We start from the raw sequence: 144179 nt of genomic DNA on the forward strand, positions 1-144179 counted from the left end.
AAAAAGGGGTGGGGATGTAGCTGAGTGGTAGAGTGCCTCTGAGTTCAATACTCTGTATCCTGGGTTCATCCTCAGTAACAACAACAAAAAATTTCATTTACACTCCCTTATGCAATGCTATTATTGTCACATGTTTTACTCTCACATGTTTTAAACCCTATCATAATTAGTTGCTATTTTTGCTTGAAATAGTTAGGTATCTTTTAAAGAAAATATCAAATAATACAGTGCTTTATATTACCCATATATGATGGTTTTTATTCTTTCCTGTGGATGCAAGTTTTTCTGTGTTATCCTTGCCCTTCAGCCTGATGAACAAGCTTTAGCACTTCTTATAGTGCAGGTCTGATAAGAATTAATTCTTTCAGCTTTTGTTATATGAAAATGTCTACATTTCATGTCATGGAATCCAAAAACTGTAAGTCCTATGTGAACACAGCCACTAAGAAAAGATGTATAGCCTGGCTCAGTGGTGCACAACTATAATGCAGGTGACTCAGGAGGCTGAGGCAGGAGGATCACAAGTTTGAGGCCAGTGTTACCAACTTAGCAAGACCCTCAGAAACTCAGTGAGATCCTGTATTAAAATGAAAAAATAAAAAGGACTGGGGATATAGTTAAGTGGTACAGCACCTCTGGGTTCAACCCCCAGTACCACACACATGCACACACAGGCAGAAATGTCAAAGTTCTTAGCATGCTGGTGTGTGTCAGTCAAAGCAAAGCATCATTTTCTTTCTTTCTTTCTTTCTTTTTTTTTTTTTTTTGATGAGGTGATGAGTGAAAAATGAGAATTATAACCAAGTGGGTGGCCAACATTATAGGATACAGTGGTTTTTCACAAACTTGTTGGGCTGGCAAAAATATCTTTGTTTTGAGGTTGCAAATCCTCTTCAATCAAATTGGAAGTTGAAATAAAGATCTGGGATCATCCATAGCAATAAGGAAGAGTAAAGGCACACGGACAGTCCCTGGTGACTTCACCTCACAAAGCACAAATAACAGCTGCTCTTGGTTTTTGTTTTGTTTTTTGCTTTTTAGGGGCAAAGCTATAAGCACACTGTGCTGCCTCTACACTCCTGGCTCCCCATATGGGAACAAAAGTCCTTTTGCAGTGATGGAGTCAAGGTCAGAGATCCCTATAGTATAGTTTCAACGAAATCCTTTCTTTTTTTTTTTTTTTTTTTTTTTCCTTCCTGGAGAACTTTGATGTATATACCAGCATTAGGCTACACAGCAGCAAGGTTTACCTGGGATGGTTGGTTTCTTAGGTTTGGTTCTTGAAAGCAAATATTGAGACAGCAGTCATGTGTAAATGATTTGGTAAGGAAGTGCTCCTAAGAGACACAATTAAAGGAATGGGGAAAAGAAGTAGAAGAAGGGAAGAAACCAAGTAAGGACATGATGTTAGCCAAGTCCTAACCTCAGTCTGATTGGGGTTGGGGGAGCTTTTAAGGGATTATTATGCTTCAGAGTTTGTTCCGTTTTGAACAAGGAAGTTGGGCCTGGACACTGGGAGGCTGGGCCCATAAATTCTCAGGCAATCCCAGCTTCCTCTTCGTGTTGGTGTGCAAAGCAAAGTAGCCCAAGGCTACAAAAGCCACTGGAAACAAAGAGTTCAGTGCATGAGGCCCTGGGTTCAGTCCCCAGCACTAAGGAAAAAGAGAGAAAAGGAGTGAAAAGGAAAAGAATCAAAAGGCCCAGAAGCTGGAGAATAACAGAGCAGAAGTGGTAAAAGGGTTCAGGGGCAAAGGGGTGACAACAGCATTTGCTACAGCAGGACTTGGGGACAGAAGCCCTTGACACACTTCTTTAAAAATGCTTTGCAGTAATTTAGTAGACTGTCATTTAATATGTGATTTCTTTTAAGTTGGTTCCCCAGGGAGTATAGTGGGGAAGTGTCGTGGGCCAATCTATGAATATTTCAAGATGAAATATTCATCTTGGCCCTTTGATAATATGCATCTTGTACTTGCAGGGACTTTGGGCAAGATCTAGGCTGCTTGAATCAGGTTACTTAACCAATTTAATTTTCAAAATCCTATTTCGTCATTTTCCCTCCCACCTTAGCTGAATGTATAGTGAAAGTCTTATTATGTCTGAGGGGATTCACAGACTTTCTTTCCTGTTTGACCTATTAAGTGTACATCCAGTTATATTAAAGGACAGGCTATTTCAAATCTGAGGTATGAAAACTTTTAACAACTCTTCGTTGACAAAGGCATATTCTATTTTGCATATGGTGGTATTTCTGTACATCACTGAACATACATTTCTATTTATATGATCAATATTTTTTCATCTGGATCAAATAATAATATAGTTGCTGGATTGTATGGGAAGAGTGTGTTTTGTTTTATAAGAAACTACCAAACGTCCCAGCAACTCAAGAAGCTAAGGTAGAAGGATTACAAGTTTGAGGCCAGCCTTAGCAACTGGGTGAGACTCTTGTCTCAAAATAAAAAATAAAAAGAACTGGAGATGTAGTTCAGGGGTAAAGCACCTTTGAATTCAATTCCCAGTACAAAAGAAGAAAAAGAAGGAGGATGAGGAGGAGAAGAAGAAGAGAGAATAGAGAAGAGAAGAAGAGAAGAAAGAAAAAAGGAGGGCTGGGGATGTGGCTCAAGCGGTAGCACACTCGCCTGGCATGCGTGCGACCCGGGTTTGATCCTCAGCACCACATACTAACAAAGATATTGTGTCCGCCGAGAACTAAAAAATAAATATTAAAAATTCTCTCTCTCTCTCTCTCTCTCTCTCTCTCTCTCTCTCTCCTCTCTCACTCTCTCTTTAAAAAAAAAAAAAGAAAAAAGGAGAAAGAAAGAAGAAAGAAGCTGTGGTGCACACCTGTAACCCCATCAGCTCAGAAGACTGGGACAGAAGGATTACAAGTTCAGTGTCAGCCTCAGTAACTTAGCAAGGCCCCCAAAGCAACTTAGGAAACCCTGTCTCAAATTTTTTAAAAAAGGACTGGGAATGTAGCTTATTGGTAAATTGCTCCTGGGTTAAATCCTCATTCTCCCCACCCACACACTCCCCCAAAAAAGAAAAAACTAAAGAAAAGAAACTGCCAAAATATCTTCTAAAGTAACAGTACCATTTTGCATTTCCAGCCGCAGTGAATGAACTCCGCATCTTTGCTAGCATTTGGTAGTGTCAGTATTCTGGATCTTGGCCATTCTAATAGGTATGTAGTGGTATTATTATTGTTTTAATTTGCATTTCCCTATGACATTTATTGTGGAGCATCTTTTCATATGCTTATTTGCCATCTGTTTAGGGGAGGTGTCTGTTAAAGTCTTTGGCCTTTTTAAAAATCAGATTGTTGGGGCTGGGGTTGTGGCTCAGCAGTAGAGCGCCCACCTAGCATGTGCGAGGCCCTGAGTTCAATCCTCAGCACCACATAATAATAAATAAATAAAATAAAATAAAGGTGTTGTGTCCAATTACAACTAAAAAATTAAAATAAAATAAAAAATATTATAAAAATCGGATTGTGGGGCTGGGGATGTGGCTCAAAGCGGTAGCGCGCTCGCCTGGCATGCATGTAGCCCGGGTTCAATCCTCAGCACCACATACCAACAAAGATGTTGTGTCCGCCGAAAACTAAAAAATAAATATTAAAAATTCTCTTTCTTGGGGCTGGGGTTGTGGCTCAAGTGGTAGCGCACTCGCCTGGCATGCGTGTGACCCGGGTTCGATCCTCAGCACCACATACAAACAAAGATGTTGTGTCCGCCGAGAACTAGAAAATAAATATTAAAAAAAATTCTCTCTCTCTCTCTCCTCTCTCACTCTATCTTTAAAAAAATATATTTAAAAAAAATTCTCTTTATTTTTCCTTAACAGTTCTAGGTATTACACTTAGAGCTTCACACATGCTAGGCAAGTGCTCTACCACTGAGGTATGTCCCCAGCCCTTTTTATTTTTTACTTTGAGACAAGGTCTTGCCCAGGCTGGCCTTGAATTCGTGATACTCCTTCCTCAGCCTAGCTGGAATTACAGGTTTCTACCACCATGACCACATCTAGCACAGTTTGTCCATTCTCTTTCATGGATCATGTCTTTGATGTCATATCTAAAATGTCATCATCAAACCCTAGTTGATCTATTTTCATCTGGGCCATCTCAGAAGGCTTCTTTAGAAGACACTTATAGGCATGTAAAAGTCATGAATCCAAAGATATTTGGGGATCTGTTTCTCCTTGTTGTTTTCCCATAAGAGTGAGCAACCCAAAATTTATAGTTGAAATCAATAAAAATATTGACAGATTTATTGGAAGGGTACATATTTTGATGAAAGCAATAAATTCACCATCTGTGCAGAATGTAAGAAGTCTCATGACCTGAAACCAAGGAACAGATCCATATATGTAAAAGATGATTGTAAGATGACCTTAAAGCCAGTACAGGTTCAGTCAGGTGGACAGTAATCCAACATACCAGTCAGGGTCCTAGAAGAAAACAGATGACACACTCAAAAGAAGACATTTCCCCTGAGGAAGGGGTTATTTACAAATACATAGAAAGGGTTCAAGGAATCAAAAAGGGATGGAACCGGTTATAGATAAAAGCTACCACCACACTTGACAGAGTAAAGGAAAGGAGTGGTTATTGGGATCCGATGAGAAGGATAGTGCTATGATTTAGATAGGGTTTGACCATGTCCCCCCACATGTTCATGTACTGGAGGCTTCATCCCTACTGTGGCAGAGTTTAGGAGGTGGAACCTTTAAGATGTGGGGCCTGAGGGAAAGTCATTAGATCATGGAAGCATGATCCTCAAAAGGGATGAGTGATGGTCTTACAGAGTTAGTTCTCACAAGGACAAGTTGTTATAAAGACCACACCATGGCTTGGCTTTTTCCCTTCTACTTCTCTACCATATTGTGACACAGCCATGGGACACTCACCAGAGGCCAAATAGCTGAGGCTGCCTGATCTGGATTTTCAGGCTCCAAAACTGTGAGTTAAATAAACCTCTTTTCTTTCTTTCTTCCCATTCTCCAGGGGATTGAACCCAGGGGTGCTCTACCACTAAACTATTCCTCAGACCTTTCTATTTTATTTTTGAAACAGGGTCTTACTATATTGCCATCGGTCCTTGAACTTGCAATCCTCCTGCCTCAGCCTCCTGAGTAGCTACCGTTACAGGCATGTGCCACTTCATCCAGCTTCAACCTCTTTATAAAGTGCCCGGCCTCCGGTATTTTGTTATGAAAACATAAAACAAACTAAGATACATAACTATACTAGAAAGGCGATCTGGCAAGAGCTTAAACCTTGGTCAAAGATGTGGTCAGTGTTGAACCATGACCTGGCTCCTACCCTTTGATCTACAGCATATGCATGCCACTGGCCAAATCCAACCTACCAATTCTTGGAAGGAGTGGAAAGAGAATCTAAAGAATCAAACAGAAAAAAATATATATATAGGGGCTGGGGATGTGGCTCAAGCGGTAGTGTGCTCGCCTGGCATTCATGCGGCCCGGGTTTGATCCTCAGCACCACATAACAAACAAAGATGTTGTGTCCGCTGAGAACTAAAAAATAAATATTCTCTCTCTCTCTTAAAAAAAAAAAAAATATATATATATATATATATATATATATATATTATATACACACACATATAAAATTCTCAACTTCAACTTGGCTTCTAAAAATTAGAGCAAGCTGGGTGTGGTGGCACACACCTGTAATCCTAGTGACTCGGGAGGCTGAGACAGGAGGATTGCAAGTTCAAAGCTAGCCTCACCAACTTAGCAAAACCATGTCTCAAAATAGAAAATGAAAAGGGCTGGGGATGTTGCTCAGTGTTTAAGCCCCCCTGGGTTCCAACCCTGATACCAAATAAATAAATAAACAAACCAGTGCAATTTATTACCTCATTGAGTAAGATTTCCTGACACACGGCATACCCTTGGCTGGTATATTCAGTGATGTTGAGGAGGACCCAGAGTCCTGTCTTTTTTCCTCTATATTCCCCAGACTAGATTCTGTCCCAGCTACGAGAATGCTACTACAGCTCCAGGGACAACATTCAGACCCAACATTGATCAGAAAAAGAGAATAGGAGTCTGTTTATGGAAGTGTAGGAGCTTTTCTTGGAAGCCTCACTATAAGATTTCTCTTGTATCTCATTGGCTAGAACTATATCACATGTCTAGGCTGGACTAATCCCCACCCAGGAGAGGGTGCCTATTCAATCCTTGCCTAGCATGGTGTCTCAAGCCTGTAATCCCAGCGGCTTCAGAGTCGGAGGCAGGAAGATTGTGAGTTCAAAACCAGCCTCAGCAATTTAATGAGGTCGCAAATAACTCAATGAGATCCTGTCTCTAAATAAAAATACCAAAAAGTGCTGGGGATGTAGCTCTGTGGTTAAAGTGCCCCAAGTTCAATCCCGGTACCAACAAAAAAAGACTTGCCCTTTAGCTGGGGATAGCCTCAGTTGGAGGTGGGAACATAGATGTCCAGGCAAAAATCAGGATTTTGTTAACAAAAAAGATGGGAATGTGGTGGCCTGCATGCCAGTCATCCCAGTGGCTCCCGGTGCTGAGGCAGGAGCATCACAAGTTCGAGGCCAGCATAGGCAATTTTGCTAGACCCTGTCTCAAAATAAAAAATTAAAATGGGCTGGGGATGTATCATCTCAGTGGTTGAGCACCCCTGGGTTTCATCCCCTTTCTCCCTCCCTCCCTCTCTTCCCTCCTTCTTTCTTTCCTTCCTTCCTCTTTCTCTCTTTCTCTCCCTCTCCCTCCCCTCCCCCAACAAAAGGGGGTAAGATATGTGAAAGCAGAAGTATACGGAAAAAATCTGCAAAACAATTTTTAGGTTTTTAGTAAGTTGGCATTAGCAGTAAAGATGCTGGGCTTATCTGGTGCCTGCATAGGATATTATTATCAGCAAAGATGAGTAAAATGCAATATTTATTTACTCAGTAGATAAGAATTGTGGTTTTGATTTTTTTTAACTTTTTGTTTTCTTTTTTGAATACATAAAAACATCATACAGTGCAAAGAAATACAAAATTTATCATAAGTTTTTTGATACTTGTCTGAAGGTAACTGACAGCAATGGCTAAGATAACCATGCTGCTAATTTACCTCTAAGTTTGTTTATCACATCAGTATGTTTTGATTTTTAGATGAAAAGATGTACTTAAGGTAAGCAGGCCCATTTAGAGGGGATCCAGGAAGAAAACTGAACTAATGGGAAGTGGACCAGGATAGATGTTTTCACCACAGAGCACAGACTGAGGGCACAGCAGATGCTAAAAGGGCAAGTTACAAGGGGGTAATAGGGAGTTGCTCTGTTAGTCTGGGTCTGTATAACCAAGGTCAATTAAAAAAAAATTTTTTTTTTGTTTTTGATATTGGGGATTGTTGAACCCAGGGGTGCTCTACCACTGAGCCCATTTTATTTTAGACAGGGTATCACTAAGTTGCTGACACTGGCCTTCAACTTGTGATCCTCCTGCCTCAGCCTCCCAAGTAGCTAGAATTACACCACAATGCCCAGCTCCTTTAAAAAAAAAGTTATTTTTTAAGGCTGGGGCTGTAGCTCAGTGGTAGAGCACCTGCCTCACATGCTCACACGTGTGAGGCTCTGGGTTCAATCTCAGTATCACATAAAATAAATAAATAAAGATATTGTGTCCATCTACAACTAAAAAATATTTTTAAAGAAATATCTATTTATTTTTGTTGTTGTTGTTGGACACAATACCATTATTTTATTTATTTATTTATTTATTTATTTATTTATATGTGGTGCTGAGGGTCAAACCCAGGACCTCGCATGTCGTGAGTGCTCTACTGCTGAGCCACAACCCCAGCCCCCCCCCCTTTTTTTTCAACAGCAGAAAAGAACAAAGTCCTTTCTGTAATCAGGAATACCTACTGCTCATATTGCAAGGACTTGTTAAAGTGAAGAAAAAACTTTTTAGGTCTTAAGACCAAGGCAATTATTTAATGCTGTTAGCTTGAGTTAAAATGTAATAGAGGTTTTGGGGCCGGGGTTGTGCCTCAGTGGTAGTAGCACTTGCCTAGCATGTTTGAGGCCCTGGGTTTGATCCCCAGCAACACATAAAAATAAACAAATAAAATAAAGACATTGTGTCTATTTACAACTAAAAAAAAGTTTTTTTAAATGTAATAGAGGTCTTGCATTTGAAATATATTTTAATATTGACTGTCAGAAAAGGCAAGGCGTGTCCAAGAAGGTGAAATGCATTTGTGAAATTGTGGTGAGCCCAGGTCCTTTGAGTATATCTAGTTCCCTAGAAGAAAGTGAGTGTCTCTTTTTCACTGATTTATCATGTCCAAGTAATGGGCTTGGGACAAGCATAATTGTAATTTATTTTAGCAGCTTTGTGGCCCTTAAGGGCAAAGAAAGGCAGATTAAGAAATCTCTTTTGAGGCCTTTTAATGAGGGGGAGGCCAACAGAAGGCTGCTAACATATTGGATGAGAACAGTTTCCAGGGAATGTTATGTAAATCATTTTTAAGAATTAGGAAGTACAGGAGTTCCTGGCACATTAAACATGGACATCTAGATTGTTCCCTCCAAACCCCTGCTAAAGTAGTTTATAGTAAAGTATTTTTTTAACTATAAATCTATTAGGATAGAATAGAAGGGGTAACAATAATTAGTTTGGGGAAAGTTCAAGATCAAGAGGCCTATATACGTTGAGTGCTTATCCTATGGCAGAAGGGAAAGAGGGCAAGAGGGAACAAGAGAGGGCCAAATTCACTTATTTTCTTTTTTCTGGGGATTGAACCCAGGGGTGCTTTACCACTGAGCCACAACCCCAGCCCTATTTACTTATTTATCTTTGGTGCTGGAGATTGAACTCAGGGATGCTTAACCACTTAGCCCCCAGCCCTTTTTATTTTTTATTCTGAGATAGTGTCTTGCTAAATTGCTTAGGATCTCTCCAAGTTGTCCATGCTGGCCTTGAACTCCAGTCTCAGCCTCCCAAATTGCTGGGATTACTGGCAGGCAACACAAGGACAGGCTCCAGATTAATTTTTATAACAAACCCATTTTCATGATAATTAAACCACTTCTGTGATAATGCATCAATTTATTCATGAGGGCAAAGTCTGAGTCAGAATAATGAAGAAGTCCCTTCGGTTTTACCCTCACAAAAAGGAATCCAGGGCTGGGAATGTGGCTCAAGCGGTAGCGCAGCACCACATACAAACAAAGATGTTGTATCTGCCAAAAACTAAAAAATAAATAAATAAATATTAAAATTCTCTATCTCTTTAAAAAAAAAAAAAAGGAATCCAAATCAAGTGTGATAGCCCATGCATGCCTGTAATCCCAGTGGTTTGGGAGACTGAAGCAGGAGGATCACAAATTCAAAGCCAGCCTCAGCCCTAAGCCACTTAGTGAGACCATGTCTCAAAAAATAAAAAGGGGGTTGAGGATACAGCTCAGTTGGTAGGGTGCTTGCCTAGCATGCACTAAGTCCCTGGGTTCAATCCCATCCCCACCTAAATAAATAAATAGGACCTAGGACCAGGATGTGGTTCAACGGGTAAGCACCCCTGGGTTCCATTCCCAATACCAAAAAGTACAAGTAATCCAAAGTAATCTGATGTTAACCAATTATTTTTCTACTGTTCTCTTTCCTTGTTCCTACCTTACAAAACCTACCATTCTGCTGTTGCCCGGTGGGAGCCATCATTTAGTTCTGTAGAATGGGCTTTATTTGTGAATTCTGAATTAAAAAGTCAATTAGGAAATACGCTAATTTACACAATTTTTTTTTTTTTTTTTTTTTTTTTTTTTTTTTTTGCTACTGGGAATTGAACCCTGGGGTATTTTCCCAGTGAGCTACATCTCTAACCCTCTTTTCTTATTTATTTATTTATTTGTTTGTTTGCTTATTTATTTATTTATAGTTGTAGATGGACATAATACTTTTATTTTACTTATTTTTAATATGATACGGAGGATTGCCCAGTGCCTCACATGTGCTAGGCAAGTGCTCTACCACTGAGCTACAGCCCCAATCCTTAGTTTTTTTAGTTTCAAACATGCTTAGTGAGACCCACTAAATTGTTGAGGGTCGTGTTAAGTTGCTGAGTCTGGCCTCAAACTTGTGATTTTCCTGCTTCAGCCTCCCAGGTCTCTGGGATTTCAGGCATGTGTCATGTGTCATCATGGCTGGCTAATTTGTACGATTAATATTCATTGACACTTTTTTTTTGTACTGGGGATTGAACTCAGGGGCACTTAAACACTGACCCACATCCCCAGCCCTTTTTTATATTTTATTTAGAGACAGGGTCTCGTTGGGTTGCTTAGGGCCTTACTATGTTGCTGAGTTTGGATTTGAATTTGTGATCTTCCTGCCTCAGCCTCCTGAGCTACTGGGATTATAGGTATATGCCACGGTGCCTTGGTTAACAACTAATTTTTAAAAACCAATTAAAGTTAAAACTAAATTTGTTGTGTGTCTTTTGAAAAAGCCAAAGTGTCATCAAATGAGGCTACGGCATCATTGTTCTTTTGGATATAGAATGCTTTCCACTGAGGCTGCTTGGAACAAACTGGAGCTTATCAAGTAAATACTCAAAGGGAAGGCGAGGAAGAATTGGTTGGGGACAGACAGGAGACAAAAAGAAAAAAGTGACAGTTGGAGGGGGGAATAAAAACTTTTGTTTTTATTCTAAAAGATTTTCTTTAAAGAGGGCTGGGGATGTGGCTCAAGAAGTAGCACGCTCGCCTGGCATGCATGCGGCCCGGTTTGATCCTCAGCACCACATACAAACAAAGATGTTGTGTCCCCCGAAAAATAATAAATATTAAAATTCTCTCTCTCTCTCTCTCTCTCTCTCTCTTTAAAAAAAAAAAAAAGATTTTCTTTAAGGAGCTGTAGCTCAGTGGTGGAGCACTTGCCTCCCATGTGTGAGGCACTGGGTTCAATCCTTAGCACCACATAGAAAGAAAGAAAGAAAGATATTATTTCCATCTACAACTAAAAAAAAAAATACTTTAAAAAATAGATTTTCTTTAAGACTTAAAAAAAAAAAAAAAAAAGGCAGGACAGAACACATTGGAGATAGGGGCCACTTCAGGAGAAGCTGGCATCTTGTGACTCCAAGCCCTTCCCCTCCCCTTTCCTCTTATCAGCTTGAGACAGAAACTAAAAACCATCCTGTCAGGCTGATAAAAGGCTAAGACAGGAAGAAAAAAAGTGTTTGTGTGTGGGGGGTGCCCTATGTAGAGGAAGAGAAAATAAAAAGTAAAAAAGTCATGTATGTATATAATATCTGTTTTAACATAAACACAGAATAAATTATACATGATACATACTTGTAACCCACATATATCACATATAATTTATCTCTCTATATGACATTGTTAAATAAAAATTACAGGAAACAGAGTAAATTCCTGCACTGGGCCCCAAAATGAAGTCACTCATGCTGAGGTTCTATGTCTGACTTTCCTGGAAATACAGAGAGCTAGAAGGAGAGAGAAAGAGAAACAGCCAAGTTTCCTAAACAGGCAAGTTTCAATTGGCATGAAATTGAAGTTCCCTCTGCTTTCATCCTTTAATCCTTTAATCCTTACAAAAAATAATCTGAGGTAACCTGATGTTAAAATGAATCAGCTACTTTTCTATTGTTGTATTTCTTTGTTTGCCTTACAAGGAAATTTACTTTGAAAAGACCAATCCACTTTTTGTTGTTTGTTTCTGCTTTCTTCAGTCCTTCTCTGTCTATAAAACCAACTTTTAATTTTTTTCCACATTTTATATCAGTGCATTATAGTTGTACATAATGGTGGAATTTATTATTACATATTCATACATGCACAAAATATTACAATGTAATTTGATCAATATCTTTCTCTAGTATTCCCCTTTCCCTCCCCTCCTCCCTTGTGTCTTTCCTCTACTAATCTCCCTTCTGTTTTTATGAGATCTCCCCAACTTTCTTTTCCTTTTTCTTCTCTAGCTTTCACATATGAGAGAAAACATATAACCCTTGACCTTCTAAGTATAGCTTATTTCACTTAACATAATGTTCTCAAGTTCCATCCATTTTCCTACAAATGACATAATATTTGTCTTTATGGCTTAATAAAACTTGAGTGTATATTACCACATTTTCTTTATTCATTCATACACTGATGAATACATAGGCTGGTTCCATAGTTGGCTATTGTGAATTGTATGTTATAAACATGGGCTTGCATGTATCACTATAATATGATGACTTTAATTCTTTATCAAGGAGTGGTATAGCTGGATCATATAGTGGTTCCATTCTTAGTCTTCTAAAGAAAAAACAGCCTCTTCTGCTGGGCCCATTAGAACATTCTTTTAATTTTTTGGGGGAAGGCAGGAGTGCCAGATATTGAACTCAGGGGCCCTCAACCACTGAGCCACATCCCAGCCCTATTTTGTATTTTATTTAGAGACAGGGTCTCACTGAGTTGCTTAGTGCCTCTCCATTGCTGAGGCTGGCTTTGAACTTGAGATCCTCCTGCCTCAGTCTCCAGAGCCGCTGAGATGACAATCATTCAATTTTCTAGAATTAAGTGTTGCTGGATCCTAGATTTGAAAAAAAAAAAAGGCTAATTAAGATCTTTAAATTGTTGTAATTTTGTCATTTGACAACATATAACTACATTAAAACAGAGGTCCTTAATTTGATTCAATTGGAAATCCAAAATTCCTGTAATAATATTTCTATACTGAATTTATATGATTAAAAAAAGGGACACTGGGGAGGTGGCTCTAGCGGTAGCGCGCTCGCCTGGCATGCGTGCGGCCCGGGTTCGATCCTCAGCACCACATACCAACAAAGATGTTGTGTCCGCCGAAAACTAGAAAATAAATATGAAAAAAAAGGGGGGGGGGACACTGTTTAGCTTTTGTTCCTCTACAACCTAGGTTCTAAGTTAACTTTAGCTTTCCTAAAAAGTACCAATTGACAAAACGTTATGGGCTAATCAATATTGGGGCACAAATTACAGTGCCCCAATAATTATACATATTATACCTGTATGGGTATTTCACCGAATTTAAACATAACGTCCCCTATAGTCTTAAAATACGTATGTAAGCCAGGTATGATGGCACACACCTGTAATACCAAAGACACTGAAGGCTGAGGCAGGAGAATCCCAAATTTGAGGTCATCCTGTGCAATTTAGTGAGACCCCCATCTCAAAAGAAAACAAACAGGAATTGGGATGTAGATCAGGGTGGAATGCCCCAAATTCAATTCCCAGTAATGCAGAAGAAAAATAAATTAAACTTAAAAAAATTTAAAAGGTAACTTCATGTAAAGAATGGATGTACCTCACTTAAATTGTAGTGTTGCTTAAATTCCCCAGTCATGGTACTCAATACCCTAAAAGAATCTTATATTAGGTGGGGGGTGTAGCTCAGTGGTAGAGTGCTTGTCCTCTATGTGTAAGGTTCTGGTTTCCATTGCTAGCACTGCGAGAGAGTAAGAGAGAGAGAGAGAGAGAGAGAGAGAGAGAGAGAGAGAGAGAGAGAGAGAGAGAGGGAGAGAAGGAGGGAATGAAGAAAAGAAATAGAGAAAGAAAGAAAAAGAAAGGAAGGAAGGAAGGTTCATTGATCTCTACCTTTGGTGCAGACTTAGGAGAAAAACAATCCTATCAGATTAGGGGTCCATTCTTATGACTTCACTTAACCTAATTACCTCCTCAAACACCCTATCTTAAAAAAAAAAAATCCACATTAGGTGCTAGGATTTTGACATATGAAATCGGGAAGACACAAACAGTTTGTTCATAGTGGGTGCTTTCTTTTTTCTTAAAGAGAGAGCGAGAATTTTTAATATTTATTTTTTAGTTCTCAGCGGACACAACATCTTTGTTGGTATGTGGTGCTGAGGATCGAACCTGGGCCGCACGCATGCCAAGCGAGCACGCTACCGCTTGAGCCACATCCCCAGCCCCAATAGTGGGTGCTTTCTAATGGATTAAAACATTCTCTCTCTTCTCTCTCTCTCTCTCTCCTGGGGATTTAACTCAGGAGCAATTTGCTACTGAGCTACATTCCCAACCCTTTTTTTTTTTTTTTGAGGCACAGGGTCTCATAAGTTATTTAGGACCTCACTAAATTGCTGAGGCTGGCCTTGACCTTGTGATTCTCCTGTCTCAGCCTTTTCCAAGCTGCTGGGATTACAGTTGTGTGCCACCATGCCTGGTTGATTACTACATTCTTATTTCTGTGTTCCCATTCATTAGGACTCTTGCACCTAGTATCTAATATTACTAAAATTACTGAATCTAACCAATCAGCAACTTGTAAATAATTTGCTTTTATAGTTTTGGTTAGTATGATATGTTCAGGATCTATTTCGACAAGCTTTCAGCTGTAATTTGCCTTTGTCTCTGAAGGAACACAATGTCCATTTTCTAAGCTCAGGGTACAGTTTACCACCACATACAGTTTGATCTTGACTGCACTGGCTTTTCTCCAGGAGCACAGGTGTGACATTACACTGATGATGTTCTTCAAGGAAACTTATCTGACCCACCCATTATAGACATATAAATCCAACATCTTTTGGGGGTTCTCGTAGTAGCATATTGCTCATTTACAAGTTTCACTTTCAAATTAAAAATCATCAGGCAATCCCATTAGTACCGTCAGAAACTCTTATACTGAAGAGGCTTTGGCAACCTCTTCTCAGGCCTCCTGCCATCTCCAAACCACATATGATGACCAGAAGTTGCTCCAGGGCTTCTGATGCAAGAAACTACTTACATTCTTTGCCTCCTGCTGTATATCATTAAATCAAAAATAACTAGCTCCATACTGGGTTCTCCTGGAAATAGAGGCACTTGCAGACCTTGAGCCTGTGACCCTCCATACCTAGCTGCCTAGTATATTTCAGATCATGGAAACTGTACCCCACAAGCTCAGCACAGCCTCCTTAAGATTGAATGAAGCCCAACCTGGACCCTATAGTATTACATTCCACCTACAGGAATTGGTGGCTGTCAGATCAGGTGGCATAGGCTTTTTTGAGATATCACTCCCAGGCGGAACTCGATCAGACCCACAGAGGAGACAGGGGAAGGGTCTGAGGAGAAACGCATGGAAGCTCGACCAGGCTGGACTTTTATGGGGCTTACAGCAGGAAGGGAAGGGCTTGGGACAGGAAAAGGTGTTTCTAGGGTCCCTTGCCCCCTTGAAGTTGGTCAGGGGAGTTGGCTGAACTTCAGGATTGGCCAGGGGGGTCCTGTTGATTGACAGGCGTAAGTCAGGAGATCTGGCTGATTGACAGACGTTTCCGCCGGCATCTGATTGATGTTTTTTTCTGGCGCAGGCTGCTTTGTTCTGAGTTGCCACTAAGTCGCCACCAAGTCGCCACGGACCTAACAGTGGCTTCCTCTGTCCTTAGTCCCTTGCCAGATATAATGCTGCTGGAGAAACTCAGTCTCCTGCAGATCCCTTGGCTACCTGGAAGCCTCCTTGGGATTAAAGGATTGAACAGCAATGTGAACTCATAGACAATATGAATCCCACTGCCAGGCGTCACATGTGGTGGAGCTCAGTGGAATGTTGCTGCTTTCCAATTCTTAACCAGGACATCCCTGATAAAGAGCAAGATGGAAGTATCAACACACTAGGCCAAACTTCTAGCAGTCCTCTTAGTATGAGATGATTTGGTCGGCAAATATCCGGTTTCACATTTATTAAAAACTGTTGGACCACTACCTTAAAATTGTTTCCTTCAAGGTAAAGGACACTGAAAACTCTTGTCTCACACTCTTGTAAATCAGAATCACAAGATGTCTCTGCATGTATTGAGGCCACAATACAAGTCCTTAACAAAACACTCCTTGTTCCCTTTGGAGTTACTGACATTATAGGGAGGAACCAAGATATTTGTTTCTCTTTTCAAAATTTACAATGTTGGGCTCTTGGAAAAGACATTCAATAGAATTTTTATGTCTCTAAGAGGTTCCAAATAGCTGGTTTCACTGAGAGACATAATAGTCTCTTCAAACAGCTTCTTTCAAAATTCCAGCCTGACAAATAAACCTCTAAATGAAACTCTGTTTTCTGCTGGCATTATCTTATTATTTTTTTTTTTTTCTTTTGGTACTGGGGATTGAATCCAGGGGCGCTTAAGCACTGAACCACATCCTCAGTACTTTTTATTTTGAGAAAGGGTCTCACTAAGTCGTTTAGGGCCTTGTGAAGTTGCTGAGGCTGGCTTTAAACTCACAATCCTCCTCCACAGCCTCTTGAGTCGCTGGGATTACGGGTATATGCCACGGCGCCCAGTATTAATTTATCTTTATACATTTTTTTCCACTCTTGAGGATTGAATCCAGTGGAGCTCTACCACTGAGCTACATCCCTACCTCTTTTTATTGTTATTTTGAGGCAGGGTCTCACTAAGCTGCCCAGGTTGACCTCAAACTTGCAATCCTCCTGCCTCAGCCACTCAAATCACTGGACTTTTTATTCTTTTTGTAGATTGTCCATACCTTTACCTTGTTTATAGTCTGTTTCTTGCTTGGCTATTTCGCTATTAAAAATATGCTAATTTTAGCTAAGTGTAATGGCACATGCCTGTAATCCCAGCTACTTTGGAGGCTGAAGCAGGAGGCTTAAAAGTTTGAGGACAGCCTAAAAAATAATATAAAGTAAAATAAAATAAAAGGTTTGGGGATGTGGCTTAGTGGTAGAATGCTTGATTAGGAAAAAGAAAAGGCAGGAAAAAAATTGACAGATTTCACATAGAAAATGACCCTAATAAAGCAGAAACATATTTGTGGGTTTTTTTGTTTGTTTTTATGGTACTGGGGATTGAACAGGGTCTCACACGTGCTAGTCAAGTGCCCTACCACTGAGCTATTTCCTCCAACCTTTTTATTTTGAGATAGGGTCTAAGTTGCCCAGTCTGTCCTCAAACTTGCAATCCTCCTGCTTCAACCTCTTGTGTATTTGAAAGGATTATCAGGTTTTGTTTTATTTCTACCAGGGATTGAACCTAGGGACGCTTGACCACTGAACCACATCCCTAGCCCTTTTTTTTTTAATTTTTTGAGACAGGGTCTACTAAATTGCTTAGGGATTTGCTAGTTTTTTTTTTTTTTAAATATTTATTTATTTATTTTAGTTTTCGGTGGACACAACATCTTTGTTTGTTTGTGGTGCTGAGGATCAAACCCGGGCCGCACGCATGCCAGGTGAGCGCGCTACTGCTTGAGCCACATCCCCAGCACTGGGATTTGCTATGTTTTTGAGGCTGGCTTAGTGATCCTCTTGCCTCAGCCTACCAAACCACTGGGATTACAGCGTGTGCCACTGCACTGGCAGATTTTCAGCTTTTTTTTTTTTTTTAGTTGTAGTTGTTAATACCTTTTTATTTATTTATTTGTTTTTATGTGGTGCTGAGGATCGAACCCAGGGCCTCTGAAGTGCTAGGCGAATGTTCTATCGCTGAGCCACAACCCCAATCCCAGATCAGCTTTTTGAAAAATAAATTTAATTGTGTATATTTAAGGCATAATACATATGTTTGTATATATATACAGATAGTAAAAAGATTACTATTGTCAAGAAAAAACACATCCATCATTTCAGTTAATCCTTTTTCTTTCTGCGATGAGAGGCTAAAAAACTACTAAGTATGAATGCAATATATGGAATATTTTTATTACTTATAGTGCTCATGTTGTACATGAGACCTCTAGATGTGTTCATTCTGTGTATCTGCTACTTTGAATCCTCTGAACTACCTCTCTGCACTCCACCAGTGCTTTCTCTATATCTGTATATTTGAGCTTTTTTTAGTTTTTATATTTTTCATATAAGATCACTCAATATATATATATATATATATATATATATATATATATATATATATATATATATATATTTCAGTTTTCAGCAGACACAACATCTTTGTATGTGGTGCTGAGGATGGAACCCGGGCCGCACGCATGCCAGGCAAGCGCGCTACCGCCTGAGCCACATCCCCAGCCCCAAGATCATGCAATATTTTTATTTTGAGACAGGATCTCGCTAGTTGTTAAGGGCCTCACTAAGTTGCTGAGGCTGGCCTCAAACTTGTGATCGTTTTTGCTGCAGCCTCCAGAGTCCTGGGATTTCAGGCGGGCGCCATTACGCCCAGCCAATGTTGAGATTTTCAATCCTGTCACAGTCCGGATCCCAGATGCTTGTTCCACATAAACCCTTCATCAATACTAAGCAATACACAAAAAAACAGACTCCTCAACCAGCCCTAGAGGCCCGGGATTTACTGTCACTTGACCTTCCTTTTTGGACTCTGATTGGGCTTTCTACAGTCATCCCCCCAGGGGGCGGGAATAATTGCCAGTGGCAATGTTATTGGTCAACTGCCTCAGGACGTAACCAATCAGAACCCTCCGACATGTGGCGCGCAGTGGGCTGGCGCCCGGCGCGGAGGCCGTGGTGGCGGCGCGCGGAGTTTGGATTCTGGTTCGGCCCAGCAGTATCGTGCGTGAGTGGTGAGTGCCTTGAGCCGCTTGTGAAATTACGTGTGGACTCTCATGGGCCTAGTTCCTTTCCCGGCGGCCCGGCTCAGAGCTAGAGGCCTCGCTGGTTCCCCTGTTGTTTACCGGTTCTCTTAGGCTCCCCGAGGCCTACCGAAACAGAGGTCCGGGGAAGAGGCCAACCTTGCCGGGTCCCTCCCGGCGTCGGTGGCAGAGCCGGGCCTACCACGCATCCCGTTGACCACGTACTCCCGTGGCTAACACAGTAATTGCGTAGAGTAACCGCGGCGTGATCTTGACCCCGAGTCTGGCACTGCCCCCGTTTCCCTCCCGAGGGGAAATTCAAATGCCTTGCTCTGTTCGAGTGTCTATTGTGTGCCATGTGCCTCGCCCCCATTATCGTGCAATTGTAGCTTTACTGCACTCCAGCAAAGCGTTGTGGTTAAGAACAGGCTGCATCAGATTGCCAGGGTTTGAATCCTGGCTCTTGACGCACTAGCTCTATTCACATGTTACTTAGTTTTCGTCAGTCACAGGGGGGAAAAATGATCTTCCTGAAGTTTTATTAGGATTAAATGATTTAATACATGCAGTAAATGCTTCCAAGAGTTCCTGGAACACGGTAAGGGTTCTGTTATTACCCAGAAGTAGGGAAATTTGTCTTCATTTTAGGCATGAAGAATTTGAGCCACAAAGAGATGATCTCATAAATGATAGAGATCTGAACTAAAAGCTGCCTGACCCCAAAGCATCAAACTCACATCGTCAGGCTTTTTCCCACACCCCTCTGCCTTTAAATCAGAAGGTTAAATGTTGGTATGAGATGAAGTAGGCACCTGGAAGCGCCTGATGCCACCAATTTAGATAAATAGGCACTCAGGTACCACAGTCTGAGGGGCAGGAATGAGAGACTGGGTGAGAGATCAGAAAACAAAGGGTGCAGGTAGAACTTTGGAGAATAGATTCAGTTGAATCAACATTTTGTTAGATGGGCTGGTATACTGTCAGAAAGTTGCTTATAGTTTACTTGGAGGAAACGAGATTTCTGGGTCTTGAGTCTTTTTGAGGGGTGATGGTGGTACTGAGAATTGAACCCTCTGCCACTGAGCCACACCCCAGCCCTTTTTATTTTATTTTGAGAGGGTCTGAAAAGTTGCAGAGCCTGACCTGGAATTTGCTATCCTCTGCCTCAGCCTCCTGAATAGCTGGGATTACAAGTATGTACCACCATACTCTAAGTCACTTTCAAGGCCGATCACCAAAACAGGCGCCTTATCCATATAATTTGTAATCCTACCAGTAACCCAGAAAGGTAATTATTGCCTTCATTTTACTGATGAGGAATCAAGAGTTGAAAATTAGACAAAGACCATCATATTAGATGTGTAGTAAAAGAACAATATGCAGGGGAAATATGTACTTCTACTTAAGAATAATCAGTATTAACTATGGGAGGTAAGGATGGAAAGGAGTGGGATTTCATAAAATCTGAAATGTTTTTTGCCTTTAAAAGAGGAATAGTTGGGCTGGGGTTGTGGCTTAGTGGTAAGAGCACTTGCCAAGCATGTGTAAAGTATAAGGTTCAATCCTCAGCTCCACATATAAATAAATAAATAAGGGTATTGTGTCCATCTACAACTTAAAAAAAGGAATAGGACAGAATTTAATTTCATATATATACATATATATATATATATATATTTTTTTTAGAGAGAGAGCGAGAGAGAGAGAGAGAGAGAGAGAGAATTTTAATATTTATTTTTTAGTTTTCGGCGGACCCAACATCTTTGTTTATATGTGGTGCTGAGGATCGAACCCCGGCCATACGCATTCCAGGCGAGCGCACTACCACTTGAGCCACATCCCCAGCCCCTATATATATTTATTTATTTTAACTGTAGGTGGACACAATACCTTCACTAGTGCTGCGGATCAGACCCAGTGCCTCACGCCTGCTAGGCAAGCACTCTACCACTGAGTCACAACCCCAGCCCGGAATTTAAGTTTGGTTGGAAGATACATGAATATCACTCTGTTTTTCATACTTTTGTATATGTATCTTTTTTAAGTTTTTTTTTTAGTTGTAGATGGACACACAGTACCTTTATTTTATTTATTTATTTTTATGTGGTGCTGAGGATTGAACCCAATGCCTCACACATATGAGGTAAAGGCTCTACCACTGAGCTACAACCCCAGCCCCTGTATATTTATTTTTTTCAAGGGAAGAAGGGATAGAATAAAAAGGTCCAAGGTAATTGAAAAATAATTGTGGGAACTTAGTGTTCAAAGCCTCTGGGGGGATCTCAATAACCTGTAGGATAAAATCTCAACTCCTTAGCATAGATTAGGCCTTTGAGCAGTCTGTTTCTCTAACCACATACTCTGCCATCTCTGTTTTAAGTGCACATAGTGCATAGACTACTCTTTACAAACTCAGTCCTGTCTGGAAGGTTCCACTCTTGTTTTAAGATCCTATTCAGTGTTCTTTGAAAAGCTTCCCTATGATTTTTCTGTTTTTCCTTCCTCTGAGAAACCGTAATGCTTTTAAAGACTTTATTGACAGACTTATCCCATTACATTGTAATTACTTGTTGGCATGTCTTTTTCCACTAGTTTAAAAGCAGTAATTATGTCTTGCTCTTCTCTACTTCAATGCCTACTGGGCTGCCTGGCACCAAGAAGTTACTGGGTAAATAGTAGCTGAATGAAAAATAAAAGTGAAGTTGAATAGAAGTTCTTGGAGTCATGACGTATTTATGTTGTTCTCTAGAATGGCAAGGAAATATTTGAGTTTACTTTGTTTAAAAATTCTATGTTACTGAAACATTCTCGGTATCATTTCAGAAAAACATTTCTGGCAAAATCCAATCGTTCAGTCACTTTACCTGTTTTAATTTTTCATGAATCCTTTCTATATTTTAGCTATAAAATAAGCTGTACATATTTTCTTAGGTAGCTATACTCATAGTGTACTCATAATTTGTTATTTTCCTTTTTTCAGTATTAAATTATTCTATGTAACTATTCAGTCTTTCTGGTTGTCATTTGTCTTGTAAATTATCACAAAATTCTTCTTGGTGTGAAATGGTGCCTCATGCTATTAAAAAAAGTCAGACATTTTCCATCAGTTTATTTAGTGTCTATATAATTCTGGTGAACTATGTGTTTATTTACTTATTTATTTTGATCATTTGTTCATAGATACTTGGATGATCTTAACATTTTTTTATTTTTATTTTTTGTGATGAGGATTGAACTCAAGGATTCACATATGCGAAGCAAGTTGCTCTACCAATGAACCACATCCCTAGCCCACATATTTTTTAATATTAATTCTTTATTTGTTATTTGTATGTAATTTCTTTTTTTTTTTTAAAGAGAGAGGGGGAGAGAGAGAATTTTTAATATTTATTTTTCAGTTCTCGGCGGACACAACATCTTTGTTGGTATGTGGTGCTGAGGATCGAACCCAGGCGGCACACATGCCAGACGAGCGCGCTACCGCTTGAGCCGCATCCCCAGCCCTGTAATTTCTCTTTTTAAAAATTTTATTATGAGCAACACTATGCAGTTAGAAATCATAAATCTTTTTTTTTAGAGAGAGAGAGAGAGAGAATTTTTCAATATTTATTTTTTAGCTTTCGGCGGACACAACATCTTTGTTTGTATGTGGTGCTGAGGATCGAACTCCGGGCCGCACGCATGCCAGGCGAGCGCGCTACCGCTTGAGCCACATCCCCAGCCCCTAGAAGTCATAACTCTTTTAGAATTTGTTTAACAGGTTTTTCAGAAACCCTTCTCCTAAAAAAAATATGTTGCACAAATAGTAAATATAAATGCTAATTTTAAAATTATAATTACATGTAACCATCATTGAGATCAAGAAATAAAACATGGGCTGGGTTGTAGCTCAGTGAGTGCTTGCCTCACACGTGGGAGGCACTGGGTTCCATCCTCAGCACCATGTAAAAATAAAAGGTATTGTGTCCATCTACAACTAAAAAAATATTTAAGAAAGAAAGAAATAGAACATGTTCAATACCTCAGAAGTATGGATTCCTAGAATAGATAAAAGTTTTTTCATTTTAAATATTTTTTATGATTTTAATATGTCTTAATTTATTTTTATTGCTGTTAAATATTTCATTACATTTCCATTCCTACATCAGCCTCCTGAATAGCTGGGAGTACTTGTGTGTACTACTATACCTGGCCACAATGGAATATTACTAAGCCTTAAAAAAGATGGAAATCCTGCAATATGAAAGATCACAGATGAACCTTCAAGTCTTATTACTATTTGAAATATACCAGTCACAGGACTACTACATGATTCTACTTATATGAGGTATCTAAAATAATCCAACTACTGGCAAGTTTTTTTGAAGTCTGCTTTTTTTAATTTTATTGTGGTAACATCAAATCTACCATGAATAATTAGCTTTTTAAAAAATGAACAATACAATACAGGCACAATGTTGTACTATTCATTGTAGAAATACTCATCTTCTTTTTTTTTAATATTTTAGTTTTCGGTGGACACAACATCTTTGTTTGTATGTGGTGCTGAGGATCGAACCTGGGCTGCACACATGCCAGGCCAGCACGCTACCGCTTGAACCACATCCCCAGCCCAGTACTCATCTTCTTTTACTAAAACTTTATACTCTGTGATTAGCAACTTCTTATTCCCTCATCCTCCTATAGCACACCTGGCAACTACCATTCTTCACCTATCTGGTTTTGACTATTTTAGATATCTTATACAAACAGAATCATGTAGGATTTGACCTGTGATTAGCTTATTTCAAATAGCAATATGACCTCAAGGTTCATCTGTGTTGTTTCATATTGCAGGATTTCCATCTTTTTATAAGGCTGTGTAATAGTCCATTGTAGCCAGGTATAGTGGTACACACTTGTCCTCCCAGCTACTTTGGGAGGCTGAGGCAAGAGTATCACAAGTTCAAGGCCAGCCTGGGCAACTTATGAGATCCTGTCTCAAAATTTAAAAGAGCTGGTGCTGTAGCTAAGTGGTGTAGTGTTTGCCTAGTATACGAGAGGCCCTTGGTTCAATTTCCAGTACTACAAACAAAAAACACTCCAGGGCTTGGGTTGTAGCTCAGTGGTAGGGTACTTGACTAGCATATGTGAAGCACTGGGTTCAATTCTCAGACTGACATATAAATAAATAAAATAATAATTTTAAAAAAGAAGTCACATTATTTATTGAAAAAAAAATTCTATTGTATGTGTATACAATCCCATATCCTGGGTCTGGGCATACCTGTAATCCCAGTGATTTCAGAGGCTGAGGCACAAGTGTCATTTGTTCAAGGCCAGCCTTGATAGATATGCTGGTTCAAAGTAAAGTTTTTAGAAAGGGCTGGGGATGTAGTTCTGGGTGAAAGAGAAATCCCATATCCTCTCTCCTCTATAACCACATAAAAGTTCATTTCTGACATAATGATTATGTTATGAATAGCAATGAACTTATCATCCCCCACAACAATAATTCTTCATGTCTCCATCCGGTAACCACTGACCATCTACCATTTGACTCAGTTCTGTCACTGTAGACACCCCCTGCCCCCATGTTAAGAGCTCATTCCCACCAAACTGTACCTCCTGCACTCTTTGCTTCTGTTTCAGACTTCAATCATGAGTGGTGGATCCCCACATTATCCACAACTTCTGTCCAGATTGACTATAAATCAGAACCCCATTTGGGTTTCCATAATTTGCTAAAACAGGTCACAGAACTCCAGGGAGAACAGTTTGCTTACTAGATTACAGCTTATTAGAAAAGAATACCACTCAGACAGCCAGATGGAAGAGGTAAGGAATGTGGGAAAGGGACATGAAGCTTTTATGCCCTCTCCAGGTGTACATCTTCACCAACCCAGAAGCTCTCGGAGTCTCATCCTTTTGGGTTTTTATGTAGGCTTTGTTGCCTAGGCATAATTGATTATGTAATTGGCCATTAGTGATTAAATCAATCTGTAGCACCTCCCTAGAGGAAGTGTGTTTTAAATGTAAACTGTTGACAACAAGAGTATGATGATGCATGTTTGTAGTCCCAGCTGCTTGGAAACTGAGGCAGGAGGATTGCAGAGTTTCACAAAGTTCTTTAGGGAAACACTAAATTGCTGAGGCTGGCTTTGAACTTGCAATCCTCCTGCCTCAGCCTCCTGAGTTCTACGCCCAGCAATACCTCAATGCTCAAATGTTTTGGTTTTTTTTTTTTTAGTTTTAGGTGGACACAGTATTTTTATTTTTTATATTTATGTGATGCTAAGTTTCGAACCCAGTGCCTCATTCATGCTAGGCAAGCCCTCTACCACTGAGCCATGACCCTGGTATACTTCAATGTTTTTAAAATTTTTTTTCATTAGACTTTATATATAATCTTGCTTTTTGGTTGTTTTTTGAAATTTTGCGTCTCCATATAAATCTGAACTTAGCAATTAAGTTCATGTAGGAAAAAACGTTAGCATTTTGATTGGAATTGCATCAAATCATACTTCAACTTGGGAGAACTGCATCTTTTTTTTTTTTTTTTTTTTTTTACCCTGGTATTGGGAATTGAATCCAGGAGTGCTTACCATTGCACCACTTCCCCACCACTTTTTCTGTTTTTATTTTGAGACAAGGTCTTGGTAAGTTGCCCAGGCTGGCTTCAAAATTGCTATCCTTTTTTTTTTTTTTTTGTGGGGAGGGGTACCAGGGATTGAACTCAGGGGTACTCGACCACTGACCCACATCCCCAATCCTATTTTGTATTTTATTTAAAGACAGAGTTTCACTGAGTTTCTTAGTACTTTTCTTACTTTTGCTGAGGTTGTCTTTGAACTCATGATCCTCCTGCCTCAGCCTTCTGAGCTGCTAAGATTACAGGCATGGGCTTGCCATGCCTGGCAAAAATTGCTAACCTTTTACTTTAATCTCCCAAGTCACTAGAATTACAGGTATATGCCACCCTCCCTGGTTAGAATTAACATCTTCACAGTATTGTTTTCCAATCATGAATATAGTTCATTTGTTTATTTGTTTCTTAATAAAAATAATGATATACTGTTTTCTGAATAGATATAATGGCCATAGTTTTTGTATATTTTGGGGAGTATTTAAATTTTGATTTTATTATAAATAAGGTTTCTGAAGTTTTCTAGCTGTTTATTGCTGATATATAAAAATAGAATTAATGTTTGTATATTGATCTCATATCTAGCAGTTTTCATAAATAGCTGCTGTATCACATTACCACAAAGTTAGTGGCTTAAAAAGACACAGATTAATCTTACTGTTCTGTAGTTTAGAAACTGACTGTGTCTTACTGGCTAAAATTGAGGTCTTGGGCTGGGGATGTGGCTCAAGCTGTAGCGCGCTGGCCCGGCATGCGTGCGGCCCGGGTTCGATCCTCAGCACCACATACCAACAAAGATGTTGTGTCCGCTGATAACTAAAAACTAAATATTAAAAAAAAAAATTAAAAAAAAAATTGAGGTGTTGGCAGGCTGCATTCCTTTTTGAGGGCTCTAGGGGAGAATGCACTTTCTTTTCCTTTTCAGTTTCTGGAGGCTAATCACATCCCTTAGCTTGTCTTGTTCCCCCTGTTATTAGAGCCAGTTAACACTGGGCTGAATCCTTCTCAAGTTGCCATCTCTGATTCTGTCACATGATTCTCTTTCCCCCTTAAAAGGGTACTTATGATTATATGGGGACCAACTGCATAATTCAGTATAGTTTTCCTGTTTTTTTTCTTGGTTTTATTTCATTTTGGTCCTATTTAAATAAATATTTAAATACCTTTGCTATACTTGACAAACTTCCCAAAATAAAATTCTTTTTTTTTTTAAAGAGAGAGAGAGAGAGAGAGAGAGAGAGAGAATTTTTTAATATTTATTTTTTAGTTTTCGGTGGACACAACATCTTTATTTTTATTTTATATGTGATGCTGCAGATCGAACCCAGTGCCCTGCGCGTGCCAGGCGAGCGGGCTACCTACCGCTTGAGCCACATCCCCAGCCCCCAAAATCAAATTCTAAAATTAAGTCTTTTCATTCGAGAGCTGACTTTGGGATTTCCAGAGGGGCCTTGGAAGTACCAAAGGCATGTATTACACTTACATTTGTATGAATACATTGGGTTTCTTTGGTATTGGGGATTGAACCCAGAGGCACTTAATCATCAAACCATATCCCTAGTCTTTTTTATTTTTATTTTGATCTAGGTTCTTTTTTTTTTTTTTTTAAGAGAGAGAGAATATGAATTTTTAAAATATTTATTGTTTAGTTTTCTGCGGACACAACATCTTTATTTTATTTGTATGTGGTGCTTAGGATGAACCCAGCGCCATGCGCACGCCAGGCGAGCGCTACCGCTGGAGCTACATCCCTAGCCCCTGATCTAGGTTCTTGATAAGTTGCTGAAGCTAGCCAAACTTGTGATCCTCCTGCCTCAGCTTCCTGAGTTGCTGGAATTATAGATGTGTACCACCCCTTTTGATTTTTTATTTTGAGACAGGTCTCTCTAAGTTGCTGAGACTGGCCTTGAACTTGGGATCCCTCTACTTTAGCCCCCTGAGTTGCTGGGATTATAGTCATGTGCCTCTACACCTGGCATGTATGAATGTATTATTATTATTATTTTTAACCATTATGTGGTGCTGAGTATCGAACCCAGTGCCTCACATGTGCTAGGCAAGTGCTCTATCATTGAGCTACAACCCCAGTCCCATATGAATGCATTGTTAATATGTATTTCAAAATTGTACGAGAGTCCTAAAATTTTCATTTGTCTTGATACATGTTTTTGGTTTTCTTTTCAATACTGGGGATTGAACCCAGGAGGCATGCTATCTCTGAGCTACATTCTTAGCCCTTTTTATTTTGGGACAGGGTCCCCCTAAATTGCCCAGGCTGACCTGGAACTTGGGATGATCCTTTTGTCTCAGATACCTGTGTAGCTGGGATTACAGATATGTTACCACCCCTGGCTATCTTACTCTATGTTGTGTCATAATTGTAATATTAAATTATTGTATGCTGCAGAAATAACGATTTTTTTAATCCTTTGTGAATGGTCATTGGATCTTTAATCATGGCTGTTTTAGTCTTGCCACAACTAAATTGCTTTATTCTGATGCCTTTCTGGAAGGTTTTGTAAATAACTATCTTTTTTTTGAGGGGGGGTGGGTATCACGGATCTCAGGGGCACTTGACCAGTGAACTACATCCCCAGCCCTATTTTATATTTTATTTGGAGACAGGTCTCACACTGATTTGCTAAGTGCCTCGCTTTTGCTGAGGCTGGCTTTGAACTCGAGATCCTCCTGCCTCAGCCCCCTGAACTGTTGGGATTATAGGTGTGTGCTGTTGCGCCTGGCGCCAAAAGCTATATCTAAAAGTGCAGTGTCATAAAGGAGTTCACAGAAACTGAAAAGTATTGTGACAAATACAGATTTCCAATAACTTTGGACTGGGTAAGAATTTTTCAAAACTCTAATGAAGAAACCGATGGGTTCAAGAAAATGCTAACCAAAATTTGGAAGAAGAAAATTAATTACTATGAGTATAAATGAAGTGATAAAAAAGTATAATTTAAAAAATGAAAAAAATGTGTTATCTAGTCTTCCTATTTTAAGATCAGCTGTTTAGCAGCCTTAATTCCATCTGTGATAATAATTCGCTTTTATCACATAACCAAACTTATTCACAGCTTTTAAGTTTTATTATGTAGACTTTGGATCATAGGCTACAGGGCATTAGTCAGCCATTTACACTCACTTAAGAATTTTAATAATTAGCCAGGCACAATGGCTCATACCTGTAATCCTGGTGGCTCGAGAGTTCAAAACCAGGCTTAGCAATTTAGTGAGTCCCTAAGTTACTTAGTGAGACCCTGTCTCCAAATAAAATATTAAAAGGGCTGGGGATGTGGCTCAGAGGTTAAGTACCCCTGGATTCAATCCCTGGTACACACACACAAACACAAAAGAATTTTAATAATTAAACTGAAGATTCTGGGCTGGGGATGTGGCTCAAGCGGTAGCGCGCTCGCCTGGCATGCGTGCGGCCCGGGTTCGATCCTCAGCACCACATACAAAGATGTTTTGTCCGCCAAAAACTAAAAAATAAATATTAAAATTCTCTCTCTCTCTCTCTCTCTCTCTCTCTCTCTGTCTCTGTCTTTCTCTTTAAAAAAAAAAAACTGAAGATTCTTCTAGATCTCTCTATGTACAGTCATATCATTTGTGACTCCTAATGGTTTTGCTTCTTTTCAATTATTGTACTCCCCCTCCCCCCTTTTTGGCACTGGGGATTGACACAGGGGCAGTTTACCACTGAGCTACATCCCCAGCCCTTTTCATTTTTTATTTTGAGACAAGGTCTCACTAAATTGCCAAGGCTGGTCTCAAACTTGTGATCCTCCTGTCTTAGCCTCCCACGTGGCTGGGATTATAGCTGTGTGTCACCATGCCCAAAAGTTATTGTATCTTTTATTTGTTTTTCTTATTTACTGTTCTGGCTTGGATTCCCAGTGCATAAAAGTGGTGATAATGGGCATTCTTGATTCTTGTATTGAATTTTTTTTTTAAACTTTCCTCTAGTCAGTTTTAATGAATGGTAGTTACTGTATAATATGTTATACAAGTTCAGGGTCAGGGTGAAGATTTTCTAATAAATCTTCTCTAACACTAAAATTGCTTCTTTTTCATAGCATCCAAAGGCCCACTCTGAGATGGGACAAGACTGGGCCCTGAGTTTCTTGGAAGAAATCTTACCTCTTTACAAAGAGATAGCACAGGGAGAGCCAGTTCTAGACCCAAAGAAGGTTTTATAGGCAATAAACATGCAGTTCTATTCTTCTAAAAAATGAAGTACTTTTTAATCCCCAGGTAATTTTCAACAGTGCAGTGGTTTATGAGTTTTTTTGTTTGTGTGTGTGTGGCAGAGGGCCTTGGGCTCCTCTGGGAACCTTTCCTCTCCCTCTACCAACAATGGTAGTGAGCCAGGGCTCAGTTGGCCTTGGCCCTCTTGTACAGAGTTGTGCTTCTTGATCACAGGGCCCTTGTTGTGAAAGGCCTGCAGAAGCCTGTGTGACAGCTTCTTCAGCATCAGCACTTATTCTCTCCATCATTCAGTGATCATCCATTACATGGCTAGGAAGCAACAACACTAGTTGGCTAGGGGCAAGGGGACCTGGTAGAATGGCAACCCTTAAGGATGGTACCAGCCCAGTCACAGACTCATTATTTTTTAGTGCTTGATGGAAGATGGTTTAGGGGTCGTATTTGATGTTTGCTTGTTCCTCTCCAGAAGTGGCATTGTACTTCTCAAAATGCTTGCTTTTTACAGATTCCAGAGTCTGGTTCATGAGGGATCTGGCCAATACTTTGTTTCCTGTTTTTATCATCATATTGGTGAATTTACTGATCACTACATCTTCAAACACAGTTTGTTTTTGTCATGGGGCAGTGTTGATGAGCTGAGTTTTCTTGAGCTCCTGGTCATATTTTTCTTTTTCAGTGAGCTCAGTCACAGGCTTGTGGTAATGTTCTTTGTCAATTAGGGATTCCCCAAATTCAGGACCACAGTGGCTCCACATTACCTGGGTTTGCCCTAGAAGTGGACAGACAGTACACTGCATGCCTAGTGTCAGGCCCAACCAGCCTCACAGAGACTTCAGTGTGGGGCTCTTGTATTCTTCTTCTTCTTCTTTTTTTTTTTTTTTAAGAGAGAGAGAGAGAGAGAATTTTTTAATATTTATTTTTCATTTTTTTCCGCGGACACAACATCTTTGTACATGGTGCTGAGGATCGAACCCGGGCCGCACGCATGGCAGGCGAGCACGCCACCCCTTGAGCCACATCCCCAGCCCTTGTATTATTCTTTTTTTTGTTGTTGTTTATTAAATAATAACTTTTTTTTATTATTGGTCGTTCAAAACATTACATAGTTCTTAATACATCATATTACACGGTTTGATTCAAGTGGGTTATGAACTCCCACTTTTACCCCGTATACAGATTGCTGAATCACATCAGTTACCCTTCCATTGATTGACATATTGCCTTTCTAGTGTCTGATGTATTCTGCTGTCTGTCCTATTCTCTACTATCCCCCCTCCCCTCCCCTCCCCTCCCCTTTTCTCTCTCTATCCCTTCTACTGTAAATCATTTCTTCCATTTGTATTATCTTGTCTTACCCCTCCTTTCCTCTTATATGTCATTTTGTATAACCCTGAGGATCGCCTTCCATTTCCATGCGATTTCCCTTCTCACTCCCTTTCCCTCCCACCTCTCATCCCTGTTTAATGTAAATCTTCTTCTCAAGCTCTTCGTCCCTACCCTGTCCTTGTTTACTCCCCTTATATCAAAGGAGTCATTTGGTATTTGTTTTTTAAAGATTAACTAGCTTCACTTAGCATAATCTGCTCTAATGCCATCCATTTCCCTCCAAATTCTATGATTTTGTCATTTTTTAATGCAGAGTAATACTCCATAGTGTATAAATGCCACATTTTTTTTATCCATTCATCTATTGAAGGGCATCTAGGCTGATTCCACAGTCTTGCTATCGTGAATTGAGCTGCTATGAACATCGATGTTTGTATTATTCTTGATCTAAAAGGAAAAGCTTTCCAAAGTTCACCTTACTGCAGATTATTATATTTTAAAATATATATCCCTCTGTCAGGTTAGGGGAGTTCCCTTCTATTTCTTGTTCAATAAGTGTTTTCGTCATGAATGGATTTCATTGTGAATGGATGTTTAATTATTCTGTTTATTTTGTAGAGCTTGGAAATGATATTTATATGACTTTCTGCTTTCATTTTATATTTGATGAGTTTTATTAGTTGATTTTTTCTAATGCTGAACCAACCTTGCATTACTGAGATAACAGAACTTGGTCATGGCTTATTTTATGTATGCTGGATTTGGTTTGCTAATTTAGTGTTTGAAATTTTTGCATCTATTTTTGTGAATAAGAATTAGCCTGGAATTTTTCACAGTTGAACTGCCCTTGAAGGATTCAGTTTCAAGATTGTGCTAGCTTTGTAGATTGAGGTGGGAAGTTCCTTCTTCTATACTTTGGAGTAGTTTATGTAAAATTGGAATCTTTTATTGCCATAAATGTTCATAAAAATTAATATATATGGTCTTGATGTTATCCTTATGGGTAGAATTTTTTTTTCTTACTGTAGATATGACTTCTTAAGTTTCTGTTTCTTTTTGTTTGTTTTGACAAGTTAATCTTTTAAAAATTTACCCATTTCATATAAACTTTAAAATTTATTGCCACAGTTGTTCATAACAACCAATTATTATGTGTTCATATCTATGGTGTATGCAAAGATTCTTTTCAGTCCTTAAATTATTTGTGTATGTCCTTGTTAGCTTTCTGCCTCTATAACAAAGTAATTGAGATAATTAACTTATGAAGAAAATAGGTTTATGGTGGCTGTTAATCTTAGAGAGTACATCTATGATTGATTGGTCCTGTTTCTTTGGGCCTGTGGTGGTACATCATGGTGGGAATGTGGCAAAACAAAAGTGCTCGCTCATAGCCAGGAAGCAAAAACATGAAAGCAATTAGGTTCCCATGGTCCCATTTAAGGCCATGTCCCCTATGACCTTAAGACCTTCCACTAGGTCCCACCTCTTAAATGCTGTAACACCTCCCAATAGAATCAAACTAGGGAGTAAGGCTAAACCACAGGGACAATTAGGGGATACTTATCCAAACCATACTAGTGTCTTTTCTGTTGGTTTTGATAAGTCTTCACAGAACAAACTTGGTTTATTAATCTCCTCTGTTATATGTTTATTATATTTTACTCTTCTTTCTATAAGTTCCTCTTTTTTTCTATTTTCATTAGGTATATTTTTTCATTTTCTAACTTCATTAGTTTCTGCTCATTAATTTGAAAATTAATTTTTTTATACTGGGGATCAAACCCAGGATCACTTTACTACTGACCTATATAACATGCCCCACCCCCCAGCTTTTTTAAGTTTTATTTTTGTTTTGAGAGAGGGCCTCAGTGGCAGAGACTGGTCTCGAACTTGTGATTCTTCTGCCTCAGCCTCCTGAGTAGCTAGGGTTACAGGCAGGCATCACTATGCCTGATTTGTTTATTGTTTTAAGCAGCTAACTTGATAAAAATTTATAGTAAAGTATATACATTTTTAATGCGTACATTTTGATCCATTTTACACACATGCATTATCATCACCACTATAATCAAATTAATGAACACATTCATCACTCCCATAAGATTCCTCATATCTCTTTGTAATTCTCCTCTTTCCCCTGGTCATTAATCTGGTTTCGGTCACTACAGTTTTTTTTTTTTTTTTTTTTTTTTAAGAGAGAGTGAGAGAGGAGAGAGAGAGAGAGAGAGAGAGAGAGAGAGAGAGAGAGAATTTTTAATATTTATTTTTTTTTTAGTTCTCGTCGGACACAACATCTTTGTTGGTATGTGGTGCTGAGGATCGAACCTGGGCCGCACGCATGCCAGGCGAGCGTGCTACCGCCTGAGCCACATTCCCAGCCCCTACAGTTTTTGATAAATGAAATCATAGAAGATTTTTTAAAATTTGATTTCTTTTACACATAAATCACATTTCTTTTTAGCATAATTATTCTTCCATCAGTTTTTGTGAACCAAGTATAAAATTATATACAAATTAGATAAAGATAGCACATATACAAAAAGAAAACTAAAGATACATCGTACTTATAAATATCTATGAAAAAGTTCTAAATTAATTTGCCAGATAAAATCCTGTATAACATTATAAAAATATTAGCTCATGACCAAGTAAGATTTATACCAGGAATGAAAAGATGGTTCATCATTAGAATTATTAATACTATTTGCCATGTTGACAAGTCTCACAAGACATGGTATATAATTACTGGAGGCATTGTTATTAAGATCAAGGAAAAGGAAAAGATATCAATTTCAATCATTTGACATTGCACTGGAGGCTTAGCCAATGTAATTAGATAAGAGAAATCAATCAGAGGCATAAGATTTAGAGAATAAAAAGTAATATTGTCCCTGTTTGCAGATGATATAGTAATATATCTGGAATACTACACATGATCAATAAGAAAAGCGCAAGAAAGAATGTCATAAGCTAACAATAGGCAATTAACATTCAGAAGGCAATAGTCTTAATATATACAGATAAACAATATATAATGAAGGGGGAAATCCCATTACAGTGACAATTAAAAGAAATAAAATATTTAGGAATTTAAAATCATGTAGAACCTAAATGAAGAAATGTTTAAAATACTTCTAAGTAACACAAAAATTGCCTTAATTAAATAAAAAGACATCCACACTTCCAAGATAGGACAACACAACATCATAAAAGTAACATTTCTAGAATCTCAGTAAAAATACCAGTATAGGGCTGGGGTTGTAGTTTAGTGGTAGAGTGCTTGCTTACCAAGTGTAAGCCCTGAGTTTGATCCTCAGCACCACATAAAGATAAATAAAATAAAGGTATTGTATCCATCTACAACTACAAAAAAATTTTTTTTAATCAATATAAAATATTGGTACTAGATAAGTTGATTCCAAAGTTCATATAGGAAGAAGAAAACATGCAGCAGCTAGGGAAAACACTGAGAAAAATATTACAGAGATTAGACTTTTAGATGTTGAAATAAATTACAAAAACCCTTTTCATGAAAATATTTCCATTTCTTACCTATCAGATTTGTAGTAATTAGAAAATTTAAGAACCAATGTGAGACTATGGGAAATGTAAACTGATAAAACCTTTTTTGGTTTTAGCAAAGAAATACAATTAAATTTGAACTATTCTTTGTAGTTTTTTTCTTGTTGTTTGTATAATAATAAGAGTGTAATTTGGTAATATCTTACAAGTTACATATGCGTATACACTTTGGCCTAGCAATTCCACTTGCAGGAATTTTATATATATATATATATATATATATATATATTTTTTTTTTTTTTTAATTAAGTAACTTTTTTTCAGTACTGGGGATTGAACTCAGTGGTGCTCTACCACTTAGTCACATACCCAGCCCTTTTTATTTTTTTAGAGTACCAGGGATTGAACTCAGGGGCACTTGACCCCTGAGCCACATTGCTAACCCTATTTTGTATTTTATTAGAGACAGAGTCTAACTGAGTTGCTTAGTGCCTCCTAAATTGCTGAGGCTGGCTTTGAATTCGTAATCCTCATGCCTTTGCCTCCCTGGTATTACAGATATGGTCCACCACGCCTGGACTTAATTTTATTTTAAGACAGGGTCTTGCTAAGTTGCTGAGACTAACCTCAAACTTGTGATCTCTCCTGCCTTAGTCTCAGGAATCCCTGGGTTTAGAGGTGTGCACTCCTGCCCAGCTCCTAAAGTTACATTTTAAACAGTAGGAAAGTATTAGTACACAAAGTTATTAATCACAGCAGCATCTGTAATTGTAAAATATTGTGGAATGCTTAAATGTCCAAACAGAAAATTTGTTGAATAAACATCCACACAATAATGTACTGTATAGCTGCAAGAAGAATGAGGAAAATCTTTATAAATTGATATAAAGTGATTTCTAATACATAAGTAGAAAAGTATGTATATATATATGTATGTGTGTATATATATATATATATATATATATATATATATATATATATTATACTGCCTTTTATGTAAGAAAGAAGGTGAAATGATAGATGTGAAGGCTAAACCAGAAATTAATGAAATTGATAGCCCTAAGGAGGTAGACAAGGAAAGAAATGGGGAGGCTGCTTCTCTGGAAAAAAAATCTGTTTATGTAGTTTTGAATTTTGAGAGTGTATCAGTGCTTTATGTATCAAAACATTAAGTTAACCCAGTACCACACACACAGAAATTAAATCCACAAGAAGGGTATAAACACAAACTAATAAATCTATTTCAAGTAGTTAACATAATTACGCTGAAAATGGGTTGAAAGGACTAATCAAGTAACTTTTGAGTATAATAATTTGATTATATAACCACAATGTAAAGAAGAAATCTGGGCTAGGGTTGTGGCTCAGTTTAGAGCGCTCACCTAGCATAAATAAAATAAAGGTATTGTGTCCAACTACAACTGAAAGTGTGTGTGTGTGTGTGTGTGTGTGTGTGTGTGTGTATGAAATTCAATTGAAATTGAACTATTCTTAGTAGTTTTTTTGGTTTATATAGTGATAAGAGTTTAGCAATTCTGAAATACTTCCTGTAATTCAGGATTGTGCAAATGAGTAAATATGTGATAGTTTTTTTCTTGTAAGGTCTTCTTTAATTTCTTTCTTTAATGTTCTGAATTTTCATTGTAGAGATCTTTCACCTCTTTCTTTAAGTTAATTCCCAAATATTTTTTTTTTTTTTTGTAGGGGGTGGAGGTGGCTATTGTAAATGTCGAAATTTTCCTCTTTTCTCTTTCAGAGGATTTGTTACTGATGTACAGAAATGCCTTTGACTTATAGGTGTTGATTTTATATTTTGCTACTTTGCCAAATTCATTTATTAGTTCTAGAGGTTTTCTTGTGTAATTTTTTTGGATCTTCTAGGTATAGAATTATATCGTCAGCAAATAGTGATAATTTTTGAGTTCTTCTTTTCCTATTCATGTCTTTAATTTCTTTCATCTAATTGCTTTGGCTAGAGTTTCAAGAACTGTGTTAAATAGTAATGGTGAAAGAGGGCATCGCTGTCTTGTTCCAGTTTTTAGAGGGAATGCTTTCAATTTTTCTCCATTTAGAATGATGTTGACCTGGGCTTACCATAGATAACTTTTATAATGTTGAGATATGTTTCTGTTATCCCTAGTTTTTCTAGTGTTTTGAACATGAAGGGGTGCTATGTTTAGTCAAATGCTTTTTCTGCATCTATTGAAATGGTCATATGATTTTTTAAGTCTATTGGTGTGATGAATTACATTTCTTGATTTCCTTATGTTGAACCAACCTTGTATCCCTGGGATGAACTCCACTTGATCATGGTGCACTATTTTTTTGATATGTTTTTGTATTTGATTTGCCAGAATTTTTTTTTTTTTTTTTTTTTTTTTTTAGAGAGAGAGGGAGAGGGAGATAATTTTAATATTTATTTTTTAGTTTTCGGCGGACAAAACATCATTGTTTGTATATGGTGCTGAGGATCGAACCCGGGCCGCACGCATGCCAGGCGAGCGTGCTACCGCTTGAGCCACATCCCCAGCCCAAGTTACCCAGAATTTTTATGTTGTGGTCTATTTGACTCTTGAACTTAAGAAGAGTTTAATGAATGTAGATGTTCCATTGTTTGGGGCATATGTATTTATAATTGTTGACGTGTGGTTCCCTTAAGCAGTATGAAATGTCCTTCTTTATCCCTTTTGATTAACTTTGGCTTGATCTTTTATTTGATAAGAGGATTTAAACCCTGCTTATTTCCGCAGTCCATGTGAGTGGTATGTTTTTTCCCATCCTTTCACCTTCAGTCTGTGGGTGTCTTTTCCTATGAGATGAGTATCTTGAAGACAGCATATTGTTGGGTCTTTTTTTTTTTTTTTTTTTAATTTGCTAGTCTATGTCTTTTGATTGGTGAGTTTAGGCCATTAAACATTCAGAGTTATTATTGAGACGTGGTTTGTATTGTCATTTTTTGTTTATATTTCATATTTAATTTGACTTACTTTCTCCTTTGATTAGTTTTTCCTTTAGTATAATACCTCCCTTTGCTGATTTTCATTGTTGTTTTTCATTTCCTCATGGAATATTTTGCCGAGGATGTTCTGTAGTGCAGGCTTTCTAGTTGTAAATTCTTCTAACTTTTGTTTACTATGGAAGGTTTTCATTTTTGTCATCAAATCTAAAGCTTAATTATCCTGGATATAAGATTCTCGGTTGGCATCCATTTTCTTTCAGAGCTTGATATATATTGTCTAGGATCTTCTAGCTTTCAGGGTCTGGGTTGAAAAATCTGCAGATATTCTAATTGGTTTCCCCCTATATGTTAATCTGATTCCTTTATCTTATGGCTTTTAAAATTCTCTCCTTATTTTGTATGTTAGATGTTTTCATTATAATGTGCCTTGGTGTGCATCATTGTGATTTTGTACATTTGGTGTCCTATAAGCCTCTTGTATTTGATTTTCCAATTTATTCTTCATGTTTGGAAAATTTTCTGATATTGTTTAATTGAATAGATTGTTCATTCCTTTGGTTTGGAACTCTGTGCCTTCCTCTATTCCAGTAATTCTTAAATTTGGTCTTTTTGTTAACCCATAATTAGTGGTTTTTTTTTTTTTTTTTTTGGTTAGACACACTACCTTTATTTTGTTTATTTATTTATTTTTATGTGGTGTTGAGGATATCGAACCCAGGGCCTCGCGCATTCCAGGTGAGTGCTCTGAGCCACAACCACTGAGCCACAACCCCAGCCCTGTTATCCCATAATTCTTGAATGTTCTGCTCATAATTTCATACCATCTTCACTGAGTGGTCAATGTTATTTTCAAGAATATATATTTTGTCTTCATTGTCTGATGTCCTGTCTTCCAAATGATATCATCTGTTTGTGATGCTTTCTATTGAGCTTTTAATTTTGTTTATTGTCTCTTTCATTTCAAGGATTTCTGTTTTTTTTTTCCAGAACCTCTATTTCTTTATTGAAGTAATCTTTTGCTTCCTGTATTTGCTTATGTAGCACTTTATCGAAATGATCTCTTGCTACTTGTATTTTCTCTCTTATGTCATCCTTTAATTCACAGAACATTTTAATTATGTACATCCTGAACTCCTTCTCTGTCATTTCTTCTATTGTGCTGGCCATGGATTCTAGTAATGTAATATCTCGGTTTGTCGGGGGCACTTTCTTTCCTTCTTATGTTGTTTGTGTATCTTCCCTACTATCACTGCAGATCCAAGGCTTTACAGTTTTTACCCTATAGGCTTACAATGTCCCTGCAGATTTCCAATGCCTCTCCTTTAAGGAAGAGAACAATGTGAACAGATTCTAATTCAAACAGTATACAACCTTAAACCAAACAGCTGCTATTTAGATGTTTATAGTTTTGTCCCAATATACAGAAATCGGGGGGGCTGGGGTTGTGGCTCAGTGGTAGAGTGCTCGCTGAGCATGTGTGAGGCACTGGGGTTCAATCCTCAGCACTACATAAAAATAAATAAAATTAAGATATTGTGTCCAACTACAACTAAAAAAATTTAAAAATAAATAAATAAATACAGAAATGGTAAGTTCAATTATTACCTACAATATAAACAGTAGCTTTCCAAAAGAGTCTACAGTTTCTGATGGTGGACAAAGAATGGGGGGTGAGTTGTAGGATGAGATTTTGAAGGGGTAGGAGGTGAGGATATAGTTATTAGATCTTAGAAAGCATGAAGAGAATCTAAAGAAGTTGATTAGTAGCAGGAGAAGAGAAAGTAATTTTGGGGAGATAAGTAAGTGTGAAGACGCAGAGTTAAAAAACAAACAAATATAAATATTAAGAAAAGTAAAGAATGTAAAAATAGGAGATTAAAAAAATATACAACACCACTGTAATATACTATTCGAACATCTCCGTCCTCAGTAGCCTAATTCATGAAAAGTACTTGATTTCACAAATGTTGGGGATGTGAGGGTGGGAGAAGAGAGTGAGAGGGGAAAAGAAAAATCTCAAGGAAGATACAAGGATTGTTTTTCTTGTCCATGAGTATCTTTCCAGGTTCCCTTCTCATCCAATAGATGAGGTTGTCTATTTTCTGGTATCTCCACTCTCAGGATGCTGAAGGTTATTAGGATGGAAGGGTTGGTCTTGGGGATATGGCTCCTGGAGGTGGGATATAGTACTTGCCCATCGCCAAAGGGCAATGTACTTTACAAGGATCTACTTTGAGGCCCACTTGTGTGATGTGGGTGCCTGGTCTTATCTTCTTATAGACCTCGAAATTCCTGGTCTCTAATTTAGTCTCTAAACTATACTTCACTCACCCCCTCCCTTTCTACTTCCCAATCAATAACATTTCTCTCCAGAGGTCTTGTGGGCTGCATTCTGGGGGATGCGCATCTGTCACGGAAAGCTATTTTATATTGGGCAGTTTAGGACCCAGTTTTGTGACCTGGTTTTGTGAGCTAGTGACCGGACATGTAGCCGGAGGTACTGTGCAGAGTTACCGGCTGCCAGGGAGAGAAGGGAGTTGGGGACTTTTGGTACCTTGATATTGTTTCTAATCCCCAGCCTATATTCCAAACTGGGAGTTGCCCCAACTAAAGATGGTGATGAAGGTGTCCCAAGATGGAGGTGACTGCTTTCAGTGTTGGGGTGTCATGTAGGATAGGGCCAGGCCGTGTTGTTGAGCAACGTGTTCAGAGATACAGCTCTATGGCATGCAGTGTTGTGGCTGGTGGCTGTCACTGGACTCATTGCAGTGCCCCCACGTGCAGGCTACCATGTATAGGGGACTGTGGCAGTGTTTGCAGTGCCCCCAGAGGGAGCAACTAGAGGAGCCCCATGCTGGTAGATGGTGGTCCATACGGGAGTAGCAGCCGGAGTTCCTTTGCCCGGGTTGCAGCTGTGTATCCTGCATGGTTGCTAATGCTGGTGGTCCTACTTGGGCACCTGGAGGACCTGCGTGGACAAGTGACCGATAGTCCTGTGCTGATGCTGAGGCCTGGAGACCTGCATGGGAGCAGCTGTCAGGGGTCCTCTAATCACAGAGTAACAGTATTCCCACTACTTGAATCCCAGGTCTCAGAATGACACAGAATGCAGCCTCCCTTAGCCCACCATCTTGGATCTATAATATTTTTTTAATACATAAAAATGTTTATAAGCTGGGCGCATTGGTGCACACCTGTAATCCCAGTGGCTCGGGAGGCTGAGGCAGGAGGATCGTGAGTTCAACCAAGCCGCTACAATTTAGTGAAGCCCTAAGCAACCCAGTAAGACCCTTTCTCCAAATAAAATATAAAATAGTGCTGGGGATGTGGCTCAGTGATTAAGCACCCCTGGGTTCAATCCCTAGTGCCCCCCCAAAATAAAAAAATGTTTATAAGAAAACACTATGAGCATTTGTATACCAACTAGTATGATTTGAGGGTGTCCACTAAAGACCCTTATTCCTCAGCATGGCAGTGTTGACAGATGGGGCCTAGTAGGAGGTGTTTGGGTCATAGAGACAGAGCTCTCATGCCTCTCTCATAGGACTTCTGCTCCATTTTCTCTCCTCTGCACATGCGCCCTTGCCCTTTCACCAAGAGGGCCTCATCTGAAACCTAGCAGATATTGGCTCTGTGCTTTTGTATGTTCCAGCTTCCAGAACTGTGTAAACTTTCCTTTAGATGGCCTGGTTTGGCTTATGCCTGTAATCCCCATGACTTAGGAGGCTGAGGCAAGAGGATCACTAATTTGAGGCCAGCCTCAGCAATTTAGCAAGATCCTTAAGCAATTTAGTGGAACCCTGTCTCAAAATAAAACATTAAAAAAGTGCTGGGGATGTGACTCAGTGTCAACCCTGGGTTAAATACCCAGTACAAAACTTTACAAAAGACCTAGGCTCAAGTATCTTTTATAGCACAGACAATAGATACCACATATCCAAAACATTTGATAAAGAAGATAAAATGGATAAGTTCTAGAAACATAACCACCAAGTCTGAATCATGAAGAAACAAAATCTGAATAGACCCGTGACTTAAGGAGATTGAATCAGAAATCAGGAGCCTCCCAATGAAGAAAAGCTCAGAACCAAATGATTTCACTGATTTTTAAGAACATTTAAAGGAGGCTTAAGCCAGGTATGGTGGCCCATGCCTGTAATTGCAGCAATTCAGGAGGCTGAGGCAAGAGGATGATCACAAGTTCAAAGCCAGCCTCAGCAATTTAGCAAGGCCATAAGCAACTAAGTGGGACCCTGTCTCAAAATATATTTTTTACAAAACGGCTGGAGATGTGGCTCAGTGGTTAAGCTCCTCTGTAATCCACGTACCCACCCTCACCTCCGCCAAAAAATAAAGATTTAACCTAATCCTCCTCAGATTCTTCCAACTAATCATATATGATAAGGGACTAATATATAGAATATATAAACAACTATAGGTCAACAAATAAAAAAAATAATTGCCTTAAAAAGTGGGTAAAGGTGTTAAACAGTCATTTTTTTTAGAGAATATATGCTATGGTCAATAAGCATACAAAAAGATGCCCATTTTTACTGATCATTAGTGAATTGCAAATCAGTCAGGAGATACAACCTCACAGCCATTAAAAACAAAGTCAGGTGCAATAGTGCACACTTATAATCCCAGTATGTGCAAGCCTGAGGCAGGAGCATTGGAAGTTCAAAGCCAGCCTGAGCAAACTATTGAGACCTTATTTCACCAGGGATGTGACTCAGTGGTATATACTAGCATGCACAAGTTCCTGAGTTCAATCCACAGTATCACAAACAAACAAAAAATCCAAAAAAGCAACCAGAAAATAATAAGTATTGCTAAGTATTTAGGAAAGTTGGAAGCCTTGTTTGCTATTGAAAGAATTGAAAAGAACTGAGGGCTGGGGATGTGGCTCAAGCGGTAGCGCGCTCGCCTGGCATGCGTGCTGCCCGGGTTCGATCCTCTGCACCACATACCAACAAAGATGTTGTGTCCGCCGAGAACTAAAAAATAAATATTTAAAAAAAAAAAAAAGAAAGAAAAGAACTGAAAGCCAGATCTCAACAAAACAAAACAAAACAAAAAAACCCACTATACCCACGTTTATAGCATTATTATTCACAGTAGCCAAAGGTAGAAGCAACCCAGACATCCTTTGATAGATGAAAGGATAAATAAGATGTAATATTAGTATACAATAGAATGTTACTGATCTTTAAAGGAGGGAAATTCTTTTTTTTTTTTTTTTTGTACCAGGGATTGACCTGGGGGTGCTTCACTACTGAGCTACATCCTAGTCCCACCACCTTTTTTTGTAGATGGACACAATACCTTTATTTTATTTATTTATTTTTATGTAGTGCTGAGGATTGAACCCAGTGCCTCACACATTCTAGGTGAGTACTCTACCACTGAGCCACAACTCCAGCCCCTAGCTGGAGTTTTATTTTTTATTTTGAGACAGGGTTTCACTAAGTTAGTTGCTTAGGGCCTTGCTAAATTGCTGAGGCTGGCTTTGAACTTGGGATCTTCCTGCCTCAGCCTCCTGAGCCACTGGAATTACAGGCGTCAGCCACCATGCCCAGCTTAAAAGGAGGGAAATTCTTACACTTGCTACAATATGGATGAACCTTGAAGATACTGTGCTAAGTAAAATAAGTCAGTTACAACAAGATAAATACTGTATGATTCCACTTATAAGAGGTGTCTAGAAAGTCTAACTCAGAAATTGAAAATAGAATGATAGTTGCTAGGGGCTGAAAGGAGGTGGTAACGAGAACTACTTGTTTAATGGATATCCTTTCAGTGTCAAGAATGAAAAACTTCTGGGGTGAATATGAATATATGTAACACTTCAGATTTGGGCCTTTAAAAATGATAATGATGAGAAATCATGTGTTATGTGTATTTTACCACAATAAAAAAGGACTTGGGCAACCAGAAGAATGAGAAGTTATACTTCGTTTATGTATGATGTGTCAAAATGCATTCTACTTTCATGTATAACTAATTAGTACAAAAGGTGGGGGCCATCTTGAAGGAACTATATTTCCACTGGCCAAATACGATGTTTTGAGCATCAAAATACAGCTTTCCCTTAGTACCTATTGGGGATTGTAGTTGGATACTCCTTAGATTCCAAAATCCAAGGATGTCCAAATCCTTTATATAAAATGGCCTGGTCTCTCAGTGGCAAGCTGTTATTTTAATACTGGGAATGAACCCAGGGCTTCATTCATGCTGGGCAAGTGCTCTACCACTGAGCTGTTTTCCCAACCCAAGGTACAGATTTATGAGACTCTCAAAATGTCTTTATTTCTTGTTACTTCCAAAATAATAGCTTTATGGAGACGTATTTCCCATATCATAAAATTCACCCATTTTATGTGTACAGTTAAGTATCTTTAGCCCAAAGAGAAACCCCACACCCTTTGCCATCTTCCCCAAATCCTCTCATCCTTCTGAACCCTAGGCAATCTTACTCTTTTTTCTGTCTCTCAGATTTTCCCATTCTTGTTCATTCCACATAAATGGAATCGGAATCAATACACGACTCTTTGAGACTGTCTTCTTTCACTTAGCATAATGTTTTCAAGGTTAATTATCATTTTGTATTTATTAGTACTATATTCCTTCATATGATCAAATGACACATTATGTATACATACACATTTAATTTATTCACATCAGTTGAGGGCTATTTGCCTTGTTTTCACTTTTGGGTTATTATGCATAATGTTCCTGGGAACGTTTGTGTATTTGTTTGAATACTTATCGTTTAGATCTGGAATGTCCCTCAAAGGCTCATGTGTTGAAGACTTGGGCACAATGCAATAATCTTCAGAGGTAGGGATTAGGGAACTGATTGAATCATGAGGACTCTGATCTCATTGATGGATTGATATGTTTATGGGTTCATAATCAAATGGACTATTGAGGTGGTAGAAACTGTAGGAGGTGGGACCTAGTTGGAGGAAGTAGCTCACTGCTTGTGCCCTGGAAGGTTATAGCTTGTCTCTGTCCTTGCTTCCTGGCTGCTATGAAGTAACCAGCTTTGTGCTGCTACACCGTTCTGGCCATAATGTCCTGCTTAATCATAAGCCCATAGCAACAGGCCCAAATGGACTAAACCTCCAAAACCATGAACAGAAAATAAATATATTAGTCAGGGTTCTTTAGACAAATAGAATCAATTATATACTAAAAGGGAATATATTAAATTGAGTCACATGATCAGAGGCTGTATAGTCCTGCAATGGTGCCTATAACACTGGAGAGCAGGAGAAACCAGTAGTTGCTCAGTCTAAGAAGCTGGAAGCCTCAAAACCAGAGAGATTAATGATATAGTGCCAGTCCCAGACTGAAAGCCTAGAAGCTTCCTGGAAAGTTTCTGGTTTGAGTCCGTGTTGAAGGGCTGAAGAAGTTGAAGTCTGATGTTCATGGGTAATGACAGCCATGAGAGATGCACCTATGCAAGAAGAATTGAGTTTGTACCTGCTGGCAAACTTCCTCCTTTCATTTTTGTTCCATCCAGGTCCCCAGCTTATTGGACAGAGCTGCTCACATTCAGTGTGTGTCTTTCCTCTTCCATTTGCTGTCTCACATGCTAGTCATCTCTGGAAGCACCCTTGAAAACACCCAACGTGGTGTTTTATTAATTTTCTAAGTATATTTCTCAATCTAATCAAGTTGACAATCAAGATTAACTGTTACAGGGCTGGGGATGTGGCTCAAGCGGTAGCGCGTTCGCCTGGTATGCGTGCGGCCCGGGTTCAATCCTCAGCACCACATACAAACAAAGATGTTGTGTCTGCCGAAAAACTAAAAAATAAATATTAAAAACTCTCTCTTTCTCTCTCTCTCTCTCTCTCTCTCTTAAAAAAAAAAAAAAAGGTTAACTGTTACAGCTTGTCCCCCACCCTTTTTTTTTGGTGGGGTGCCCAGGGATTGAATTTAGAGGCACTCGACCACTAAGCCACATCCCTAGCCCTATTTTGTATTTTAGAGACAGGATCTCATTGAATTGCTTAGTACCTTGCTTTTGCTGAGGCTGGCTTTGAACTTGCAATCCTCCTGCTTCAGCCTCCTGAGTCACTGGGCTTACAGGTATGCACACCCATGCCCAGCTTGTATTCCATTCTTTTGGGTATATACTTAGGAGTGAAATTGCTCTGTCATATGGTAATCCTATTTGTAGCCTCCTAGAGTACTACACAACTTTACCAAACTGGCTGAACCATTTTATATTCACACCAGCAATGTGTAAGAGAGTTAGTGAGACCCTGTCACTAATAATAAAAATAAAAAGGGCTGGGGAATGTTGCTCAGTGGTAAAGCACTCCTGGGTTTAATCAAGTGCCATTTAGCAGGGCTGGGGATGTAACTCAGTGGTAGAGCATTTGCCTAGCATGAGACCCTGGGTTTGACACTCAGCACCATGAAGAAAAAGTGTACAATTCAGTATTTTTTGAGGGAACTACCGGGGATTGAACCCAGGGCTGGAACTGAGCCACATCCCTATCTCTATTTTTATATTTTATTAGAGACAGGGTCTCACTGGGTTGCTTAGGGCCTAGCAAAATTGCTGAGGCTGCCTTTGAACTTTCAATCCTCCTGCCTCAGCCTCCCCGGCAGCTAGGATTACAGGTATGAATCCTATACCTGGCTCTTCTTTTTTTTCTTGTACCAAGGATTGAGCCCAAGGCCCCTCAACTACTGATCCATATCCCCAGCCTTTTTTTTTTTTTTTTTTTTTTTTTGAGACAAGGTTTTACTAAGTTTCTTAAGTCCTCACTAAGTTGTTGAGGCTGGCTTTGAACTTGTGATCCTCTTGCCTCGCCTTCTGCTGCTGGGATTACAGGTGTATGCTACCACATCTGGCAATTTCCTTATTTTTTATTTATTTGTTTACTTTTGTCCCAAGAATTGAACCCAGGGGCTTAACCCCTGAGTCACAGCCCCAGCCTTTTTATTTTGAGGCGAGACCTCACTAAGTTGCTTAGGGCCTTGCTAAGTTGCTAAAGCTGGTCTTGAACTTTTGATCTTTCTGCCCTAGTCTCAAGTCAGTCACTGGGATTACAGGTATGTGCCACCAAGCCTGCCTTAATTTTTAAAGTAAATTTGAGGAGCATGCTGGGGATTCAACACAGGGCCTTACACATGCTAAGAACATGCTCTACCACTGAACTATTACCCCAGGTGAGAAATCAATATTTTGCCCAAATGTCACACATGAAATTTATGTCTCCTGCTTGGAATTTCTGAGCTTTCTTGAATCTGAGGACTTATATATTTAATTAGTTCTGGAAAAGTCCCAGACATATTCTCCAATATTAATTCTGCCCTGTTTTTTCTGTGGAACTTTTGCTAGATTTATGTTAGACTTTCTTACTCTACCAAGTAAGTCTCTTCTCATATTTTCTGTTGTCTTTGTGTCTCTGTATATGTCTCAATTAAATCAGAGACTATAAAAGGTCTGAATTGTATTCTACTTGTAAGATAGCAATTTAGCCTGCTCCAATTTTTTACACACTGACAAGACACAAGACTCCTGGTCAGATATAGATAAAAATGCACCAGCAGTTTCACACATCACTTTCCCTTGCCCCAGTTCCTACAAGGTTTCGTGATGAAGACTGAAGAATAGTGCAGATCCGGTCCAGTACAGAACAGGAGAGACTCTGAACTTCTATGGAGTTGCTGGTCCATCTGCATGCCCTCCCCTTCAGAGAGACTACACATTACTCTGGAATGGAGACAGATGTCTCCTGATTCTGAAGGGGAAGGTACTTTGATATTTCCTCTCTGAAATGTAAGGAAATATCACCTGGGAGACATGAGAGGGCTTTGTCATTACTACTCAGGTTGTCTTTGGGAATGCATGGCCCCAGATCTCTCTGGAGGGATTACTGTTATCTTCAGTTTTCAAGGTCATTTGCCACTAAACACGTCCTTTGCTCAGAAGTCTTGTACAACAATGTAGAAATGTGAGAAATCCACGAAGAGTGTTGTGGTTTGGATACAAGGTGTCCTGCAAAAGCTCATTTATGATACAATGTAAGAAGAATGTTCAGAGGTGAAATTAGTAGATTATGAGAACTGTAAATAAATGGATTAATCCGCTTGAATAGATTAACTGGGTGGGAACTGTAGGCAGATAGTATATGGCTAGAGGAAGTAGGTCATTGGGGGCATGCCTTTGGGGTTTTTGTCCCTGGTGAGGGGAATGTTCACTCACTGTCTTTGCTTCCTGGCTGTCATGAACTGAACAACTTCCCTCCACCTCACCCTTCTGCCATGATGTTCTGCCTCATCTTGGGCCCAGAGCTATGGAGTTGGCTGGACATGGACTTAACCCCTGAAAGCCAAAATAAACTTTTCCTCTCTCTCTCTCTCTTTTTTTTTGACACCAGGAATTGAACGCAAGGACACTCAACCCTTGAGCCACATCCCCTTCCCATTTTATTTTTATTTTGAGACAGGATCTTGCTAAGTTGCTAAGGCTGGCTTTGAACTTGCAATTCTCCTGCCTTAGACTTTGCTGCTGGGATTACAGGAGTGCATCACCATGTCCAGATCTAAATTGTTCTAGTTGAGGACTGGTCACAGCAATACAAAACTAACAAAAAGAGGATCCTGAATGCTTTCATGTGACTTTTCTGCTAGCTTACTGTCTTTTTAGCTTTGTGTAATCTGGTTACTCTATTAATTTTGGTTGTTTTTTAGCTTAGAAATTCTTTTGGCAAGGTAATTTTTTTTTGAATTTTAAATATTTTTATTTTTTAGTTTTTGGTGGACACAACATCTTTTTTAATACATTTTTTAAAATTTGTTTTAATTAGTTACATGTGACAGTACAATGATCTTGATATATCATACATTTGAAATCAAATGGGGTATAATTACTCCTTTTTCTGAGTATACAGGTTGCTGAATCACATTGGTCGTACAGTCATGTATATACATATAGCAATAGTAGTGTCTATTTTATTCTGCTGTCCTTCCTATCCCTGGACACACATCTTTATTTTATGTGGTGCTGAGGATCGAACCAGCGCCCTGCACATGCCAGGCGAGTGCGTTACCGCTTGAGCCACATCCCCAGCCCCAATTTTTCCTATTTTTCTATCTTGCATATTCTTCCTAGCTTGGCTTTCCTTCCTTTCTTCCTCTTCCCCACAATACGGAGGATTGAACTCACGGACCCTTGACCATTAAGGTACACCCCTACTCACTACCCCACCCTTTTTTTGACACAAGGTCTTTTTTTGACACTAGGTTTCTGAGGCTGGCCTTTGCCTTTTATTTCTCTCATAATGTATACAGTTGCTTTATATTCTTACACCTCAAAGTATTTCTCTATGTTTACTAGTTCTTTCTCATTCCTGGTACCTTGTTTCCATGCATGCTTGGCTATGCACTGTCCTTGAAAATTTTTTTGTGATAATTAATTAAGGCATAGGATAAAGGTATATTCCTCCAGAGACAGTTTTGCACTTGCCAAGTGCCTTGAGGTTAAACTCATTTTAATCTAAATTCATTGCTTGCTTGCTTTTTTTAATTGTGCAGGTGATGAAAATTGGTTTGAAAAGTTTTAGGAGTTTATGGTTTCAGCATCTTCTGTAGTTAGTCCTTTAGGAACAAATAACTTTTTAATTTTGTTTTCCTTCCTTCCTGGCCTGGAACTTAATCCTCCTATCTCAGCCTCCTAGATAGCTGGGATTATAGGTGTATACCACTGCACCTGACAGTAACTTTACTTTTTCTTCTAAATTCTTGGGAATGGAAGTGGGATTTGATTTTGGCCCCAAAGACATAGTTCTTTGGCATGCTGGTTTATATAGGAAGACTTCTCACAATAGGAAGGCTCCAACTTCGATTTCTGTCCATCCTTTTCCACCAAGGCTATCAAAACTGATGTTTAGGTTCTCAGGATTAGACAGATATCCTCAGAACAGAAGCAACTTCTAGCTTACCTTACCTTCCTGGGTTCTCAATTTCATTGAGATTTTGTCCTTAGCATTTTTTATTTAAATTGTCAAAGATTTGATGTATTTAGGAATTTCTTTTTTTTTTTTCTAGCAATAGTCTAAGGCAATGGTCAAAAAGCCTTTTCTATAAAGGATCAGATTATAAATATTTTAGGCTTTGTGTACCAGATAGTCTCTATTGTAACTACTCACTTGTTATGCAGAAGCAACCATTGGCAGTATGTGAACAAATGCAAAACTACAAAAATAGGTAGCAGTTCATATTTGATCTGTGAGTCATAGTTTGCACATTTCTGATCTAGGGTATATTGCTTACTTACTATCCTAAAGACATTTGTTAAATACTAATTCCTTTTCCTATTTTCTTCTTTCATTATCCATTATATTTTGGGGACTAGGTTTTTGTTTTTCTTTTTGTAAAGATATATAACATTCTTTTTTAAAAAAAAATATGTGTGTGTATATATATATATGAATATATATATATATTAGTTCCCATTCCAGTCTTATTTAGAATTTTTGTCTCTTGTTTTTGTCAAAGGAAAGGATATCAGATAAAAGTCAAACCATTTTTGTTGAGTTTTATGAAATATTCTTATGGCCTTTTAATTGGAATTTTGTTGTTCCAGAAATTAATTCATGAAGAAATGTTATCTTTATGATATTTAGACCTTTCTTTCTTTTTCTTTTTGTAATATTGTTCTTTTTAGACATACATGACAGTGGAGTATATTTTGACATATTTATACAAACATGGAGTATATCTTATTCTAATTAGGATCCTAGTCTTGTAGTTGTACATGATGAAGACCTTTCATTTAAGAATATGAAATATTTCTCGGTTCACATCTTTATTTCTCTCAGTAATATTTGGTCACTTTCATTCAGTTATGAATGTCTTTTGTTAGGTTAATTACTACTTGTTTAATATTTTTCTTTGCTATTGCTAGTTGAATGCCTTTAAAAAATTGCATTTTCTAGTTAGTTATTATTACTTCATGAGAATGCATTTAGCTTTAGAGAATTTATATTTATCTTTTATTTCACTTTCCTGAAGTTTTAATTAGCCATTGTTATGACTGATTTTCTTTGGATTTTGTTGGTATATAATCAAGTTGTCCACATGTAATGATAATCTTGTCTTTCCTAGTATTTTCTTTTTTGAACATTTTTGCATTGGCAAGAATGCTCAATTTGATAGTGAAAATGAGAGAATAGTCTTGTTTCCAGTCTTGCCCCTGATTTTAATGAATTCACTCCCATTATAAAATATAAGATATTATATTGGTTCTTGATTTTAAATACTTCTAATTCTGTGTTTTGATGTGTTTACTTAAAATGGTTTGATTTTTATCTGATATCCTTTCAAAAATGCATTGGTGATAGATACTGTATGATTCCATATATGTGCAAGAATTTTAAGAAGAGTAAAGCAACTCTAACTAGGAAAGAGCACCTGGAAGCCTGCTTTGGTGCTGGAACATTCTTTGCTTTGATTTAACTGTTATTTATTCAGTTGTATATGTAGGTGAAACTATTGAGCCACACACTTAACTGACTTTTACTGCAGGGACATTATATTTTTAAATCAGTCGACCTGATTGTATTGATTTTTTTTCATTAAACTATTGAATTGATACATTGTTAGTGATTTCACTTAATGTATCAGCTTTTCATCTCTTGGATAAGCCATAATTGACCACAGTTATAAAAACCTTGATATATTTTATATATTTTTTAACATTGTTTTTTAATTCTCATTCAATAAATGTCAAAATGCAATTACAATAGCTAGTACAATTGAAAACCGTTATTGTAAGTGTATTATAGGGGAACTTTTCTTTATCAGACTCTTAATATTGCTTACTATCTTCCAAACACCATTCTTAGCACTTCATAAATATTAGTTTAATTTATTTAATTTGTATAATAGTTATATAAGGTGGGTAGGCATTTTAGAGATGAGGAATAATGATATGTTCAAGGACACTTAGCTAATGAGTGATAGATCCAGAATACAAACCCACATATTCTGCCTCAGAGCTCATGCTCATAACCACCATTGCGCTACTGCCTAAATTGACAAGGAAGGAGGAGTAGAAATGAACTGTGAAGAGCATCTGAAAGAAGGCATGTGTTTCAAGAAGGGTGATGTAGTCAGCTGTTTTGTGTGCCAGGAGGTTAGGACATATAGGAATTGAAAGAGTATGTTGAATTAATTAAAATGGAAATCATATTGACCCTATTCATGGTGTTAGAATTGTGATCAGGTTAAAGCCAGATTTATAATAGAAGAGTCATTGGGCTTAGAGAAATGGAGAGTGAAAGCCTCTCAAGAAGTTCAGCTGTGCAAGTGAAGAGAGATCAGTAAGTATAGGAGACGTAAGGAGTCTTATAGGTATTGTGTTTTCTTATTTCCCCTAAAGAGTCTCTCATATATATACAATGTAAAAGGAAAACTAGTTGAGAAAGAGGACTAATTATACAGAGTAAGAGTATTAAATGTAAGTAATAGATTACATTTTTCGAAAAGATGGGAGATCTGTATGGATCCTAAAGTTTCGGTAGAGAACTTGAGGTGGTCAAAGAGGGTAGGCTGGGTCCACATAAGGTGGTCTTGCCTGTTTGGCAGCTGGAAGATGAAGGAGTTCCATGTGTTGGTTTCTGCTTTCTCTGTGTCATAGAAGGGAAGTCATCTGCTAAGAGTGAGGAATAGGAAATTTTGAGAAAGTGGTTACAGAAAGAGAGAAAATAAGTGGATCAGAGAAACATAGTTTTGCCAGGCAGAGCTGCAGGTTTCTTTGAGGTTGGCAAGCAAGAATTCATGTTTTTTATTTTGTGTTAATGAAGCTTTAAGGTCAAGATCATGTTTATTTTATAGAATGAATTTTGGTACTTTTTTAAAAACTATTTTTAAATTCTTCTGTTTTGACAGTTCATTTTGTTTTTGTCAATATTGATTTAAAAAATCTATTTAATTTAGATTTTAAAATCATTAATATACTATGGTATTTATGGTTCTGTTTTTCTTATATTTCATTTCTTTATATGTTACTTTCATCCTTTATATTTCATTTTACTATTGCCATTTTATTATCTTTATCTTCTTCATCTTTTCTGCCATTTCTCTCAAAATTTTTTAAAATATATTTTTAGTTGTAGATGGACACAATACCTTTATTTTATCTATTTATTTTTATGTGGTGCTTAGGATCAAAATGTGGGCTGAGCCACAACACCAGCCCACATTTCTCTCAAATTTTGAATTGTTATTCTGTGCTCTAAGATCTGTAACTTATATAATTTATTCATTGCTTTCCTCTCCTTTGCCAGAAGAGGAAAAGGCCGAGGCAGGAAGACCACAAGTTGCAAGGCCAATCTGAGCAACTTTGTGAGAACTTGTCTCAATATAATAAATAAAAAGGGCTGGGGTGTAGCTCAGTGGTTAGAGCACTTCAGATTCAATCCCCAGAACTGGGGGCTGGGGGCTGGGGGCTGGGGAACAGGGAGAAAAAAGAATATGAATTAAAACCTATGTGGAAAAAAAACCCTCTGAAAGATCCTTGGAAAATGGGCTTGGAGACCATATGATATCCAATAATTAATACATTTTCTTTTCTTGTGGGAAATAATGAGATAAATTTTGACAACAGTATCTCATACATAGTCTCCATTCATTCAAGTTTGTTTGTTTATTGTTTCAGGGGATTGAATACAGGGGACACTTAACTACTGAGCCATATCCCCAGCCCTTTTTTTGGGGGAGGGGGGTTGTTTGTTTGTTTGTTTGTTTGTTTTGAGACAGGGTCTTGCTGAGTTGGTGAGTCTGGCTTTGAACTTGCAATCCTCCTGCGACAGCCTTCCAGCTGTTGGGGTTACAGGCATGTGCCACCATGCTTGGCCCACCTGTATTGTTGTTGTTGTTGTTGCAGGGGATTAAATTTAGGAGTACTCAACCATTAAGCCACATCTCCAGCACTATTTTATATCTTATTTAGAGACAGGGTCTCACTGAGTTGCTTAGCACCTGCTGTTGCTGAGGCTGGCTTTGAACTCGAAATCCTCCTGTCTCAGTCTCCTGGGTTGCTGGGATTACAGGCATGCACCCCTGCACCTGGCCCATCACTATTTTTTATTTTATTTATTTTTTTATTTATCTTTTTTAGAGAGAGAGAATTTTTTTTAAATATTTATTTTTTAGTTTTTGGCGGACACAACATCTTTGTTTGTCTGTGGTACTGAGGATCGAATCCGGGCTGCACGCATGCCAGGCAAGCTCGCTACCACTTGAGCCACATCCCCAGCCCCAAAATAAAGGTCGTTTTATATCTTACTTTTTTTGTTATAATTATGTACTTCCTAGCAATAGTCCTTTTCCCATTAATATTATTACAATGTGTTTAATAGATCCAGTTAATTCAGACCATATGACTTTTTAAAATTTTAGGGCACTGTTACTATTTGAACAATTCTTTTTTTATATATTTTTTTTTTTAGCTGTAGTTGGACATAATACCTTTATTTTATTTTTAGGTAGTGCTGAGGATCGAACCCAGGGCCTCGCACGTGCTAGGCAAGCACTCTACCGCTGAGCCACAACCCCAGCTCTGAACAATTCTTAATAGCCAGTTTTAAAGATAACATTTGAAACCTACTATAACTAATGACTAAAGTCTTTTATCGCCTTTAAATTCCATAAAGATATTTCTCTTGAAAGTTGCCTAGGCCTTTTTTCTTGGTAGTCTTTTGTTGTTGTTTTGGTTTTGGTTTTTGATAACAGGGATTGAACCCAGGGGTGCTTTACTTCTGAGTTACATCCCCAGCACTTTTTTATTTTGAGATGGATCTTGATAAATTGCTGAGGCTGGCCTCAAACTTGTGATCTTTCTGCCTCAGCCTCCTTACTGGGATTGCAGGGGTGTGCCACCACACTGCACTTTCTGATTATCTTTGTGTTAGACTTCTGTGTGTCACTGTGACCAAAATGCCTGACAAGAACAACTTAAATGAGTAAAAATTTATTGTGGTTCATGGTTCAAGAAGTTTAGTCTGTGGTTGGTCAGCCCATTAAGTTGAACTTCATGGCAGAAAGGTGTGACCAGTGTGACTGAGAAAAGCTGCTCAGCTTGTGGCAGCCAGGAAGCAGAGAAGGGAGTGAGGGAAGGAAGGGAGGAAGAGAAAGTAAGAGAGAGATAGGGGGAAAGGGGAGGAAAGGGCTTGGGACAGGGGTTGTCCAAGGCATACTATTGGATTAATCCAGCGATTTGAATTGGTTCACTGATAAGGCCAGAGCCCTAATGATTGCCTAAAAACCCAACCTCTGAACCTTGTTGCATCAGGGATCATGCTTTCAAAACATGAACTTTTGATTGGGAGGACATTCCAGATCCAAACCATAACAATCCTATAAATGTTCTCTGTATTGCTCAGAAGTAGAAGTAATTCTGTTTGTTACCTTTAATTCTGATTTTTTTCCTGCTTATAACTTATTGTAGGATTTAATTTTTTTCCTTTTAGTTCAATGTCATAAGACTATCTCTTATTATCTTAATGTATTTGTTAAATGTAGGTCCTCTCAACTTCTGGCCTAAGTTCTTTTTATTAATTCAAGACATTGTTCAAACAGAACTCCTTTAATCATTTATTCTTTGCCATTGGTTTCTTTTACTACTCCAAGGAGTCTTTTTGCTCTGTGTGTGTGTGTGTGTGTGTGTGTGTGTGTGTGTGTGTGTTGTGTATGTATTTAAATTCAAGCTCTGGATGATCTTTCTTTCATCCAATCTTTTACTGATTTATTTTTTTTTAATGTATGGATATATTTTTTTAGCTTCATTTGTTTTACTCATTATAGGGTTTGTATTGTTTAATCAGCTTTTTGCTTATTTATATTCTATTACAATGGCATAACTTCTTTTCTATATGTAAAGGAAAATTTTAATCATTTTCCAAGTTGTACTTATGATTCTTGTGTTGAGTTTAATTCAGATTTATTTGTTTTCAGTTAATTTTTCTCCTTTAATTTTATCATTGATTTTTATGTTTGAGGTGAAAAGCTTTTATGTGTTTCAAATAATTTTATTTATATTTTCATAGAATATGTAATCTGGACATACCCTATTGCAAAATTTGACCAGTGAGATTACATCAAACTAAAAAGTTTCTGTACAACAAAGGAAATAATCAACAGAATGAAGATACAACATACTCAACCAACTTCATGAAAGCATTCTCACTGAAGGTTTCAGTAGGGAAATGCTATTTTTCACTACCATGACTTTGATTAGGACTTTGACTGAAGTAATGGCCAAAAAGTAGTACATTATAAAACTTGGGAAAGGTACTCCTAGGATTAAGGTATAGTAATGAGATAATTAATAAACTGTTATATTACTGGGATGAGTAAATATACATGTAAAATCATGCTATGATATAATGTAGAAAATCTCTACTATTATAATACCATGGCTGACTTTGATCTGAAAATAATTAAGATATAGAAGGAATGTAGAAAACAGTAAGTAATGATGCCATGGACCATTTTGTTCTGCTTAGTGTCTTGAGGCTCGATGTATTTATTTGTATCTCTGCGTGTTTGTCAGCAGTGCTTGGCTGATGTTGAAATTCTGAGAGGGCTGTAGTCTGGGAAAGACTTTCACATTGGACAGGACTCTAGAGAGAGCATGCTTCAATAAAAGATCAGTGTTTTTAAGATGCAGAGGGGAGTTGGGCACAGTTTTGTGCACCTATAATCACAGTTACTCAGAAGTTTCAGTTGGGAGGATTACTTGAGCCTAGGAATTAAAGTCCAGCCTGGAAACATAGCAAGTCACTACCTCTTGGGACATGGAAGTGTACAAAAAAAGTGTTAGACCTCATGAATGAATTCACTAAAGTCACAGGATTTAAATAGTAGTTTTTTAAATATATACCAATAACAAAATTGCTGATAAAGAAATAAAGAAAGCAGTCCCATTCATAAGTGCTCACACATATGCACAGGAGTAAATTTTATCAAGGACGTTAATAATCTCTATAATGAAAATTACAGAACACTTTAGAAAGAAATTTTGAGAACACCAAAAACTGGAAAAACATCCCATGTTCATATTATATACTTAATATTGTTAAAATGTCCATACTGTTCAAAGTGATGAATAGATTCAGTGTAATACCTAGTAAAATACCAAGGGCATTCTTTACAGAGCTAGGAAAAAAGAGGGGGGAGTCGCAAAATTCATGGAATCACAAAAGACCCACAGCAACTACAAATAAAAAATAAATATTAAAAAAAAAGAACCTAGAAATTCACACACTTACTGATCAGCCAACTGATTTTTGACAAAGGTAGCAAGCATATATATTGAAAAAAAAGAGTCTGCAATAAATGGTGCTGGAAAAAACATAAATGGTACTTTGGGGAAACTGAATAGCCACTTATAGAAGAAAGAAATTAAATCCCTATTCCTTATCGTGTATGAAAATTAATTCAAATTGGATCAAAGACTTATATTTAAGACCTGAAACTTTGAAACTATTAGAAGAAAATATAGGGAAAACATTTCAGAACATTGGTGTGGGCAAAGACTTTTTGGATATGACCCCCAAAAACACAGTCAACAAAAGCAAAATTTGACCAGTGAGATTACATCAAACTAAAAAGTTTCTGTGCAACAAAGGAAATAATCAACAGAGTGAAGATACAACATACAGAATGGGAGAAAATATTTGCAAACTATGTGTCTAACAAGGGATTAATTTTCAGGATATATAAGGAGCTCAACAGCAAAGAAGGACAAATATTCCCATTTTAAAATGGGCAAATCACCTAATCATACATTTTTCAAAAGAGGATATACAAATGGCCAACAAATGTCACCCTTTTCATAGGTGGGCTTCTAGAATGGTGGAGTGAGGACCTTGGGGTATGCATGTAGGGTTCGGTGGCACATGCCTGTAATCCCAGCATCTTGGGAGGCTGAGGCAGGAGGATCATGAGTTCAAAGCCAGCCTCAGCAAAAGCGAGGAACTAATAAGCAACTCAGTGACACCCTGTATCTAAATAAAATACAAAATAGGACTGGATATGTGACTCAGTGGTCCAGTGCCTCTGAGTTCAATCCCCGGTAACCCCCACCCCCTAGAAAAACAATATTGAATGTATTTGATAATTGATGCATCTGGGTGATAGGTATGTAGGGATTCATAATACTCTCCTGTCTACTTTTTAAAATATTTAGTAATAACTTCATTGAGATATAATTCACATACCAAGCTGAATTATTCAGTGATTATTAAATAATTAGCTATATTACCTAAAACATCTTGAAGAAACAGTAGAAGAAATAATTCTTTCCTCTGGAGAAGTTAGGAGGAAATCTATACCAAAGTCATCCTTATCCAACTCAATATGTGAGATTTCTCAAGTGAGTATTCAGTTTCTAAATTTTTCTTCTCACTACCATGGAAATTAAAACAGTTAATAAACATTGTTATTTATTTTTGGAAGTTGATACTAATGTATACATTTATAGGGTACAGTGATATTTGGATAAATATATACAGTGTACAATGATCAAACGGTAATTATAATTAGCATGTCCATCACCTTGAACATTTATCATTTCTTCGTAAACATTGGTTATTTTAATAATTAATGAGTAAAATGCAATTTTTGTAAAACTTCATATTCCCATTAATGTCATCTAGTATTGTTTAATCCTTTTTCCTAAGATACATGGCATAAAAATAAAAGTAGATCTCTGGTAAAGATAGAGTGGGAAGGGCGAGGATTTAACTCAGTTTTAGAGTACTTGCCTAGGCCCTGGGGAAGGAAGGAATTGAGGGAGGGAAAGAAAGAAGAGAAAAATAAGAGTGGGAAAAAGGGTTATAACTATCAGTTAAAATTAAAATGTCTTCCTATGCATAGATTACAACCCTTCCTTCCTTCCTCTCTTTCTTTCATCTGGGGTTTAAACCCTGGGTGCTTTACCACAGAGCCACATCTCTAGCCTTTTTAATTTTTTATTTTGAGACAGGGTCTCACTGAGTTGCTTAGGGCCTTGCTAAGTTGCTGAGGTTGGCCTCGACCTTGTGATCCTCCTGCCTCAGAGGGATACAGGTATACACCAGAACACCCAGCTAGCTCGAGTAATTTTAAGGTGCCTTGAGCTGTACATTATCTTGGGAAATAATAGCTCAGTACCACTACAGTTACACAAGAATGGAAATGTGCTTGTAGGAGTATTTTTTCAGGTTGAAACCAGATGATTATAAAGCACAGTATCTTGCTGGTAACTCATTGGTGGTGGTGTTTTAATATCTAGTGTGCTTATTTTAGTGTGTATGGAGGAAAAGAGGGGGAAATAGGTCATTTTCTTTTTCAAGTTGATTAAAGATTATATATTTCAAATGTCACCAAATGTAAATATCAAAACATTGTTGACCAAAAAAAAAAAAAAAGTCATTACTCTGGGTATAGGTGGGAACAATGCCTTTTTGAATCAAGGCATTCCTCTTGATAAATATCATGATTAATGTAAAATTCCTAACTTCACTGACATTTTTTCCCCCTCACCATTTAGGATCATGGCTGCTGTCCCTCTAAATAATCTACAGGAGCAACTAGAGCGTCACTCAGCTAGAAAACTTAATAGTAAATTAAGTCTTTCAAAACCCAAGTCTTCGTAAGTATGTTGGTTATTTTTCTGTCATAGGCACTAATTCATTGTGTCTTTTTTTTTAATTGGTTACACATGGCAGTACAATGATCTTGACAATTCATACATTTGAATCAAATGGGATATAATTTCTCATTTTTCTGATTGTACAGGTTGCAGAATCACATTGGTCATACAGTCACCTATATACATATAGCAATAATAATATCTATTTTATTCTGCTGTCCTTCCTATCCCCCCTTCCCTCATCGAGTCTTAACAAGTAAGATCTTGTTTTTCAATTTTTTTTAAGAATTCTTTTTTTAGTTATAGATGGACACAATACCTTTATTTTGTTTATTTATTTATTTATATATTTGTTTATTTATTTGGTGCTGAGGATCAAATCCAGTGCCTAACACATGCTAGGCTAGTGCTCTACCACTAAGCTACAACCCTAGCACTTCAATTTCTTTTTTCTTTTTCTTTTTTTTTTTAATATTTTTTTTTAAAGAGAGAGGGAGAGAAAGAAAGAGAGAGAGAGAATTTTAATATTTATTTTTTAGTTATTGGCGGACACAACATCTTTGTATGTGGTGCTGAGAATCGAACCCGGTCCGCACGCATGCCAGGCGAGTGCACTACCGCTTGAGCCACATCCCCAGCCCTCTTTTTTCTTTTTTTTTGTATTTATTTTTTAGCTTTAGGTGGACACAATATCTTTATTTTATACTTATGTGGTACTGAGGATCGAACCCAGTGCCTCGTGCATGCTAGGGGAGCACTCTACCACTGAGCCACAACCCCAGCCTCAGTTTCTTAATTGTGCATATGAGGAAATGAAACTGAGAGGTTCAATGATTTTTCCATTTTGCAAACTAATGGTAGCATTTATTTACCAGCATCAAGTAATAATTGTGCAGCACCTTTACAGAGTTCCTGGCACATTATACTTTTCCAGTAAAGAAATAATGAATTTTTTGTGTGAATTTGTGATAGGTATATATAATATTTTAATATAATTTCTTTTCCTTTCCAAAAGAATGTATAATGAAACTACAGGTCTTCAGTTTTGTAAGCTATAATCTACACTCCTAATGATAACTAACAATAATTTGTATTATGTATATACTGTGCCTTTACCATTTTCAGACACTGTTCTGGGTGCTTGGTTTTAAAGTCACTACAGATTTTCATGCCATTAAACCTAGCAGATATTCAGGATTCCTGCCTCCTTTATTTCTCCTTCAGATCTCATCAGAGCTAGTAATTTATAATTCTTTTTCCCTCAAAATTTTTATCAAAGAGTAGCAAAAGGTAGCTACATTTGGTTCTCTTTACACAAATGTTATTCCTTCCTTTTGGAGGTGCTAGGATTAGTAGACCAAGAATAGAGTGTGGAAATGGCCTGGGGACTCTCAAAACCAAATAATTAGCCCCTGAATGAGAAGAATCAGAGCATATGAATTCAGAGCATTAACTTGTTGTCTAATAAATTTTAAAATTACAGAGGGAAATAAATTTTTTGCCTACTTGTAATGCAATTAATATAACTTGTCATGAATTAGTAAAAAAAAAAAAATAGACTATTGTAGTGTGAGTGGGTTTGTTAAAATGAATTCATCTGGGAGTTGGGGGTGTAGCTTAGTTGTAGAAAGCCTGCTAGCATACAAGAAGCCCTGGTTCAGTCCCCAGCACCACTAACCAATGAATTTATCTAATCCATTTTTTTCCATTATTTTTCAGGGGTTTTACTTTTAAGAAGAAATTGTCTTCAGATAATGATGCATCTGTAGCTTCTGTAACTAGCGTGTCAGTAGCAAAAACACCTGTGTTAAGTGATAAAGACGTGAATGTGTCAGAGGCCTTTTCCTTCAATGAGTCTCTGTCCCACAACCCAAATCAGCAGACCACGATCAATGACTTCTTTAAAAATGTTTCAGCAGGACAGCAAACCAAGGCTACTAGTTCAAAATCATTATTGCCTAATATGTTGCAGATTCCGCAGGAAGTTTTATGTACTACCCAAAACACACCAGCAATAAAGACCCCCTGCAATGCTGTTTTCAAGAAATTAGAATTTAGTTCTTCACCAGATTCTTTCAGCGTTATGAATGATTGGGATGATATGGATGACTTTGATACTTCAAAAACATTTTCTACATCACCCGAAAATCACTTTGTTAGAGTAAGCACTGCTCAGAAATCAAAAAAGGCTAAGAGAAACTTTATAAAACCACAGCCTCATAAAACAAATACAGTAAAAACTGATTTGACTCCCTCATCCTCTGAAAACCAGCAAATTGATTCGGCTAAGGACCAGAAGGATGACTCGGAATGGTTAAGTAGTGGTGTGATCTGCATCGATGATGACCCTGTTTCTGAAACGCTTATAAATGACAATACTCAGGAAAGTTACTCTTTGAAAACTCATTTGGGAGATGAAAGAGGTAAAAGTTATTTTATCAATTTATACTTACGTTGACTTTTTTTTTTTTTTTAATTTAAAGCTAAGCATTGGGGAGGCTGGGATTGTGGCCCAGCTGTAAAGTGCTCACCTAACACATGCAAGGCCCTGGGTTTGGTCCTCAGCACCATGTAAAAATAAATAAATAAAATAAAAGTATTGTGTTCAACTACAACTAAAAAATAAACATTTTTTTTTTAAAAAAAGCTAAGCATTGAGATAGTAGTAAGAATAGATAGAGCTTTTATCCTTAAGGACTTTAGGACCTAGTGAGATGCTTATTGAATAATCTACTGGCTACATTCTTGAGGTAGGACATACTGATTAATTAGAAAGTTTTATTCTGCTAATATGATTTTCATATTAACACTATCGACAGGTCTGTGATTTTATATATGAAGAAAATAAGGTCCACCAAGGTTAAAATGGCTAGTTACTGATAGAACTGGAAAGTGAGATTAAGCCTTCCTACAGATATAATTCCTTAAGGGCTTGTTACCATAAATTATACACCAAATATTGATGTATAATATGATCTAAGCATGCTACTGAAGTATAGCCAGGCCCACTTAATGACAATATATTCTAAGAAATGTGATATTAGACCATTTCATTGTTATGCAAACATCACAGAGGATGCTTCCATAAACCCAAGGTAAAGCCGTCCACACACATAGGTGTAGCCTGTGGCTCCTAGGCACAAATCTGTACAGCATGCTACTGGACTGACTACTATAGATAATTGTAACTACAGTGCTAAGTATCTATGTATCTAAAAATATAGAAAACACTATAAAATATGATCTAGAAGATTTAAAGAAAAAAAAAGCAGGTATTATATAGAACACTTAACATGAATGAAGCTTATAAGCCTGACAATGCTCTGGGTGAGTCACTAAGTGGCTAGTGATTATAAAGGCTTGGGACATTATAGTATCATTGACTTTATAAATGCTATACTCTTGGGTTTCACTAAATTTATTTAAATTTTTTTTTCTTCAATAAGAAGTTAATCTTAGCACACTAATATTTTACTTTATTAACTTAATATTTTAACTTTTTGACTCTTGTAGTCACACTTAAAATAAGCACATAGTATAGTTGTACATAAATATTTTCTTTGCTTTATCCTTACTCTGTAAGCTTTCTTTTTACTTTTTAAACATTTGTTGATAACTAAGGTACAAACACACAGTAACTTGCGTCTTCTACTTCCGTTTCTTGTCCCACTGGAAGGTATTCAGGGACAGTAACACAAATGGAATAAGTAGAGAGCATACACTCTAAAATAACAATAAAAAGTATAGGATAGTAGGCTGGGCACAGTGATGTACACCTGAAATCCCAGCTACTGAGGAGACTGAGGCAGGAGGATTATAAGTTTGAGTCCAGTATTTAGTGAAAACTTGTCTCAAAAAAAAAGTATAACATAGTAAACACATTAACCAGTAACAGATGTTTGTTTACTATCATTACATCAAATATAATGCATAGTACTCATCATCATAAACATATGAGTAATAAGTTGCACCGTTACACAATATATCCCATTTTAATCTTACAGGACCACCATCCTGTATGTGGTCTGTTGTTGAACAAAACATCATGTGATATGTGGCTATATTATAAATTACGTTCAAAGTATTTTCTGGATGGGTCTTAGTTATTTGATGTCCAAAATGTCCTAAGATTAACCACCATGTGGAAGTAAGCCACCTTATGATATGGTTATAAATATTAGACTTTAAAAAATAACTTTTTAAAGAGAAAGGTCCTGCTATGTTGCCCAGACTGACCCCAAAACTCCTAGACTTAACTCTTCTGTCTTAGCCTCCCTAGTAGCTAGAGCTACTGGTATACCATTCCCCAAGAGTAAAATTTTTTTTATATCAATCTCATCAAGGTTGCTGTAGGGTAAGAGAGAACTGAAAAGTAATAATAAGTAAAACAAAAGAGAATAAGTATCTTTTAGATTCAACTACATATCACATTATTTATTTTTTATTTATTTATTTATTTTTATTATTATTATTTTTTTTAATATTTATTTTTTAGTTCTCGGTGGACACAACATCTTTGTTGGTATGTGGTGCTGAGGATCGAACCCAGGCCACACACATGCGAGGCGAGCGCGCTACTGCTTGAGCCACATCCCCAGCCCTAGTGCTCTCTAATTTACCTATCAGAAAGTGTTCAAACACTTTGTGATAGGTAAACTAGAGAGCACTAATGTGATATGTAGTTGAATCTAAAAGATACTTGAATAACTAGGAAAGCTCTGTGGTAAAGTAGAGGCAGTTTATCTATAAAGGCAACATTGTTTGAGCTATTAGACTTTTCACTGCACATTATCCTTATTTAAATATGAGTGAAAAATAGAAACATGACAATGTTGATACTAAGCATAGCTTTCAAATTTTAACTGGAGATAGGCATGAAAATCCCTAAGCAAATCTTCGGCCTCAATCTAGCATTCATTGGACTTAATCCAGTGACTCACTAATTATTTATGAAGAAATCAGCAAATATTCCCGTGTGAAAGGAGAGGACTCCTGTACAGAGTGGTGTGATTTTTTATGACTTGCCCAAAGCATTCACTTGTAAGTGCTCATGCCCAGTTCTTTCTGTCTCATTAATTATTAAAGTAGCCTATGTTTATTAACTGTTCTACCTTAGGTAATGGTGAAAAGAAGAAAAATGTAGAAGAAGTTGAATTATGTTCAACTGAGAAGCTTCCACATATTGATTTTGATGATGATGACTACGACATAGATTTTGTTCCACCTTCTCCAGAAGAAGAAATTATTTCTGGTGCTTCTTCCTCTTTGAAAAGCTTTAGGTAAACTAGCTAATGATCAGAAACATTGTTTCTTTCTGGATGCTTTATTATCATTATTACATAAATGTATTTTTTGTTACTTGAGATCAAAGGGAGAGAGAGAGATCCAGGATTGTACAGTGCATGACAGAAGCATTATCAAGGGCAGCAGCAGGACCAGTGGATCCCTACCATTTGAGTCAAAGGGGGCTCATATTGTGGTCAGGACAAACATGACTTTCAGCCAACTTGCAATGTGCTTGATTTATCTCAAGCTAAGATCAAAGAAGTGGGCACAGGGCTGGGTAGGTCAGTGGTAGAGTGCTTGCCTACCACATGTGAGTCACTGGTTTCAATCCTCAGCACCACATAAAAATAAAGGTATTGTGTCCATCTACAACTGAAAAATATTTTAAAAAGAGGAGGTTGGACACATTCCCGACACTGATGGTACCAGCGTCCTGTGGTAAAGCTATACATATCACTCTGGTGGTTTTGTTGATTTATAGTGTGCTGGAAAAGTACATGGGGAGATAGGGTTACTAAGGAGCACTCATGGACAACAGGACTCAGAAGGCTAAAGCCATGTCAAACTAAATCTACATCTTCCTTCCCTCCCCTCCAGCCAGAGACATTTGCTATTATCTGGAGATATTTTGGAGAGGTGGTGCTGCTGCTCTCTAGTGGGTAGAGACCAGGGTACCTAGCATTTTGTGAGTCGCTGGTTCAGTTCTCAGAACCACATATAAATAAATAAAATAAAGGTCCATTGACATTAAAAAAATATTTTTTAAAAAAGGTAGGCACAGTACCACACATCTGTAATCCCAGCAACTAAAGAGGCTGAGGCAGGAGGATCACAAGTTTCAGGCCAGACTCAGCAACTTAACAAGACCCTGTTTCAAAAAAAAAAGGGGGGGGGATTTAACTTAGTGGTAAAGCACCACTGAATTTATTACTATACCTCAAGAAAAAGGAAAAAATTAAAAAGCAAAATTGAAAGGATTTGGGTTTGGACATGAAGAATAAGAGAAAGTAAGACCAAATGTGATTTTAAGAACTGGGTGCCTTGGCACATACTGGTAATCCCACCTACCGAAGAGGATCATAAATACAAGGCCAAAGCATCAGAAAATCTCCATTTAAGTTATTAGTAGTCTTTTTTGGTGGGAAGTGGGTACTGAGGATTGAATCCAGGGGGCACGCTACCACTGAGCTGTATCCCCAGTCCTTTTTTTTTTTTTTTTTTAGAACTTTTCTTCAAAGCACCTTTATTCTATTTATTTATTTTTATGTGGTGCTGAGAATCAAATCCAGAGCCTTACACATGCTAAGCAAGTGCTCTACCACTGAGCTACAACCCCAGCTCCCCAGTCCTTTTTATTTTTTTTATTTTGAGGCAGGCTATCACTAAGTTGCCAGGGCAGGCCTTAAATTTTTTTTTTTCTTTTTAAGGTGTAGGTGGACACAACACAATGCCTTTATTTTTATGTGGTGCTGAAGATTTAACCCGGGTCCCGGCCGTGCTAGGCGAGCGCTTTACCACTGAGCCACAATCCCAGCCCCCTGGCCTTAAATTTGTGATCCTCCTGTCTTAGCCTCATCTCTGGGATTTTAGGTGTACAGCACCTTGCCCAGCAATTAGTAGTGTTCTTAAAATGTCAAGTCTCATTCTCACTAATTATATGGAACCTCCAAAAATATTTTATGTAGTTTGTTTGCTTTTAATTTTGTGTCAGGGCCTTGATAAATTGCTGAGGCTGGCCTGGAACTTGTAATCCTCCTGCCTCAGCCTCCTAAGAGGCTGGGATTACAGGTATATGTTTGTATGTATGTAATCTGGCTATGCAGTTGATTTTGACATGAGAACTCTATTCCAAAAAAATATATTTCTGAACTCCTGGACTGAAATGACACTAAGTTAATGCATTATTTGAGAATGAGTCAGCGTATAATATATTGCTTTCTTTATCCTATAAGAGAGAATTGATCATTGTATTCGTCATTCACTGAATTTTAACAAATTAGTGACACAGTTGCTCAGTAGCATAAATTACTAATTAACATTATTACCAGCTTGCTCCAATTGAACTCTCAGTCCATTTGAGTAGTAGAGTATATACCATATCATTTAATCAATATTTTGGTGAGAAAAAGATCCCTGTAGTATATCATCTTAGTTAGGGAAGGAATGAGATGTTTTATGTATGACCTAGGTTAGTTCTCCTGGTTTGTCTTTAACAGATGTGTTGGGATGTTTGAAGAGGAGGGAGAGATTTAAGTATGGTTACCATTTGATGACAAAACTAAAGAATCCAAAGAACTTTCCTCCTCTTTTCCTTTCTGATAAAAATTCATACAGAAGTATAGAAAGTTACAAAACTGAGCAAAAGTTCACATCGTATTAAAACTCAATAAAGTCATTAAAAGGATTTTTAGTCCTTTTAATGACTTTGTAATTTATTGAGTTGTAATGCTATAAATAGCTTCACCAAGACTTTTAATTAACAATTGGAAAATGACTATTTGCAAGGTTGATTGTCTCCACATTTTCCATTGTAACCTAGTATACGTATTTGTATATTTTGAAATAGAATTTCCTCAAATGATACTTTAGGTACAGTATACATTTAAATTTTATGTGCATTCTTTTTTTCCCTCTTTTATTTTTTAATGCTGATTATAACCTGAATTTTGAGGTTGAATGGACAGTGTGTAACAGTACAGAGGATCATGTATTATCTCCTCTATTTCAAAACCTCTTTAGCTGGCCCTCAAAATTCTTTATCTTCTGACCTCAAATTACCTTTTCTCAGCTGTGGTTTTTTTTTGTTTGTTTTCTTTTTTTTTTTAAATATTTTTTTAGTTATTTATATGTGGTACTGAGGATGAAACCCAGGGCCTCACACATGCTAGTTGAGCACTCTACCACTGAGCCACAACTCCAATTCTGTTTGTTTTCTTTTAAAGAGATAAGGTCTTACTATGTTGCCCAGGCTGACCTTTAATTCCTGAACTCAAGTAATCCTCTTGCCCATACATAGAATGTCTGGGACTGCAGGCATGAAACCACTCCCTTCAGTTTTATCTCCAATTATGCTGTTATAATAACCCAGAGTTCCAGTGAGACTAATGAGTCAGGCCAATAAGAAGGAACTGCTAAAAATATGACCTTTTTTGTTATATATTTTTATTTGAAAAGCCATATAAAAAGTTATTCATCACTGTTTTGATTTTGTTAGAAAATTGCATTTTGAAATCCTGCTTTAGGAAAATACAGTTGATTCCTGGATAGTCTGAAGTTTTGCTCAGATCCCATCTCCTCAACAAAAACTTCTCAAACTCCAAAAAATGTTAACTTTCCTTGGGTTTCCACAGTATCCTCTTCTTAACACTCAGTTCTAATTTATTTTGTTATTTTTCTATCCCATTAGACTGATGCTTATAGTTGATATATTTTTGGATATTCTATGTGAAATAATTATATATACAAAAACAGAAACATACATACATATTGGCATTATATAAGAAGTCCAGATAAAGTGCTTTGGAATCTCAGAAGAGAGAAATGTTAGTAACCACTTGCTGGAGAAAACAGAAGTAACACTTGGGCTGGATCTATGAGAACAGATATTACTAGATATAAAGAGTTTACTGGGCTGAGGTTGTGGCTCATTGGTAGCGCGCTTGCCTAGCATGAGTGAGGCACTGGGTTCAATTCTCAGCACCACATACAAACAAATAAAACAAATAAAAGTTCATCAACAATTAAAAAATATTTTAGAAAAAAAGTGTTTACCATGGCAGGTTTTTTTTTTTTTTTTTTTTAAATTGAGAGAAGAACAGAGGCAAAACCTTAAAATAGACAATGCAGCATTTGTAAGGAATATAAATGGTGCAGTGTGATTGGAGGTGGTGTTACTGAAAGGGCATAATTGGAGATAAAAGTTGAAAAGTATCTTGGGACCAGATAAAGAAAGACTTTGAGGAACAGCTAAAGAGGCTTTAGAATAGAGGAGATATAAAATAATTTTTCTTATCTGTTGTATACTGTCTAACCAGTTGTAGAAAAATGTTAGGATAGCTGGATGTGGTGGTACACACCTGTAATCCCAGTGGCTTGGGAAGCTGAGGCAGAAGGATAATAAGTTCAAAGCTAGCCTCAGCAATTTAGCGAGACCTTTAGCAACTTAGCAAGACCTTGTCTCAAAATAAAAACTAAAAAGGTCTGGGGATGTGGTTCAGTGGTTAAGTGCCCCTAGGTTCAATTCTCAGTATCAAAAAAGAAAAAGGAAAACTGTTAGGGGAAAAATAATACATTTATTTGGTCAAGTCTACAGTATGATTGGTTTAACTTTTTTTTTTTTTTTAAGTATGTTAAAGGATCTTGATGCCTCTGACAGAGAGAAGGATGTTCTCAGCACATCAAAAGATGTTTTATCAAAACCAGAGAAGATGACTACTCAGGAGCCCAATCCAGAAACTAATAAAGACTTCGATGGTACAAAAAGCATTAGAGACATATCACATATTTCAGCTACTTACTTTTGTTTATAAAGTTAAGATTTATGTTTTCATCCTGTATAGTTAAAATGGCAATTTTTTTTGTGCCTTTTGTTCTAATATCATAGAATTCTTCTTCTTCATTGGTTAGCTAGCATTTTCTTGAACATGCATAAGGTCATAGTTTCACAAGATTCATCTCTACCTTGAAAATACTGCTTGTTAAAAAAATCATCTCACATTTCCAGGATTTACCTTCCTATAACTTTAATCCTAGTGAGATAAATACAGAGAGAATCTTAGAAGTCCCTCTCCCCAATCAAAATACTGTTGAATCTTTTTAACTCTTACACATTGATTTCTGGACCTTTCATTCTCCTGGTTCTCCCTTGTATGTGCTCTGAGCCTGGTCTTGATGAAAATGTAGTACTTTTTGCTTATTTGCTTCAATTATTTCTGGGGGGTTCTGTTTGTTTCTCTTTTTTCGGGGGGCCATGTGGTAGGGTCTGAGGATTTTTTTAACCCAGAACCTTGCATATACTAAGGAAATGCTATACTACTGAGCTACATCCCCAACTTTTTAAAATATTATTTTGTGACAGAGTCTGGCTAAATTGCTGAGACTGGCCTTGAACTTGGAATCCTCCTGCCTCAGCCTCCCAAATAGCTGGGATTATAACTGTACACTTCCACATCTGCCTTACTTTTTAAAATTTTTCTATTAAATATCTAGTATAAATAATCCAGTTGTTCATAAGTTGAAAAACAGCAGTCCCCTTTTCCACCCTTAATTTCTTCCCAAAGGCACTTTCTTTTTCTTTTCTTTTATTATTTTTATCTTTTAACTTTTTGGGGGGGTGGGGGATGGGTACCGGGGATTGAACTCAGGGGCACTTGACCACTGAGCGACATCCCCAGCCCTGTTTTGTATTTTATTTAGAGACAGGGTCTCACCAAGTTGCTTAGTGCCTTGCTTTTGCCAAGATTGGCTTTGAACTCACAATCCTGTCTCAGCCTCCTGCTCCACCGCACCCAGCTATTTTTTAGCTTTTTATAGGATAAAAGATGGAGAAAAGATCTTTTTTTCTCCCCACATTTTTTTTTATTGGTACATAATAGTTGTATATACTAATGGGGTATTTGAACATATACACCATACACAATACAACAATGTAATTTGGCCACTATCACTCCCCAGCACTTTCTCCTTCCCCACCTCCCATCCATCTTTTTTATTTTTTAATTTTGAGACAGGGTTTTGCTAAATTACTGGGTCTGACCTTGATCCTCCTGCCTCAGCCTTCTGAGTCTCTAGGATTATAAGTGTGTGCCACTGTCCCCAGCTGCCAGAGGCACTTCGTTCTAGAAATTTGTGTACTTATATTCTGTAAGTTTTTCTGGTATTGATTTTTTATTGTCTTTTTCTTCTTTGAATCTTCCTAGAATTTCTATTATTTGTATGTTAGACATCCATTAATTACCTTATCTTTCATCTCTTGCTTTTCTACTTTTTAGGAGATTTTCTCTGTTTTATCTAACTTTTCTATGAAATTTTTCATTTTTATCAGCTCAACTTCCCAGAGCTATTTTTGTTCTCTGAATATTTCTGTGAAGTGCAATACTCTTGTTTGACAGATGCTGAACTTTTTCTTATGGGGGCTGTGTATATGCACGTTTATAGTGTTTTCTGTTCTGTCTGCTCGTGTCTTTTATTTTGGTCTCTGAATTTATTGTTAGGGATGTTCCTGAAATATCTGATCTTCTCAGCACTAATTCAGTCTTTACATCAGCCCTTGGAGATAGTTCTCTTATCTTCATCATACATATAAGGAATCTAAGGTACGGAAGAGTTAAATAATTATACATGTTCACGGAATTAGATAGCAGCAGAGCTGGAATTTGAACCCAGCAATCTTGAGGCTCTTGAGCTCACACTGATAACCACTGTACTGTGTTTGTCTCTGTATCATTAAGTTTCACTGATAAAATCATTCCTAGGATAGGGGCATGGACAGAGCCCTACAGAATGCCACTAGAGGCCTCTGTCTTAGTTTACATTAGGCCATTCATCACCACTTCCTGTTCAACTAGTTACATATCTACCTTCCAATTATATTTTTCTTCCTTTTCCATGGAATGCAAAAGACAAGGTCTTAATCCAAAAAGGTCAAGGTCTGTGGCAGCAAGAGGGAATGGATGGGCATCAGCTCTAGAGTAGGTAGATATGTAATTTTATGTTGAACTTACGTTAAGATCACCAGCCTGTAACTTTTGACAATCACCTTCAACATTTTTTTTGAAAATTAGAACAATGTCTGCCTTAATTTTTCATCAACTCTTGTTCACTAGATGCCTCTTATATCAGCAACAGGGTCTCTGAGATCTTACTTATGGATTTCCTATGTAGTCTGAGGTGTAGTGTGTCCACCAGGCAGACCAAGCTCTTTCCCAAGTGGGAAGGTATTTGTGTCTATCTTTGAGCCTGTTTTGACTTTCACTATCTTCAGACCAGTACACATTCTCCTTGCATAGAAAACAGAAGTTACATAGGAATTGAGCAGTTCTTCTTTTATCATCTCATACCTCACATCCCTACTTCCTCACAGTCACCATTAGAAACCCAAATTTCCCACATCATTCTCATGTAGATGGTTGTCCCCACACTATTCTGTCCTCCCCTGTTCTTTTCTCTCTTCCTCTCCTCCTCTCCTTCCTGCCCTTTAAAGCCTTCATCAACAGCTCCTGCTGTTGGTCGTAGCCTCTGTGGCCTCATTCTCTTTGAACATTTAATCTCTTTCTTTCCTTGTACCCTGAAAATACCATTTCTCCTAAAGCCCCCAAACTGATTTTTTTTTCCTCCTACATATCACAAGCTCTTGAGGTGGAGCAGACATCTTCTTTGCTTCTTATTGCTACCCTAGACTATTTGTTTTCTTCCATTAACTCCTTTGAAATTCTATTTCCTAGTTATATGGCTTAATTAAAAAAAATTAAAATTTATTTTTTAAAAAACAAAGCGCATGGAGCTTGCTGGTTGAATTCCAAACATTATCATCATGTTTTCTCCCATACACTTACTTGCCTTTTCTCTCCACTCTTCTGTTACATCTCTCCATCTCAGCCATATCTCATCTCATTTCATCTTTATTTTCTGCTTTCCCTTATGCAGGTTTTATTCTCAAGCTGTCTGTCCTTCCTGGGTGGTAGCAAAGATGGCCACCATCAGCATTTCAGGCTTGTTGAAAAGAGGTCCTCTTTCTCAGTGAAAGTTGAAAGATTTCCAGAGCTCATTCTCCTTGGGCTACCTTATAACAGATGCCCACTGAAGGAGTAGGACAGAGGAGGCCTCCAAAAAAGTCCAGGTATCGTGCTGTGAGCATTCAAGGAAAGCCTGGACCAATCAGGCAGGCCAAAACAAGTGGGGCTCTTGCCTGCCAGCCCTTACCTACATATAATGACATTTATATGTGTAATTAATCAAAAAATCATAGTGAATTGACAAACATTTGTATCTTCCAATGACCTTGCTACCCTAAGAGAAATATTATCATGAAATTAAATGAAAACAGTTATGAGCTCTCATTAGAGATAATCTGATCTCAATTCACAGGCAGATATTAGAACACTATATAGCTGTTTATGGTTTCACATTTTACATGTGTGACTTAAAAGTTTAAGTCTTTATTGTTTTTAAGGAAAAATATTAATAACATAATTGTTTTATAGCTAGACAGATAAATTTAAAGCAGCAGCTTATTCATGTGATGGACCACATCTGCAAATTAGTTGATATGATTCCTATTGATGATCTGAAAGCTTTGAATTGTGGGAATGAGCTGCTTCAACAGCGGAATATAAGGTATCTTGATTTTTCTCATTCTGAAAAATACCAAATTCATTTCCAGTACTCATCAAAAAAAAAAAAAAAAAAAAGCCGGGTGCAGTGGCACATGCCTGTAATCCCAGTGGCTTGGGAGGCTGAGACAAGAGAATTTCAGGTTCAAAGCCAGCCTCAGCAACAGTGAGACACCAAGCAACTCAGTGAGACACTGTCTCTAATAAAAAACAATAGGGCTGGGGATGTGATTGAATGTCCCTGAGTTCAATCCCCAGTAACAAAAAAAAAAAAAAAAGGATAGGGCCAGGCCAGCCTTTCTGACCTGGGAATTACATAAGGATAATTGTCATATTTCTGTGTTTTAAATTTGTTTGCTTTTCAAACTATTCCTTTTGTATTTGTATTCAAATTTTTGAGACTGGGGAAAATGAGATATTTTGCCACAATTTCTGTTTGGGTTGAAAACTAAAAATTATTTTGTGACCTACCATAGTAAACTACTTACATTGAATGGGTTGTTTTCTTTTCTCTCTTCAGAAGGAAACTCCTAGCTGAAGCAGATTTTAATGGAAATGATGTCAGTCTTTTTGGTTCAGTGTGGAGACACAGGCCTGTTTCACTTGATAACTCAGTGGAGGGTGATTTCTGCCCAAGGGGGAATTCTGTTAAGGAGTTAAATTTTCCACACCTTCCCTCAAATTCTCTTTCCACTGGGAAATGTTTACTGACCACTACCCCAGAGAAGACAGAATCCTCAGACACCTTGAAGAATTCCTTTGAAAGACCGTTATTCACTTCCCATTTACAGAAGACCTTTGTAAGTGGCAACTGGGCTGAAACACCAAGGATAGAAAAAAGAAATGAAAGAAATGTTCTTACAAGCACGGCTATAAAAAATCAGAATAAAAACATTGCTTCAAAAAATGACTTAGAAGGAGAAATCCAGGCTTCCTATGATATTGATAATTTTGACATAGATGACTTTGATGATGATGAGGACTGGGAAAATATAATGCATAATTTAACAGCCAGCAAATCCTCCACAGCTGCCTATCACCCTATCAAGGAAGGTAGACCAATTAAATCAGTATCAGAGAAGATTTCTTCAGCCAAGACAAACTGTCTTTCAGTGTCATCTACTGCTCAAAATAAAAGCTTTTCAGAATCAATTCAGAATCACACTGGTAAGTTTAAAATAAATTGAATGCTTAAATATTATAGGAAAACAAAACTGTCCAAAATAGGAATTGTATAAGAAAAAACATAGCAAAAGTCATCATTGCCTGAAAACTACATTGTTTCTATGCAAATTTCTACTGATAATATGCATTACAAATTGAAATTTCAAAAGCGAGATGCTCTTTTGTCTCTGTAGCAGCTGTAGTTTTATAAAATGTATAATTATAACCTATTGTAGTAAAGCCCTAAAATCATTTACAAATGTGCTTTGCCTTTAAATTAACATCTTTAGTCCCTAAAACAATAAAGCTCATCATGAAGGTCAAGTTTTATGGGCATAAAAAAAAATTTATATGTTAAAATGTATGTGTATCTTAATTTTTTATTTGTTTTAATTGGTTACACATGACAGTATAATGACCTTGACATATCATACATTTGAATCAGATGGTATATAATTTCTCATTTTTCTGAGTGTACAGGTTGCAGAATCATATTGGTCATGCAGTCACATATATACACATAGTAATAATAATGTCTGTTTCATTCTACTATCCTTCCTATCCCCCCACAGAAATTTCTTAAAGCCATCAGATTACTTCTTTCAGCCTAGAATCTTTTTCATTCATTCATTCAACAAATATGTGTTAAGTGCTCACAATGTGCCATGTACTGTGCTGGGTCTGGTAATACTCTAAAGATAGATAACAAATATTTCCTCCCCTCTTGGAGCTAACAGTTTAATGAGTTTTGGAGGAGTGAATTTAGCCACTTTAAAGATCCAGAATAAAGCCAAAATTAATTTTAAAACTTTACATCAGCCCTGTAAAGTTATTACATAGTGCTTTTTAACTGAACCAAGTGTACATGTGCAGAGTTTTATAAACTACAGCTTTCCTATTTTTGCCATTGATGACTTAATACTCGGAGGTTGTACTTGCAGTTACGCCATTGACCTTTAAAATAGTCATTAATGGATTTATTTTGGTATGTTAGAATGTGTCATACTTGGTGTTTGCAATCATCTTTGAGACAGTTGAGTGTTGGGTTGAGGGTAGCTGCCAGAGTGGCATGAGTACCTTTGTTCACTACTGAGCCAGAGTTGCCACAGAGAGGATGAAGAGCCAGGAGTGGATGTGAGAGACGTTGTGAAAGAAGAATCTGAGAAGTTCAGATGACTCTGAGGTTTCAGACCCTCAAGACTGAAGTGACTGAGAAAACTATGACACCATTCACAGAAATAGGGGAATCAGGAAGCAGAGTCAGGTTGGAGAGAAGCTGAGGATGGCTATTTTTAAGATTGGTTGACCTTGAAGTGTTGTTAAGTCATTCAGGTAGAAATGTCTTGCAGATGAGTGGAGATGTGTGCAGGATAGGAACTTAATAGGGTATCAGAAGACATCCAAGCATTTTCTGTGCATGTAGGTTATGTTTAAGATCACAGGACTAGGAAAATTCCAGGTACCTGGAAGCCTTCCAAATTTAAGAGATAAGAAGAGAAATTAGAGTCAGAAAAGGGAATGCAAATCCAGTAGAGGGGATCAAGGTATATAACTCAGTTGAAGAGAGTGGCCTAACATGCTGGAGGACTGGCAATGTAGCTCAGTGGTAGAGTGTTAGCCTAGTGTACATGACCCCTGGGTTTAAGCCCCAGGACCACAAAACATAAAAATGAAGCAAGAAGAAAACTCATGATTACCTTAAAGGTCAAGAAAGAAGAGAAAGAGAATAAATAGTAGGGATAGACACTGTAGAAGTCTAGAAGATAGACACTGTAGAAGACACTGTAGAAGAATTGATTTGTTCCCTTAAGAATTTTCTGAAAGCCAGGTGTGGTAGCATATACCTGTAATCCCAAGGATTTGGGAGGCTGAGGCAAGAGGATCACAAGTTCAAAACCAGCCTCAGCAACTTAGAGAGGCCCTAAGCAACTCAATGAGACCCTGTCTCAAAATAAAACATAACAGGGCTGGGGATGTGGCTCAGTGGCAAAGCGCTTGCCTAGCATGTATGAGGCACTGGGTTCAATCCTTTGCACCACATATAAATAAATAAAATAAAAAATAAAGATACATCAACAACTAAAAATTATTTTTAAAAATTAAAAATAAAACAAAAAAAGAGGGCTAGGGATGTGGCTCACTGGTAAAGCACACCTTGGTTAAATCCTCAGTACCAAAAAAAAAAAAAGCTGGGGAGCACCCGGGGGTATCAGGGGATTTTCTCACACTCTTTGGAAAGGAAACCATGTGAACAGTTAAGGTATGCTGGAGAGAACTAGGTGCACAGTGATCCTGCAGGGGGAATGGTAAATGCTAAAACTGTGTTATTACCTGAATGCACTGATTTTTCTTAACATTGTTTTTCTAGACAACTTGGCACAGAATTTAGCATCTACAAATCTGAAACACGAGCGTTTCCAAGGTCTCAGTTTTTCTCATACAAAAGAAATGATGAAGATTTTTCATAAAAAATTTGGCCTGCATAATTTTAGAACTAATCAGCTAGAGGCGATCAATGCTACACTGCTTGGTGAAGACTGCTTTATCCTAATGCCCACTGGTATGTATTTTTAGATATAAATTGGCAGGAATCCATTGGCAGATGTTAAATGAAAGCCCTTTAATAGAAATAAAAAGAACACCTACACAGTATTTCTATCGTTCAGGGACCTCTTAAACCTCCCATGCCATAGTAAGAAAGTGTTTCACCTCCTATCTATTCTAGTTGTTGACAGGATAAAGTTTATAGCTCTTTAAGATCTTTTTTCTTTCTGAGTAGGAGGATGGGTGCTGGAGATTGAACCCAGGGGTGCTCTAACACTTAGCTACATCCCCAGCCCTTTTTATTTTATTTTTTTTCCTATTGATTGATTGATTAAGACAGGATCTCACTAAGTTGCCCAAGCTAGTCTTGAACTTGCAGTTCTCCTGCCTCAGCCTCCCAAATCACTGGGATTATACACTTGTGTCACCATGCCTATTTTTAACTTAAAATTTATTGTATTTGACTTGATCGAGAATTTTTCTTTTTTTCTAATCTAAAAAAGACTTGAAAAGTGAACCCAAAAAAAAAAAAAAAATCACCATCAAATACCAGAATTAGGGCTGGGGTTGTGGCTCAGTGGTAGAGCGCTTGCCTACCTAGCACGTGTGAGTCACTGGGTTTGATCCTGAGCACCACATAAAAATAAACAAAATAAAGATATTATGTTCGTCTACAACTGAAAAAAAAAAATCAGAACCATTTTGGGAGTTTATTTCATCAGGTTTGGTATAGTGGCCTGGGATTAAAGTGTAGCTCTTGCTTATGAACAGCATGACCATGGGCAAGACACTTCACCCCCTTTACCCATTTCCTTTGTATCCATAGGGATAAATAATAAAGTTCTTGCTTCACAGTGTCATGAAGATTAAATGTAAAGCGTTGAATGCTGTTTTTTCTTGGCTCCAGTTTCGAAAAGTCCAAGACTTTTCGTTATGTTAGTAAAGCTATAACAGCTGTCCTATGATTTGTAGCCATATATATAAGAATATGAAATAAAGTGTTAGGTTAGGAAGTAGGAGAATTTGGAGTTTCAGTCCCTACTTGTAGTCCTCTGTTTTTTGCTTGCCTTGTTTTATGAAGTTTAAATGATATAAGCTTAGTAATTAGCATTTCAAATTTTATTAAGATGTTGTCACTCTACCTTCTATTTTACTCTTAATTTAGTACTTGAAAACTATTACTGGAGGGCTGGGGATGTGGCTCAAGCGGTAGCGCGCTCGCCTGGCATGTGTGCAGCCCGGGTTCGATCCTCAGCACCACATACAAACAAAGATGTTGTGTCCGCCAAGAACTAAAAAATAAATATTAAAAAAAAAAAAACCTCTATTACTGGAAAGGACCCTGGTATAGCCACTGATTCTCAGAGGTTTTTATGGTCCTTTAAGGTTTTAAGGGGATGTTTTTTAAGTCCTCTCAGTGAACTGAAGGTGTAGCTCAGTGGAGGAATGCTTGCCTAGCACATGCAAGGTCCTGGGTTGGACCCTTAGCACTGCAAAAAACAAAACAAAAGTAAATTAAGGTCCTTCCTTAATTTCAACTTCTTCGCTTACATGTATATGTGCACGCATGCATGTGCGTGCGCGCGCGCGCGCGCGCACACACACACACACACACATTTCAGATAAGGTTTCTTTTTTTTAATTTTTTAAATTTTTTTTTTTAATTTTTTTAAGAGAGAGTGAGAGAAGAGAGAGAGAGAGAATTTTTAATATTTATTTTTTAGTTCTCGGCGGACACAACATCTTTGTTGGTGTGTGGTGCTGAGGATCGAACCCGGGTCGTACGCATACCAGGCGAGCACGCTACCGCTTGAGCCACATCCCCAGCCCAGATAAGGTTTCTTTTTTTTTTTTTTTTTTTTAAGAGAGAGAGAGAGAGAGAGAGAGAATTTTTTTTAATATTTATTTTTTAGTTCTCGGCGGACACAACATCTTTGTTGGTATGTGGTGCTGAGGATCGAACCCGGGCCACACGCATGCCAGGCGAGCACGCTACCGCTTGAGCCACATCCTCAGCCCCCGATAAGGTTTCTTTTAGACAAAAATAGTTTTTTTTTAACTGATCTAGTACATTTTACAGTTGATAAAATTGAGGGAGGACAAGTAAGATTAAATAGCATTTCATAGTCCTACAACTATGAACACACATACAACTATGATTATTAATAAACTAATAAGCAGGTCTCTTTATTCTCAGTATCCTTTTGTTTGCTTGACATTTCTACATATATACCAAAATGAAATTCATATGAAAAAGAAGAAATATAATATATAGTTTGAAAAAAGCTAAGGTCCTAAAACTGCCTAGCTCCAGCCTCTGCCATTAATAGATAGGTAAAATTGAAAATTAATTGCTACGTAATCATTTTAGTCAGCTTGAAATGTGTACTTTGGGCTGGAATGCTTGCCTAGGGCAGGTGCCTGTTATCATAATCTCCAGCACAGCAAGCAAAAACAAAAAAATAATTTTACTGTCCTGTTGATTTGAATGAGAGTTACATAGCAACAATTGTCTTGGTCTTTTGAAATTTCTTTTCATCTTCTGCTCATACCTACAAATGTAGTTTCTCCTTTTATTTCAAAGGGAGATTGGGACTATTCTTACTGATTAGAGTACTGAGAGTTCAAGCTATGACAGTGTCAGAAGGCCCATAATGATTTTAAAAAGCTGAGATCTTGAAAGTGACTTCTGGATCATAGAGACATACTGATCAATGTGTTTTTGATTTTCAGTTTTGTATATTTTATATATATATATATATATATATTCTAGTTCTTAAAAAATAAATTTTAGAGGTAGGGATTGTGGCTTAGTGGTAGAGCGCTCGCCTCGCATATGTGGGGCTCTGGGGTTCAGTCCTCAGCACCACGTAAAAATAAATAAATAAAATAAAGGTATCATATCGAACTACAACTAAATGTGTGTGTGTGTTTATTAAAAATAAATAAATAAATTTTATGGGGGTGGGGTTGTGGCTCAGTGGTAGAGTGCCTGCCTAGCACATGTGGGGCGCTGAGTTCAATCCTCAGCACCAAAATAAATAAATAAATAAGAAGTTTTTATGTCCATCTGTAACTAAAAAATGTTTAAAAAATAAATTAATTAAGAAGAAATTATTTTAATCCTAGGGTCATGGTTTTTAGAGATCTTTTAGATTGCTAGAAATAAAAAACTTGCTATGTTTAAGTGTCCCAGGTAGACCTTTTAAGTAATTCCATTGTATTTAAGTATTTTTGCCCTGATTCATGCTTTTGCTGTTGCATGTGCTTGTATAAGAAGTACTAAAAGACATTTTTATGCTTTATTTAAATTGCTCATTCAAAGCCAGCCTCAGCAACTGAGCGAGGCCTTAAGCAACTTAATGAGACTCTGTCTCCAAATAGAAAAACAAAAAGGGATGAGGATGTGGCTCAGTGGTAAAGCATCCCTGGGTTCAGTCCCAGCACCAAAATTAATTAATTAATTAACTGCTTGACTAGTTTGGCTCAGGGGTACAGCAAATTGGACCATGAACAATATCACTTGATATCCTATCGACTATTTTGATTATTATATGTGGTTTCCCTTATAACTTTTACCTTCATTCCTCAAGATAAAAGCTGACAGATTTTTTTTTTATATTAAAACACTTTATGAAACATTGTATATGTAGCATGATGGCATAGGATGTATTTTATTGGTACTGTACATGATCAGAAAACCTTCTCCAGTAACAAACTATAGAAATGAACCCTGAAAGTATGGTCTTGCTGACAAATTTTTTTTTTCGTTTCTCTTTTAGGAGGTGGTAAAAGTTTGTGTTACCAGCTGCCTGCCTGTGTTTCTCCTGGGGTCACTATTGTCATTTCTCCCTTGAGATCACTAATAATAGATCAAGTCCAAAAGCTGACTTCCTTGGATGTAAGTTATAACATACAAATACTAATAAAAGTGTACCTTCTACTGAATTACGTTTCAGTGTACTAGATAACTTTTTTATTAAATAATTCATGAATTATAATAATAAAGCATAACAGTTAAGTTGTACAGTTAAACACAAGCATTTGAAAATTCTGATACAGATAATGGTATGTAATTCAATCTTTTATTCTTTTATGAGAATTATTTTAGTAAGAGCTTTTAGTCTATATTTTCTAGTATATATATATATTTTTTTTACTAATATAAAGAGATTTCTCTTTTTACGGTGGCTGGATCAGCATGGTTCTCTTTCCAGTGTCTTGAAGTGCATGCATATGTGCATGCCCACATACATATATCCTTTTTCTTCAGGGCTAAGTTGATGGAAATATATGACTACATTCTACTATATTCTTCATATTAATATAGCCATACATAGGACTCAAATCTCTTGGACACTAAATTCATATTTATCTTATTTACAAATGTGAAAAGTAAATCAAAGAAAAGGTAATAAGTAGAGCTGGGGCTGGGGCTGGGGCTCAGCAGTAGAGCACTCAGTTAGCATTTGTGAGGCCCTGGGTTCGATCCTCAGCACCACATAAAAATAAATAAATAAAATAATGGTATTATGTCCAACTACAACTATAAAATAAGTATTAAAAAAAAGAAAAGTTAATAAGCAATGGGAAGGCTGTTGTAAGTTATACTTAATAAGGGTTTTTCTAAAATGTGTGTCCTCATTATTTGTTATTGTAGTGAGATACATTTCCTTTGATAGATCTGATATGACTTATAAAATATTTATAAAACCTAAAAGTAAATAAACTCTTGTCAGATTAATGTATAAAATTTAAATGTTTGTTACTTTTACACTTAGATTCCAGCTACATATCTGACAGGTGATAAGACTGACTCAGAAGCTACAAGTATTTATCTCCAGTTATCAAAAAAAGACCCAATTATAAAACTTCTATATGTTACTCCAGAGAAGGTTTGTGTATTTATATCATTATTTTTAAATATAATATTTAAAGCCACTAGAATTATATATTTTTAAAACTTTGACATCATTTTTGATGTATAGTATATTACAAAGAATTCCTGTAGGGCTGGGGATGTGGCTCAAGCAGTAGCGCGCTCGCCTGGCATGCATGTGGCCCGGGTTCGATCCCCAGCACCACATACAAACAAAGATGTTGTGTCAACCGAAAATTAAAAAATAAAATATTAAAATTATTTCTCTCTCTCTCTCTCTCTCTCTTTAAAAAAAAAAAATTCCTGTAACATTTCACCCAGAAACCCTAAAGGAAAACATTTCACTCTAATTACTTTATCATTCTTTCTAATTTTTTTCCTCAAACATTTGATTTAGAGTAAGTTGCAGGGCTAGAGATATAGCTTAGTTGGTAGAGTGCTTCCCTTACATGCACAAGACCCTGGGCTCAAACCCCAGCACCACCCCCAAAAAAAAAAAAAAAAAGTAAGTTGTAGCCGGGCACAGTTTTACACACCTATAACCCCAGTGGTTTGGGAGGCTGAGGCAGAAGGATTGAGAGTTCAAAGCCAGCCTCAGCAACGTAGCAAGGCACTAAGCAACTCAGTCTCTAAATAAAATACCAAAAAAGGGCTGGGATGTGGTTAAGTGCCCCTAATTCAATCCCTGGTACAAAAAAAAAAGTAAATTGCAGAGGTGGGGAGGGAAAAATAGAAGTTCATTGGATTCGACAAAGGGTAATGAAGGGAAGGGGGAAAAGATGGGTATAGGAAAGACAGTAGAATGAATCAGACATGACTTTCCTATGTTCATATATGAATACATGACCAGTGAAACTCCAAATAATGTACAACAACAACAGTGGGAAGTTATACTTGATGTATGTATGTATACATGTCAGAATACGTTCTACTATCCAGAATATCTAAAAAGAACAAATAAAAAAAAGTTGCAGACATAATATTCTTTTAACCCTAAATATTTTACTATGTATTTCCTAAATATAAGGGATTTTCTTATAAAACCTTAGAATAGGGCTGGGGATGTGGCTCAAGCGATAGCACGCTCGCCTGGCATGCGTGTGGCCCGGGTTCGATCCTCAGCACCACATACCAACAAAGATGTTGTGTCTGCCGAGAACTAAAAAATAAATATTAAAAAAAAATTCTCTCTCTCTCTCTCCTCTCTCACTCTCTCTTTAAAAAAAAAAAAAAAAAAAAAAAAAAAAAAAAAAAAAACCTTAGAATAGTTATCAAAATCAAGACATGCATGCACATTAGACCGGGAATGTAGCCCATGTGCTTAATATGTGCAAGGCCTTGAAGAAAAAATGAGGAAATATACATTCATACAGTATTATTACTTTAGTTTTAAACCTTCTTCTAGTTTCACACATTGTCCCCAATATTGCTGTCCTTTGTAGCAAAAGAAAACCCAAGATTACTCTCCTTTAATCTAAAGAATTTCTCTCTTTTGTCTTTCATGAGTTTGACATTTTGAAATCTAAAGATTAGTTGTGTTTTGAGAACTGCCCCTCAGTTGAGTTATCTTGTGTTTCCTCATGATTAAATTTATGCCATTCACTGAGGCAGGGATAGCACAGACGTCACAGATTTTATGTGTCCTATTGGGAGAGCTTTGATGTTGATCCATTCTATTACTGATGTTAGGTGACTGTTCACTTGGTTAAGGTGGCACCAGCTGGACTTCTCCATCATAGTTACTCCTCCCAGCCCTGCCCACCTTTGTAATTAGCAGATATCCTGTTATGGGATAGTTTGAGATTACGTATGTACCCTGTTAGACATCAAAGTTTTACCCACAAATCTTAGCATCCACTGATGACTCTTTTCCAGGTCAGTTATTACTGTAATGGATGCCAAATTTTGATTTTACTAATATAGTAGGTACTGTATCACAAGGAAAAGCTTTCCCTTTAATTGAACGTATTTATTTCTATCAGTATGAATTCATGGATTCTTAATTTATTCAGTGGGTTACAATCAATTATCATTCTGTATTTTGACATTCTCTTTGTCCTAGATTTGACCAGTGAGAGTGCTCCATCAAGCTGGCTTCTATGTCCTCTTCCTGTGTCCCTTTCAAGATGTGGGTGCTACATGTGCTTGTTGCTACTGGGATGTCATTTCTACTAGGCCTTGTCATGGACAAAGCTACAAAATACATACATACTTATATCTATATGTACAATATATACACACGTGTGATTTTTTTCCCCAAACAACATGCACAAACATAACACATATCTGTAACCCCATTAACAGTGTAAACATGTGTTGGACCATGTATTGAGGCAGAAAAATGTAACTTAATAAGTAAACTGTTGGCTAAACATGGGTGAATGTCTAAAATATCTGATTTGCTATTTTCTATTACTTTTGCTGTTCTCTTCATGAATTGAAATAAGAGCCAATTTTATGTCAGGATTTTAATACTGCTTAACTGTAATGGAACTTAGCAAAACTATTCAAGTGCTGGGTTTAAATGTCTCGTGTATTTCTGGGCCAGGTCTGTGCCAGTAACCGGCTGATTTCCACTCTGGAGAATCTGTATGAGAGGAAGCTCTTGGCACGTTTTGTTATTGATGAAGCACATTGTGTGAGTCAGGTAAATACTGTTTTGTTTGTTTGTTTGTTTTTGCCGGTGGAGGGTACCAGGGATTGAACTCCAGGCACTCAATCACTGAGCCACTTCCCCAGAACTATTTTTATAATTTAGAGATAGGATCTCACTGATTTGCTTAGCGCCTTGTTTTTGCACTCATGATCTTCCTGCCTTAGCCTCCTGAGCTGCTGGGATTACTGGCCTGCACCACGTGCCTGGCTTACATACTGTTTTTATGTCTTAGAAAATCATTAAATTTGTGCTACCAATAGTATATATTTGTATATCTTCAGAATTGAAGAAAACCCCACATTGAGTGAACTATTGTACTGTTTCATTGAAGAATAAAGTGGTTCTTTATATTCACTAGTGTTCTTTTTATATAAAGAAAAGCTAAATAATCTGAAAAGCAGTATTTTTTTCAACTAGTGGGGACATGATTTTCGTCAAGATTACAAAAGAATGAATATGCTTCGTCAGAAGTTTCCTTCTGTTCCAGTAATGGCTCTTACTGCCACAGCGAATCCCAGAGTACAGAAAGATATCCTCACTCAGCTGAAGATTGTGAGGCCTCAGGTGTAAGTAATAACTTAAAGTCATATATTTTTAAAACCTTAGGGCAGTGGTTAGCAGAGTTTCTGCACATTAGAATCACCTGTGAAGCCCAAAGTCTCAGTACCCAGGTTGTACCTAAACCAGCTAAATCAGAATATTTGGCTCTGGGAGCCAGGGTGGGATTTGTTTTGTTTGTATTTTGGGTTTTTTGGTTCATTTGTTTAATCCTCAAGTGATTCCAATGTGCAACAGTTTGGCAACTAGGGCCTAAGGGCTTTTCTTCACTTACCAATAGAGTTTACTTCTATCCCAACACCAACTCTGGAAATGGGGGTAATTTGCATGTTGCACCTATGGACCCTGGTGTACTCCCAGTAATAAAGTACCTTTAACTTTGTCTTCATCTGAGCCACAACATACTTCTTGTTGCCATCAAATCCATAATTATTTGATAATCAAAACCACTATAAAAATTATTCCAGCAGGGAGGAGTGGCGTATGTAATCCCAGCTATTTATGAGGCTGAGGCAGGAGGATTGCAAGTTTGAGGCCAGCCTCAGTGATGCCTAGACAACTTAGCAAGACTCGGTCTCAAAGTAAAAAGGTCTGGGGATGTGGCTCAGGAGTTAAGTTATTCCTGTGTGTGGATTCAAGTTGTACTGGATTATTTTGTACTTCTACCTGAGTTTGTGAGTCATGCATCCTTCATTAGGTTCATTCACTCAGCAAATATTTTATTTAAAATGTGTTTGTGGTGCTGGGCTTAGTGGCGCCCTCCTGTAATCCCAGTAGCTCAGGAGGCTGAGGCAGAAGGATCGTAAGTTCAAAGCCAGACCGAGCAATTTAGCAAGGCTCTAAGCAACTTACTGAGACCCTATCTCAAAATAAAAGGGTTGAGGATGTGGCTCGGTGGTAAGTGACTCTGGGTTCAATCCCTGGAAGAAAAAAAAAGTTTGCCGTTTATTTGTCAAGTATTTTACACTTTTCTAATTTTCTCTTTGAACTCATATTTTCCTTTTATTTTCCTCCACAGAATTTTTACTTACTCTGTCATTCTTAACTGTAAAAAAAAATTTTATATATATATATAAATTTGTCTTCTAATTTTATGCCACAATTTTCATCTGGTTTGAATTATTAAAATCATTAGTCATGGGCTGGGGATGTGGCTCAAGCAGTAGCGCGCTCACCTGGCATGCGTGCGGCCCGGGTTCGATCCTCAGCACCACATACAAACAAAGACGTTATGTCCACCGAAAACTGAAAAATAAATATTAAAAAAAAAAATTCTCTCTCTTTAAAAAAAAAAAAAATCATTAGTCATGCTGAACATAATGGAACACACCTGTAATCTCAGTGACTTGAGAGGCTGAGGCAGGAGGATTTTGCAAGTTCAAGGCCATCCTTGACAATTTACCCAACCCTGTCTCAAAATAAAAAGGACTGAGGATATAGCTCAGTTGTAATGCACCCCTAGGTTCAGTCCCTAGAGGTAAAATAAAATGAAATCATTCGTCATACATAATTGATTGGATAACTTAAATATATTTTTAAAACAGTTATTAAGGGCTGGGGTTGTGGCTCAGTGGTAGAGTGCTTGCTTGGCATGTGTGAGACACTGGGTTCAATTCTCAGCACTGCATATAAATAAATAAAATACAGGTCCAATGACAACTAAAAAAAAAATCTTAAGCATAAAGTTTGATTGAGAATGTTTCCTAATGAGACAGTATTTTTTTATTTTTCAGTTCACATATCTATGGATGAATTGAATTAGTTTTTATTTCTTATAAGACTGAGAAATGTTGCTTACATAAACATGTGGATGGAAATGGAAGGCATTTTATGATAGCACATCATGATGTCATCAAAAATTATTTCTAATGATCTTTCAGCTGACAACTCAATTAGGTCTGTCAAACTTCGTGGGAGGCAAAAAGTTGGAAGCTATTGGGCAAAATAAGCAAAATCATTAGTTATTCACTTTACTTTTTTCCAGGAAATATACCCTTTAAAAAGTCTTTACTAGGAACTATCTAATGGCTATTAAGTATTTTTGTCAATCTTTCAATAAAAACCCTCCACCTTATATCTAATATATTTGAAAGAGGGAAATCAAAATCCTGTTGGTTTCAGTATACCTTATAAAATGTTTTTTTTCTTTTTAATGCTTTTTTTTTTTTTTAACTTCCCCTTCACTAGGGATTGAACCCAGGGATACTCTGCCACTGAACTATATTCCCAGCCCTTTTGAAAAATTGAGACAGAGTGTCACTAAGTTGCTGAGGCTAGCCTCAAACTTGGAATCTTCCTCCCTGAGCCTCCCAAGTCACTGAGATTACATGATATGCCACCATGCCTTGTGACACGATGGTTGATGTGCTGTTTTGTGTGTGTGTGTGTGTGTGTGTGTGTGTGTGCGCGTGCGCGCGCACGCAAGCGCGTTAGGGGCTGAACCCAAGGCATTATATCTTCTAGGTAAATGCTGTACCACTGAGCCACATCCCCAGCTGTGATATGCTTTTTATTTTTTGGTACTAGAGATTGAACCCAGTGTCACTTGGCACTTAACCAGTGAGTCACATCCCCATTCTTTTTTTTTTTTTTTTCCCCCCCCAGGTAGGGTCTCTCTAAGTTGAGCACTTGCCTACCATGCATGAGGTACTGGGTTTATTCCCCCCAGCACCACATAAAAAAATAAAATAAAGGTATTGTGTTCCATCTACAACTAAAAAATATATTTTAAAAAATAAAAATAAACAACAAATAAAGGCATTCTGACCATCTGCAACTATCCAAAAACATTTTTTAATTTAATTCACATAAACTCTTTAGTAAACAGCCCTATGACAACTGTCTCAGTTTCAAAAGCAACAACAGCTGAGCACAAGTTGACTGCATTTTCTCACACCTCACTTTCAAATGACACAAATTTGATACTCTGGACCTGATAATATTTAATTGCAACATTCAATACAAACTTAGTCAAGATACAGTGGAATACAGATGGTTTTTTTAAAAAATCTTTTTTTTTTTTTTTTTTTTTTTTTTTAAGGAGAGAGTGAGAGAGGAGAGAGAGAGAGAGAGAGAGAATTTTTCTTAACATTTATTTTTTAGTTCTCGGCGGACACAACATCTTTGTTGGTATGTGGTGCTGAGGATCGAACCCGGGCCGCACGCATGCCAGGCGAGTGCGCCACCGCTTGAGCCACATCCCCAGCCCTTAAAAAAATCTTTAATGTGATATAATTCACACATGATAAAGTTCATCAATTTACAAGGTACAATTTAGTGGATTTTTTGTATGTTCACAAAATTTTGCACCCATCCCCACAATCTAAATTAACTAAATTGTATTTTCAATTATGTCACAAATGGAAAAAAATTCAAATTATGTTCCAGATCTTTTTTTTAATAATAGTTTTATTGAGATATAATGCACATATCCTACCATCCACATGTTTACAATCAATCTAGTAGTATGTGGTATATTTGGAATTGTGCAACATCACCACAGTTTTAAAACATTCTATCACCCCTCAAAAACACTGTTACCCACCAGGCACAGTAGCACATGCCTGTAATCCCAGCTGCTCTGGAGGCTGAGACTTTTTTTGTAAATTCAAGGCCATCCTCAGCAACTAAGCGTGGCACTAAGCAACTTAGTGAGACCCTATCTGAAAAAATTGAACTTGTAGGATTGCAAGTTCAAGGCCAGCCTCAGCAATTTAGCAAGGCCCTACACAACTGTTTTGAGACCTGTCCCAAAATAAAAAGGGGCTGGGTTAATCACCCTTGTGTTCAATCCCTGGTACAAAAAAACCCATTACCCAATAGCAGTCCAATAACCTTGCCCCTCACATCTCCCTACCAGTCTTGGACAACCACTGATCTACCTTCTATGGGGAGATAGATGGTCTCTATAAACAGAATCACTCTATGTCATCTTTTGTGACTTTCTTCTTTTACTTGGCATAATATTTTCAAGGTTTGTTTCTAAATAATATTCTGTTGTATAGGTATATTGCATTCTGTTCTATCTATTTATCATTGATGAACATTAAGCTTATTTTTATGTTTTGACTATTATGAATAATGTTGTTATGAACATAAATGTACAAGTTCTTATGCAGACATGTGTTTTCATTTCTCTTGGGTATATTATATCCAGGAATGGAATTGTTGGGTTCTATGATAACTCTGAGTTTTGCCTTTTTGTTTTGTTTGTTTGTTGCTGGGGATTAAAACCAGGGATCTTAAACTACTGAGATACATCCCCAGTCTTTCATTTAGTTTTTTTATTTTGAGATAGGGTCTTGCAAAGCTGCTGAGTGTCTCATTAAATTGCTGACACTGGCCTTGAACTTGTGGTCCTCCTGCCTCAGCCTTCCAAGTTACTGAGATTACAGGCATGCACCACTGTGCCTGGCTGTGTGTTTCACCTGTTAAAGAAACTGCCATGCTGTTTTCTAGAGCACCTGTACCATTTTACATTTCCATTAGCAGAGTATGAGAATTCTGATTCTACATCCTTCTAAATATATTTTCTTAACTTTTATTTTTATTGATTTTATTTTTTAAATACATGACAACGGAATGCATTACAATTCTTATTACACATATAGAACACAATTTTTCATATCTTTGTATATAAAGTATGTTCATACCAGTTCATGTCTTTATACATGTACTTTGTTTTTGTTTTTTGCATTGTAATTCTTATTACACATATATCACAATTTTTCATATCTCTGTTTATATATAAAGTAGGTTGACACCCAATTCGTGTCTTCATACATGTACTTTGGATAATGATGTCCATCACATTCCACCATCCTTGCTAATCCCTGGCCTCCTCCCTTTCCTTCCCTCCCCTCTTCCCTATCTAGAATTCATTTTCCTCCCACGTTCCCCCTACCTACCCCACTATGAGTCAGCCTCTTTATATCAGAAAACATTCGGCATTTGTTTTTTTGGGATTGACTAACTTCACTTAGCATTATCTTCTCCAGCGCCATCTATTTACCTGCAAATGCCATGATTTTATTCTCTTTTATTGCTGAGTAATGTTCCATTGTGTATATATACCACATTTTTTTTTATCCATTCATCCACTGAAGGGCATCTAGGTTGGCTCCACAGTTTAGCTATTGTGAATTGTGCTGCTATAAACATTGATGTGGCTGTGTCCCTATAGTATGCTGTTTTTAAATCCTTTGGGTATGGTCTGAGGAGAGGGATATCTGGGTCAAATGGTAGTTCCTTTTCCAGATTTCCAAGGAATCTTTATACTGCTTTCCATATTGGCTGCACCAATTTGTAGTCCCACCAGCAATGTATGAGTGTGCCTTTTTCCCCACATCCTTGCCAACACTTATTGTTGTTTGTCTTCATAATAGCTGCCATTCTGACTAGAATGAGATGAAATCTTAGAGTAGTTTTGATTTGCATTTCTCTAATTGCTAAAAATAATGAGCATTTTTTCATATATTTCTTGATTGATTGTATATCCTGAGAAGTGTCTGTTCAGGTCCTTGGCCCGTTTGTTGATTGGATTTTTTGGGGCGGGTGCTTAGCTTTTTTATTTATTTATTTTTTTTAAAGAGAGAAAGAGAGAATTTTTAATACTTATTTTTTAGTTTTTGGCAGACACAGCATCTTTGTTTGTATGTGGTGCTGAGGATCAAACCCGGGTCACACGCATGCCAGGCGAGCGCGCTACTGCTTGAGCCACATCCCCAGCCCTGGTGTTTAGCTTTTTGAGTTCTTTATATACCCTAGAGATTAGTGCTCTATCTGATGTGTGCTAGGTAAAGATTTGCTCCCAAGATGTAGGCTCTCTTAAACATGTTTTCATCTCTCCTTTTGACCCAAACTATTTTTAATATTTTACTAAATAAAACACTTTTCTGAGATTAAACTATTTTTAAGTGCAGAGAAAGTTATCGTCACTTCAGTATTCATATGGACAGGAATACTTGTACACCATAGTCCAAATCAGCTCAAATAAATTTTAAGATTTTTCTTCATCATTTGTATTTGTTGTAAGGCAGGTCTTTTATGCCATAATTTTATCTGGACTGCAGTTTCCTTTGCTGTAATAGCAACTGTAAATAATTGCCTAAGAATAATGAAAATAGTCCTAGAAGGAGCTGAGGGTGTATGTAGCTCAATGGTAGAACACATGCTTAGCATCCCTGAGGATCTGGGTTTAATGCCCAGAACAACAAAAAAAAAATAGCCAATTAATGTATCATTCTTTTATCTATCATCATTTTTTTGCCAGTTTGCTACATAATCCTCTATCATTTGAAACATTAAAAGAATTCCAGCTGTTCTGTACATATAAATAAAAGCTGGTTTTGAATTATTGTTTAACGGTTAGTTTCACAAGTCACAAAGTGACAGTGGTCAGGGATAAAACAGCATCCAAAGGTGGAGATCATCTTTACTTCACTACTTTACTCTCGGTCTATTTGAAATCAGAACTCCAATGAGGGCCAAAATGCTTCATTTCCAATGTTATTCTTTACCCTTAACAGAAATAGGTAAAATGTAAAGACAGAAGACTCACCAGATTTCTGGTGCTTTGATTAAAGAAAATTTCACCCATATCTGTACTGTATTTCATTTTGCTTTGTTTGGTGTCCTGGAGGTTTTTAACCTCGTGAAACAAGTCATGGTGGTAAAATTTAAAATGAGTAAAAAGGGGGCTGGGAATGTGGCTCAGGCAGTAGCGCGCTCGCCTGGCATGCGTGCGGCCCGGGTTAGATCCTCAGCACCACATACCAACAAAGATGTTGTGTCCGCCGAAAACTAAAAAATAAATATTAAAAATTCTCTCTCTCTCCTCTCTCACTCTCTCTTTAAAAAAATAAAATAAAATGAGTAAAAAGTGGGGTTGGTTGGTTTGTGTTTCGAAAATGGGAGGACAGTTATAAAAGGGAAGACTGGAAAAGGATGAGCCTGCAAGATGTCTGGTCTGGAAAAGCATTCTCAGATCAGTCTTAACTGCATGTAAAAACTGAGGCTCCAGGGCTGAGGCTGTAGCTCAGTGATAGAGAACTTTGCCTCACACATGTGAGGCATCCTAGGGTTTAGTCCTCAGCACCAGAAAGAGAGAGAGAGAGAGAGAGAGATTGTATCCATCTACAACTAAAAAATATTAAAACAAAACCTGAGGCTCCAGATGCTTTAAAATTTTCTTTGCTCATTTACCCTTAGAAAGTCTTTGTGTACTCCTAGGAGAATGCATGCTTCAATTTTAGATCACGGATCTAAAATCATATTGGAATATGGTTCAGAACTCTGAAAGGAGGTCTAAGTTGAGGGCAAGAGTTGGGACTCATTGAAATAATATTTGGGTGCAGTTTAAAATAGACTGCTGAAGGAGATATTGCAAAAAAGAAGAGAGCCAGGCATTGCGGGGTGGGAGGTAATTCTCACTATTCTTTCTCCCTATTCCTGGTACTGGAGATTAAATCCGAGGCACTTTACCACTGAGCTACATCCTTAACCCTTTTTATATTTGAGATGTGGTCTCACTAAGTTGCCCAGGCTGGCCTAGAATTTGAGACTCTACTGCCTCACTCTCCTGAATTGCTGGGATTGCAAGTGTGTGCCACCACACTCACCAACCATTCTTTTCTTTAACCTTTAATCTAACCTCCATTTCAGTGTTCTGTTATATAAGCTGCCAGTGGTAGTATTCACCTTAAGACAAACTGATAATTAGGCTTGGAATGTGGAAAATCAGTATTTAATTTTTGAAGATGTTGGCCTTTGTTCATGCTAACTGAACAGAATATCATAGGCTAGGTAGCTGAGATAAGAGAAATTTATTTCTCATTGCTCTGTAGGTTGGGGAGTCCAGGATCAGTGTACTAGCAGATCCCATCTGGTGTGGTCCCTTTTCTGGTTTGCAGTTGGTACTTTTCTCATTATAGCCACACCTAAAACTAGTGAGGTCTCTACTTTTATAAGGGCTCTCGTCTCATTCATGGTTTCACTCTCATAACCTAATTCTCTCCCAAATGCCCCATCCTCTAATAACATCTCATCTGGGTTAATGAATTTGAGGTATACTTTCAGTTCATGCCAATGGCTAGATCTATATTTTTCGTAGTAACTAAATTTTGTGTTTGGCATTTCTTTTAGGTTCAGCATGAGCTTTAACAGACATAATCTGAAATACTATGTATTACCAAAAAAACCTAAAAAGGTAGCATTTGATTGCTTAGAATGGATCCGAAAGCATCACCCATGTGAGTACAGTTATGTGATATCTAAAAGTAATAGGTGTCTCTTTAGTACCACAATAGAATATATAAAATAGCAAATTAAACATTTCTTTTTGTTTAATGATGATACTTGTTATTTATAGACCAGAATATTATAACTCTTTCAATTCTAGAATTTATAAAATCTCATTTGTTTAGATAACAATAAACTTTAACAAAAAAGCATATTAAATATTTCCTCCTACACACTTATATCATCATTTTGGTTTCAGTGCTTTCTATGGCTTCTATCAGTGTATGAATATAACTCTTTATTGTAGTGCCTTCTCCCAAATGTGTTTGCCTTTGAGTTATATTAAATAAAATGAGATTCTGAAGTTCATAACAGTTTGCTCCATTTTTGTTTTTTAAGTTATAAAAGGCAGGGCTGGGGATGTGGCTCAAGCGGTAGCGAGCTCGCCTGGCATGCGTGTGACCCGGGTTTGATCCTCAGCACCACATACAAACAAAGATGTTGTGCCCGCCAAAAACTAAAAAATAAATGTTAAAAAATTCTCTCTGTCACTCTCTCTTTAAAAAAAAAAAAAGTTTAAAAAAAGTTATAAAAGGCATTTTTGCATGCTTTTTATAACTCAGAAAACACTTTTTTTAAAAAAGATGTTATAGGTCAATTGATCTTTTTTCTTAGAAAACACTTGATACAGGGAGTGGGGCTATAGCTCAGTGGCAGAGCACTTGCCTCGAATGTGTAAAGCACTGGTTCGATCCTCAGCACCACATAAAAATTAAATTAATAAATAAAGATATTGACATAAAAGAAAAAAACACTTGATACAGTATATTTTATTTCACAACCTTATTCCCATAATGTTTCCCATTAAAATCTTTTTAATTTTTAAATTATAAACAAAACTTTTGGTGTGAGTCCATATATCACTTTATTTCCTAGGTGAGTTTCCTAGAAGGAAACTGGGTCAAAGGTGTATCTTTTTTTAATTTGTTCTACATGACAGCAGAGTGCATTTCAAATCATAGTATACAAATGGAGCACAGTTTTTTATTTCTCTGGTTGTATACACAATAGAATCACATCATTTGTGTCTTCATGTACCTAGGGTAACAATGTCCATCTCATTCTACCATCTTTCCTACTCCCATTTCCCCTCCCTTTTCCTCCCTCTCCTTTAACCTATCCAAAGTTCCTCCATTCCTCCTGTCTCTTCCCACACCCCCATTATGGATCAGCATCCACTTATCAGAAAAAACATTCGGCCTCTGGTTTTTGGGGATTGGGTTACTTCACTTAGCATAATATTCTCCAACTCTATCCATTTACCTGCAAATGCCTTAAATTTATTCTCTTTTAATGCTGAGTAATATTCAGTTGTGTATATATACCACAGTTTCTTTATCTATTTGTCTATCTTTTTATATTTATTTTTTAGTTGTAATTGAACACGATACCTTTATTTTATTAATTTTTTATGTGGTGCTGAGGATCGAACCCAGGACCTTGCATGTGGTAGGTGAGTGCTGTACCTCTGAGCCACAACCCCAGCCCTATATATTTATCTATTGAAGGTTGGTTCCACAATTTAGCTATTGTGAATTGTGCTGCTATAAACATTCATGTGGCTGGATCACTGTAGTTTGCTGGTCAGAGGTATTTTTAAGACTCTTTGATAAATATTGTCATGTGTTTTCTATAAGCTTGTATAAGGGAGCTTTCCCATTTTAGAGCCAGTGTGAAATAGAGCCTAGTCCAGGTTCATCTCATAAGGCATTAGCAGGGATAGAATTAAAAGTTGCATTTTGGGCTGGGGTTGTGGCTCAGTGGTAGAGCGCTCGTGTAACATGTGTGAGGCACTGGATTCAATCCTCAGCACCACATAAAAAAATAAGAAAATAAAGGTATTGTGTCCATCTACAACTAAAAAAAAAATTTTTTTAAGTCGCATCTTATTTCTTTGTATGAATTTTTTTCCTGAGTTATTCTGTGTGATCATCCTGTGTTCTAAGTGCACTACAGAAATCTGTTTATGTTTCTTAACATTTCTAAAAACATAGTGTAAATCGTATTGTTATTTATGTTAAAAGTCCTCACTTCTCACTACCGTTTTTGGTTTCTTGACAGATGACTCAGGGATAATCTACTGCCTCTCCAGGCGGGAATGTGACACAATGGCTGACACTTTACAGAAGAATGGTCTTGCTGCTCTTGCTTATCATGCTGGCCTCAGTGATTCTGCCAGAGATGAAGTGCAACACAAGTGGATTAATCAGGATGGCTGCCAGGTAACATTTTTTTAAATAAACAAACAAAAGGAATAATCTTTTCTGGTATATTAGCAAACTTGTGTATGTAGAATGCAAATTGTTTTTATCTTTTTTTTTTTTTATATTTATTTTTTAGTTATTGGCGGACACAACATCTTTTGTTTGTATGTGGTGCTGAGGATCGAACCCGGGCCGTACGCATGCCAGGCGAGCATGCTACCGCTTGAGCCACATCCCCAGCCCAAATTGTTTTTATCTTAAAGATAGAAAACATCAAAATGAGACTGAGAAGGAGCCAGACATGGTGGCCTACACCTATAATCCCAGTGGCTCAAGAGGCTAAGGCAGGAAAATCACAAGTTTGAGGCCAGCCTCAGCAATTTTAGCAAGGCTCTCAGCAACTTTGTATGATCCTATCTCAAAATAAAAATAAAAAGGATGCCAGACGTGGTGACACATACCTCTAATCCCATCGGCTCAGGAGGCTGAGGCAGGGGAGTCGCAGGTTCAAAGCCAGCCTCAGCAACTTAGTGAAGTTGTAAGCAACCTAATGAGACCCTGTCTCAAAATAAAGAATTTATAAAGGGCTAGGGAAGGGCTGGGGATGTGGCTCAAGCAGTAGCACGCTCGCCCGGCATGTGTGCGGCCCAGGTTCGATCCTCAGCACCACATACAAACAAAGATGTTGTGTCTGCCGAGAACTAAAAAATAAATTTTAAAAAAAAGGGGCTGGGGAAGTGGTTCAGTGGTTAAGCACCCTTGAGTTCAATCCCTGGTACCAGTCAATCAATCAATCAATCAATGAATAGGGCTGCAGATGTGGCCCAGTGGTTAAGAATCTCTGGGTTCGATGTCTGGTATTAAAAAAAAAAAAAAACTGAGAAGCAATCAGGGATATAGTGAATAATTTTAACTTGAGAATGTTAGAGAGAATAAAAGACAAAAATTGAGGGAGAAAAAATTTTTAAGTGTGATATATTAGCAACAAGGAATAGGGATCCAGCCTAAGAATATTAAATGTAGAGCCATACTGCTGCAGCCCTTCAGCACCATCAGAGTTCTGCATGCCAAATATAGGATCCACCCAGTGACAAACCTGACTGGCTAGAAATTGGGCCTATTTTGTCTACCATGGCTTCCTGTGGTTCTATCTTACCAAACAACATAATGAAGATGATTTAGAATATAAAGGTGACTCAGGAGACTGAGGCAGGAAGATCACAGGTTCAAGGTCAGCCTCAGCAACTTAGCAGGGCCCTAAGCAACTCAGTGAGACCCTATCTCAAAATAAAAATAAAAGGGCTAGGGGATTTACCTCAGTGGTAAAGTACCTCTGGGTTCAAACCCCAGTACCACAAAAAAAGGTGGCGGGGGAGAAATAGAAATCAAAAATATCAAAAAGAGGAGGACAGTCTTCAGAATCAGAAGAGGGAAGAGTAGCTGGGCATGGTGGCTCATGCCTTTAATCTCTTGGGAGGCTGAGTCTGGAGGGTTGCAAACTCAGACCAGCATGGGCAACTTAGTGAGACCCTGTCAAAAATTAAAAATAGAATAAAAGTCTAGAGCGCTGTTGGGCTCAGTCCCCAATACTGGGGGGGGGGGGGGGTGCAGGGAGAGGGAAGACTTGGACAAAAGTATTTCATACCCAGCTCACTGTCATATATGTTGAAAACAATAAAGGCATTTTCAGATATGTAAAAAGTTTAGAAAAACTGGTTTGTCTTCACTGAAATAATTACACATTTCAGTTTTTTTCTTTGTATAAACTTTTTCTAAAGTTTGCATGGAAGACAGTCAAATGAAAAAAACTAAAAGAATTTGAAAAAAATAGCACATTACTGGTTTGTAGTACATTATATATAGATGAGTGGAACAGAAATCCAGAAATAGACTGAAAGATTTGAACAAACAATAAATGACAAGGGAGGAATTAAAAATTGGTGAGATCTATACTGGAGTGGTGACACACTTCTATAATCCAGCAACTCAGGAGGCTGAGGCTGAAGGATTGCAAATTCAAGGGCAGACTGAACAACTTAGACCCTGTCTAAAACAGAGGATCAAATCCAGCACCTCACACGTGCTAGGCAAACACTCTACCACTGAGCCACAACCCCAGCCCTAATTTTTAAAAATAAATAAAAATAGCTGACGGGGGCTAGGATTATGGCTCAGTGGTAGAGCGCTTGCCTAGCACTCACGGGGCCCTGGGTTTGATCCTCAACACCACACAAAAATAAATGAATGGAATAAAGGTATTGTGACCAACTAAAAAAATAAATATTAAAAAAAATAGCTGAGAATATAGCTACGTGGTAGAGCACCACTGGGTTCATCCCCATTATAGGTGAAAAAAGAATAAAAATAAAATTTGTTTTTCTTCGAAAAGAATGAATGTAGCCTGGGGCGGGGTTGTAGCTCAGTGGTAGAGAGCTTGCCTTGCATGAGTGAGGCAGTGGGTTCAATCCTCAGCACCACATAAAAGTAAATAAATAAATAAAATAAAGATATTGTGTCCATCTACAATTAAAAATTTTTTAAAAAAGAATGAATGTAGCCTGAAGTTTAAAAACAACACCAAAATAAGGAAGGAAGTGTAATGTGTCAAAGCCAGTTTCCTAGTTAAAGAAATAAGAGCTTTCAGAAAGAGTCAGCATCACTGTGGCCTCACTCAGAGCCTTCAGGATGTGCTTCATAGCCATGTGCCCTCCTCGCAGTGGGAGAATCACCAGGCTTCAAGGTAGACGACATTTGCAGAGCTCTGGGCAGGCACATCTCACTGCGCAACTTCCCTTCCTGCTCTCCGTCACCAGAGGACACAATAGATTTTCACTTTTTGAGGAGATTTCCTTTTGATCAAAGTACCATAAATTAGATGGATGACTACCCTAGAGTGCAGGCCACTGCCATTCCCAGTGTTGATAAATGTGCCCATTTTCTGTCCACGTACCCCATAGCTTACAGTTCCTTTCTGGTACCCACGGTTACTGAAATCATGTCATTAGCCTCAGTCTGGCTGCCAGATATTTTCATTGCTTTTGAAATACTGTTCTTGCAGTAGCAATTCATTTTTTTTTTTTTAAGTGCTAAAAAAAGACTTACAGCTTTATTTGTATAATGTAATTTTGCCTGGAGATATATAGCATTTTGGTCTGGGTTAAATAGGTCCTAAATTTGCAACTGAAATGGATATTCTTGAAAACTGATTTGTCAACCTCCTAAAATTTAACCATCACCTTGCTTCCACTAAGTGATTTGTATGGGCCAAGAGCCATAGACCCTGGCCTTTTTTTTTCTTTTTCTTTTTCTTTTTTCCCCTCCTGTATAAGCTGCTCTGACTTTTACCCATATGAGATTTAATTAAAATTTCACAACCTTGACTTTGAAATCAACTGATGAATAAAAAGAGTCAGCGTATGTTTCAGCTGGTAACACAGGTAAAACTGAAGCAGGTGAGAGCACTATTGTCCTGAATCATCAAGGAGCTAGCAGCAATGACCTCTGAGAGCCAGAGCCTTGGGAACAGCCTGGAGCCCCTGAGGATAGTATTACTTATGTACACAGGCCTGGATATCATGGCAATATGAACAGAACCCCCAGACACCTCCATATCAGAAACAGAACAAACACTGACAACACATTGAAGGGCTAATGAGTGCAATTAATCTCTCATGTAGTGAAACCAACTCACATAAGAAAGTACCAACCACACTAAGCTTCTCTTTCTCTTCATGGGCTTAATAAAATTGCAAGTTATCAATATGAAAATCTTGTCTTAGTCATGCTAAATAGTGGAACCAAGTTAAGACATAAGTTTGTCAAGTAGAGTGCATTTTAAAGTAAAATAAGGGATAGAGCTTTTAGAAACATCCATTATTAAAATGTTCCTTTAAATGCATTATGAATCTAATGGGCCTTTGCTTTACATCAGGTTATCTGTGCAACAATTGCATTTGGAATGGGGATTGACAAACCTGATGTGCGATTTGTGATTCATGCATCTCTTCCTAAATCTGTGGAAGGTTACTACCAGGAATCCGGCAGAGCTGGACGAGATGGAGAAATATCTCACTGCCTGCTTTTCTATACCTATCATGATGTGACCAGACTGAAGAGGCTTATAATGAGTAAGCTGAGCTCTACTAGAGACATTCTGTCATGTTCTGTCATGTCATGAGATTAATCACTCCTACTATTGTGGTACTTTGGGTCCAGTTTTCCTTAAATAATCATGGAGAAATAGAGGTATTTATATAAATTGAAATTTTATTTTAGTTCACTTTTATTGTAAAAGTAATACATGCTTATTATGGAAAATGTCAGACATGTGTAAGGCAGGAAATTGCTAAATCATGCCCATGGTCTTGTCTCAAGAAACAACTTGAGTTGTTGATTTCTTTTGTATCCTTCTAGACCCAATTTTATTATTTAAACTTGCATGTAATACATATTTCAAAGAAAGATAAAAAGGAGAAAATAATAAACTCTCATGAACTACCATCCAGTTTAAGAAATAAAACAAAACCAAGTATTGTGGCACGTAACTATAGTCCCAGCTACCGAGAAAGCCAAGGCAGGAGGATCACTTAAGCTCAGGAGTTGAGGCCAGCCTGCACAACATAGTGAGACATTCTCTCAAAAAAAAAGGGAGGGGGAGTACAACCAATAGTCTCCTAGATATCCCTCTCCTGTCTCATCCCTCCTCCCCCATTAAAGGCAGGCAACATCTTGTATTTGTGTTTACCTTTCCCAAATGCTTGTATTTTAAAATATAAATGGAATTACATTATACATTCTCTCTCACATGCACGCACGCACACACACACACACACATATATATGTATGTATATATATATAAATATACCCCTTTTTTTCAGTCAATACTAGATTGTAATTATCCCTAGAATTAATATGAATAAATTAGCTACATAGAATTCCATAGTCTGATAATTTCATGTTTATTAAGCCAGTCTCCTCTTATTAGATATTTAGATTATTTCTTGTTTTTTCATTTTTTTTTAATCTTGCCCTAAAGGCATTTATTTATTTTTTAATATTTATTTTTTAGTTTTCAGTGGACACAACATCTTTGTTTGTATGTGGTGCTGAGGATCGAACCTGGGCCGCACGCATGCCAGGCGAGCACGCTACTGCTTGAGCCACATCCCCAGCCCTATTTCTTGTTTTTTACTGCTGCCAACAACGCAGTATTGAATACCCTTGTACTGATATCTTTAGGCATTTTTACAGTTATTTATGTAGGAAATATTTCTAGACCAAGTCTTTCTTGGGTCAAAGTAAATACATATTTTAGAATTTTATTATATCCTGGGCCCATCTTTGTACTCAGGTGTGATAATTGAACATATTTTATAAATATCTATTTTTAAGATCACTTTCTCACTCTGGCAGAGATACTCAGCATGGTACATGCTATGCACTGTGTCAAACTCTGTATCATCTTACTTTATTTACCCATAACAACTAGCTTTTTTTGGTATCAGGGATTAACCCAGGGGTGCTTAACCACTGAGCTACATCCCCAGCCCTTTTTATATTCTGTTTTGAGGCAGGATCTCTCTAAGGTGCTTCGGGCCTTGCTAAGTTGCTGAGATTGTCCTTGAATTTATCATCCTCTTACCTTGGCCTCCTGAACTGCTGGGATTATAAGCAACATCTGACTTTTTAGGTAGAGCTACTCATGAGAAAAGCAAGCTTCAGAAAGATTTTTTGACTTGCCCCCAAGGTCTCTGAGACAGTAGCCAAAATAGCAGGAGCAGTGGGAGTAGTGACTGTGTTGCAGGGATGGTAATTATTATAGATAATATACTGTTAGCACTTGCCACATGCTATTTTAAATGCTTTACACATATCAATTCATTTTTTTTCTCACAACCTTAAAAGATAAGACTATTTTCTCATTATACAGAGAAAAAAAATGAGATACAGAACTAATAAATGCAGAACCCTAACTGAGCACGATTTCATCTGATGCCAAAGTTCAAGATTCTTACACTATACCAAAATGGGTATTAACCCCCAAAAATCCCTTGTTTACACTTGGTTTGCCCACTTGTATTTTTAGACAAAACCCATACAGTCTCCTACTTGTGATAGATTAAATGATAATTTTTCGATTTTGCAATGGTATGAAAGCTATATAAATTATTTATAATGGGTTTATCAAGATGTGACCTTTATAAGTCAGGGAGCATCTATATTGTTAAATCCAAATAGTTTAGTGTAAATATTTAAATTGTAATTATTTTGACTCATAATTATTTAGGACTTAAATTATTTGAAATATTATTTAATATTAAATATTAAATTATTTGAAGAATAATACTAATAAACTGGAAGAAATCAGGTTTATTTTTTAGTTCTAGGTGAACATAGTATCTTCACTTTGTTTTTGGGTTTTTTTTATGTTATATATGGTGCTGAGAATCGAACCTAGTGCCTCACACCTGCTAGGCGAGCACACTACCTCTTGAGCCACATCCCTAGCCCAAGAAATCAGATTTTTATTTTATTCTTAAGTAACTATATCACTTACTAATGGGAAGTAAGTACTTGCTGTTTTTAAACTTCAGAATCAAATTGAGCACTACCACTCTCATTTTCTGTTTCACATTCATTTTCTTGAGTCAGGGATTTGACTTAGTGGCAGAACATTTGCCTAGCATGCACAAGGCCCTTGGTTCTGTCCTCAGCCCAGCATGGAGACAAAGAAAAACAAGATAACATTCATTTTTCTTGAGGTACTTGTTTTTATTAGAGCAACTGTGAAATTCTTAGCTTCACAAAGATAATGATGTTATTGGAAAAAGTAAAGCAGAATCTAATGTTAAAACCATGAAGTACCTCAAATTGTTTGTGTGGTATTCGACAATGTCAGTTATTGTTGTTTGCCTTTAATTTAAAATAACCTACACCTAAGAGTTCACTACAGCACTCCAGGCTTTGTTGCACAATGGTTTTGTTACATGTGGTGCTAGGAATTGAACCTGGGTCCTTGTGCACTCTGGGCCAAAGCTCTGCCATTGAACTACACCTCTAGCCCTCGGCATATAGTTGTGGAGCCACTGGCTTAACTGCTTAGACCTCACGGGCTCAGGAAGGTGTACAACCTACTGCCATAGTTCTATGTCATGCTTTCTTTGGATATTAATTTCAGTACATGCATATCTGATAATATAGGAAATATAAGTCAAGCCTTCATCATTGGAAATAATGAAAATTTGAAAAAAAATCTTTCCATTTCAGGGTCTGAGGATATGGTTCAGTGGTAAGAACATGGACACCCTGTGTTCAGTCTCCACCACCAAAAAAATTTTTCAATTTGAAAACAAAAATCTAAAATGTAATTCTATAAAATTAAATTAAAATCTTGAGATAAACATAAATCCCAGTTAATTATAATAAGAAATTGTTATACTAATAGAATGCCAATAATAGCAATTTTCTTATTTAGTATTAAAGTTCTATAATTCTAAGTATTTCTGTGCTATTCTTTAAATTTCTAATGTAGTAAGTATGTTTTACTATGCTTTTCATCCCTTTTAGTGGAAAAAGATGGAAACCATCATACAAGAGAGACTCATTTCAATAATTTGTATAGCATGGTACATTACTGTGAAAATATAACAGAATGCAGGAGAATACAGCTTTTAGCTTACTTCGGAGAAAATGGATTTAACCCTGATTTTTGTAAGAAATACCCGGATGTTTCTTGTGATAATTGCTGTAAAACAAAGGTAAAATGAGTTATTGTTTAGTTTAGTTTTGTTTTTAATTCTTTAATAATTAAGGAAATTGCCAGCTTTTTTTTTTTTCTCTCTTAAAACTTAAAAAAGAAAACACAAGTTAGATCCCAGAATATGGGCCACAAAAGACAAGAGACAGGGCTTGTCCTCCATATCATAATTAGGAATAGAAAAATTCTTTATACACACACACACACACACACATTACATTATATTTATTTTTTAGTTGTAATTGGACACAATACCTTTATTTTACTTATTTACTTTTATGTGGTGCTAAGGATTGTACCCAGAGCCTCCCACATGCTAGGCAAACACTCTACCACTGAGCCACAACCCCAGCCCTCTTAAAATATTTTATAGAATATCATTTTTTAGAATTAGAAGACTATTAAGAAAATATACTAGACATCCACCTGTTCAAAATATTGAGGTTACATATGTGCACTGATATTTACAGAATATTTTAGAAATATCATTAATTCATAAACATGCCAAATGATCTAACATGGGCAGGTAGAATATTTTAAATCAACTATAACCTATATTTAAAGATCTCAGTCAGTTGGAAGACACACACCTGTAATCCCAGCTACTTGGGAGGCTGAGGCAGGCAACTTAGTGAGACCCTGCCTCAAAATAAAATTTTAAAATGGCCTGGGCTATAGCATAGTTGTAGAGCACTTGCCTAGCATGTGTGAGGTCCTGGTTTCAACCTTCAGTCCACAAAAAAACACAATTAAAAAAAAATCTTGAAAGAGTAGCATTAGTAGGTACTGTGTTTATACTCAAGTACTTTAAATTACTCTTTTTTTTTTTTTTTTTTAACCTACAAAGAATGGCACTGGCACAGTAGCACACACCTGTAATCCCAGAGATTTAGGAGGCTAAGACAGGAGAATCTCGAGTTCAAATCCAGTCTCAGCAATTTAATGAGACCCTATCTCAAAATAAAAAATGACTGGGGGCTGGAATTGTGGCTCAATGGTAGAGTGCTTGCCTAACATGCATGAGACACTGGGTTCCATTCCTGGTACCACATAAAAATAAAAACAAATAAAATAAAAGTATTATATCCAGCTACAACTAAAAATAGATATATATATTTTTAAAAGGACTAAAGGTGTAACTCTGTGATAAAGCACCCCAGGTAATCCCCGGTACTAAAAACAATTATAATACTAATAATGGCACTGGCTTCTGAGTTCAGTATGATCTGTCCCCTCAAATAACCTTGGGAGATTGTTAAATTCAATTATTAGGTATGTATTGTACCTATCATGGCAATTTTATGTTTTAATAACTACAAGATGGTTATAGAATATTTTCACATTTCATATCTTTTAAAATGTTTACAAAATGTTGGAGACTCCCAAATGAACACATTGTAGACCAGTTCATAGTCTGGAAGGGAGAGACATATGTGTTCATATAATTGTAATTGCTGCAAGTGAGATTTGCAGCACTGACCAAAACAGGGGAGTTTACTCTCTCAGTGTAGAATCTGCAGATTCACAACTGTCTCTTCCCACTCCACCCTATAAACAGCGCTAATCAGTTTACTCTATCAACAGATATTTGTTGAGGACCTTTTCTATAGCAGACACTTTTCTAAGAATTTAAGACACATTATTGAACAAAATAAATAAAAATACCTGCCCTTGTAGAGCTTGCATTCTAGTAGGGGAAGGCTGATAGCAAGTAATATACACAACAAGAATATGTTAAGGAAAAGAACTTTGGTGAAAAGTTCAGCAGAGTAAGAAGACAGGAACAATGGGTGGGGTCCAAAATGCAGTATTAGATAAGTTGGCCCATTTGAGCAAAACCTTGAAATGAAAGTTAGCTCAGCAGCTCTCTGAATATGAGCATATTGGCAGAAGCATTAACCAGAGCCAAGGCCCTGAGTTGGAGAGTAGTCCTGGAGCACTAGAGGGACTGCAGGAAGCCCCATGTCTGAGCAGGGTTGAGAGTCTGTGACAGGAAGAGGTATAATGGAGGGTCAGAACAGCAAAATGAAGGCTAAAGGACTGGAGGAACTACAAGAATGGAGTTACCGTTAGCCAAAATACAGAAGGCTATTTGGCAAGGAAGATCAAGAGTTCAGTTTTGGACATGAATGACATAGGTCTGTTTGATTCAGGAATTTTATTAAGAGGTTGGTGATACATGTAAAGTTGGGAGTGGTTGGCATTAATTAATAGATGATACTTAAAGCCACGAGACCAGCTAATATCTTCATGAGTATAAACTTAGGCAGAAGGGCCAGGCAAAATGACACACATCTGTAATCCCAGCTACTCGGTAAACTGAAGGAGGAGGATCACAAGTTTGAGGCCAATCTAGGCGACTTAGTGAGATCCTGTCTCAAAATAAAAAAGGTCTAGGAATATAGCTCAGTGGTAGAGTGCCCCTGGGTTCAATCCTCAGCACTAAAAAAAAAAAAAAAAATAGGCAGAACATAAGAAAACCAAAGACTTACCATGGCTCCTAAGAGGTTGAGGAAAAGAGGAAGAACTATGAAAGGAAACCAAGAAAGAGCAGCAGTAAGAGGAAAGCCAAGGAAACCAAGTACAGGAAGTGTTTCAAGAAGGAGGAAGTGCTAATCATGTCAAGTGCTGCTGCTAAGTCAAGTACAGGAAGGACTAAGAATTCAGCATAGGATTTAGCATTGCAGAAATCTTAATGACCTTGACTTGACCATTTTCAGTAAAATGAGGCAAAAATTAGAGACTGAATATAGACAACTCTCCAAGTGACCTCCTATCCCCTGTTCTGAGGATTGAACCCAGGTGTGCTCTATCACTGAGCTATATCCCCAGAACTTTAAAAAAAAATATTTTTGAGACAGGATCTCTTAGTAGCTGGGATTACAGGTGTGCACCACCACGGCCAATAGCAAACTTTATATTAAGGGACAGAAAGTAAAATACTTCAGACTTGATGACTACCTGATTTCTGCTAGAACTATTCAACTCTGCCATTGTAACCCAAAAGCATCCATAATAAATATATCAATTTTCCAGTCATGTTCTATGACTGTGCCAGTTAAATTTTATTTTTAAAAACACATCCAGGGGTTGGGATGTGGCTCAGTGGCAGAGCACTTGTATGTGAGAGGCACTGGGTTCGATCCTTAGCACCACATAAAAATAAACAAATAAAATAAATGCATGCTGTCCATCCACAACTACCAAAAAATTTTTAAAAAACAAAACACACATACACCTAGATGATATGCCATAGTTTGTGGGTTTCTATGGTTTAAAAAAAATGGAGGTCTGGGCTGGAGTTGTGGCTCAGTGATAGAGTACTTTCCTAGCATGCGTGAGGCACTGAGTCCGATCCCCAGCACCACATTAAAAATAAAACAAATTAAATAAAGGTATTAAAAAAGGAGTATTAGGGGCTGGGGTTGTGGCTCAGAGGTAGAGTGCTCACCTGTCAAGCGTGAGGCACTGGGTTCAATCCTCAGCACCACATAAAAATAAAGATATTGTGACCATGTATAACAAAAAAAAATTAAAAAAAAAAATGAAGCTCCAGGCATGGTGGTGCACAGGAGGATGAGACAGGAGGATCGAAAATTCAAAGCCAGCCTCAGCAACATAGTGAAACCCTATCCAACTCAGAGAGAGCCTGTCTCTAAATAAAATACAAAATAGGCCTGGGGATGTGGCTCTGTGGTTGAGTGCCCCTGGGGTCAATACCCAGTACCAAAGGAAAAAAAAGAAAAGAAAAAAAAATTGAGGAATAATACACTAGGGATATATAATAATTACCTACAACATTAAAGGTCCAATTGAGATTTGTGGCCATATATGAAAATAAAGATATTCTACATAATTTATGTGTTTGTCCAGCTAAGTTCAGACACAGGTACAGGTGTGTTGGACCTAACGTGTTTTGCCAAGTAATGCCATGAACTGACCAAACAGCAGGTGGATGGCACATGAGGTAATGATAATAAGAACTGCTGTGAAATTTAAGCTGAATTTGGAGGACATCTGAGGTGGAGGATCATTGGCTAGGCAGCCCCAGTGGCTTGTTGGAGTCAGAGTGCTAGATGGCATGAGTTAAAAGATAGGATAGATAGAGTTGCCATTATTGGTGTGACATGAGAGCAAGTGGCTGATGTAGTTGGAAGACAGAATCATTGGAGCAGAGGAAATCCAGATACCTACGGCCAGAAGTTGGAGAGTCATCTCTGCATACTGAAGTCACCAAGAATTAAGGCAGGGATGATATTAGAGTGAGGGGTTTCTCTGGACTTTTCTGGATGGGACCTCAGAAAGACTACTGATTGTTGATGTAACACAAGAAACTTGTTCAACTTCAGGTTGTCAGAAAGTGGCAAGTGAACAAGGGTTAAAGGGAGTGAGAGGACTAGGGCCTAGCTCACTGGTACAGTGCTTGCCTAGAGCATGCATGAAGTCATGTATCCAAAGACACAGTAGTGTAGATTTTCAGAATTACAAGTGTGCTGAGTATTGCTAGTATAGAAAACTAGGATAAGTGGAAGTGAAAGACCATCAGTAATGGGGACTCAAAAAGTGGGCAAGGTTGGGGCATGTGAGGGAAGTGAGACAGTGAACTGATGGGAAATAATAGAGCACTGTTTCAGGAGGTGTGAAGGATTTTATATATTTATATATTTTTTTCTTACCCACAGAGTGCTGGCAGATAGTTGAAAGACAAGATATGTCTGTGAAACAGTAATAAAATAGATAGAATACTAATTGTACTAGAACTTTGGCAAAAAGAAACATTTGAAACTTCCTTAATTTTTAGTCTTAGTTTTGGTCTAGAAATGAGTTACGAGTCTACCACAGTTAATATTAAACTGTAGTAATCTATCTGTCATTATATTAACTATAGCAGAAGGTAATCTTTTTATTCATAGGATTATAAAACAAGAGATGTGACTGATGACGTGAAAAATATTGTAAGTTTTGTTCAAGAATATAGTTCATCACAAGGAACAAGAAATATAAAACATGTAGGTCCTTCTGGAAGATTTACTATGAACATGCTGGTTGATATTTTCCTGGGTAAGTCATCTGTTTTATTTTTTTTAGTTAATTGAAATTAAACATCTAAAAAAATTCAGATGGGCCTAGTGGTGCACATCTGTAATCCCAGTGATTTGGAGACTGAGGCAGGAGGATTATACCCAGCCTCAGCAACTTAGTGAAGCACTAAGGAACCTAGTGAGACCCTGTCCCAAAAAAATAAAAAAGGCTGGGTATATGACTTAATGGTTAAGCACCCCTGGGTTCAAACCCTGGTACAAAGGAAGGAAGGTAGGTAAATGGGCCCTTCAGAGATTAGATGGGAGATAGGACATTTTTTGTGGCCATGTCTGTTTAAGTATGGTGTACAAACTTCTCATCTTTGCTTATAAGATCAACCTTCTCTGGTTTTTCCCAGGGAGGGAATTGATGACAAGTGAGTTCTTTCGGGTTCTTTGGACAGACTCTTCTTTTTAGCAGATAAAAGATTTCAGGAACTCAAATGCCTTCTGCTCAAAATAATTTTTATGCCATGGTGGCATATTCTAGACCTCGTCAAAGACAATCTTAAGCTTTCGAAAGAAAAAACAGGAACTAAAACCAGACTAACATCAGATTAATATCAGCAATCATGGAAACTAAACAAAATGATGTCACACATCACAAGACATTAGATAGTGGCACGGACCTGTGAGTCCACTGAGAAGAAATCCCATCATAACGGCTATGCTATAGGGCCAGTAGCAATCTGTACAAACTGTAACAGAAAGTCAAGAATAAAGAGTCTCCATCAGTATATAGAAAGAATAAAAAACAAATTTTTTTATTGTTTATAGTGATTAACACAAACATTACTTCTTGACCAACAAAAGAGAAAAGTCTGGAAACTCCAAGGGGGAGATTATATAAGAGCCAAGATCAGATATAAAACAAAAGAAATCATAACTTGATTTTGAATAATTGATAAAACTTATAAAAAATAATCCATTTGACATGGATGAAGTAAACATTTTCCTTTGGATTGCATAAGAGCCAGGACATTGTTCCAAATATGGAAGAAACTTGTCATAAAATAAGTAATTAGAATCCACATATAGACTTAACCATGGTTACAGACAGGCCAGCATGTAAATGCTAATCTCAACGTGTTAAAATAAAAGTAGGATAAAAGGAGTATGGAAGGGCTTCATGTGCACATAACCTCTTATAGAGGGGAGGATGTTTGTGGGGAGTTCTTTCTAAAGGTACAGAAATAATCAATCAATAGATGTCCAGGCATGCATGCCTCTAAACCCAGTGACTTGGGAGGTTGAGGCCGGAGAATCACAAGATCAAAGCCAGCCTCAGCAATTTAGTGCCCCTGGGTTCAAGCTCTGGTACCAAATAAAAAAGATGAACCAATAAATAGGATATAACTAACAAATTTTGGGGAAGGAGAAAGTGAAGGGAATAACATAAATGGTCTTTCATAGTGGGGATTCAGTAGATAAATTTCAAATGGTGACCCTGGCTGAAAATAAAAACATTTTAAGTGATAGCTGCCAAGAACAATGTCATATGCCTGTAATTCCAGTTCCTGGGAGGCTGAGGCACGAAGATTGCAAGTTTGAGGTCAGCCTCTACCACTTAGCAAGTCCCTGTCTCAAAATAAAAAGAACTAGTAATGTAGTTCAGTAGCAGAGCACTTTCCTAAAATGTGCAAGGCCCTGGGTTCCATCCCTGGCACCAAAAAAAAAAAGGTACATGCAACCACAGAAATTTTAGAATTTCACTCAGATATTCTTATACAGAAATGAGTGTTGATTTGTACCACAGACTTTCCTGTGAAGTAGATGATCTATTGGTCAAACATGTTCATGAATGACTTTTTAAGCTTCTTATAAGTGTGTTGGTATACCTATATTTACTCATCTAACTTCTTCTGCCTTTAGGGAGTAAGAGTGCAAAAATTCAGTCAGGTATATTTGGAAAGGGATCTGCTTATTCACGTCACAATGCTGAAAGACTTTTTAAAAAGCTAATACTTGAGAAGATTTTGGATGAAGACTTATATATCAATGCCAATGACCAACCAATTGCCTATATAATGCTGGGAACAAAAGCCCAGAGTGTACTAAATGGGCATTTAAAGGTAAGCCATTTTAAATGTTTGTTTTATTTTATTATTTCACAGTGAGTGGACCAAAGTATATTACTGCAAAGTGCAGTGTCTCTCCCAAGGCTTACCAATACCACATTTCTAGATGCTGTCCTATAGGAACATATTCTGAACTTCTTAATTGGAAAGAGCTTAAAATTGAATTCAAGTTATTTGACATATGTCAAAATGAATTTAATGGGTTTGGGGGTCACTAAATCTTCCTATAATCATTTAATAAGCATTTTTTAAGAAACTATTCTATACCAGATCCTGGAGACAGAAAAATGGAGAATGCATAGCCCCTATTCCAAAGGGGCTTATTGTCTACTTAGAAGAACAGTAATACAAAAAAATAAATAAATAAATGCAGTTAATCATTGAATAAAGCCCCTATTTGGGAGCAAGTGTTCATTTATCTACTCCTATGATTTCTTTCTCACAAAGGTAGATTTTATTGAAATGGAAAATTTCAGCAATTTGAAAAAACAAAAAGCTTTAGTGGCAAAAGTATCTGAGAGGGAAGAGATGGTTAAGAAATGTCTTGGAGAACTTACAGAAGTCTGCAAATCCCTGGGGAAAGTTTTTGGTGTCCATTACTTCAATATTTTTAATACTGCTACTCTCAAGAAGCTTGCAGGTAGGTGCATGTGTACCTTTCATTACATGGCACAGATTAATAAGGTAAAATTCACCTTACTAAGGAACTTCTTGAGTGATAAATATGTCCTGTCTATTTAATTATTTTATTTAATCTGTTTTGAAAGCTCTTTAACCATTTAAACTCATTCTTGAGATAAAATCATAATTCTTGAAGACATAAACAGTTCCACCAGGTGTAGTGGTGCATATCTGTGATCCTAGGGACCCATGAGGCTGAGGCAGGAGGATAATAAGTTTGGGGACAGCCTCAGCAACTTAGCAAAACCTTGTCTCAAAAAATATAAAAAGGACTGAGGATGTAGCTTAGTGTTTTTTTAAAAAAAAACCTGGATTCACACACACACAAAATAGAGTTTTAAGGACTAGGGGATAGCTTAATGGTCAGATTCTACCCACGGCACTGCCAAAAAAAAAAAAGTGTGTGTGTGTGTGTGTGTGTGTGTGTGTGTTTTGATATAAATATCACATTGTATGTGGTATGATTTTAAATTTATATTTTGTTCTAATGCTAGATGTTAAAAGATGAGGTTAATTGTATTATGTAAAGTCAGGTGTTGATTATTTGTGATGATTATTTACCTGCCTTATAATGTTTAGCTTCATTTCCATGTGCAAAAGTCAGTGTTGTGAAGAGCTAAGTTTTTTATAAAAAGAAATCATGCTTTATGCTTCTTTGAATCTGGATCTAGCATACTGATATGTCTTTAGTTAAGAAGTACTTACTGATTGTTTCCATGGATTGAAATAGATCAACCTAGAATTTCAGTAGTAAAGTCTCTGAAAAAATAAGTTGTTCATATAATTGACTGGTGCATATTTCTTCCTGCATTGAATTTCTTAATCATCACCTCTCTCTTCCATTCTTACCCCTACTGCCAAATCACTCTTTCACTCAGGTGTCCAGGTCCTAATGTTTCTCATTCTGGTTTGTTTTGTTGTGTGCTATGGTACTGGGGGTTGTACCCAGGGTCTTGTCTATACTAAACACCTGCTCAACCACTGAGCTACACCCCAGTCCACCAGAAGGTATCAACAAAAGGTTGCACATCTCCTAAAAACAAAAATGTAATACTGCTTCGTCTACTTTAGGCATTTTTTTTTCTTTTTCTTTTTTTTTTTTTTAACATTTATTTTTAGTTGTAGGTGAACACAGTACCTTTATTTTATTTTCATGTGGTGATGAGTGCCTCACACATGCTAGGCAAGCACTCTTCATCTGAGCCACAACCCCAACCTCTAGGCATCTTCTTTTTTTAGGTCACATAAAAAAATTGAAAGAAACTGAAATTGTGGTCATTTCCTCAAAGACTCAGTAAATTAATGCCAAATTTATTCCCCATTACTGTGTCTCCAGCTTTTCTGCATTCATAGTTTTTTTTTAATAGTTGCTTTTTTAATGCTAATCACAGTACAATCTTTTTGAAGATGTTGTGTAGCAAAGTTATATATGTAAGATACCAATAATAGAGTGACTTTGTTAACCTGTCAACAGTATTAATAGCTGGGACCAAGTTACCTGGACCAGCAACAACCAAAAGATAGCTGCCAATGGCCATCAGCAATTGTAGGATGCATCTTGACTTCCGGAATGCTACTATGTGAAAAAATATGTGACTTAGAATCAATGAAAAACAGCATTTTTTCCCAAGATTATTAGTGTAGTTTCTCAACTGGTCTCCTTATGTCCAGATGTGAGCACTATGTACATCTTAATCTTTCCAAAAACCACTAAAACTACAACAGCTTTACCGATAAAATATAAATTCTATCAAGGGTCTACATTTTACTTGCCTTTCCCACTTCATCTTCCACTAGCCCCCTTCATAAACCTTCTGTTCTGTCCCACAGTCTATCGCTTTTCCTCTAAACATAGGAATGATGTGAAAATCACAGATTGGAAAGGATCTGAAATCCATCCTTTGCTCAAGTCAGATAAATAGGAATTATTACTCCCTTACTCCCCATAGCCACACAACAATAGACGCTACAGACTCAGCCTCCAAAACTTAACCAAGTCTCTCCTCTCTGACTCCACTCCTACATTCTAGATTGTTCTATCATTACTTGTTTGTGCACTGGCTCCCACCAGGCTCCTAGTTTCCATCTTTCCCTCACAGTCTATATTCCATACAGCAGCCAGAGTGACCTTTAAAATGACAGACTTGTCCAGTTGCAAGATGGATGTGCTGTCTCTCTGTAGAGGATTTTGAACTGCCTGCTCATTGCTCCATCCCACATGGGAAAGACTGGATGAAGAACAAATTTGGTCTGGGGGCAGTAGCATTTGGTTAGGTCTCTTGGGCAGGGTGTACAAGTCTGGAGTGCCAGAAAGAAGTCAGAGCTGGAAATAGAAATGTGGGTGTTCTCAGCAAATACAGGTGACATCAGTCTTGCAGCTGGGCAAATCTTGGCAGTGGGAACAGTGGCAAGAGCAGAGTCTGTTTAAAGTCTGAGTACATTGCCCAGATCCTACCCTCCAGCTTCTCCCAAGCCCATGGCCCTCTCCCACTCACTGCCCTGGTTTATGTGTCCTCCCTGCTGGAATTGGATAATGGCTTCTGCCCTTTGGGCCTGTCTGCTGCCTCTGTGGTACTAACTTTGCCTAAAGCAGCCTGGGTGGGCTGGGAATATCACTCAGTTGGTAGAGTGCTTGCCTAGCATGCATAGGCCCTGAGTTCAATATCCAGCACCACAACAAGAAAACAGAAAATCGGCCCATGTGCCCAGTGCTCTGCAGTTAGCTGGCATTTAGCAGACATGAACTGAAAGAGTGAATGAGCATGAATTCAGTGGATTTTCTATGGGTGGTAATTTAAATTCCTAATTTTATACCCATGCACAGAATCTTTATCTTCTGATCCTGAGGTTTTACTTCAAATTGATGGTGTTACTGAAGACAAGCTGGAAAAATATGGTGCAGAAGTGATTCCAATATTACAGAAATACTCTGAGTGGACATTGCCAGGTTCGGTATTCAGCAAATGTGTGTTTTATAAAAGCCTGTTTTAATGTTAAGCGATATATCTCTCTGGATTAGAATTATGTGGTTTCTGGGTTGTGTTAATGATTCTTACACCTTGTTACACTGAAGTTCAAGTCCTCAGAACAGCCCCAGTGTTATAGAGGCACTTCTGAGAGGACACTAGTATTTATCCAGTTATTAAACTTGCTAATAGGGCCCAAAAGGGAACATTAGGCCCAGTCATTGCTGGTTCTGGTAAAGTGAGTACCAAGAAATAGCAGCCCTGGGTGCCCATCTCATATCTGTCACTATCTTACTCTGTGATCCTTGGCAAACCACCAGCAACCTCTTTGCGCTTCAGTGTCCTTATCTGAGGAAGGAACATGTTATCTAACAAGTATATCTAGAGATAAAATGTAGAGGTTCAAATGTTTTGGAAAAAATGAACAAATCTTCAGAATGCTACTGTTATTAGTCATTGAAAGAACATGTCCTAGTGAGGGCATCATTAACAGATGCTCCCAAAAGTCGCTTTAGGCATGTCCTGTAGGGCCTCATCACTGGCTGTGGAATGTACTGACTAAAAAAAAACAGAGAACAAGGAAATATTTTGTTGCAGGAAATAGTAAAAGGGCAGATGTCTGCCCTCCACTAATATATTGCCATTCAATAAGACCTCACAGACCAGCCAAGTTCAACGTTTTCCTTTTTCTGTAATAAGCAAAGGAAAATCTTCTCCAGGCTAATGAAATGGTGAGCAGAAAGAGAAATAAATGAACATGTACTTTAAGCTTTCACTTCATAATGTTTTTTATCCATTAAAAAGTAGGTTCCTCATAAATTCTTTATATGATAATTATTTCATTCATTAAAAGCCACACTCTGGGGCCAGGGATGTAGTTCATTGGTACAGCACCGGCCTAACATGTGTGAGGCTCTAGATTCCATCCCCACAAAAAAATAAAATAAAAGCCATGCTCTAATTATATTTGATGATCCTTGGTAGGAGCTTCACATTTGTTTCATGTCATGACTAGTTTGGAAGGGGCTTTTGTGCACACAGACAGGGCTGCTTCAGGGAAACATCCCAACAGCATAGTGACTATTACTCCCTCTTCTTAAGCACTTTGTGACAAGAGCTTCACCTGTCTTATACCATCTTATCCTTACAACCCCCATTTTACAGATGAGGAGAGTGAAACTTTTCATTTTTCCAGAGTCACACAACTAGTATGACAGTGCTGCGCTGTATCTGTTTCCCATATGAACCAGGGTTGGAATCCCAAGCCCTCCATGCTACCCATCCGACCAGGCAGCAGGGTGGCCTGGAGGGCACACCAGAGCAGTTTCCTTTAAGGATGCCTTGCATTCAAATACAGATACCTATAGAAACTACCATAGGTATTCTTTGCAAATGTGTGCTTTCATACAGGCCCTTTTCCTGTAGAAGATGTGAAATATTCACAACAATTATGCAAAGAAGTAGCTTTTGTCTATGAAGAAATATGGTTTAGAATTTTCTGATACCCATTTATTAAGAAACTATTGTTCAAAGCCAAGGCAGAATATAATTTATGTTTCCCTTTTGTTGGGCTTATTTTTTCAGCATGTTTAAAATCATAGATAAAATTGTTTAACATTTATATCAGGATTAACTGCTCAGTTCATCATAGGAGTGCAGGCTGCAAAAGGTAGAATATGAGCTAAACCTGATTGAATTGTTGAATCAATATGGCAGGAAGGTACCAGGAAAGCAGCTGGGGATCGACTGAACTGTGTATCTGTGTGTCTGAACTGTGAAGCTATGTATCTTCATACAGACAGTAGAACACATGGGCCAGCTCCATATCACCTGTAAATGTCTGCATTTCCCGTTTGCAGCCAAGGACAGTTCTCCAGGGATAAGCCTTCCAGGCAACAGAGGCCCCAGAAAGAATGATCCCGAGGAACTCGATGAGGAAGAACCTGTGTCTTCTCACTACTTTACAAATAAAACCAGAAATGAAAGAAAGAGGAAGAAGATGCCAATCTCCCAAAAGTCTAAGAGGAGAAAAAGTAGTTACGGTGGTTTCAAGCCAAAGGGGTATGTTCTTTGATATCTTTTACAACATAGAGTATAAGGGAGAAAAGGACAAGTATATATAAATGCTTTGAAGTATTTATTAAAATTAGCCATTGTTAAATGTTGCCTTTCCAGCTAATGAACTGAGGGTTAAGGTCTGATCCAAAACAAAAACATTATTCCAGACTTTTTAAACCATCTACTCCTAAATTGATTATGACTGATGTTTTCTAACTTATTTATTTATTTTTAAATAAATGACAGTGGAATGCATTACAATTCTTATTACTGCCATTCAATGAGCCACTGCAAGAGTTGCAGAGAAGAGACCACAGTGGGGAAACCAAAAGGTCAAGCAAGCCAGGCATCTTGGGGCGGGGGGGGGGGCACATAAATGACTTCTGTCTTCCCTTTCCCACTTTGCTCTGCTGGGATGTGTCTTCTCTGGGGGCTGTCTGTATACCAAGCAAAGAACAAAAGCTAGTATGGTCATATGTTGACAGCGTGCTTATAATGCATAGTTTTTAGTAGCATCTTTCCTGACTTCTGCCAGGGCACCTCCACCTTCTGCCTTGTAGGTAAGGTCTGGCAGGATGAACAATTCCAATCAGTCTGGCTGATTGTGGCTCCAAAATGACTGTATATTGTAACAGAATTGCTTGCAGAGAGAGAGGGCAACCAGTCTGCAGTCAACTTTTGCAATCTGTTGTGTTTGCTTTTGTGGTTTTTCTACCTCTTTTCCTTCTGCATAATAAAAAACAAAAGTGGAATGGGGGAAGAGAAAGGAAGGCAAATGTTACCAAATTGTCATTTCTTGTTAAGTTCATAAACAAACATCTTGTATGTGCTAATCCTTCTGCCAGAGTACAGAAATTGAAGGAATTAGTAAATGTTAGTTTAATTTTGTGGTTTTTAATGCGCAAGTGACAGGCAGATATCCTTTACTGGGGATATTTTCTTATTTCCTTAATTTATTCCTCTGCCTTGGGAAATACTCATTTCCTCATTCACACAGAACAGAAGACCTTAAAAGGCCTCTGGTCCAACCCCAGTGGGTTTATGGTAGGGAAGCTGTGGCCTGGCTGACGTGGGGAGGGTTTGCCTGAGGCAGGCCCAGCCAGATCTCAGTTTCAGAAGTAGGACCAGGCCAGCCTAGAGGACTTGCATTTCTGCACTTAGTCTATGGACATTCCTCAAAAACATGCATGATCTCTTCTCTCAATTTTACTTATTGGAACAAAGCAAAACCCTGTTATATTATTCACCACTGTTGATTCCCTTAATTAATTTTCACAACGTTTGTTTCTTAGAGTGAAGCATTTTACTCTGTCACCTCAAACCTAACTTAATAAGTAGTCAAACTCATACTTGTCCAAAAGCCAGTTCCAGTTTCCATGCTAGGTTCTAATTAGCCTGTGTGTTTAAGATGGGATTCTTTGTAATCCTCACTGGCTGATACCAGTGCGTTTTGTAACTCTGTTCCCCCTTGCCACAGCCTCTTTATATCTGCACTCCACTCTCCTGGTTTCTACTTGCTTCTCTGAGAGGTAGTTTCCCAGCTCCCAGTCTGCTCACCTGGTTGAGAGTCCCTCCCTGCAGAGAGAGAGAGAATAAACTTGGCTCTTTGCCAGAGACCTTAGCTCTCCACCCTGCCCTCCAAGTCTCCAGGATAACACACAATGAGCCAGTTGTGTTCCTGGATGTCTGAGTGGGAGGAAAATGGATGGCCCCAGTGAAATGGAGGCTGCCGTTGGCAGATTCATTCTGTAAATCAACATAAACAGCAGGTTTTCGCTCTGGGCTTAATTTCTCAGCAGGAAATCAGCATAGGAAAACTTCAGGCTGCTGTCTGCTGCCTTAGCAGATCTTTGCCAGATCTGCAGTAAAATTGCCCTAGAGGAAGAGTTAAAATGTTGAAAAACCACTTTTCATCCAGCCCATGAGAATGTCATCCCTTAGAGGCTGTGGCCCTGATTCTTGGCCCCCAAATCAGAGCTGGGAGGCTACCGCCTGCCCTGGTGCCATGGAAGTAGTGGTGGGCCTAACTTGGCACTTGGGTGGGTTGCCGAGCAGCAGGAAGGGCTTCTCTAGGTAATGCTGCTTGTGTTGCACTGTTAATATGCAGGCCTCACCTCATAGTTGTTTGGTTTGGATTTTATTTGGGGGAAAGAAAGTTGTTATCAGCAAGAGAAGCAATTTGGTGGAAGGACTTTGTAATAGGCTATTTCAGGGGCTTCTTCCCTGGTTTTAAGGGGCAGTGGAGTAGGGGGAGAGACTGGCAGATCTTTAGGTGTAAGCAAGGTGGCTTCTGGTTTATGTGGTCCTGGCAGACACCACTGGGTGAGGCGATGCTTGCCCCTCCCCAGGGAACCACATCTTCAGCCTTCCTCTGGGCTAAGTCTGGTGAGAAGAGGCTTATCCCTGCTTCTCCTGGCCAACCAAGGGGCTATGGTAGCAGGACCATGAACAGGAGCCCAGCTCTGCTTCATCTCCACTCGCCCACAAAGCTGCCTTGGTCAAGACTGAACAAGTATGATAATTCCAGGATATCTCTTGGTCAGGGATTTTAAAAGTATTTTTGTGTGCAAGGCATGGTGGCCCACACCTATAATCCCAGCTACTGTTGTGGTGACTGAAGCAGGAGGATCAGAGATTCAAAGCTAGCGGGTAACGTATTGAGACCCTGTCTCAAAAAATAAAAACCATGGGCTGGGGTTGTAGCTCTGCGGTAGAGCACTTGCCTCGAATATGTGAGGCACTGGGTTCAATTCTCAGCACCACATATAAATAAGTGATTAAAATAAAGGCCCATCAACAACTAAAAAAATATATATATATATATATATTTTAACATTTATTCTTTAGTTGTAACTGGACACAATATCTTTATTTTATTTACTTATTTTTATGTGGTGCTGAAGATAGAACCCAGGGCCTTGCAGGTGCTAGGTGAGCGTTCAACCACTGAGCCACAATCCCAGCTCCTAAAAAATTATTTTTTAAAAAAATAAATAAAAAGGGCTAGGGGATGTGGCTCAGTGATAGAACACCCCTGGGATCGGGTACCACCCCAAAAAAAAAAAAAAAAAAAGATTTCTTTTATTTGATCAGAATAGATCTGGGTGTATGGATCTCAACTCTGTTCTCTGCAGAGGGGCTCTGATTGTAGGCAGAAGAAGGAGTAGGCAGAAGAGGGTCTGAGGCCTGGTCACAAATGACAGAATTAAAGAATCCTTGACATTTAGAAGGACAAATTTAGGATACATTTATATGATGGGCAGTGGGCCTTTCTTCCTCCAAGAAATTGAGGATGTGTTTTTACTCCTAGCTACAGTAGTAGTAAAAACACATCCTCAATTTTCTGTATATTTAATAAAGGAAATTTACCTTACCCAGGGTTACAGAGACATGAAGCCAAGGAAAATCATGGATCATGGCTCCAAGCAGGTTAAGAAAAAGACTGTTCACTTTTGTTTTTGTTTACCATTTTAATTTTCTTTTTTTTCTTCTTTTTTTTTTTCCTTTGTCACATTTTTAGGGGGACTACCACGTGCAGAAAGATATCTTCTAAAAGTAAATCCTCCAACATAATGGGATCCAGTTCAGCCTCGCATGGTTCTCAGGCAACATCAGGGGCCAGAAGAAAATTGGGAATTATGGCACCACCAAAGCCTATAAATAGACCATTTCTTAGGCCTTCATATGCATTCTCATAACAACCAAGTCTTGATGTACATAGATCTTGTTTGTCAGCATCTGACCATCTGTGAATATAGAGCTGTTAGTCTTATTATGCCATTTTGAAATTTTTACTTATATATTAATATTTAAATAAATGCTTAGGGGAGATCATTCTTATTTTTTGAATAACTTTTTTTTTTAATTGGAGAGTGAACTCAGGGGTGCTCAACCACTGAGCCACATCCCTGGCCCTATTTTGTATTTTATTTAGAGACAGGATCTCACCAAGTTGCTTAGCACCTCGCCATTGCTAAGGCTGGCTTTGAACTTATGATTCTGTCTCAGCCTCCCAAGCCACTGGGATAACAGTCGTGCTCCACTGAACCTGGCTTAAATAAATAATTTCTTTTGAATAGCATGTTTTTCTGCCACTGGAAGTGTTGTGGCCATTTTTTCTCAGAATGTCTAAGCAGCAGCTGAATCATCTCTCAGATAAATCCTAAGTATAACATGAAACACAGAAGTCAAAGGAAGAGACACCCATGGGACATTGTGAAATCATACAACAAAATTAAAAGACAAATGACAGAGAAAATACATTACAAAGGATTAATGTACACAATATACAAAGAGTATCTATAAATCATTGAGAAAAGCTTAATACAGAAGACAACTAACAAAGAATGTGAATGGCCTGGTTCCAGAAGAAGAAATACTAATGTCCCACAAATATGTGAAAAATCCTGCATTTTTCTAATTAAAAATATGAATTTAAACCATGAGATGCCATTCTTTTGCCTGTCAAATTTTCAACACTGGAGCTAGGTTCAGTAATGCATGCCTGTAATCTTAGCTATTGAGAGGCTGAGGCAGAAGGATTAAAAGTTCAAGGCCAGCCTGGGCAATTTATTTTATTTATTTATATGCAGTGCCAAGAATCTAACCCAGTGCCTCACACTTGCTAGGCAAGTGCTCTACCAATGAGCCACAACCCCAGCCCTAAGCCTGGGCAATTTAGTGAGATCTTGTCTCAAAAATAAAAAGGGTTGTAGGTATAGCTCAGTAGTAAAGTGTTTGCCTAGCATGCATGAGGCCCTGAGACCAATCCCCAGTACTAGAGGAAAAAAAATTGTTTTGTCAACATTGAATGGAGATGGCCAGATTCTATTAATAAGAATGTATTAAATATTGACTTGGCTCTTGGTTTGCCCTTTGTTTGATGTCCCACCCCTTGACCTCATTCAGGAGAGGACTTCCGTGCTACAGGTGTTGAAAGGGTTGGCTGGAAGCCTTCAGGGCCACAGCCTGTGGCCTCAGGACTGAGGTGGACCCTGCACCCACTGGGAGGAGCTGCTTATTTCCTGCCTCCTTAACTGCCACCTGAGGATTTTGGCTCTGTATTGACTGCTAGGGACTGGCTAAATGAGTTTGTGGAGGGCTGAGCTCCATACCCCAAGACGTCTTTCATAATTAACTGTTTCAGAGAAACCACTTTTCTGGCAAACCCTGACTTGAATTGCAGGTAGAAGCTTCTCTAGGGGTAAAGAGAAGGAATGGAGGACCAAGAAGCCAGTAGTTGAGGCCCTAGATAATGTCTCAGCACAAGGTCTCCCTGAGCCACAGTATCACTTTCCACTTGCTGCAGCATCGTGGGCCTTTGCAGAGCACACTGAGCAGAAGTGAAGCCACATCCTTTAGTTTCCTGCACACCTCTGTACTAGGCTCTGGAGATGCAGTTCAGCCTCTGGTGAGTGCACACTCTGCCTTCAGGGGCTTCCAGGGCTACAAGGGAACAGAAGCAGGCAACACTACATGGGAACCCAAATGGTAGAGAGCTGAGGCCATGTATGTGCAGGGCCAGCACTGCCCTCTGCCCTTGCCTTATACCTCTCAGCTGCAGCTTCAAGAATAGGGTGGCTCACCCCACCTCCCAGCAGGAGTCTGAGGCCTGGAGACTTGACTTAAAAAGTCTAACCATAAGTAGCAGAGCCTGGCCCCAGACCCAGTTCTGGAAAAGTTGTAGGTTGGAATGAGCTCCCTTCAGTTCATCTGGCCCCAGGAGGGGGCACAGTAAATGCAAGCTGCCTAACTCCAGCTTGGCCTCTAGCCTTCCCAGATATCCCCAGGAATGCAAGTGCTCCTCCCCTCACAGGGTAACCCCAAAAGAGTAGAAGCAGGCAAGCCAAGACAAGTGACAGCAAAGCTGCTCCAGGCTGGGCCGTAATGGGAACCCTCTGTGGACACAAAATTCACCACCAAGGGGCAGGCAGGGTACAAGTCCACCAGGGAGTTCCAGCCCAGCACCATCGCTGGCCCACCTTCCCCCGGGGCATAGGAAGGCCATAAGGAACACCTGACTCCCACCTTCGCCATCACCCCTCTGGAGGTCACAGGAAGAATTGCAGGCACAGGAAGAATCGGAATCTGTCTCTAGAGCTGTGTACACACCCTCCTGAAACCCTTTCACTTCAGTACAGTCAGGTGGGTCCTTGTTTACTTCCTCAGAGGAAGAAAACAAACATTGAGAGCCTGGTCTATGCCAAGGGCTGTTCCAGGAACTCCCACATAATGTAGTCCACCACTTTCATCCCCCAACAGCCCTGGGAGGCAGGCACATCATAGTATCCTTTTTTATACAGAAAGCAGAATTCAGAGAGGTTATATAACTTGCTCAAACCCACACAACTAGGAAGTGGTAATAAGTAGGGTAACACACATCTCAGTTTGCCCTGAGTCCCAGTTTGTATCTGTTGTCCTGGTGTCATAATTAACACAGCCCCTTTCATTCTCAAAAGTGTTCCACATAGGACAGTAAATTAGATGGAATCCAGGTCTGTGCTCTCAAGAATCCGCGTTCTTTCCTGTAAGCCAACCTCCTCTCCCAACCCTGTTTTTCCAAAGTCTCGGGAGCCGCCTGCTCTGACCTACTCTGCTCAATACTGCAGGCTCCGGGGACAGAGGCTGCAGAACTGGCCCCCAGCACAGCTGAGCTGCCGCTTTCTCCAGAAGAGGAAGCGGAGGCTGTGATCCAGGCCCCCTTACTTTTCTTGAGAAATTGCTTCTCTTCCTCCCACCTCCCACAACGCCTGGAGCTGCTCTGAGCCCTGGAGGCCTTCTAGATCCTTGGGGCTCCCAGAGGCTCAGCCCCAGCTCTTCCTTCATCTCCTTCATCTCTGAGCAGCTGCCTGGGTGAGGTAACAGCTGCCAGCTCCACACAGTCCCCACACAGTCCGGGACTTCCACCCTGGCAGAGGGCTCTGGGCAGAGGGACATTGGCCTGCGGGTGCTCTGTGGTAGCCAGGGTAGAGTCCCCTTGGGTCCTGCAGTCTCTTCAGTGCAGCTGTCACAGCCCCTCATGGCCTTGCAACCAGGGTTCAGAGAAGCAGGCTGGGCCCCAAGCTCTGCCTACACCCTGCGAGGTGCTGCAATCCTTGGTGCTCTGAGGCAAGGGCTCAATTTCTGCAGAACTTAGCTGCAAGGACCCACACCCTTGGCCTTGCACATGCCCTCCTGTTCTTCCCCTGACTAAGGCTCTCAGCCAGACCGTGTTCACCATTGGAAGGAGAGGGGGGAGGATGGAAGCAAGACACTGCAGTGGTTGAAGAGGCCTTCCAGCCTGTTCTGTTAGCCACTAGAAGACAGGACAGGACAAGAAGCTAGAACTTGATTCTATGAGGGTGAGTCATCCCCAGAGCAGGGCCTGAGGCTGGGTCTTTGACCAGGTGTAGTGATTTCACTGCTCCACAGCATGGTTCCATGATCCCAAAGGTTTGGCCACCAAGCCAAAACAGTACTCTGATGGCCCCTAAGCTGAGATCTACTCAGGATGTGGGAGTTCACTCCAGAGGGTCTCTGTCCCCATGGGTCCCCCACTCAGAGCCTGCCATGCACAAAGTCTACTGGTATCACCCATTTCCTCAGTCCTCGCCAATCGCCACGTAACCCCAGGAAAGATCAGGCAGGGGATGACACAGGGCAATGACCCTCGGCTTGCAGAGGTGGTTTGCTGGGAACTCCTGATGGGGAGCTCCTCACCATCTTCAGGAAGGCCCTGCAGAGCCTCCATTAGCAGACTCCGGCCTCCCAGCCTGGACATCAGGCTCCAAGACTTGCGGGCAGAGTCCTGCTCAGACCAAGCACCCCTTGGGAAGGCCTTTGAATCTCCTGGAAAAACAGGGTTGGGAGAGGAGGTTGGCTTACAGGAAAGAAGGCAGATTCTTGAGGAGAGGCAGAACCCCACTAATATCACAGAGGAACAACTGTGTCTGCAGTGGCCCTGCTGAGCGGCTGGGGAAAATAGTACCAGACACATGCCCAAATGGAACCCAGACACAGCCTGCACAACTGCATATGCATGGCACAGGATGGGCACTTGTACACCTAGCATTGCCACAGGTCCAGAGTTGGCAGACCTGTCCCTTCCTCAGCAGTCCATGACCTCTGCAAGCTCTACGGCCTCAATTTTTCATGCATGCACAATAAGAATAACACCTGATTCCAGTCTCCCAAGGCTGTTGTGGACATCCATCCTTTTGGTCATATATTCCACAAAACTTTTTTTTCCTTTCTCCCCACTTCCTGCCCCAGAACTAGGGATTAAATCTGGGGATGCTCTACTACTGAACTATATTCCCAGCCCTTTTTATATTTTATTTTATATTGAGACAGGGTCTCACCAACTTGCCCAGGCTGGCCTCCAGCCTCAGTCTCCCGAATAGCTGGGATTAGGATTACAGGCATGCTCTACCATGCCCAGCTTTCCACAGACATTTTCAGGCCAAAACACACAGCTATGGGCACAGCCCTGCCACCCTTTAGTAAGGTCACAGGCAGTGAGGGAAACACCCCAGGAAAAGAATGAGAACCCATATAGTATCGGAGCCTGAGGGACAGGGCACCACAGGGCCAGCCCCAATCCAAGTAGATGTGGGAAATGGTACACAGGATTCTGGAGCAACCACGGGGTCTCCGGCCAGGGATCCCAAGCCTGGCCATCTCCATTGGGAACACCCTGTGCTTTCTCCTGGCCCCCCTCTTCACTTCCTAGAAGAAGCAGAAGGAACATTAAGCCTACCATCTAGGGACCCCCTTCAGAGCAGAAAGTAACCCTTCCCAGCCTGACCCTCCCCTCACTTTAAGGTGATGAGCACCTGGCCAGGTCACCTGCCTGAGCAGCCACATGACATGACAGGAGCACAGCAAGAGCTCTGGTTCAGGGAGAGGACCCTAAGGTGGAGGACCCCAGGTCATCTGCAAGGACCTTTCTGTAATCTGAACATGACTTGTCACCTCAGAAACTCCCATTGAATGTCATTACCATTGTGGTGGTGCTGGGAGTTGGAGCCTTCAAGAGGTGATTAGGTCCTTACTATAGGACAAGATTCATTTGTGCAGGACTGCACTGGTTTCCTCAAGCATGGTCTATGCTGGGCACAGTGACACAGGCCTATAATCCCAGTAATTTAGGAGACTGAGGCAAAAGGATCACAAGTTCAAGGCCGGTCTAGGCAACTTAGTGAGACCCTGTCTCAAAATAAAAAATGAGTGGGGATGTTGTTCAATGGTAAAGCCCCCTGGGTTCAATCCCTAGCACCCAGAACTGTGAGCTAAATAAACTTTTTACCTTTATAAATTCCCCAGACTCCAATATTCTGTTAGAGTAACAGAAAACAGACTGAGTTGGACCCCCACCCATAGGACCTGTCACACCCCCTATCTTCCAAAGCTTAGGCATCTTTGATCCCAGATCTAAATTATGCCCCGGGGGGACTGATGCACAGAAAATGTCTGATAACCAGTTGTTTGATAGATGAATGGATGATGGGCAGATCGGTGGGTGGTTGGGAGAGTAGATGGATGGGTGATGGATGGGTGAAGGGACAGTTATGAGGGCCACTTCCTAGACTGCCCTCCAGGGGAAGATTAGACAGAAGGCTGGGACAGAGGTCTGCAGTCTGTGGGGTGATGGCATAGGACACTGTTATCCTCCCTCACTGCTTCTGCTGGCTTCTCCAAGACAGGTGAAAGTTGCCTGCTGGTTGACCTGAGCATTCACCTGGAATTTCTTTTTTTGTGTGTATATTGATGTTTTGGGTTAGTGAGTGTCTTATTTGTTCTTAGATAGCTAGTCAGTTTCCCCCATTTATTGATTTAGAGCTGTATCGGTTATCACGGGCTAAGATTTTTAGCCCAGCTAAGCTTCCCCAGCATCTGCTTCCAGTCCCTTTTCTGTCCTGCGCACCTGCAGTTTACCTGATGTGGGAAGGCTTTTGTGAGAACAGCAAACTTTGTAATTGGATCCTTCCTGTGCAGAGTTCCGGATCCCAGCTGAGAAAGACAGGACCCAGGCCAGTGGTCCTCACACTAACCCAGAATTGCACCTGGGGCAATGGTGGAAAGAGTCTGACTCAGCAAATCTAGGAGAGGCTTGATAGTCTGCTTTTCTTCATTCAATTTATTTTTCTTTCATTTTAAAATTTTATTTATTTGCTTCTTGCGGTACCCGGGATTGAACACAGGGCCTTGCATGTGCAGGCAAGCACAGCACCACTGACCTACAACCCTCCGAAGGGTCTGCACTTCTAACAAGCTTCCTGGTGCTACTGATGCCGGGTCCTAGGCCCACATTTGGAGAACTACTGGCCTCCTGCATAGAAAAGGGCACCAGGGAGCAGCCCTCAGGGTGAACACAGATCACAGCACTTTTAGCTTCTTGCCTGCCTGCCTGCCTTCCTTCCTAAAATGGGGACTCCCTAGGCTGGGCAGGCTGGCTCAAGCTATCCTGCTCCAGCCTCCCTACAAGTTACAGACCCACATCACCATGCCCAGCTCTTACTTCTCTTCCATCCTTGGTTTCTAAACAATAAGAATTAAGGTATGTAGCGCATGCCACTAATCCCAGCTACTCAGAAGGCTCAAGAGTTAGAGGCCAGCCTGTGCAACTTAGCAAGACCCTATCTCAAAAGAAAAATAAAAGTGGCTGGGGATGTGGCTCAATGATAGACTACCTTGGATTCAAACCCCAATATAAAAAAATAATAATAAAAATAAATAAAATAGAGAGAGAAGAAGAAGGCGTACATGTGGTCCCCTGATGGCTAGGTTATCTCCATCCTCAATGTTGGACTGGCCTGGCAAAGGAGGCTGGGGAGAGGAAGAGGAGTGTGGAAGTGGAACAGTGGAACCACCTTGCACAGAAGAGATGATTTTCAGGAGACTCATCTCCTGAGAAACACAGGGCTGTAAGCCCCTTCCAGCTCCAAAGTGCATCTTCAAGAGTCTTTGCAACAAGAAGAAAGAGCAACGCCATTCCCAGCAGGCACTTTTCAGGGTGTGCTAAAGGCAAAGGAAAAACAGACTGTGTGAGCAGACATTTCCCAGGGCTTGCCAGCCTCTGGGGTCAAAGGAGGTCATCTTACAGCCTAAATCTGCCTGAGAGCAGTGTTCTGTCTCCCTGCTGGACCAGGCAAAGGACGCTTCATAATGAGCCTGTTGAGGACTCCTAGACAGTGGCCTTAGGCACCAATGTGTGACCTATACTTTCTAGAAAAACACAATTTAAATGTTTGCTTACAGCTTGCTCTCTTTGCCTAAGCCCCAACAGGATTCAACCAGCTGAGTTAGGAACAGACTCAAGTCTCTGGACAGGAGGGCGTCCAGGCTCCCCACACATTCATGAGAAGGAAGACATATCAAATGGCTGTAGTGTCAGATTGTTTGGTGTCAAAGGCCAATTTTACCACTTACTGTGTGACTTTGAGTAAGTTACTTAACTTATCTGGGCCTCAGAGGAACCATAACTGCAAAATTCTATGATTCTGATTTTTTAGGAAGACTGACAAGATAATATGAACTCAGCATCAAGTAGTGTGGCACCTTGACACTCCCTGAACATGAGCTATTGTTATTATAGCAAAGTATATGGACACATGCTGTGTATATAGTTATTTGTTGTATAGATTTGTACAGATGTTAATTAGCAAATGAACTGGACATAGTTCTTAGTTGACTCAGCCATTCAGCCATTCTCAATTTAGTCCTTTTATGAAATTGCTGTTAAAAAAAAAAAAAAAAGAAGAAGAAGAAGCAGCAGCCTCAGGCTAGGTGTGTAACTCAGTTGTAGAATGTATGTTTCACATGTGCAAGGCCCTGGGTTCAATCCCCAGCATCAGAAAGTAAGTAAATAAATAAAGCCCTCCTTCAGGCATGGCCATATCCATCCACCCAGCCATAATAAGCACCCAGATTCCAGAATTCTGGAGATGGGCAGAACAAGTAGGCAGTATCCCATAACCCAAGAGTTCTCAATCCAGACTCTAGGAATCCCTGGAAGACCCAGGGAATGGACACCTCTAAAATCCTCAATTGTGTGACTATTTTTAGGCATTGCAAATTTGCACTGACCAGCACAGCCACTCCCAGGCCTCTCTGAAGCAGACCCGGGGACAAAGATGGGGGCAGCTCCTTCCCTGAGAGCCAGGCATTCTCCAAAGTGAGGAGACAGTTCAGCAAAAGAAGGTGGCCAGAGCAAACTAAAGAACATGAAACCCCCCGGGATAAGGGGACATTATTTCCAAAAAGAGAGTAAAAGCAAGGTGCCTGTAAGTTGTTGGGAGATAAGCCTGGGAGACTTGCCTGGACGGGCAGCGAGGCCCTCAGCGGGCTGTGGGTCCCACAGTGTGAATAGGTGGAGGGGTGGACAGGGTCCTGGGTGTTTCAGCCAGGGTAGGGGCAGTGTGGGACTGTGTCTGGTTCCCTGAGCCTTCGGCCCCTCTAAGCTTGGCTTCCTTGCCTGTAAAATGGGATCCCAAGGGACAGCAGTGGCCCCTGGCTGTCAGCCCCTGAGGTTGCTGTGAAAAGCAGAGAAACCAGCGCATGTGGATGATGTCTTCAAGGTCCACTTAGGGGCATGGGGGCCCCGCAGCCTATGTGCAAGTCCAGCGCAGTGCTCCTACATCTAGCCAGGTCATCACAGCCACCACCGCGTGACTGCCAGGAGTCTACCGAAGTCCAAGCATGCTTCACGTACCTCCCAGAGCAGGGTCACCGGTGCAAGCTGGGGCGCTGTCATGACTCACACTCCCTGGGGCACACTGGGGGAAAGGGGACGCTCTCATCTTCCATTTTTGATACATGCTATCCAAACAGAGGGCTGGGACTGAGCAATAGAGGTGACCCTGGGGGTCACCACATCTGTAATCCCAGTAACTTGGGAGACCAAGGCAGAAGGATTGCAATTTCAAGGCCAGTTCAGCAATTTAGTGAGACCCTGAGCAACTTAGCATGACCTTGTCTAAAAATAAAAAGGCCTGGGGTTGTAGCTCAGGGGCAGAGCAACCCGGGGTTCAGTCCCTAGTACCCACCCCCATACCCACCCCCCAAAAAAGAAAAATGAGGACCCTGGGGGATAGGTGTCGGGAATGAAATTTAGCAGGCAAAGATCAGAAATGATCCAGAAAGAAATTAAATGGCAGCTTTGTGGTGACAGTGAGGTGCTTTCCCCCCTCAACCCAAAAAAAACTCCAATAAAATGTTACCTGATGGAGTGGGTCTATTTTGAGCTCAGCAGTTTTGTCGCTGAGTTCCTGCGCTGACTGGCCGGGGCTCTGTTCTCAGCCCATCACATGCTCTCATCCTCAGGGGATCTCTACCTGTGCACTGAACCACCAGGGCCACAAAGAAGTCAAGGGTGGACCAGGATTCTTCTGGGCTGCCTGACATCACCAGGCTGGCCCAGCTGGGTTACCTCAAGGTGGGGCAGGATGAGAAGGGAGCCAGCGTGGGGTGACAATATGCAGGACACCTCAGCCCAACTGCCCAGTCAAGCTTTGCTACCCTGCTGTGGCCCAGACTTCTCTGGCAGCTCCTTCTCTGGGCAGCTGAAGACCCTCCCGAAAAACCTGACCGACCCCATCTTCAATCCAAATTCCAAATTTCCCACCTTTTCTGATGCTGCTTGCTCACCTGGGTCATTCAACGAGAAGCCTGGTCCAAGGTCACTTGCAGGTTCCTAGCTTAAAGCACTGCTGGGGGAGGGAACGTGGGGGTCATTCTCCCTGGAGGGACTGGGACTGGGAATGGGACTGCTTGTCTGACTACCTTCCCCCAATAACCCCAGACCCAGAAATAGGAATGGGGCCCCCCAGGCCTTAGACAAAATGACCTTCCTGCTCTAAGAGGTAGGCTGCCATAAAAGGTAACACACTAACCCCGGTCCCCAGATCAGGAATCAGCATTTCCAGTTCTTCAACCCTGCCTGTTACTGACTTCCTGTATGACCCTGGGCAAGTCACTTCCCCCTCTCTGGACCTCAGAGTCCTCACCAGTAGAATGGAGGCTAATAATCAGATTGGCCCACCCACTAGGACATTCCAAGCCTGTTCAGTGTTCAGCACTAGGAGGATTTACATAAGCAGAGCTGCATTCCTTTAATTTGACTAAAAGATAAATGCCCCTGGTCAATGAGTCAGCAGTTGTCAGCCCAGGCCAGCACATCCGCGTCACCTGGGTGGGGAGGGCAAGGTTCTGCCCAGACCCACAGATCCAGGTCTTTGGGGCACAGTCCTGGGAATTTACTTTTTTGGAAGAGGCTGCTAAGGAAGTCCAGACTGTGAAAGGAAGACGGAGGGAAGAGTACAGACTCTCCTGCCCTGTGCCTGACAAAATTTGAGTGTTGACATAAAAAAACCAAAAAAAAAAAAAAAAAAAAAAAAAGAATGAGTTCCCTGGTGTCTACCTGTAAGCCCAGCAACTGGGGAGGCTGAGGCAGGAGGATCACAAGTTGAAGGTCAGCCTCAGCACATAGCAAGAGCCTTTCTCAAAATATAAAATAAAAAGAGCTGGGATGGAGCTCAGTGATAGAGTGCCCCTAGGTTCAAAAAGAGCCCCCTAGGGCTGGAGATGTGGCTCAGCGGTAGCGCACTCGCCTGGTATGCGTGTGGCCCCGGTTCGATCCTCAGCACCACATACAAACAAAGATGTTGTGTCCGCGGAAAACTAAAAAATAAAATATTAAAATTCTCTCTCTCTCTCTCTCTCTCTCTCTTTAAAAAAAAAAAAAAAAAGAGCCCCCTAACCAAGACGGACAGACAGCCTCCAGAGAAATGGTGTCCTGTCTCCTCCATCTTCATGGACATGGGATGGTACTAGCCTGGGAGAGGGACACACACACTCAGACAGGAAGAGGACAAGGCAGTTAAGGAGTAGCAGGAAGGAGACCTGGAGCCCCAGTGAGGGTGGCCTCAGTCAGGGGACTCTCCCCAGCCCACCTCTGTTACTGAAAAGCAGAAAACCTCACAGTCCACCAGACTGTCTTTCTAAGGGGCAGCCTGGTTCTGCTGCCAGAACAAGCTAAATGCCTGGAGGATGAGCCGAGAGGGAGCGAGATAAGAACTTTGCAGACAACCGACACTCAACTGCCCGGAAAGGGAGGGCGATCACAGGAGGCCACAAACTGAGAGGAAACATGTGTCCAGGGGTGAAGGCAATTCTTAGACACTAGTGGCTTCATGCTTGAGAAAAGTTAATGAGAATATGAACTGGACAGGAAAAGAGCACAGAGAAGAGAAGGCAGAAAGTAGTATCAGGAAGCTGGATGCCGTGCACGCATGCCTGTAACTCGGGAGGCTGAGGCAGGAGGATCACAAGCTTGAGGCCAGCTTCAGCAACTTAATGAAAACCTGTCTCAAAATGAAAAGGGCCAGAGAGGTAGCTCAGGCAGAGTGCCTCTGGATTCAATCCCCAGTGCTGAAAAGAAAAGCAAACAATAGCATGGGAGAGAAACTTTTTTTTTTTTTCCCCTCAAGAAACTGCAGGAAGGACCTGCTGTAGGAATTGAAAGGACACAAGAAAACTAGGGGGACAGATTTAGAATGATCAGCATTGGGCCCTACTGACTGAGTTACTGAACTTTTTAAGGATAAAGGACAAAAACCTTCAGGCACCCAGGAGGAGGAAAAAAAAAAAAAAACAATCTAGCCTCAAATTTTTCCACAGCAACATTGAATGCCAGAAGACAAGGGAGCCGAGTCTTCAAAGTTGTGTGAAAAAGAGAAAGCCAAGAATACTTCACCCAGTGAAGTTGTTCAGATTTATAGAGAACATGGAAAAGGTCAGAGATAATAGCACCCATGAGCCCTTTGGGGAAGTAAGACCAAAACTCTCCGTAATGAAATCTAGCTAACCATTTAAAAGGGTATTTTTTTTTAAAAAGGTAAAATCATGATTCTCGTGCAAAATATAAAATGAACACATGTCAACATTTTTATTTAACTCATTAAGTAATTAGAGAATAAGTAATATGTGACAGCTGGCTCAAGGGAAAATTGGAACACATACATAGATAAGCAAAGAAGGAATGCTGGGATTTACACACGCATGCAAAGTCGATCAACAGTCAGGGGCTGAGATCAACTGAAATCCACTGGGCACAATCCTTGGGCATTGATTTTCTTTCTTCCTTGCCATACTGGGGATTTAACCCAGGGGTGCTCTATCACTGAGCCACATCCCCAGCCCTTTTTATTTCATATTTTGGGACAGTGTCTCCCTAAGTTGCCCAGGATAGCCTCAAACTTTTTTTTTTTTTAAAGCATTTCTTTTTTTTTTTTTTTTTAAAGAGAGAGTGAGATGGGCTGGGGATGTGGCTCAAGCGGTAGCGCGCTCGCCTGGCATGCGTGCGGCCCGGGTTCGATCCTCAGCACCACATACCAACAAAGATGTTGTGTCCGCCGAGAACTAAAAAATAAATATTAAATATTCTCTCTCTCTCTTTAAAAAAAAAATAAAATAAAAAAAATAAAGAGAGAGAGAGAGAGAGAATTTTTTTAAAGAGAGAGGGAGAGAGAGAGAGAGAGAGAGAGAGAGAGAGAGAGAGAATATTTTTAATATTTACTTACTTTTTTTTTTTTTTTTTTTTTTTTTTAGTTTTTGGCGGACACAACATCTTTTTTTGTATGTGGTGCTGAGGATCAAACCCGGGCCGCACGCATGCCAGGCGAGCGCGCTACTGCTTGAGCCACATCCCAGCCCCGAGAGAGAATTTTTAATATTTATTTTTTAGTTCTCGGTGGACACAACATCTTTGTTGGTATGTGGTGCTGAGGATCGAACCCAGGCCACACACATTCGAGGCTAGCGCACTACCGCTTGAGCCACATCCCCAGCCCTAGCTTCAAACTTTTGATTCTCCTGCCTCAATCTTCTGAGTAGCTGGGATTACAGAGGGTGCACCACACCCATAATTTTGCATTTTGATGACAACAATCATTTGCATTGCTGTTTACTAAAATTTAGATTGGCTAAAGTACAGAGGTACCCTAAAGAATTAGGTAACCCGAATATAGTGCTTGCCGAGCATATATGAAGACCTGGATTTGATACCCAGTACTACAGGAAAAAAGAAAAACAATTTTAGGCAACTCAGAGATTGAGGATGTAGCTCAGTGCATGCTTAGCATGTGTGAAGTCCCAAGTTGAATCCCCAGTGCTACCAAAAAAAAAAAAAAGAGGTGACCCAGAAAGGTGTGCTGCAGGACATCATTTTGCAGGGGGGTGGGGTTCATTTCAAAGTCTTTGACAATTTTTTCTTACACAACCAAAAGATTACTCAAATGCAAAACTCAGGGACAAAATGTGGTTGAAAAAATGGAATGGAATTTATTTAAATACAGAACTAAGACTAAATACTGGAAGTATTATGGTCGCAACAGATGTGTTATAAATCTTGACAAAGTGAAAACATTAGCATCAAAATCAGGAACAGGGCCAGGGGTGGTGGTATCTGCCTGTAATCCCAGTTACTAGGGAGGCAGAGGCAGGAGAATCACAAGGTCAAGGCCAACTTGAGCAATTAGGTCAGACCCTGTGTCAAAATAAAAATAAAAAGGGTTGAGGATTAGCTCAATGGTAGAGCACCCTTGGGTTAATTCTCAGCTGAGTACCACATATAATTGATTGATTGATTAAAACCGAGCAGGTATGGTAGAATCCCCCCTCTTAACCCTGCTCCCTGGCAGTGCTGGGGATGGAACCCAGTGCCTCACAAATGCTATGACATTTGTCAAATGCTAACACAAGGGAATGCACTGTAGAAAATATGACTCTCTTCTGGAAAGTCTAGGTTTTGGGAATACAGAGAGAGCAGAATAGAAAACCCTGCCCTCGTGAAGCTGGCATTCTACTGGGGGAAATTTGTCACTTCCTTCTTTGTACTTTTCTGCATTGCTTGTTGTGTTTTGTTTGAGAATGAGCATATATTATTTTTATAAAAACAATGGTCAGCCGGGCGTGGTGGTGCATGCCTGTGAGCCCAGCTACTCAGGAGGCTGAGGAAGGAGAGCAAGCATGAGGCCAGCCCAGCAACGCAGTGAGATCTGCTCAAAATAGAAAATAAAAAGGGGTGGTGATGGAGCACCGTGATCAAGACTCCAAGGTGGAAAAAGAAAAGAAAAGAAAAAAACACTGAATGGTCATCTCCTTCACATACATAACCTCTTGGATGATTCTTTTGAATAGGCAGAGTTGAGAACCATTACATTTCAAGCTATATAAGTCTTTGACATTTTAACGTAAATAAGGTTTTTAGGAAGACAGTGTAAGGACCCAGAGTTTTTGAAGGTCCTAGATAAAGGTAAGATTTCCTGCCAGCTACTCGGAGGTTAAATCAGGCAGGATCAGGAGTTTGAGGCTAGCATGGGCAACCTAGCAAGACCCCATCTCAAAAAATAAATAAAATAAGCAAATAAGTGAATAAAAATTCCTTGTTTGGGTAACTGAGTCCAGGGAAAGAGCTGGAAAAGGCCTGCTGGTTCCCTGGGTATTTAGCCCCCCTAGGAAGGAAGAAGCACCTCTTGCCAGCAGTGCTTGTCCCAGTCCTGGGATCCTAAGCCCCTGAGACAGGTGCTACCTGGACTGCCTGGAGAACTGGGTTTGACTCGCCTGGCCAAGGTTGTCCTCCCCGCAGCCCTGGAGAGCATCCTGAGCTCCAAGGACCTCTTTCACTTTCACCCGCCTCTACCTCTAAGAGCACAGCCCTGACCCATATTCTCTCCACCTGCATCCTCACTCCCTCCATTCTGGAGCTCCCCCTCCCCAGACTGCCTGTTTGTGACTAAAGAGCATATGTCATTTTTCTTTTCTCTCTCTCTCTCTCTCTCTCTCTCTCTCTCTCTCTCTCTCTCTTTTTCTTTTTTTTTGGTACCAGGGTTTGAACTCAGAGCCACATCCCAGCCCTACTTTGTATTTTATTTAGAAACAGGGTCTCCCTGAGTTGCTTAGTGCCTCGCCTTTGCTGAGTGGCTTTGAACTTGCAATCTTCCTGCCTCAACTCCCAAGCTGCTGGGATTACAGGCAGGATAGGTCACTGTAATGCCTGCCTATAATCCCAGCAACTCAGGAGACTAGGACAGGAGAATTGCAAATTTGAGGCCAACCTCAGCAACTTAGTGAGATCTTGTCTCAAAATTTAAAATAAAAGAGGCTGGGGATGCACATGGGTTATGTTCTACCATGATTCCCCCTCTACCTTCGGCTCCAGATTCTAAGGCCCCCTCCCCAGAAGCATTGCCTGGCATCTCCCACTCACAGCACAGAGCCCCTGTTGGTGCCCACAGAACCCCTCTGGTTGAGCCTGGGGGCCCTGCCTGGCTCTGTCTCACCCTTGTAGCTCAGAGCCCAGGGGGACTCCTGCTCTGGAGGCAGGAAGGCACGTGGGGCCTCTTAATAGCTGAGCGACCTCTGCCAAGTTCCTGGCCTTCGAGGACTCTATTTCCTCATCAGGAAAACAGGAACACAATAAGCTCCTTGATAGGAATAAAGAAGATAATTTGTGAAATGTTAGCTATTTTTAGTTTAAGATTTGTTGAAAGAATGATAATGAGATATGAGCTTAAAGAAGGAAAGGGGGAGTCACTGAGTCAGTAAGGGAAGAAAGTGACACAAACTTTAAATGGAGATGCACACAGCTTTCCTGGGAGGACGGGGCTTCCTGGGGAGCTGGCTGAGGGTCTGCAGTTGGCCATGGGGCACCATTGGACACCATGGAGGGTCTTGGCCAGGACTGGGCCCATACCGCGAGCTTCCAGCCCCTCTCCTACTCAGTCCCCTCTCTTCCAGCTCAGTCCCCCCATGCCCAGATGGGGAGCATCGCCCTGCATAATCTCCACCAGCTCCTCCCAGGTCTCCCCAAATCACACCCTCTAGCACCACAGCAAGCTCCCTTAGCACGTGCAGCTCACAGAGAGCCCCCAGCACAACCCCACCCCTTCCAAAGGGACCAGAGGGTGAACTGAGGTCACCTCCCACCCCCAGCAAGACAGGGTGAATCTCAGGGCAGGTGGGGGAGAGCGGGGGCTGCCACCACCTTGTCCCAGAGGAGGCATCAGCTTCCTCCCCCACCCCTCTGCTCTGTCTCAGGAAACTGTCCTGAACTCCTCTCTGGGAACACTGTCTACTGTGAGGGTGGCGTGGTGCCCTCCACACACACACAAAGGTGATGGGCAGGACCCAGAGACCTGGAGCCAGGGTGCCTCCCCACAGATTGACAAGGCATCTCCACAGACCCTGGCCCTGCTCTGGTCTGCACCCACACCCCACATAGCTGTTCCCTCTGCATAAAACTCAAGTTACATTCACCGCTATTGAATGCTCACTCTGTATACCAGGTGTTCATCTCACCTAGGAGATCCGTCAATTGTCCTTATTTTATAGACGGGCAAACTGAGGCACAGAGAGTAAAATGTGTCACTTCTCAATAGGCCCAACTGCTGGGATTGTCAGGCCCATCTGTCTCCGAAGCTTGTCTCCGAAGTCTTCCATCTCACTCCTTTGCTTCAGCCAGAGTGTCAGGCAAGGACTGGAGCCACGCAAAGCAGGGAGGCTTTGAGGCATGTGGGACAGCCCAGCTAAGGCATTTGTGGCAACACCTAGGGGCACAGAACCACAAAGTCCCCATGTGGGGGTGTAAGAGCTCCCTCTGCCATATGAGCATGCTCTAAAGAACTCCATTCTTTTTAAGGGTTCACAGCCCAGCATCCCTCCCTGTTGGACACACAGGTTACTTCTAGTCTTTTGGTAAGATGAGCATTGCTGTGATGACTACCCCTCCCTATATCCCTTTACATGTGGATATGTGCAGGATAAATTCTTTGGGGATCAGGCTGTAGCAAGCCCCATGGAAAGAACTCTGGGTCTTATGCCAGGAGGAGGCAGTTTCAAAGAGGGTCCCTCATCTGGAACTGACCCAAGCTTACCCCAGAATCAGCAGGTCCCCAAGGACTGATTTCCTGCCAAAGACTGTCTAGGAGGCACCAGTAGCCTTTCTTATTATGAGAGTTCCCCCAACCCCCACTGCTTTGACAGAGGCCAGTACTGGGCTCCAGCCCTGGGTGCAGAGGCCACAGCTGGCCTGAGCAGATTGTTATACAAATCAAACAAGGAAGCAGAGCTGAGGGATCAGAAGGATTCCTGCAGGGCTGCCCTGCAGGAGGCCTAGGGAACAGAGGAGTATCCCCTGACTATCCAATTCCAGGAAAATGGGTCCAGCTCTTGCTACCACCCCTGAGCTCCACCCCCTGCATTCCTGTGAGTCCAGCATATCTGAACCCAGTCCCAACTGGTAACTCTGTGGGGATGGCTATTTTTTTTTCCCCTTCACCAGTTTTGGTTACAGGGACATCCCCTGGGGATTCTTCTGTGCCCACAGTCCTGAGGCACTTCCTCCCAGCCCTGACCCCTCCCTATTGTATTGTCTCCTTAAACATGAGTTTTATGAGAGCAGTGTCTGGGTCACCCTTGTCTCCTAGCACCCAGCCCAAGTGGACAAGAAGGAGGAAGAAGAGAAATGGGAAGCTTCCCAGCAGAGCCCGAGGCTAACCCAGGCCATATGGCTGCAGGCCACCTGCTCCAGGACAGGTTGGAGGAGCCCCAGTTCAATTTCCTTCACGTGCTGCATATATTATCAGCATTCTCAGATGAAGAGTTCAGTGCCTTTTGCTTTTGTGCATGTGTGCTTTTCAGGATCTTTTTTTTTTTGGGGGGGGGCGTGGGGGGTACAGGGATTGAACCCAGGAATGCTTAACCACTGAGCCACTGAGCCCCAGCTCCAGCCCTTTTTATTTTTTATTTTGAGACAGGGTCTTACTAAGTTATTTAGGGCCTCACTAAGTTTCTGAAGCCATCCTTGAACTTGTGATCTTCCTGCCTCAGCCTCCCAAATTGCTGGGATTACAGGCTTGTGCCACTGAACTTGTCTCTAGAAATAGCAATTCTAATAAGCATATGGAGTCTCCTGGTGTGAAACAAAATTATGGGAGACCATTGTTTTGGACTGAGCTTCTGCCCTAGGCCCAACAGACCAAAACAAACCAAAATGGTGTCACTCATGCTACATAAAATATAACTTCTAAGGAAGCAGACAGATTCCAAAACAGACCAGTTTTTCCTAAAAACTAGATTCCAGTCTGCCTGAGTCAGTGTAATAAGGAAGTCCCCTTTGTCTGAACCATTACAAAAAGCAACCTGAGCTGGGCACCTGTAATCCAAGCTACTCAGAAGTCTGAGGCTGGAGGATTGCAAATTTAAGATCAGCCTAGGCAACTGAGAGAGAACCTGTCTCAAACTAATATAAATAGAAGCTGGAATTGTGGCTCAGCAGTAGAGCGCTTGCTTGCCTAGCGTGGGTGGGACCTAGGTTCGATCCTCAACACCACATAAAAATAAAGGTGTTGTGTCCATCTACACCCAAAATAAGTAAATAAAAATTTTAAAAATAAATAAATAAATAGGGTTGAGGATGCAGCTCAACAACGGTAGAGAGCTTGTTTAGCATGTCTGAGGACTTGGGTTTAATCCCCAATAAAACACACATATACACACAGGCAGACGTAAAGTAACCTGATAATCTGGTATTACCCAGTTATTTTTCTATTGTTCTGTTCCTGTTCCCACCTTATTAAACCCACTGTTCTGTTATTGCCCAGGGAGCTCTGATTCTGTCTTATTGGAGGGAGGTTGCTCTGATTAGATCTACACCTAAATTTGTTCTAATTTTGCCTTTTGACACTGGTTTCATACACAAGGCTGCAAATGTCCCACTCCCTCTGCTATTGGTGGGTTTTGCCTGCATTTGTGAGATGAACTCATTAAACAAAATGGCCCATAACCACTGGCTGGCTCCCTGACTGGCCAGGAAGGACCACTTCCATTGCACCTTCAAAAGCTTCAATGGATTCCACTGCAGAGGTGCATTTAATGCCACTTCAGACATACCAAATAGAGGTGATGGCAAGTTGTATGTACATACAATGCCTGGCAATTGATTATTAGCATGTTTTCAGTTTTCTTAAGCCCCCTTCACCCTTCATGACTAAGTGCTGAAAAATTAGTGTTTTTCAGTGTCACCTGATGGTTCACTCCTGTAGGGTCAGGTCAGGTTACCTGCTTGATCAATGTCTGTACCGAGAGCGAGCCTACAGGCCTCAGCACACATGCCCTCTGCTTGGGTGGGGCTCTCACTGTCATTTTTTTTTTTTTTTCCAAAAAGAAACAACATTCCCAGTGGTGTTGCATACTTGTAATTCCAGCCAGCAACTCAGGAGTCTGAGGCTGGAGGATTGCAAGTTGAAAGCCAGCCCTAAGAATCTTAGTGAAACCCTGTCTCAAAATTAAAAATAAAGAAAGAGAGAGAGAGAGAGAGACAGAGACAGAGACAGAGAGACAGAGACAGAGATGGACAATATCATGACTGTAACATATAGATTTTTTTTTTTTAAGTCAACATTTGTTAAAGATTGTTTTCTATTCCTAAGTCAATTTAAGGGAACCAGGCAGTTGTAACCAGTTCAAGTAAAATCTGAGTGACACATTTATTGACCGGGAATATGGAAATCAATGTGCAAATGGAACAGAGCTGGGGAGGGGAGGCAACTTGTCCAGGGACAGAGTGGAATCTGCAGGCCGGGAAACAAGGACTCTGACAGGCACAGTAGTTCACATCTGTAATCCCAGCAAATCAGGAGGCTGAGGCAAGAGGACTGCAAGCTTGAAGCCAAGTCTGGGCAACTTGGTGAGACCCTGTCTCAAAATAAATTTAAAAAAATAAAATAAGTCTGGGCATGTGACTCAGTGGTAGAACACCCCTAGTTTCAATCCCCGGTACTGAAAAAAATAAAAAGATTCTGCATTGTCTCTCAGTTACCCACAACTTATAGAGTTGTAAAATAGCCTTCATAGGATTCAATTAGATCAGCCAAGGGATTTTCTGTAGACTCTAGATAAAGCATGGTTTTCCACAAATGTACAAATATTTACCTACAATTCTGACCACCTCAAGACCCTCATCTGCTCGACTTCGCTCTCACTTTATCCATGAAGCCTTCCCTGGCTCTCAGACTATGCCAGGAATCACCCAGTGGGCTCCCCAGGCCCTTCAAGTTCTGAAACAAGTTCACTGTTCCACCCTTATCAGGCTTCTAAAGATTTTTTTTTTTTTTTTTTTTTTTTTGGTACTATGGATTGAACTCAGGGGCATTGACCCTCAGGACCACTGAGCCACATCCCCAGCCCTATTTTGTACTTTTATTTAGAGACAGGGTCTCACTGAGTTGCTTAGTACCTTGCTTTTGCTGAGGCTGGCTTTGAACTCAAAATCCTCATGCCTCAGCCTTCTGAGCCTCTGGGCTGGAAGTCTTAAAACAGAAAACCTTACCCACCTTTCATTGTACCTTTGAGAGCGAGCCCAAGGAACAAAGGGAAAAAAAAAAAAAAAAAAAAACAACAGGGTCCTAAAAGCAAGATGGTCCATGGGGCTTCCCCATGAGACTGTAAAAATCATCTGGGGGTGATGGTGCATGCCTGTAATTCCAGCGATTTGGAAGGCTGAGGAAGAAGGATTGCAAGTTTGAGGTCAGCCTGGGCAACTTGGCAAGACCCTGTTTCAAAATTAAAAAGGCTGGAGATGTAGCTCAGTGGTAGAGCATCTCTGAGTTCAATCCCCTGTACTGAGGAGGGGAAAAATGACCAAAATCCCTTGACCCAGCAAAGGTGACTTGTGAGATCCTGTAGGCTTCAAACTCCATCTTAAAAAGGACTCCTTAGAGGGCTGGGGTTATGGCTCAGTGGTAGAGCATTTGCTTCACACATGTGAGGTACTGGGTTCGATCCTTAGCACCACATAAAAGTAAATAAAGACATTATGCCCATGTATAACTAAAAAAATATATTTTTTAAAAAAGCACTCCTTAGGGGCTGGGGATGTGGCTCAAGCGGTAGCGCGCTCGCCTGGCGTGTGTGCGGCCCGGGTTCGATCCTCAGCACCACATACAAATGAAGATGTTGTGTCCGCCGAGAACTAAGAAAAAATAAATAAATGTTAAAATTCTCTCTCTGTCCCCCTCTCTCTCACTCTCTCTTTAAAAAAAAAAAAAAAAAAAATTTTAAAAAAAAAAAAAAAAAAAAAAAAAAAAGCACTCCTTAGAAATAAGGCTTGAAGTCAGGCCCATGCCTGTAATCCCAGTAGCTCAGGAGGCTGAGGGAGGAAAATCAATGAGTTCAAAGCCAGCCTCAGCAAAAGTGAGTTTCTAAGGAACTCAGTGAGACCCTGTCTCTAAATAAAATAAAAAAATAGGACTGGGGATGTGACTCAGTGGTCGAGTGCCTTTGAGTTCAATTCCTGGTACCAAAAAAAAAAAAAGGAAAGAAAGAAAGAAAGAAGACTCGAAGACTCTGAGAATAAACAAGTTTGGGAAATGCTGGGTTAAACACAATCAGGATGTTTTTGCTTTTACCCCTTTTAACCATAGAACTTCTTCTTTTTTTTTTTTTTTTAACCATAGAACTTCTGATGGCCTTTTACTGTACTCAAGTGCCCTATGAATCTCCCATGAGTGAAAGGCAATGTTCCAAGTCTTTCTATGTTTATCTGATTGGGAAACAACAATTCTAACCTTATTTAAAAAAAAAAAAAAAATTTTTTTAACAGTTCTGGGGATTGATGCCAGGAAATCCCATATGCTAGGCAAGTGCTCCACCACTGAACTACATCCCCAGTTCTTTTTGTTCTTTGAGACAGAGGGGTCTGTCTAAGTTATACAGGCTGTCCTTGAACTTGCAGTCCTCTTGCCTCAGACTCCCTCCAAGCAGCTGAGATTACAGTGTGTGCCACCATGCAGGGCTCAATTTTTTTTTTTTGTACTGGGGATTGAACCTAGGGGCACTTAACCACTGAGCCACATCCCCAGCCCTTTTATTCTGAGTCAGGGCCTCACTAAATTGCTGAGGCTGACTTTGAATTTGCAATCCTCCTGCCTCAGCCTGCTGAACTGCTGGGATTATAGGCATTTACCACCTGTGCCTGGCTCAGGGATCAATTTTTGTTTAATGGACCAAAGAAGCTGGGTAAAGTGATGTGTACTTATAGTCCCAGCTACTTGTAAAATAAGATGACCATTGAGCCCAGGAGTTTGAAGTTAGCCAGGGTAACATAATTAGACCCTCCTCTCAAAAAAAAAAGAAAGAAAGAAAGAAAGATATTGAGAAAAAGAAAAAAAGGGACAAAAGATGAGGTTTTGGAGAATTCACATTGAGAAAAACCAATTTAATCCAAATTATTCCATAGTGGCCTGGGTCAGAATTCTGTTCCATTGTCACTATTCCTGTGGCCTGGGGCAAGTTAGTTAATGTCTCCATACCTCAATTCCTTGGTCTGAAAACAGGACTAAAAAGAGAACTCACTTTAAAGTTGCCAACAGAATTAAATGTGCTTACTGGGAGGAAGACTCTGAGTAAAATAAAAGCAGCTGCTGCAGAACATGCTTGATAAATGTGAACCGTGTCAATACCATTTATAAAAATCCGAGATGCCAATTATTTAGTCCTTTGCTTGGCCCATCTCCCTTGACCTTCAGGAGGCCAGATGAGGGTATAATATTTGGAAAATAAAAGTACTAACCCAAGGCCTTATACAGGCAAGTGGCCAGGATTCTTGAACCCTCCACGAGACACTAACAAAAGGTGCTCAATCAAGATGAGTTTCTTCTGTTCTTACCTTTTCTCTCCTTCCCATCCAGCCAAGAGTTGTGCTGGGTCCCAAAGGTCACCTCTGGCTAAGGTCATGGTGGGTAGATAGTGGTCCAGGCCAAGGATGCCTAGAGAGAGGTACTGGGTGGGCTCCAGCTGACCTGGGCCTCCCCATTCTCTTCTCAGTGCCCCACTTCCCTGTCTCCTCTTTTTTTATATATATATTAATAAGAGTAATTTATTTAAAAATTTTACATCTTTTTTATTGTTGTTGTTGTCTACCAATATTTTTTTAATAGCTATATATGACATTACAATGATTTTGGCAATTCATACATTTGAATCAAATGGGATATAATTTCTCATTTTTCTGATTGTACAGATTGCAGAATCACATTGGTCATACAGTCACCTCCCTGTCTCCTCTTCTTCCCACATCTGCACCTCCCCTGTGTTACCTACGGATATGAGAACCCTGAAGTTCTCCCTTCTCCAACAAAGGAGGCTTGAAAAAGCTTCTTTAATTTTTTTTTTTTTTTTTTTTTTTTTGAGACAAGGTCTCCTTAAGTTGCTGAGGGCTTTGCTCAGTTGCCCAGTTTGGCCTCAAACTTGCATGCCTCCTGCTTCAGACTCCCTAGGAGCTAGGATTAGTCACATGCCACTATGCCCAATTTAAAAATGCTTCTTGATTCATGAGTGTCTGAATAAAGCCTGTGCCAGGGGCTTGAGTGGATCTACAGGTCACCTGGGGCTGCCCACAAGGTAAACACAGACCCACACAGAGCCAGCCACACCCCAGGCCTGGCCAAAAAAAAAAAAACAAAAAAAAACTGCCATCCAGTTGAGAGCTGGTTCAAAGACATGACTCAGCTTGAGGCTCAGATGCAATTTCCACATTTTATGGACTAAAGGTGTTTTCAAAACAGCTGTGGAGGATGAGCCAGAGACAGGCTATAAAAAGATCTGGTATAAAACAAAAAAACAATGCCTCACCCTGAGCCCCCACGGCCCTCGGAAGCTGTGAGCGGCTCCACAGTGGCGCTTCCTACGTGTCCAGGTAAACCCAAGGCTCCTTGCTTCACTCTCACAAATAGCACAGGCCCCCAAATAACACAGAGCCTCACTCAGGCCACCTCCCCAACTGAGGAGGGGAGGCAGGTAGCAGCAGACCTGGGATCTGCCCCCCATCCCCAAATGCTGAGGACCCCCTGAGGTACTGGAAGCCTTCCATGAGCCCATGACCTGGAACAAGAATCTGGGGGAGGCTAAGACTGAAGGATCACCTAAGCCTGGGGATTTGGGGCCAATTTAAGCAATATAGCAAGACTTCCTCCTACAAAAAACAGCCAGCTGGTATGGTGGCGTATGCCTATAATCCCAGCGGCTTGGGAGGCTGAGGCAGGAGGATTGTGAGTTCAAAGCCAGCCTCAGCAACTTCGAGGCACCAAGCAATTCAGTGAATCTCTGTCTCTAAAATACAAAGGGCTGGAGATGTGGCTCAGTGGTCATGTGTCCATGAGTTCAATCCCAGCCAGGGGCGGGAGGTGTAACTCAGTGGTAGAGCAGTTGCCCCACATGTTCAAGGCCCTGGTTTAAATCCCCAGCACCACAGACACACACACACACACAAAGATTCTGCAGGGCTCCCAGTGCAGTACTGTGCCGGGCTGGTGGGGAGTCATTAGTTGTTACACAGGCAGAGAAGGCCCACACACACACCAGCAAAGACAGTCCTGCTGCGGGGACATAACATAGACCCATGAGACAACTAACCCTGTGAAATAGGCCGGGAGCTGGCCATGATCCTCCCTGAGCCCCAGACCTAAGGGCCTAGGAAAAGGGTGGGGCAACAGCTTGCTCACACCCACACCCATTCATTCATTCACACACTCCTGTACCAGCACTTTCTCAGGGCCCAACTGTCAGCTTTACCTGGGCTTTCTCTTCTCAGTAAATGGCACTACCATCCTCCACTTAGGGCAAAAGCCAAAGAGCCATCTTTATCCTATTTTGCTTCACCCCCACATGCAGTCCTCCAGCAAGTCTGTCTGCTTACCTCCAGTCACATCCAACTCCAGCCCTCTCTTCAGCCACCACCTAAGACAGGGCTGACTGCTCACCTCTCACTTG

General features: G+C 39.3%; 1 protein-coding gene and 3 pseudogenes across 1 annotated transcript; 2 read left to right on the forward strand and 2 right to left on the reverse strand.

Annotated features, from left to right (window-relative positions):
- Positions 1 to 18438: 18438 nt before the first annotated feature.
- Positions 18439 to 119071, forward strand: Blm (BLM RecQ like helicase). The gene is made up of 22 exons (XM_026388142.2): positions 18439 to 18517; positions 58733 to 58834; positions 60554 to 61257; positions 63951 to 64113; positions 68466 to 68593; positions 72322 to 72454; positions 72971 to 73617; positions 75983 to 76174; positions 79941 to 80059; positions 80940 to 81053; positions 83586 to 83684; positions 84111 to 84259; positions 92394 to 92500; positions 94611 to 94771; positions 98685 to 98880; positions 102320 to 102510; positions 107423 to 107570; positions 109463 to 109662; positions 110116 to 110308; positions 113174 to 113296; positions 115175 to 115376; positions 118894 to 119071. The coding sequence occupies exons 2-22, from the start codon at positions 58737 to 58739 to the stop codon at positions 119069 to 119071; spliced, it is 4245 nt and encodes a 1414-aa protein (XP_026243927.2). The 5' UTR covers positions 18439 to 18517; positions 58733 to 58736.
- On the forward strand, positions 22253 to 22303 carry LOC113182377 (U7 small nuclear RNA; annotated as a pseudogene).
- LOC113182269 (small ribosomal subunit protein uS7m pseudogene) lies at positions 29499 to 40094 on the reverse strand (annotated as a pseudogene).
- LOC113182382 (small nucleolar RNA U3) lies at positions 79830 to 79907 on the reverse strand (annotated as a pseudogene).
- Positions 119072 to 144179: the final 25108 nt, after the last annotated feature.

The sequence above is a fragment of the Urocitellus parryii genome, chromosome 6 (assembly GCF_045843805.1).
Source record: "Urocitellus parryii isolate mUroPar1 chromosome 6, mUroPar1.hap1, whole genome shotgun sequence".
In the NCBI taxonomy this organism is placed as follows: domain Eukaryota; kingdom Metazoa; phylum Chordata; class Mammalia; order Rodentia; family Sciuridae; genus Urocitellus; species Urocitellus parryii.

Coding starts and splice junctions, on each gene's coding strand:
- Blm (XM_026388142.2), top strand. CDS start 58,737: ATGGCTGCTGTCCCTCTAAATAATCTACAGGAGCAACTAGAGCGTCAC. Junction 83,685..84,110: donor AAGCACATTGTGTGAGTCAG/GTAAATACTGTT, acceptor TTTTTCAACTAG/TGGGGACATGATTTTCGTCA. Junction 102,511..107,422: donor ATAATTGCTGTAAAACAAAG/GTAAAATGAGTT, acceptor TTTTATTCATAG/GATTATAAAACAAGAGATGT.